Genomic DNA, 144,179 nt, shown 5'->3' with positions numbered 1-144,179 from the left:
TTTAGGGAGATCATTATTGTTCGTTTTAGGAAAGCCAATGCATTTTTTCTTGATTATACCACAAGCGCCTGTGTTGTGCTTTTCCAGTGCTTCAAACAATGCAGGGCTTGAATAAAAATTGTCCACAAAAAGAGTGTAACCCTGACCAAGGAGAGGGCACTTCATAAGGTCCATTACAGAGGTGAAGCTCAAACCTTGACCTGGAACCTGTACAGTCTTGCCCTCGTACAGAAAAAAATTCCATGTGTAGGCAGTGGAAGAGTCAGCCAGTACAAACAATTTATATCTCCATTTTGTTGGCTTTGCCTTCATGTACTGTCTCATGCTGATTCAGGCGTTTGATGCTACCATTCGTTCATCAATTGCAATGTTTTGATATGGTTGAAAGTTCGCCATGCAGGCATTCACAATGTCAGTGTATAATGGCTTGATTTTGAAGAGCCTGTCGTACCCTGCAGTGTTATTCTTCCGATTGTTGTCCTCATCCTCTGCTGGGTCACTGAGGTGCAATGACTACAGAATGGCTTCAAAGCGATCACGTGCCATGGTATCACTGGGGAACCGGAAGTTGTAAGGCCACTCCTTCCTCCAGTAATCACCGCTTTCGTGCACCTTGACAAGACCAGAGAAAAGTATGATGGCCAGAACAATATAAAACTCCCTGACAGTAAGAGTCCTCCAAACAAACTTCAACCCAGCCTGCAGTCTTTTTTGAGCGTTTGCATTTGTATTTGTAACAATGGTGCGCACAACAGAGGAGCTGAAAAAAAGCTGAAAGAGGGTCAGTGGAGACCATGAGGTGGTCGGGTCAAGGGTGGGACCAGGATCCTTTACGGGCAAGAACTTGATTGGTTCAGGTCTTTCATCTTCTTCTTCTCTGTTATGCCACCTATCTTCTGTGTCTTCCTCCTCTCTCACACTGGATGTGGAAGGCTGTTCCCGACGACCCTTCACAGGACGTTTGGATCTTGAAGATGGCCTTGGGGTATATTCTTCATCATCCTCATCTTCACTTTGGCTACAAGACAGAAGAGAAAAAAGTCAGTGTAAGACAATAGTGTAAATGGCATAGAAATAAATAGAGCTTATGTGATATAAGACAACATACCATGGTTGACTGGGGATGGACATCAACCTTGGAGGAGGAGACAGTTGCTGAACAATAGGCTTAGATGTGCGCCGAGTAGAGCTGCATCGCTTTGACCGAAAGGTTGAATGTTGTCATCATCGTTGTCTTCACTTTGAGAAAAGACAGAGGAGAGAAAAAAATTAGGATAGAATCAAAATGTATGTTTTTATTGCCCAATGTATGTGTAAACTTGGCTAAAAACATAAAAGTTACATTACATGAATCATAAAGATATAGGGTAAAACATAATGAGAAGGGGGCTATAGTGATCAAAAGAGAGCAAAAAAGAGAAAAGGATAAACAGTACAAAGCATCGCCTACCATCACAGCAGGATCTCTTGGTTAGTTTGATTGACACAGAAAGATGAAAAGGTTTGTTTTTCGCAGGAAGCTCTCACATGTCTTTCTGCTCTGTGTTTAAATAAGAAACACATTGAAAAAGACATCAACTACATTTGATGAAACGTACACTGATTGTTGTTTTCAGAACTGACCCTGAATATTTCACTTTTTTAGACAGTATAACTTGTTGGTTTGTTGTTCGACACATCCTTTGCATAAAAGCAGTTTAAACTTTGAGATGTTTACATCAGGAGGTCTAAAAGTTAACGTAATGTTTACAACATTAAAACATTTTTACAACATGCTCTTTGATAAGACACAAATATATAATATGGATACCAGCAGGTTCTCAGTGACGGATTCAATAATGTGAAATGAGCAATTGTACTTGAGTACTTTATTTCACGTTAGATTGTACATAAGTTACTATTCTTATTCATAGAGCCCTGTGTTAGTTCAGGCAGAATACGGTTCCTGACTGAACTGCACTTATTCATTGTATGGTTTAATTTAGACCTATGTAGTCATTTCTTTAAATCGTCGTTAAGTTGAATATATACATAATGGTAGGGGGCACAGTGGGTGTTGTTGGATGCAACCAATGTTTTTTATGTCATGCATGTTTTTGTAAAGTGCTACAGGATGATTTGAATTTTCCTCAGGATGAATAATCAATCTGTGTGCCTGTCTAATCTATCTATCCATCCACCCATTCACTCAACACTACATATCACATTCCCACTGATGGCCCAACATGCTTTGTAAAGTGCTAATCAGTATTAAAGAGTAACTAAACCCTAAAACCACTTTTTTCAACTATAAACCTCTGTATTTGAGTATTAAGTAGTGTTATGGATCAATCCAAGCCCCAATCTCGACGTTTGAGTACAAAGTATTGAAATTTGAAATATTGTGAGTGTCTGCCCTTCCGTTTGAAAAACTCTAACGGCTGTGTGGAGTACAGTACTACGTAGGAGTGAATTACTACGTCACCAAACCTATAAAAGCCTCGTCACCCGACTCGGCGAACTGTGGGGAGTCAAGTGTGTGTGTGTGTGTGTGTATTTGTGTGTGTGGGGCAAACATTGTATCAGGTTGTAGCTGATAACGGTGCAAAGCAGTGAGTGGCCGTGGCCGTGTCTTACCCCCCCCCCCCCACTAGCTATATCACTCACTTTGACATGTGCACTGCAGGAGAAGGTAAAAGGTAAATGAACTTGAGCTTGTGTATTTCTTTCCTAGTCTTCTGACTACTCACAAATCACAAATTTCCCCCACGGGGCATCAATAAAGTTTATCAATAAAGTTTATCTTTACTCAAAGTGCTTTTACACCGCAGGTCACACCTACACATTCACACACTGATGGTTGAGGCTGCTGTGTAGTGAGACCATCAGAAGTAATTAATCCCATTCATACACATTCACACGCTGCCAATGAAGCAGAGGGAGCAAATTGGGGTTAAGTGTCTTGCCCAAGCACACATCTGACATGTGGCTGCAGGAGCTGGGGATCAAACCCTCAACCTTCCGGTTGAGAGATGACTACTATAAAAAGGTGCAAACGTCAAAGGAAAACTACGGTTTGACCTATAATGGCAAATAACTCTGTGACATTTTATTCTTCAAAGCTTCTGCAGGGTCAAGTTTAAGAACTAGATTGTGAACAACTTAGACAGGTTTTTACAGCTCGCGCTCAGGGTACAGGTTCAAGCAAACACTTTTTTTTTGTTCCAGAGACTGGTCTTGTTGTTGTTGATAGGCCTTTCCCACTCTGTCAACAGGAGCCAGTCAGCTTCAGGGCTGTCGCAGCAAGAAAATATGCTGCATCAACTAATGTTGGAAAATACATCGGTGTTATCCAGAGACAGACAGAACATCTTGTCTTCATGAATAGTTTCTTCTCTGGGCCTAACACATGGTGTTGTTTTTCCCTCAAATAAACATATTAATTATAATGATTAAGATACTCTTTTTTTGAGTATTCACACCAACATAATCGTCTTTCTTTCTTCATTACTGGACATAATACATTATTTGTATCATCGTCCTTTCACCTGACTCGGGGTCAGTCACTTTGAGTAGCTCCTCTGGTCATCTGCATGAAGCTGGAAGGTCACTGTGAGAAATATTTGCTTCCCAGTCAGTTTCTTTTTTAATGGGACTATGTTGCCTTAGTGTCCTTCAATCTTAAGATAGGAACGCATCAGCGGTGCACATGACCACAACCTTTTTTAAGACCAACACTCCCATTGGTTCTAATAGTGGCACAAGTTTGTTTGCTAATCACACGACAACGAGGCTGAGCAAGAAAAACGACCGCTGGTAAAGAACACTGGTACCTGCACTTTACGCCAAGATGGTACCTGGTCGCACTATTCTAGTCTTCTGACTACTCAAAGAACTTTTACACTGCAGGTCACACCTACACATTCACACACTGATGGTATGGCTGTCCATCAGTATGTACTCATTCATTCACCTATTAGTCAACTTGGGGTTACATGTCTTGCCAAAGGACATATCGTACATTTGGCTGCAGGAGCAGGGGATCGAACCCCTGACTGCCCCGTTGAGAGACGACTGACTCTTCCACTGAGCCACAGCCACCCCTGGTGAACTATAGGGTCCTCTATCATCATGTGAGAGACTTGAGGTTAACCTGGAAGCAGCTTCCCTGAGTTGCTGAAAATATTATTCAACAACAAATGAGATGCAGCTATCAATTAAAAAAAAAAAAAGTTTGCTGCCAATGGATTACATCCTGTGACTATCCTTTTAATGAATTCACTGACAAATAACAAAATGCACAAAGTGAGAGCAGCATACACAACAGTGGAAGCCTCTTTCCCCTCTGAGTCAGGAAGCTGCTGGAAATGACACGCTGTCTGAGTTTAATTACCGATCAAGAATCACAAATCACCAGAAGTAAGATAAATATTGAGACTGAGAAACCGTAAAAAGTTATGAATGATGGGAGGCAAACACCAAAACTCTTACAGGCTGTGAGAGGTGAGAGGCTTCACATTCATAAATATAGTTTCAAATGATTAATAATAAGAACTTTATTTGTATAACACCTTTCCAGAACAGAGAGTGCTTTACAAAGGGATGAAAACAAACAACAGACATCAACAAAAATCAGATTAAATCAAATAAAAAACATGCAGTAAAAAGTAACGGCACAGTGTTGGTCATACAGCCGTCGTTGTTAACAGACATAGCGACAAGACAGACTTCAGCGCTTTTCTAATCAGTGCACAGAAGCTTCATGCAAGAGCTCCCAAAATGCCAAAAAAAACAAAAAAACACCAGGTGGACGCGGGGCCTTAAGTTGTTTTTTAAAAGAGTCAACAGTGCCCACAAATCTTAGACCCAGAGAAAGAGCGTTCCAAAGTGTTACTGCTTACGACCTCAAAAACACAGTCCCTCTTGGTCTTCAGTCTGGAGTGTGGGACTACCAGCCAACCCGGATCATAAAAGATCAAGAGATCTGTTGGGAGTAAAAGTAAGGCCGTAAAAGTTCTGTGACGTAGGCCTCTGCCAGTCCATGCAGAGATTTCAAAGCAATCCCAAGAATCTTGAATTGTATTCTAAAATGCATTGGAAGCATTGAGGGTCATATTGAATCACTGGCGTACTAAAATACTCAACATGATGAAGGTTTTTTACCACTTTTTTGACAGACAGTTCAGTGTTTATGTGTACCTCCCTTTCAAAATACTTAACAAATCAAGAAAGAAGGAGATCATTTGGGCCTACAATGTTCCAGGTTGTGTTGTAATCAAGACTAAACTAACCGAGACCAAAACATACCCGAGACCAGGGTGCTCCAAACCGAGTCAAGACCAAGACATTTAAGGATCAAGACCGGGACCGAGGCAGGGCGTGACCAAGACAAGACCAAGACCATAAATATCACTGTAAAATCATCATCTTGTGTTTAAGGGGCGTGTCACTCACTAAGATCGCAACACCGGGAAGGTTGCGTCTGTAACCAGGAGATACAAGTGAAATTATGAATGAATTAAAGTTATTTTTTCATTTAAAATAGGCATTTTCCTTCTAATCACAGTAATGATGTGAGAGAAAAGTCGACCAGTGGTGGTCTTCACTGATTTTGATTTAAAATCAGGAGTCCACCCAGTCTAGCGACAAGACCGAATGAAAATGCTTGCAATTCCAAGCTGAGACCGAGACCTTCAAAAAGTGGTCTCGAGCCCAAGACCAAGTGTCCAGGGTAAATGTCACTTCCAGTCTGTCAACATATTAAGGTGATTCTTTAGCCAATGCTAATCTTTTGTTCCCCTGAGTGAATTTGCAGGTGGTGCTCCTCGTTATATACTGAATTAACATTCCATAGCTTCATTCTTTTGCATGAATGAACCAAAGTTGAAATCTCGCATTTCAGAGTTGATTCGAGCCTCACTGCTCTCGTCTGATCACAAAGAGAACGCTGACTGGGAGAGTTAATTATTTTAGAAGCGATTTGACCTGCAGACTGATTAACGCTGAACTTCCCCAAACTCAGGATAATTTCCCCGACAGCGTGTTCTGTGTCCTGCATGTATGAAGATTTTGTATGTGTCTCATAATGAGGATCATATCTGTTTCCTGTCTGTGTGTGTGCAGAGTGTTGTAAATAGATGTAGTGTGAGTGCTGCAGAGCAGACACACTCAAAGTTTAGTCGGTGTGCTAATTACTACGGAACAGGGATGATTAGATAATGGAATTCCTGAATAATTACCCGAGCTCAGACAGGAGCTGCTATTGTTCATCACGGCACAAATAGTAGGAATTCACTTTTCTATCTGTGTGTGTTTAGAGTGTGCGTGCATGTGCTGGCATGGGTGAGTGTATGTTTTCCTCACTCAGGAAATGGGAATAAGAGTGCAAAAATACCCATGCCTTATTACGTGGTGTTCTAGTGTGTGTGTGTGTGTGTGTGTGTGTGTGTGTGTGTGTGTGTGTGTGTGTGTGTGTGTGTGTGTGTGTGTGCGCGTTACCTGTCTGCGAGTGTGTGAATTAGAATCCCGATATAGTTCTGGCTCATTAAAAGTTTCCGCTGCTGCTGGCAGACTCTTGTTTTTCCAATCCAGTTATCAGCCAGGCATGGAGAGCCGTGTCTGCAAGGAAAAATGTGATAATAGTCTGATTATGATGGTGATCAGTGTCCTCAGCAGCGACAGCCCCACTCGTTATCACTATATCGCCATCTAATCAGGGACTGATTCACACCTCCAATTCCTGATGATTGCAGCGAACAAGACGAGCGCCGTGTTGGAAAGCTTTCGTCCTTCACAATCGTCCTTAAATGTAAATGTTCCTTTTTGTGAGCATTTTATGTTGGTGGATTTCAAGAAGCACCTCAAACTGCTGACAGAAGGCGGAATAATGACTGATTCCTCACAGTCCATCAGGAACAGACGGATCCTGTTAAGGTTGGTCAACAACCAATACGCTGGACTGGTGGCTCCAGACTCAAAAGAGAATTAAAAGAGATCAGTATGCAGGTCTTGCCTTTGAAACTCACAAACTACACTAAACTACAGCTGACTGAGCAGGGCCACTTGGCGAGTTAACATTTCATTCATTTAAGGTTTGGTAAAGATTAAATCAGTTAAATTCTCTGGCCTAGTTGATGTTTTCTTCATCGCTGGACTCGACTGTGACACTGTCTGTCGTATAGGCTGCTTACTAATGTTTGAAAAAAGTGATGCTGACTGTGTGTTTGTTTAAAGAGGACATATTATCCCCCTTTTCCACCTTTTCAAACAGTCCCCGGTGGTCTAAATAAAACAACTGTGCTGAGCTTTGGTCAAAATATAACATGAATCAAGCATCAGAGGAGGTTTGTGACCCTGTATAAACCAGCTCTCTCAGAACGCTCTGTTTTGGTGTGTGTGTCTTTAAGAGGCCCCCCCTGAGTTTTCCCGGTAGACATCACTCCTCTGTTGCGAGAATAAAAATGGCGGACATGCTCAAAATTTTCTCTAGGCTGGGGGTGGAGTCCATGGGTGGAGATACCAGGAGAGGGGAGGGGATTTTACCAGTGGGATTTTACCAGAATCCCACTGTGACATCACAAGGAGATCAAATTTGAAACTGAGCATTTTTCTCTGTGTTGTAAGACTTATGCAGACCACAAACAAAGGACTGGATGGGTTTATTTCACATTTTGTGGGTTGGTAGACACTCAGGTTACCCAAATATATGTTCAGAAACACTGTCAAAGTGGATTTTTCATAATATGTCCCTGGACTAGGCTGTAGTCCTCCAAGCGGACGGCCCGGGTTCAAATCCGACTTGTTGCTCCTTTCCCGCATGTCATTCCCCACTCTCTCTCTGCCTGATTTCTGACTCTATCGACTCTATGCGCTAAATGCCCAAAAATAAATCTTAAAAAAAAAAAGAATGCTGTAGTTCATTTTGCTTATTGTTGAAATAGTCTGCAGCACTAGTGTAGGTCGTTTTAACTGTGTCTGTTTCCTTCAAAATAAAGGATGGAATAAAGCTCCCCTTTTTTTTGTGATACTTTAATCTGATTCATGTCAAACATAAACACAGTGAATGGCTCCAGTAAAGCTCTCAGGTACTTTAATGATGCCAACGAGGAAACAAACACAGAGGTGTTGGTTCAAAAGCAGACTGTAACAACTGAATTTATGAAGTGCAAATGATTTTATAACAGTTGTCAAAACATGGGTAAATATTATCCTCAGCCAGGATATCGATCTAATACAGGGAAAGAAATCCTCAAGGCAGGCAGCAAATCGAAAAACAGGAAAGTCAAAGGGAATACTGTACATGTCCACAAAACCTTGGGCTGAAAACTTGAAACAGCACTGGGTAGACAGGTTCAGGTGTGTCCACTTAGCACAAGCTAGAGAACTAGTACACAATCAGACGAATAAAACACATAACCAGAGAACCAGGAAGAATCACAACATGAGTTGTGACAGGACCAGAGATGTTCATTAAATGGTTAATCTAAAGTGCCTTAAAACCACCTAGCTTCTCTGGTCCAATCACAAACAGGCCAATCAGGACCAGAATTTAAACTTAGAAGGACATACTGCATGCTTTAACATTGAAAGTTTTCATAATGTCTGATGACTTAGTGAGGTCATCTTATGATTTCAGTCACTAGATTTGTTACATATTGCTTCCTTTACAAAGTATTATTTGAGAAAATACGTTCAAAAAAAGGCTAATTTAATGTTAAGAAACAGAATAGAATTGTTAAATAAACAAACTTTCCATCCCATAGTGTGAGTCTTACCAAAGTTAGCATGGTGGTCAATGGTTAGTTTTTGAGGTTAAAGTGTAAGTTTTGTTGAAAATAACATATTGAAGGCCCAAGCACAGAACACTAAATAGTTTAAGCCTTTAGCACTGTGAGATACACTCAGTGATGAGACGTTTAATAAGAATTAAAATACATTGATGGACTCTACTTTAGCCATAAGATTACTTAATGTCACATATTTTTGATATTACATATTTTCCTGTCCAGATGTCAGAGTAATTCAGCAAATAAAATTCAGCTATAAAGTGGAGGCTGGCTTGATTCTTGGCTCCCACAAGTTCACACAAGTCGGCCCAGCATCCCTCGGCATCAGCTTTCACACACGCTCCTTCTGAAAACTTCCTCAAAGTTTATTGGATGAGTTGCATGTGTGTACGCAAACAGCCGAACTTTTCTCACTCTGGCTTTTCCCCAAATGTTTCCTGCAAGCCCCCGAGAAAAAGTGAGAAGTTTGGATGAGCCTATGTGAGAACGCAGAAGGAAACTGTAAGGAAAACTCAGTATGGGTGTGTGTGTGTGTGTGTGTGTGTGTGTGTGTGTGTGTGTGTGTGTGTGTATTTGGGCAGGAAAGGGAGTATAAATTCTGCGACTGCACATGACCAGACTGTACGCCTGCGCTTGGTACCATTGTTCACCAGTTTGTTCTTCTACACTCTTTAGTTGATACTGATAATATGTCAGCGTACATGTAGCGCTGAAATACTTGGATATAAATACAAACATTCTCATGTTTGCCGTTGTACTCTGTTGCTTAGTCCGCCACCACATCATTGGTCTTTTACTGCCACACTCCCACCCCGCTTGGAAGCTTTCAGGGGCAGTCTGCATGACATTTTCCAGACATTTTCAGGAGTGTATATGTGACAACAGCTTTTGATTCTTCTTTAAATTCATCAAAATGGAAGTTCATTTATTGGTATGGTACACTCCAAGTAATGATGACCTCATTAGATGTGAAGAACAAGACTCTCCTAACTATGTCAAAGCTGAACACAAACAGGAAGTTTTGTTCAGCTTTTTTTTTTTTTTTGACGATCTGCCAGCAACAACACCTGGTTTCATTTATGAGGAAGTGCGTATGAGCAACACAATTTCATTTGTTACTTCAGTGCCTCGATTTGCAGATAAGAATGTTACTTAATAACTAAATCTAAAAATTTAAATACAGCTTTAAGTCGATCCAACGGCAAGGCACAACTTCTTTAAATGCCTTTAATTGTCTATATACACAGTGGCCCCTAAAGCCTGTCAGCCACTTGATCAGAGGATTAATGGATTATAAATACATCGTTTAGATCTCAGAAGCATCTTTAATTAGCGTTGTAAAGTCAGGGTCCCGATGAGTGGACAGCGAAAGGTTCCTGTTCTGCAAAGTAGCGAGAGGTGTGCAGAGCAAAGATGCCAAAGAAGGAAAGATGGAAGCAGCAAGTGGGAAGAAGAAAAGAGGCTGGAGGAGAGACAGAGACAACAGGGGAGGTGAGAGTGGGACACTAGATGATCAGAGCTCGTCTCCCACTGGGGCTGTTAACCAGACGACAACAAAGGCATCCAATTATAGAGAAATCACACACTTAGCATCGCAGCCATGCCTCGCTGTGAGAACGAGGTGAGGGAGGGGGTGTAGTCTAACTTTGTCTTGTGCTTTGGGCCTATCTCCTGCTCATGAATGATTCATCTCTCCTCACCAATCATTTCCATTTCGATTCATCTTCAGCCCATGCTCTCAGCCAAAAATACCCCGATATTATTTTACTTCATTTTACAGATTAATGCAGAGGCGCTGTGGTAATGTTTTCAATGATATTTGGAAGCTATTTAAATCAATCTCTTCTGCAAGCAGGCGTCATTGTGGCGCCACAGACGCAGACTCAGAGCGGCCCTCGGTTGAAATGCCCGGCTGCGGAGCATCAGGCTTTAGTGAATCTGTTTGACGTTATTAATTACCTGCTTACTAATGCAATCACTAACATGAGATTAAATTAGTCCTGCAGAGAATAATCTCATTACTTTCAGACACCATTACAATTATAATACCAAATATAGCCACAGGTCAGTTAGAAGGGTCTGAGGCTAATGCATCACCCTGACTGAGCATGGTTCAGGACGAGGAGGAAAATGAGATTTAAAAACGTATGGTATGCCTCAGTTTGAAACCTAACGGATGATTCTGATTTATAACATAGATTAAAGAACAACAGGTGTAATCAAATTCTAACCTGGTTGGAAACTTAAAGAAAAGCGGACTTGGAAACCTTCCTGTTATCCACACAGTTCTGACAGAAGAGTCTCAAAAATGCAAAAACTGGAAGAGCCCAGTAATCCAAACAGAAAAATATAAAAAGCAATGCATTGCAAAAATCACAAAAAGAGGGAAAAAAATATGGAACTCACTGGTCCTGGAATCAAGGTTTCTTAAAGACCGTCCCTCAAAGTCCTTAATTGAGCTCAATGTTCACGGTCCTTTTAATCACAAATCTTTCTCTCATGTGGAGGAGGAAACACCGTAAAAGGAGCCATGGTTTCTGTTTCTCCTCCAAGAAAAACAGATTCCCAGCAGCTCTCCTCTGCCCTCTTCACAGAGTAAAAAAAAACCCCTCTACAAACATTTCTCCCTCTTCTCCTCCCTCTGAACATGAACCCAAACAGAAACATTACTGACAGGGACCAAGACACCGCAATGGGATTTAACCTTGCCAGGAATTATTTTAATTAAACCCCCTTTAGATTAAAACATGTTGTGTCCTCCCTCATCGTTGTGGCCATGTCACAAAATCACCAAGAGCATAACGAGCATACTCCAATTATTTTTACATGATGGATACAGAGTCTGGTTATTTTGATTCAATGTGTCCCATATTGACGTAGAGTATGTGTAAAGGTAAATTCAATGTTAGGTCAGTGATCTACTCTGAAATATGAGACCACTTAGTCAAAGTTTGTAGAGTTTTTACTTTTATATGAATAAATGATACATTTAATGGAATTCAGGCTTTAAATTAACCTGAACGTCCAAAGCTTGCAGGTACAATGAAGGACGAGAGAGCTGAAAGTAATATTCATCTCTTCTCTTCCGAGTTGGACTCCAGGGTGCCCATAGTTTCTGTCAAAACAAAAGAGGAGATGGAGTCGCAGAAATTATAGTTTAAGAAACCTTAAAATGTGACTTGATATTTGGGAATGTAATGAAAGTTATCCATTCATCATAAGGTGTGCTCTGCGAAATTGAGGATAAAGTGTGTGTGCTTAATCGACTGGTGGCTGTTGGATGATAGATCTGCAAAGAAATGTTCTCATCCCATTAGGGCTCACATAACCTTGCTTCTGAACCACACGTTTGCCTAGACAACCTGCTGCGTCGTGAAAGTAAATGTTCACATACTTGCCGATGTACTGTTAACTTTTCTTCTAAACTTTCCCACGTTGTTGTAGCGTCTCTCTGGTGTCTCTAATGTCATCATTTCCTGTCTCACCTCCATACAACTCTACACTGCTCCTATCGGTTTATATGCAAACTGCATCTCGTGGACGGGTAGCATTCATTTCTGAGGGCGTGCATAACCAACGCTCCAAACCAACACGGCATATGCAAGGCGGATGTCATGCGTTAGCGTACGTCATGCAGCTCCTATATCATGTCACTGTGATGGTAAGGCATTTAACGGGTCACACCATGCCAACCAGAGGACATCCCAGAGTCTTCCATAATATTGACTGGCCTCAAGGTTCAAGGTTTCTTTATTTGTCTCCCTAGGGAGAAATTTGTGTCGGATGCTGGGAAATTGCTGCATAGACAATACATTGAAAACAATATAAGAACAGTAATTACAAATGTGCAAAAAACATTTAGCTTATCCGTGCTACAGTTCACCCAAGCGTCTGCTTACGTATCCATACACACACACACACACACACACACACACACACACACACACTCACTCCTACAATCACAGGCGCAGTCATTTGCCACCCATTTAGAAAGTGTTGTTGTAAACTTCTTCGATGTAGCCTCCTCCACATATCCGTGTGGATTCGCCCACTCTTAAAATAATGCTCTGTTGGCTTTGGTGATGCAGTGGCTCGATGACATCAGTCTGATTAGTTTCATTAGTTGTATGCTAAGCTTGCAGGTCTGACTCGGATGTGCATGTTACTTTTAACTTACTTTTAACTTTTTAAGAAAAATGAGTCATTTAAAAAGCGCAGTGATGTCGGCGACAAGGAGACGCTGCAGCGGGGAAGAAAAGTAACGTCTTTATGTTGGACAATAATTGGTTTGGCATAAACAATGGATTTACTATCGAGTGGATACTGGGCCCAACGGCATCACTTGAGGCTGCAATACCAGCTTCAGCCACCAAAAAATGTAAATTGTAAAATTGTCTTTAACAGTCGGCACACTTCCTTGGGGGGGATTAACGCACTGACAATGACAGCCCTACATGGTGTATGGTAAATGGACTTGAGCTTGTATAGTTATTTTCTAGTCTTCTGACTACTCAAAGCGCTTTAACACCGCAGGTCACACCTACACATTCACACACTGATGGTAGAGGTTGCTATGTGACCATCAGCATAAACTAATCCCATTCATACACATTTATACGCCGCCGATGAAGCAGCGGTAGCATCTTGGGGTTAAGTGTCTTGCCCAAGGACACATAGGACATGTTGCTGCAGGAGCTGGGGAATCGAACCCTCGACTTTCCAGTTGAGAGACGACCGACTCTACCAACTGAGCCACAGCTGCCCGTATATCATACTATTCTTTTACTTTTCTGTTGTATTTTGTCTTTCTCTCGTGTTGATTTTTTTACATGTCAGTATTGTTTTCCTTTCTGCGTCATTCTTTTGAGTTTCCACTGAGGAAGTGGGTCGCATATTTATGATTTATTATCTGTTTTAATCACGGGTCCAAATAATTGAATGCCTTACTGTGTCTTACTTTCTCACCTCTAACCTTCTGACTGTGTAGCTGAAATTCTGTCCGTCCATGAGCACACATAAGTGTGACCCTCGCTCGGCTGAGGTGCCACGTTGATCAAAGTATCTCAATGCTGCATACAAATAGACTCACAGTCTGCCTAAGCAACACACAACAGTGCAAGCAAGGAATATTAAGAGAGTGTCAAAAGTGGATTTGCAGCCCAGACTGTCATGAAGGTGTTTTCAGTTTGTGGAGGTAGTTTCAGATTTTTCTGGGTAAGTGAGGGGGTTGCGGATGATGAAGAGAAGTGGCTCTGAATAAAACATTACATTTACTGGGATAGTTTTTCTTGCATAAAGAAGATTTCTTCTTGCTCTCTTTCTGCAGGGAGCCATGTGAGCCGAGCAGACGAGGACAGAAACACATGCTCTAGTTTTGAGCCTTTTTAAACATTAAAACAACTTCTGCTTTTAAAATGCTGTTTAAACATTGATAACTGGAGTCCTGAGGAAATCAATAGCAGAGTGATATTAACCTAATTCTCTCCAACAGGAGCCCTCTTTAGGGTAACTCACGTCTGTTCTCCAGCTCTCTTGCACAAGTCGTACTCGCAGGCTTCTTTCAGACATAACAATTGCGAGTTTTTGAGTGTGAGTAAAAGTTTGGAGTCCGTGAAACAGAATGAAGGCGTTTGATGTAAAAGATTCGGCTGAGTGAATTCAGAGCTGCTTGTCTTTGACAGAGCTGTTGCTGTAGAGTCTTGCCCTCCTCTCTGGTTGACAGCACAGTGGTAATGAAGCCTGATACCCAGCCAGGATCTGCAATTCCCTGGTGACCCTGCTGTGCAGCATATGGTAGCCCCTCACTGTGGCTCTAGTGGCTATTGACCTGTGGCAGCATGTCTACAGCTGAACTGGGGGGGAAGAGTAATGTGGGGATGCTGGGATTGAGCTGCTGGTTCTCTCTAAAATGTAAGACGTTGCTTTTGTTTTCTGTTAAATGTGCTTGTGAGCGATGACTGTTTAAATGGGTCAGGCAACTTTATTTTCAAGTCTTGAACATAACAAAGGAAATGTGAGGTGCATGCTCAGGCACTCTCAATTTCACTCTCTCAATTTCTGGCCTTTAAAAAAATATAATATGATATCACTGTTAAGTAGCAAATCAAACCAAGAGTTGTATGAATAATCTATACCAGTTTATTCCTTCAGTGTCAGGAGAGGGCTGCACTCGATCCCAGAATGTAAAATGCAAGAGGCCTGGATGGATTCTCAATTTGAAGAGAAATCAGAGCATCAGGAGAAACTACTCTGGGATCGCAAAAGTACTATTTAGAATTTGAACATGACCCGCAATTTACACATAGTCCTTGCACGCCACAGTCCGACAGCGCCGGCTCTACAGCGCCTTTCGCTGCCACTCTAGTCAAAACTCCTGTTTACACAGCATGCATCCGGAATTCAAAATAAAACACAATATACAGACTCCCTATACAGAATATTAATACTCTCAATGTATTTGTATTGCTTTAAATCATCATGTAATTCAGTTATACTGGTATACTCTGAACCTAACTTAAGATAACTGCAGCATAATTTCACAAATGTAGATAAATATTAAAGAATTACAATATACTACATGTTCTTCCATTACTTTCATAAAGACTGAGGTAAAGGTCTACATGACCATAGTAGAGCACAATATCCCCCTTACAAACTGCATTAGCTTAATCTTCTTGGCCAGAAAACAAACAAACAGCAGCAGCAGTCCGTAAGTGTTCTTCATGGATAAGATGGTGATACAGCTCTTTAGTTTAGCCCTTGTTGTTCGGTGTGGGTTGGCCGACAATACAGGTGAGTGGTGAGTGTTTTGTTGGCCATCTCAGCCATCTGGTAACAGAGTAGTTACTGGGGCGAGCGACAGGATTGGTGGAGTTAGCGGGTGAGAACACTGATTTGTGCATGAGCATGACTGAGTGTATGTGGAGCTCTCGCTGTTTCCCTGCACGTCGTGCTTCCACAACGCCGTGCTGCGTTGTGAAGTTAAAGACTGGGACACCAATGTTGAGCTTTGGTGTAATAAATATTAATATACGGAGGCGTAATGAGGGCGGAGCTACGTCATGACGTCGTTGCGAATCGCACTCTGAAAGGGCTTCTCTGGGTCTGTCTAGTTATATTCCTAATGCTAAATGCTACAAGTCAAATAGAACAAACTGATTCTGTAAATATTGGATTAATTTGTGTCATCACAGAGCACAGGAGAAATCCACTTAACAATAAGAAACACACAAGACCGTCTTCAGGCTCTGGTTACTACAATCTGGAAGTAATATAGAGAAAGATGCATGAGATGCTGAGAGGGAACAATATTTGATTTGCACACTACGTTTCCCTTGTAGTTAATGTTGCAATGCAAAATGTCAGTATATGAAATTAAATAAAAGACCCTGGTACTGGTTCTGGTCCTGGAGCAGCTCCGTTTGATACTCGTTAGATACTGTCCCCTGCAAATATTGTGCAAACATGTTCACATGCTGGTGGGTAGGTTCACTCAGGGCCAATGATCCAGAAGTGACTACAGTATTTTCTATTTTTAAATGGTTGATATCTGCAATGTCAGTGAAATGGCTGTTCTCATGTTAGATGTTAAATTAATACGTAAATTAGCAAATATGTTTTTTTTGCTCCCCTCCAGATTTCAGACCTTGATGTCATTTTTTGCACACTGGTTTAAATGAATCACAAAGGGGAAGAACATTGAAGGCAAATTATTTCACAACACATTGACTGTATTCAGGGAAGTGATTCAGAAATAGTTTGAAGGGCAACTTTTTTCATAAATGTGTGTCTTTGCAACACAAAGCATGGTTGAAATAAACGTCCTGCGGTGTTTGAACATCAATGGACTCAGCTTGGCTGTTACCCTGTCTGTCTCAACAATGCCTTCAAAAGCTCCTTCAGATCCTCTGGTTTGTAAATATTGCATTTTATTTCTGGAGTGGTTCAGGGTACAGGCAGCAGGTTTAATTTGTTTTTTTGTTATACATCCAGAATTACTAATAGACACATCTTACATGACTGTCTTGTTGAACACTGGCCATTATGTTTACCTTCTCGTTCATTTATCCTCAGTTAAAGACCACATATTCTCCTCCTCTTCAACTAGTTTATACAAGTCTAAGAGCTCCCTAAAACATGTCTGTGAAGATTCTTGTTCTAAATCCACTCTGATCCTGTATTTGATCATGTCTATAAACCTCTATTTCAGGCTGTTTCTGTGTCTGTAGCTTTAAATGTAAATGAGCTGTGTCTGACCACGCCCCCTCTCTAGAAGGTGCTTGGGTGGCTGGGGCTTTCTCGCTCCATGTCCTATTGTTTATGGTGAGAAGGCAGACTCAGGGTAAAACAAACATCTAGCTGTGGGAGTGTCACCCACCTGGGGGAGGTGTTACTGCCCTTTGTGATGTCATGAAGGGAAAATCTCTTAACAGCCTTTTTGAGGACACATTTTGAGGCAAAAGACAGATGATGGACTTTTTTCATAATTGTGGGATTTGTAGACGGACTAGGGACACATGTTAGTGTTAGAGAAAAAACAAGGTAAAGTTTATTTTGGACAATATCTGACGTTTAAGTGTAGAAAAGCCCACAGTTGATTAAAGCTTGAGTAATACAGGGGGAAATCTCTCATGTTGGAAAGCTTTGCATGATTCGCCCATTCCCTTTAGCTCTTCATCTTCTTCTGTCATTTATTAGCATGAAATGGTTGAGCAGAGACTTTATAACTTAGTTTAATGTTATGTTAAAACAAAACAAAAAACCAATGTGCCTGCCTGATGACATCAGCTGTATGTAGGTTCCCACGTTCCTGGGGTTAGAAGCACATGTACATTAACCCTGAACTTGTTGTGATTAATTCGTAACAAGTATTTGCCTGTTCTTTATCAGAGCTGGCGTCATAACTCACCACAAAGCTTCAGGTTCAGCAGAAAGTCATGAGCCCCACTGGGAGCTCCAGGACTGGAGGGGGGACTGGAGAGCTGGCCTGTGGGGGGGGGGGGGGGGGGCGGGGACAGTTCATGCTGCAGCAAGGTTTTTTTTTTTTTCATATCCAGCCTCACTAGACTATACTGCAGATCTCCCAATCTCTGTGAATTGATCTGTTTGTATGTCTGATGCAGCAGAGAATAAGTACCGGCATGAAAATTCAGCTCCTTCTGCCTTTGTTCAAACCAGTCCTATAAATGAGACCTTACAAGCTGCTGGTGCAGTTATAAACAAAAAGCCTGAACGTGACTCAATGCTGGCTCCAGCCCTGTATCACCTCAGCCAAACCTGCTGGAACAGCTTTGCGCGGCAGCCGGTCCTGACTGATTGCGCTGCTTGTTAGTCTGTCTTTGATCATTAGGCAGAGCAATGTCATCGCCTTTAGTGTCATCAATTATAATTTAGCTACTGTCACTTTGATCTTAACAAATATTATCCCTGGGTTTTTTTTTCAGCTGTTGTTGGGCCGCGTGCTGCAGACATCCAGCTCTCGTCTATTAGATGCGAACCTTGTGATGAATAATTTACCTGAGTGGGTTTTTCCTTCTGCGTGTTCACTTTGCTAAACCTCCGACTACACAGCCCAGAGCCAGGAAGTTTAGAGCGAGTGAGTGGGTGACATATTAATAGCTCATCGTGTCCCTTGGTGGTGGCACCTACATCTGTCCAGTCCATATGGCGCTGTTAGCCAGCCTAGAGTTCAATTTACACTGAGTCAATACTCAGTATGAATATCCTAATGAGGTGTAGAGGCTGAGCTGCGGTCACAAAGTCACAGGTTCAGTGTTCCGTTCACTCAGTAAACAATAACAGTGGTCCACTCATCTCGTAAAAATACTGCTAGTGTTCTAAAACCAGCAAATGTGAGCTGAATATTTTTTAAATGGTGAGCTGTTAGCAAAACAAATCAATTGGAGTAATGCTTTATAAAGTCAGATAATCAGGGATAACTGTTACTGTTTACTAGGGGCTGACTCAGGAGTGGTTTTTTAACTCCTGTTCCATACCAAACCGGGCCAGAATTTAAAAATAAATGATCTATGTTTGAACAGCATTCCCTTCCCATCCTCCTCCTGTTTATTTCTTTTTTAAGTTATTGCTTCACATTCTCCTTTTGGCCAGTATTTCTCAACTCTCACAAACCTTTTTAGTATCTCCGAGTTGCCCCAGAGCTCTGACAGTTTTAACGGACAGGTTATTGTTTTTAACTTTGAGATGAGATGAGATGAGATGAGATTCAACTTTATTGTCATTACACATATACAAGTATAGAGTAACGAAATGAGGTTTGGCATCTCACCAGAAGTGCAAATAAGCAGAAAGTGCAAGAGTCTGTGCTATGTACAGTAATTACAAAATTTACAGATGTAGACTAAAAAAAGTGAATTATTAGGTATATCTGGATGGCTGGATTAATGGGATGCTATAAATATAAATAAATGCTATAAATATAAGTGTATTCTTAGGATTATAATATACAGATTAAGGTGCAGTGAGCATGCTATACTAATAATATACAGATTAAGATGCAGTGAGCATGCTATACTAGTTTACAGATAATATAAAGAATATGGACATAATATGAACATACTATAATACAATAATACAGATGGATGAGAGATGTGTGTGTGTGACCAGGAGGAGTGGTGGGGGGATGATGGGTGTGAGGTGATATGCAGGGGAAAGGGGGGTCAGCAGGGTGCGGAGAGAGAAAGGGAGAGAGAGAGAGAGACAGAGTTCAGAGTTCGGGGGGTAGAGTTCAGTAGAGAAACAGCTCTGGGGAAAAAGCTGTTCCTCAGTCTGCTGGTTCTGGTCCGGAGGCTTCTGAAGCGCCTGCCGGAGGGCAGGAGGGTAAACAGTCTGTGGGCAGGGTGGGAGGAGTCTTTAAGGATGCCGTGAGCTCGCCGCAGACAGCGTTTTTTTTGGACATCCTCAATGGCAGGAAGTGGACACCTTGTGATGCGCTGGGCGGTTTTTACCACCCGCTGTAGCGCCTTACGGTCTGTGACAAAGCAGTTTCCGTACCAGACTGAGACACTGCTGGTCAGGATGCTCTCGATCACACAGCGGTAGAAGTTCATCAGTACAGCTGAAGACAGGTGGTGTCTCTTCAGTGTCCTCAGGAAAAAGAGGCGTTGATGAGCCTTCTTAACCAGACTGGAGGTGTTAGTGGACCAGGAGAGGTCCTCTGTGATGTGGGTCCCCAGGAACTTGAAGCTGGAAACACGTTCAACAGCCATCCCGTTGATGTGAATGGGGTTGTGCGTGCTTCCTCTTTCTCTCCTGAAGTCCACAATGATCTCCTTCGTCTTGCTGGTGTTGAGGAGCAGGTTGTTGTCAGCACACCAGGCGGCCAGATGCTGTACCTCCTCCCTGTAGGCTGTGTCATTGTTGTTGCTGATGAGGCCAATCACCGCCGTATTGTCCGCAAACTTGATGATGGTGTTGGATCCATGTACAGGTCTGCAGTCGTGGGTGAAGAGGGAGTAGAGGAATGGGCTCAGCACACAGCCCTGTGGTACACCTGTGCTGAGTGTGATGGTGGTGGAGCAGGTGTGTCCTGACCTAACATACTGGGGTCTGTTGGTCAGAAAGTCCATTATCCAGTGACGGAGGGAGGTGTTGAAGCCCAGGTCTCCGAGTTTAGTGTTTAACTTGGAGGGGATGACAGAGTTGAATGCTGAGCTAAAATCAACAAACAGCATTCATGCGTATGTGTTGTTATTGTCCAGATGTGTGAGCACAGAGTGCAGCGCAGTGGAAACTGCATCCTCTGTACTCCTATTGCTGCGGTAGGCAAACTGGTATGGGTCCAGTGTGGGTGGGAGGCAGTTTTTCAGGTGTGCTAGGACCAGTCGCTCAAAGCACTTCATTATGATGGGTGTGAGTGCTACAGGGCGGTAGTCATTCAGGCCTGTCGGGCTGGAGTGTTTCGGCACTGGGACAATGGAGGTGGCTTTGAAGCATGCTGGCACAGCTGCTTGGGCGAGGGACAGGTTGAAGATGTCCGTAAAAACCCCAGTGAGCTGCTCCGCACATGCTCTAAGCACGCGCCCGGGGGTGCCATCTGGACCAGCAGCCTTTCGAGCGTTGATCCGGCTCAGTGCAGCGTGGACGTCTGTGGAGGTGAGTGAGAGGGGCTAGTTGTCTGCAGGAGGTCTGGTCGTGGTCTGCGTCTCCCTGTTGTCTCTATCGAAACGAGCATAAAAGTGATTTAGCTCGTTCAGGAAGGAGACATCTGTGGTTATCGGGGTGGAGTTTCTGGGTTTATAGTCACTGATGGCCTGGATGCCCTGCCACATGCGTCTGCGGTCGGAGTTGGAGAAGTGTTCCTCTACCTTCAGCTTGTAGCAGTGCTTGGCCTCGATGATGCCCCTCCTCAGGTTTGCCCTGGATACGCTGTAGGCCATTGCATCATCTGATCCGAAGGCGGTGTTGCGGGCCTTCAGCAGGAGACGCACCTCCTTGTTCATCCATGGCTTCTGATTTGGGTACGTGGTGATCTGCTTCCATGTTGTAACACTGTCGATGGTGGTATTGATATAATCCAGCACAGAAGAAGTGTAGGTGTCAATGTCTGTGTGAGAGCCCAAGGTAGCCTGAGAAGCAAACATACTCCAGTCTGTGTGATGGAACTTGTCCTGAAGTACAGAGTCTGTCCCCGCTGGCCACACTTTAATCGTTGTCACTGATGGCTTCACACGTTGGATGAGTGGGGAGTACTTGGGGATGAGGAACAAAGAAAGATGGTCTGACTGTCCCAGGTGGGGGAGGGGGGTCGTGGTGTAGGCTCCTGCGATGTTTGTGTAAACATGGTCCAGAGTTTTGTTTCCTCTTGTATTGCAGGAAACATGCTGGTGAAATTTAGGGAGCACTGTCTTTAAGTTTGAGTGATTAAAATCACCTGCAACTATAAATGCAGCCTCCGGGTGAGCAGTCTGTTGTTTACTGATAGCGGTGTAAAGTTCCTTCATAGCAGCTTTTGCATCGGCATCAGGGGGGATGTAGGCTGCAGTTACAATAGTGGAGCTGAGATCAATTGGCTGACAGAAAGGTCTACATTTAACCATGAGAAACTCAATGTTAGCTGAGCAGTGTCTCCCAACAATGAAAGAGTCTGTACACCAAGCTTTGTTAATATAGATGCACAGCCCTCCTCCTCTGGTCTTACCGGAGTCCTCTGCTGTTCTGTCTGCCCGGAGTGCAACCATTCAAATAGATACAAATAATTTGTATCAACATTCAAAATGGCGGTTTGCGGTGACAAATACACCATGAAGTGTTATAATTATTTCATGTTTATTAGAGTTTGGTGGGATTTTGTTTCTGAAAATAGTTTTTTAAGGAACACTTATACATTCTTGTTGAAAAATGAAGATTTGCATTTTCACAACTTTGATAATCAGGTGTTGAATGTTATGTTATACCCCCGATAGGGGTATAAAACAGGTAGATTCACACACATATTTGTTTTATGGGTTTAAACTCTATAAATAATTAATAATATAAAGCTGTGAAATATTGATGACTCCTAATTTTACTCCTAAATGTGTTTTTTTTAGTTATTTTTAACCATTGTGCCTGTTTCATCGATGGCCCCCAGCATTTTTCAGCTGTGGTGAGGGAGTCTTTTTATTGCCACGGGTCAAAATGTTTGCAAAATCTTACTAAAGGGCCACCACAGGGATGGTAATATAAAAACAGGAGTAGTTTTTTTTTCAAAAAAAAGGGTCATTACTATCATTTACAGCTATTGTGGATGACTTATTTTTATATTTTTTTAAAACTGCAAATTAATTGTTTATAAAATGTTTTAAAAGTTGGTACAGGAAATATTAAAAGAAGTAGGAAAATCTTGAATTCATACCCTAAACGGGCAAGTAGTATCCTGGGAGATACAGACTCTAAATCGGAGAGAAAAAAGGTCATATTTTGAAAAAAATCATGAAACTGTTATTTTAGCCCAGATACAATAGAAAACAGCAATGTCTGCCCATTTAAGGGTTAATGAATGAATGACTTTATTTCAAACCAAAATTTTACTTTGCTTAGTTTTTATTCAAGATATGCACATGACACATGTGCATGCTTGTCTAACACTGGCTGCTCTTATTTAAAACAAAACCCCAGTGAAGGAAAGTTCCCACTTGACATCCTGGTGATGTCCCGGCTCTTGCTACCCTCTTATATGGTTGAGTTGTTGGGGTCAGAAGGGGCCATGTTTTCGGGTAGCTAGTATCAGAGTTGTCACTACCTGGAGCTTGCATCAACAGAGCCTGAGTCTGTTAAAGTTGACGACACTGTTTCTGATGGCCATGTGGTAGGGGAGGTGAGATATGGGAGTTCTGTGTGTTACAAGATGTTTAGTGAGAGCTAACCTGTTCAGGTGAGGGGTGACTTTGGGACGCTGAAGTTCACTGTCTGACATTCCCGAGTTCTTGTTGGACTAATTGTATGAAACACAGGTGAAGGGAGTTCCTACTTGATGTCCTGGATCAGTCTACAGGGTAGAGTTGTGGGGGCCAGCAGGGGCCGTGTGGAAGGGTAGGTAGTATTGGCGTCATCCATACCTAGAGCTGGCATCAACACAGCCTGGGTCTTTCGAAGGTGGCATTGCTGTTTTGGTTGCCATGGCGACTGAGGGCAACAGGGGAGTTATGTAACTTATCAGCTGGGCATAGGGGCCTAATGGGGATGAGTGATGTCTTCACTGAGTGCTTACCTTTTTCATTAAGGCACAGGAACCTTGAGTTTATTTCAAATGAAACGCTAATGATTTTTTAATTTTTTTTTATTGTAACACCAGACAAAACAGAGTAAGAGGAGACTAGATCAGATTATAATGAAGGTTGACATAACTAAACATGTCTAATGATAGAGTTATCCATTCATCCACTTGACTTTGTGCTAACATGTCTGGGATAGTCCTGAACATTTTCCAAACAAAATCATCGAGGACATCTGTAGGTATGTGGCCGATCTCACTGTTCTGAGGGTAGGCCTACATGAGTTTTTCATTAAAGAAATATTTATCCCTCTTATGCGCCGAGAAGCAATTTCACAGCTAAAAGCAGCACTGTTTTTTTATGCATGTTCATTTATATTTATGTATTCATGCCCTTTGAATATGAAAATATGCTTTCATCACTTTAGGGTACAAGGTGTCGTGTTCAGGGACAAACGTGAACTTTTTCAAAGGGCTCATGTTCTCGTAGCAAAACATTAAAGCTCTCTCTTATTCACTGTGGGGACATGAATGTTCGTTTAGAGGTAAACATTCAAATAAACCAGGCCAAAGGGTAATGTATGTAACTCTGCAGGGATGTTTTCTGTTAAAGCAAAGATCTTTAACTCAGGTTTGTTTCTCATGACATTGTGAACATTTTGAGAAGCAAACTGGAACAGTGTGAACAGGTTAAATCCAAGGGCCGTATTCACAAAGCTTCCTCAATATTAAGAGTGACAAAATTCTAAGAAGATTCTTAGAATCAGGACATTTTCTGAGAATTTCCCCTAAAAGTAAAGACTACATCATGGTAAACATGAAAGTTATTCACAAAGCATCTTCGCCCTTAAGAGAGCTCCTAAGGTGTCAAACTGTTAGGAGTGAGGAGGACTTTAACAGGATGAAGAGTTTCTCAAGCTGAGGAGAAGATGAAGAAATGTTCCGCAAACTCTGAATAAAAATAATTATTTTCGACTCATAGTTGGGCCTTACAGGAAAAAATGATTAGTCCAGACGTCGCAGTCCATCTATGACTTTTTTTCAGTACAAAGTGAGACATGTTGAGTTTCTCTACATGTGGTTACCTACACAGGTGCGTCCAATCACAAATTAACTCTTTACCTGTTGATGTAACCATCAGCATGTTAAGAAGCTGCTACACCAGTGGGCATGTGATTTCAAACATGTAGTAGGCTGTATACTTATTATATAGGTCTTACAAATTTTCACACGGATGCAAATTTCATGTTGTTCATAATTACATTGTCTGACAAGATTGTATGCTTGACTTTTTTTAACCAATCACAGTCTCTGAAAAAATGTGTCAACAGGGTCGACCACAGCTCCTCACTGAGATAAAAGTTTCTGTCTCTTCCTCGCTCAGAGTCGCTCTAAGATTGTTTTTAAATCACTCTTAAGCTAAAAGTCTTTGCTTGGATTTTTTCATCTAAGTTGGCAGCTCTCTGAGAGGATTCTCAGGATGTTTGTGAATATGGGCCCTGGACTGTAAGGTAGAAACGGGAGCTAAACATTAGGACGAAAGCTATTAATTTATCAAACAATTTTACTTTTCTACCACCCTTTGGTGGTAAGTTGAGCAAGATGGTCTTGAAAAATGAAGCCAATGCAGAAGTGCAAAATCCTGCAGTTCGTCGAGTGTCCACTGGAGGCTGGCTGCAGAATCACTAGAAGTCATTTACACCCATTCAAAAAAGTTTTTCTTTTTTTTACAGCAGAAATAAACATGTTTACAGCCTGGAATGAAAAAAACAATTAGCTCATTCATGATCTGCACACACTGTAGGGGGGTGAATCTTTCAGGATAGGATAAGAGTATTTCACTATAAGGCACGTAGCTGACATCATTGAAAGGTGGGCGCGATGTACTGTAACGGTTTGTCATAAGGCTTAAAACCCTCCTCAGCTCCAGCTCTCAGCCTGTCGTTAGGCTGACTAAAAGTTGGGTTGAAACAGGATTTCCAGTATGGAGACTGCCATTGATGAGCCTCCAGACTCCCCTGCAGGAACAGATGGCTTCATGCTTTAACATTTACAGTCTAAGAAAGAGGGATTCTCTTTTTATACCCAACCATATGACATACCTGTGTCTAGTTAACTTATTTTCACTTGAGATGTTCCATCAGTTCTTTTTTTAAGCACTTCACAATGTCCCAACTTTTAAAAAATGTGTTGGCAGCATCGATTTCAAATGGGCATAACATTTTCAAAAAACAATCAAATGGCTCACATTCAACATTTGACATGTTGTCTTTGCGCTACTTTCAATCACATATTGGGTTTCAATGTTTTACAAATCATCACATCGTGTTGAAACACAGCGTCCTAACTTTCTAGAAAGTAATTATTCAATGGAATAATGTTCAATAGAATGACACAAAAAACAAAATGTGTGTATGTTTCAGTGCATTCAGACCTCATGCACTGAAAGCGTGTCCTACTTCATTTATGATTTTCTTGGTTGACATTACAGCTTTAAAGCGCAGCTATCTTAGGACCCCCTTGAAAATGAGATGATACATCTCAAGGGACTATCCTACTAAATAAATTCAAATTCGAATCTCCTGACCCACACGAACGAAAAACACAGAACAAACATCCCTGGCAGGAAATGTGTTCCACTTTACCCCGTATCAGTTACTTTAGAGTCGGATAATAAGATGCAGGGCTGTGAAATGTTCTCCGCAGCGAGCTTCAACTGACTGGCTTGGCAGAAGTGTACTTAAGAACTTCTTTTCATGGGTTGAGACTTCTTGTTTTTCCAACTCTAAAATATGGAGGAACAGTCGGTGATACTGACTTTTACGAGTGCACGTTGTTTGTGTGCTGAGACGAGATCAACCCAAAGAGAAGGGCCAAGATAACACAACCAGCACTTGTTTAAAAAAAGGGTATTATGCATTATTAATGATTTCCCTCTGCATGCAGTGATCTGAGTCTTTAGATAGTCTTTGCAACAACAGGAGTTCCTGCTTGTCACCGATAGTTAGTACTGACTATGATGCTACAATCTGGCTTTTGTTTAACTCATGAGCAGTCGTTCCTGTACTACATGTTTGATGATTATGGAAGGGCTTTATTCATCGTGGAAGCTTAAGCTCCTGTCAGCTGGTGATAGAAATAATGTGATGCACGTTGTCGAGACGGAGCCCGAGGTAAACAGGAAATTCTCAAAATGTCACATGTACAAATAGTTTATATACAGATCACAGAGAGAGAGACAGAGAGAGAGGGGCGGGCCACACTGACTCGTACAGTAAGCGCAGATGCTTTAGCTTACATGATCAACTGCTCCTCCCCCCACTGTGAATACATTAATGATTGCAACTAATTTCCTCAGGTGGCGCTAATTGGGGTGTTACAGACTCTCCAAGGTACTAGCACAGTCAAGACCCTATACCACAGGAACACAGGAAGTTTAAATAATAATCAAAGCATAATGATTTTCCATGCTGTGAAAACATTTAGTGGATATTTTATAAAGAAAAAGGAAAGGGTCAATTTGGGGAGCCGATAGCCTTGCGGTTAGTGAGTGCGCCCCATACAGACGCCAAGTTCTCAAGATAAGAGGCCCCGGGTTCAAAAACCGACCTGGGGCTCCCTTCTGCATGTCATTCCCCGCTTTCTCTCTCTCACCGGTTTATGACTCTATCCAGTGTCCTGTCTCTGGAATAAAGGCATTACTGTAAAAGCTCCCAAAATAAATCCTCTAAAAAAAGAAAAGGTCAATTTAGGTCAGTGTTTCATTAAAAACATGCAAACATGCAAATGTTTTTAACTGAGTTATGTAACCATGAGGAATGCGTGCAACACGTCACCATGATGAAAATATTTTTTAACTTCTTTTGTCATCAACAACTGTGTGATGTAATCTGCTGTGTGATTGTGTTTTAATCATATTTGACCAAACACGAAGATATCTTTGGAATAAATACTGGGTTTCAGTATCCTTAGTTCACACAGCACCAGCCTGATCCAGCTCTGACGTGACAAGGATCCCTACAGGAGGTCCTCTCTGCCAGCTGTCAACTCCATGTACGTCTGCTCCCCTCTGTGTCAGGACAGGGGACTGGAGAGAGGAACACTTCCCCCTCGCCTCGTCGGGTCGTTATTGCTCCAGCTTTTAACTGCTTGATATAAGTCGGGTAAGTGTTAGTGAATCACAACTTTCTCACTTACAGACGGGGTTTTATTTAACCTGTCTTTCTGATAAAGTTTGGAGTATATCATGACTTTGGCATGGTAAATGGACTTGAGCTTGTATAGCGCTTTCACACCGCAGGTCACACCTACACATTCACACAGTGATGGTAGAGGCTGCTGTGTAAAGAGACCATCAGAAGTAATTAACTTATTCATACACATTCACACAAAAAGCCCTTTTCAGACTGCTTTTTTCACAAAAGTGGCGTTACTAAGCTCAGCTGTCATCACATCTTTGTACATTTATATTGATTCCACAACGGTGTAATATTGGTGTCCCAGTCTCTGAATTCACGTTGCGTTTCAGCGTAGCAGAAGCATGACACAGCGGGAGCTTCACACACACAAACACAGTCAGACTTGCACACACACATACAGCACTCCCCCGCTGAAACCTTCTCTCTGTGACGCCTCTGTTTCTACCTCTGAAGACGATATAGAGAGGGGTTCACTTCGTCCACCCATGACGCCTCTACCACATTCAGATTGAAGGTGAAACGTCACAGGGGCGTACGTAAGAAACAGCTTTCTGAATAGAGCTAAGCCAGAGATTTAATATAAAGTGTCCATCAGTGTCCTTTTCATACACATTCACACGCCGTAGCAACTTGGGGTAAATTGTCTCCCCAAGGACACATCGGGAATGTGGCTGCAGGAGCTGGGGATCGAACCCCTGACCTTCAGGGTTGAGAGTTGACCGATTCTAGCACTGAGCCACAGCTGCCATCAAAACATGCATTAAACACTGTAAAATAATTGATCTATGAAGGTGACTTTGTTGACTCACATTTTGGAGGAAGGACACAAACAGCGGCCTCTTTAATGTTGTTGTTGAATGTTCCTAATCCTCGCCTTTTACAGTTTCCTGATTTCCTCATTTGATCATAGTTCCCTGCAGGCTGTCAGTTAAAATCATACCAATAGTTTTCATCTGCATCATCTGAAAAACTAGCTTTTGTAAGGACCGTCTCATCATAACGCTGCACACAGGACGTTTGGTTCTCTGGTCAGTGTCAGATGTTGTGATTGTGCATTTCCTAACAACATGGACACTTGTAAAGTCAGTGCCCGTTTGGTCTGGTGGCACCAGCATACACCATGTAACTGTTGCACGTGGTATACGTGAAGCATCTAGTAAGAGCACTCAGACTATTCTCGGCTCTTGTACAGCTGCACTGTCTCTTCACTTTCCCAAACGCCGCGCACTCTCAGCTCACATCAAAGCTGCCGTTTCTACCCGGTGGAATGGAAGGAGGGAAATTATTTATCACTCAACTACATGAAACATTGTTTACACTGTGTTATTCACGCTGATGGGTTTGCCTTCCACAGTGAAGCGAGCCTCTTTAATTTTCTCAGGCTGTCTCTTCCATTACCGGGTGGAAATGGAATCCTGCCGGCACTGATTTTTTACCCCCCCACCCCTCCATCCCACCTTTTTCACCCAATGACTGCATGGGGAAAAAAACTGCTTAGTACAAACTACTGCTGAAGACCAGAAAGGATCCAAAATCACAGTTTAGTTTGTTATGGTGCAGAAACAAGTTATAACATGATTAATGAGATTTATTCTCACCCATATCTTTTATATAGATCTGCAGACAAAAGCTGACGTGTCTATGATAGAAGCACTAACAATGTGTCATGCTGCTCAGCTGACACCCACTCACACTTGGCGTCTTCGTCTCTGCCACTCTGTGAAGGTGATTAAAATCTTTCTCTGGCTGTTTGCTGCTTCCTCACATCTCCTGGTTAACAGCTCGCTTAGTTAATCATGAAGGTTACAGAAAAATAGTGTTTTCTTGTCATGAGTAAAAGTATGGGACATTTTAGATAAAGCTTAAGAGGTAATTTTCTCTTATGTCAAATATAATCCATAGTGTTTTAATGAAGATCAAAGCAGCAGCATTGATGCAATGGCTTTTGTGGCTTTTTTCCAGCATGTCATTCCCCACTCTCTCCATGATTTCCGACTCTATCCACTGTCCTATCTCTCCATTAAAGGCACAAAAAGCCCAAAAACAAATCTTTAAAAAAAAAGAAATGTACGCCAGCATACACACCTTTTTGTGCTCCTGTGCCTTAAACATTTAGACTTCCTATGACTTTATACATGTTCAAATTTAAAGTCATCTTTATTTTAAAGGTACAGTATGTATAATATTATTATAATGTTTACATTAAAATAACCAAATTTATAAAAGATTTACAAAACCTATGTTATAAAATTTTTTGTTGAGTTCTTACATTAGCTCAGATATTTACAACAGTTATCAAAGCCAGAGAAATCTGTAATTTTATAGTTGTAACGGGATGTGTGTTGACATGACAGACACGACATGTTTATTGTTGCCGTGAAAACACTGGTTGTTACGTCAAAGACTGCTGTATAAGGAAGTATGAGCTGCTGTAGAGATCTGCCGTACTGTTGCTGTATTTGCTGCTGTGATAATAAAGTCATGTAAATTATACTTGGATACATTAGCTCATTGGTAAACATATCCTCTTCCTCAGGTCTGTTTCCCACAATCATCTTGGTTACGGTCAACTGGGAGTTCTTTTTCATCGGGCGGGAGTAGCAGAGCGAAAACCAATGATTCCCATTGCCCAAGGACACAGCAGACATGTTGCTGCAGGAGCTGGGGATTGAGCCTTCGATCTTCCCATTGGGGGATGACGACTCTACCAACTGAGCCACAGCCGCTCCATAATCATTTAGCACACTTTGTTCACAGAGAAACAATGGCCTTCAAACTGGTTTTGCCAGAAGAATCAGACGTTTTATAAATGTAGTTTGACAAGTGGGTTTGTTTTGTATTTACAGTTTAGAGAAAAAGATGGAAAGTTTCCAGTCGTATGGTGAAAGACTGTAATTATTCTTGTTAGTTTGTTTTGTAAGACATTTTTAAGGTTTGTTAAAGGTTTGAAGACATGCTTTCCTTCCTGGAGACTTTAAAGACCAGGAGGCTACTGCTGCTAAGTCTAGCATCACTCACTGTGCTGACACCGGAAATATGTCAGACATATTCAATAGTGATTGAACTTGTTTAAAAAATGTTGACACACACTCGGCCTGTGCATTGACTACATTCAAGGGTGATAATTAACCTGCAAGCCAAACATTTTCCCCACAGGTTTATTGATCCGCTCTGTTGAGTCTCATGTTGAGGTCTGCAGGACTTGTTTCTTAAAGGGCTCTGTTCAGACTTCCCTCTTTCTATTTTTCTAAATTTACACAAAGAGCACACATGAAATGCTGTGATATATGATTTGTATTTAAGATCTCTTGTAGCTTTCTAAATGCAGCACGCATTATGTCTGTCCCCATTGGCAGAGACTCGGTGTCAGCAGTCTGTGTTTATTCCAAAAAATGGTGGACCTTTTTTTCGGTGGGGCTCAATGAGGCTATTTTGAGGGTTTGGACAAGGCACTGGCACAGAAAGAGGGGAACACAGAGATGAATCACGGGGAGTGGAGACAACTAGACACAGGTGAGACACATGGGGTGATCAAATATGTGGGAGACAGGGAGGGCAGGAAGCGAGTACCTGAAACAACACGGTGAGTATCAAAGTAAAATAGGAAACACAAGACATGGAAGACGAGAAAAACGTACTACCCTGGAGACGTGACACAAACCTTTGCACCTTGTTCAGTTGTTAACAGGCATAGCCAATTTACGTTCTGATCTGCAGTCTTTTGCAGGTCACTGTTAAGACAGTCAGTCAGAGATAAAACATCAGACTGGACTGGTCGCCTAAATAATCACAGGACTGACATATAGAGTAGTCAACCAGACAACCAGCCACATTAACACCTACGGAGAAATAAGGGTCACCAATTAACCTAAAGAGCATGTCTTTGGAGTGTGGGGGGAAGCCAGAGTAACAGGAGAGAACCCACACATGCACGTGGAGAACATACAAACGGCACCCTACGGAAAGTCGAACAAGGAGCGTCCACTGCAACAGCGTGCAGCCTCTTTAGAATAGTTTATTGTAATATTCATGCTGATGATCGAAATGATGAGCGAGGTTGGATGGTAAGAAGATTGAGGGTGGATAGATGAAGGGGATGAGAAGGTGAGGATCGAGGGATGGAGGTAGAAGGATGAATGGAATGGTTTGGAGGTGAATAGAAGAAGGACAATGGACTTGTGTCAGCCGATGTACGTATGCTGTGAGGGAAAAAAATAGGGGTGGAGACTCTGGCTGGGGGAGCCGTCTCTTCGTTGCTGTCTGCATGGACCCCGCGGTTCTTCTATTTAAACAAAGAAAGAAGTGAGGCTGGGGGGATGGGAAAATTCCAGCTGTCATTGGGCGAGAGGCGGTGTACACCTTGGACTGTTAGCCAGTCAATTCTAGTTGTCTCTCCTAATTCAAATGTATTCATTAATTCATTTATTCAATGAATGATCAAATCGATTAAATATTAATTTTTAAAATGAGCTCACATTAGACACCAGGGGCATCATTAAGCAACTTTTCTAAAGAAAAAAATTGTTACACCATATACCCAAGAGCACACAATGAGGTTTTTTGTATTTATAAAAACTTAAATTGTCTAATATTATAGGGGTTACATTACACTATCTGGTTTCATCATTAAAGACAGGGTTAGTCATTTCTCAAAAAATAGCATGATTTTGAAAGTAGCATTCCCTCAGTGCTCCGTCTGCACCCACCCTCCCTCTGTGCTCCCTCAAAAGCCACATCCCTCACTTACATACACGACCGCCCTTGTACCAGAATCAGACCTCAGCTCATAGCTTGCATTGTGTAGAAACTACGTCATCAGCTTTAAGTGAACTCGCAGTATAAACTCTGTCATCGGTGGCACGCTTTGAGCAGGGAGACAGGGAGGCGTGATTGGTTCATCAGTCAAAGGTTTTACAGGCTTACAACTGCTACAGATGACAAATTTCCTCAATCCTTTTTCAGAGAACATGAGTTATTCATTTCTGTCAGGACCTAAAGACAATGTTTAAAACATATTGTATGATCATTAAACGCTACACATGACACTTCAGTTCACATACATGACTTACATTTATTGCATCTTTTTTTGTGTTCCTGTACAACCATTACTCTCACTGCTGAATCAAAAAGTTTGTTTGCTGCTGACCTCCTGCAGTAGAACCTCCACTTCATCACTGAGTCTGCTACTACATGTGTGATGTTTTTAATGAGTTTAGGTTTTTATATGGCTGCTTTATATATAACTAATAATAGACAAACCACATGTGGCACAGTGGCCTCCAGCACACTCACAGACACTTATTACATATAATACCAGGACCCGACACTGCAGCTCCTCAAGTATGTTTGAAAACTTGTCAACAATCAGGAGGAAGTTCACACAGTGTGAAGTAGTTTAAATAAGTGGTTCTCCAAAAAGCTGCCAGAGGCCCGAACAGCAGAGTTCTCTGCCCCAGTTCTCAACAAATCCTGTGAAAAGACCAAAACCAACCACATGTCCATCTGTGTCTCAGTATTTTACAAAGCCTTTTAGAAACAGGTCATGAATATAAAGATTCATTCTAAAAATAGCTCATCAGCTGGTCCCTGTATTTTTAACAAACATTAGTCAAACAGGAAGAAGAAAGTGTGTTTCGTTGGGGATTATTTTGGGCTGTGGTTTAATCCACATGTGATGCTCTTTTCAGTTTTTGGGGCAGAAGGAGGGTGAACGTGGGCTGAGACGAAAAACAAACTGTCAGTGATGAATAAACAACACAGAGAGAAACAGTATTGCTTGTTGATTTGCTTTTTATTGTTCTGCATGGAATAGAATAATAAGGCATTTGGTACAAACTTAACATTTAAATAAGATTAGTTTAAAGAACTGCAGTAAGGTAGGCGCTGGTAGCATAGTGGTTGGTGCGATGTGTGAAGGCTGTAGTCCTTCAGGCGGGCGGCCTGGGTTCGGGTCCAACCTGTGTCTCCTTTACAGGGTCATCTGTCTCTCCCTGATTTCCGACTCTACCCTATCTCTAAAATATAGGCACAAAAACCCCCAAAATATATATATTTTTTAAATAAGGAAAAAAAACGAACTGCAGTAAGTAGTCATGTAAACTGAATACCAGCGCTGTGCACAAATCTGTGATTCATTTAATTGTTAAAGGAGCAATATGTAAGATATCTACTGAATCCTAAATGACCTTACTATATTATCAGACTATGTTGAAGTACTGGCAGTTTTGTGCTTCGCCTCTCGGTTTGCCATGCAGGCAAACTGCAAACCAACAGGTGTTGCAGCGATGGAAGCGGGCAAAAGAAATGGTTCAGATAGAAGTGATTGTACCCGTCCTAAAAAGCCTCTGCATGTTTCTAATAAACTCCACGAGCAGAAACGTGCTCAAGAGATCAATATTGGAGATGGTTTTGAAAAATATAGATAGGTTAGAACACAGAAAGGTTTACAGACCGATGCAGAGCTGGCTAAACACTGAAGCTTCAGTGTCAACGACATGGCAACCGGTGTGAGCATCTACGTTTTGAGTTTGGACTGCAGTACCCATTTTAGACACTAGGTATCAGAGTTACATTTTGCTCCTTTAAATATCTGCACTTATTTTTAAATACATTTTTTAAGGACATTAATTACCAAAACCTTTAACTTCCTTTAAATTTAAATTTCCTGTTAACGTTAACGTCCAAACCATGCGCCTTTGATGGATCAAGTACAACCTGAGCAGCAGCATAGCGCCCCCTGTAATTTAGAGAGCTTATTACCTTCTCACATGATGATATTATGTTATTCAGCTTTGCTTCGCAGCTGTTAAACATATATGTTCGCCAATGGCCACCAGACATGTTGGCCACCAAACATACATGTTGGCCTCCAATCATACATGTTGGCCACCAAACATAGTACATGTTGGCCACCAAACATACATATTGACCACCAAAAATACATGTTGGCCTCCAATCATACATGTTGGCCACAAAACATAGTACATGTTGGCAACCAAACATACATATTGACCACCAAAAATACATGTTGGCCTCCAATCATACATGTTGGCCACAAAACATAGTACATGTTGGCCACCAAACATACATATTGACCACCAAAAATACATGTTGACCTCCAAACACACATGTTGGCCACGATACATACTGTACATGTTGGCCACCAAAAAATACATGTTGGCCACATAAAAATAAATGTTGGCCACCAAACATAGTACATGTTGGCCTCCAAACATACATGTTGGCCACCAAACATAAGCGTTGACCCCCAAACATACATATTGGCAACCAAAAATACATGTTGACCTACAAACATACATGTTGACCCCCAAACATACATGTTGACCACCAACAATACATGTTGACCACCTAAAATACATGTTGGCCACCAAACATGTTGACCACCAAGCATACATGTTGACCACCTAAAATACATGTTGGCCACCAAACATGTTGACCACCAAGCATACATGTTGACCACCTAAAATACATGTTGGCCACCAAACATGTTGACCACCAAACATACATGTTGACCACCTAAAATACATGTTGGCCACCAAACATGTTGACCACCAAACATACATGTTGACCACCTAAAATACATGTTGTCCACCAAAGATTACATGTTGACCACCAAAAATACATGCTGGCCACCAAACATGCGCATTGACCACCAAGTTAAAGGAAGAGCAATGATTAGCAGTGCTGTTTTTTATATTGATTTTACACATAATAAACAGTTTTGATTGTAATAAAACATAGGAAGCGGTAGGGATAAGCAGTCCTACATGATGCCTTTAATAAGTCCCCGTATCACATGCTGGCTGGCTGGCAAGACGAGGAGAGCTCTCATTATTGTACTTCAATCAACATCATTCCTGAAAGCTCGCTTTAGAACACTGCCACAATTCTGGCACTTTTCTGTTTTGACTCATCAGCTTTGGGAACAAAGTACAATAGCAGGATTTAATTTGGGAGAAGGAGAAATGTGCTGTGGATTGGATGAGTGGAGACGAGGATGGATGAAGCCTGATGTTGTGATTTGGACGGATAAGAAAGCAGTTATTTTATCCAAAAATCGTTCCAAGAACAGCTTTGAACTGGGCTGGGATGTGAGAAGGTGTGCGTGCGTGCGACTGTGGCTGTATTGAAGTAGGCATCAGTCACACTGTGTGTTTGCATGTTGTGTGAGCGTATGTGAGGTATCGGGCGTGTAGCCAGCAGGTCGGTGAAGTAGAAAGCTTTCAGCTTGGTCACTTAGTGGGGTTGCGGCCCAGTACTGATCACTGCACTCCTCCATCCTCCACTTCACTCACTCCACTCGTCTCCACTCCACCCCCCCTTTTCTTCTCTCTGCTTCTGTTGCATGTTTTCTATCTGTCCATCTACCCACTTCCTTTGTTTTCTCTTTATCTCATTCTCCCTCTCCCCCATCTCTCCTGTCCTTTACAATTCTTCAGCCTTCACTCTCTTAAAGCCTTTTTTTCCCTTTCCGATCATTCCATTTTCCCCCGCGGGCATCTCTCTCTCTTCATCTCACCACGTCTATTTTTTTCTCTTCATCGCTCTGCTTCTCAGCTTTTCCCTCTCTTGTACTCCCTCTCTAATGCCTCTCTCTTCACCCTGTATGTCTTCAGCTGCAAACACACAGCGTGCTCTGCTGCTTTCATGCATTGCAACCTCATCTTTAAATAAATCAAATGGTTGTCTGTGTAGGTTCTCAGTCTTCCAGGTCAGGGTAAAGTCAAAGGTTGATCCAAAGGCAACTGGACGTTTAAATCAAATAGTTTTGGATATAGTGGTTATAGAGTTAAATGAAGTATAATGGAATTCATGTATTTTATCCATGATAACCTACAAATATCATGTTGCAGACTAAACAAATCCTGCTCACAAACAGTGTGTGTGTGTGTGTGTGTGTGTGTGTGTGTGTGTGTGTGTGTGCGTCATTGTCTGACAAACCGTTCATATAACCGGCCAAAAAACGTCAAAGTGGACATTCTTGTGCTTGTAGTAATGTGAGGTTGAATGTGAGCTATAGAAATGTATTCAAGGAAGGGAGAAATAAAAGAACATTTCGAAGAAATCCATGCATCAACTCATGTTTGCTTTTTGTCTTTTCTCTAATCTGTATACATATACATATATATCAATGGCTATTGGCCCGTTGCACTGACCCCCATCGCCATGAAGTGCTTTGAAAGGTTAGTCATGGCCCACATCAAATCCACCCTCCCCGCCACCCTGGACCCCTACCAGTTTGCATTCCGAGGTAACAGATCCACCGAGAATGCCATCTGTTCTGCTCTTCACCCAGCACTCACCCACCTGAACACTAAAAACTCATACGTCAGAATGCTGTTCATAGACTTCAGTTCAGCATTCAACACCATCATCTCTCAGCAGCTGATCGGCAAACTGGACCAGCTGGGGCTCAGCACTTCCCTGTGCAGCTGTTTGCTGGACTTCCTCAGCGAGAGGCCTCAGACAGTGCGGGTCGGCGGCAGCACATCAAAAACCACCGTCATGAGCACGGGGGCCCACGACCCACGACTGCTGACCCACGACTGCGATCCATCCTTCAGCAGCAACCACATTGTGAAGTTTGCGGACGACACAACAGTGGTTGGTCTCATCTCCAACAACGATGAGTCGCACTACAGGATGGAGGTCAGCCAACTGGCCACGTGGTGCAGAGACAACAACCTCTTCCTGAACGTCGACAAGACTAAGGAGGTTGTTGTCGACTTCCAGAGAGTCCCCACTCCTAAACCCCCACTGACCATCGACGGTGCTGCTGTGGAGAGAGTGAACAGCACCAAGTTCCTGGGGGTTCACATCAGTGAGGATCTCTCCTGGACAACCAACATCACATCACTGGCCAAGAAGTCCCAGCAGCGCCTCTACTTCCTCCGCAAGCTGAAGAGAGCACGAGCCCCCCCATCCATCATGTGCTCCTTCTACAGAGGCACCATCAAGAGCATCCTGACCAGCTGCATCACTGTGTGGCTTGGGAGCTGCACTGCTGCCAACCGCAAGACCCTGCAGCGCACAGTGAAGGCTGCTGAACGGCTTATCAGTGTCCAACTCCCCTCTCTTCTGGACCTCTACGGTACCCGCCTCACCCGCAAAGCAACCAGCATTGTGCATGACCCCACCCACCCCTCACACAGCCTCTTCAGCCTCCTGCCATCAGGAAGACGGTACCGCAGCCTGCGGGCCGGCTCCACCAGACTGGGAAACAGCTTCTTCCACCAAGCTGTCAGGAAGCTTAACTCTCTCCCCTCTCTTCCTTCCCTCCCCTCCTTAATGGCGTGTTTTTTTTACTTTTGCCTTTTTGTTTAAATAAATCCTTTTTGTTTGTTCTGCAATTGGGTGAACCTCCTGTTTTCCTGAACCGTGACATAGCCTATATATCTATATAGATATGTATCAAAGTCAAAGTCAACTTTATTGTCAATTTCAAAATATGCCAGACATACTGTGGAATCGAAATTGCGTTTGTCTCAGTCCCGCGGTGCAATACAACCAAAATAAGGTAAAATAAGATAAGGTAAAATAGATAAAATAAAATGAGGTAAAAATAAGATAAATAATATTTACAGTAATAAATTCTAAATTGTGCAAAAGGTACAAAATGGTAAATAAAATAAAATTTAAAGAAAAAGAGAACTTGTGCAATGTGCAGTAAACTACGTGTACTTTTGAATAGTTAGTTTCAGAGTTATTAGTCCAGAGTTCTTGGTGGCAAACAGGAGGGGGTTTCAACGTCCAGTGTTCGTGGGAGCAGAGGGAATGGTTCTTTTAACAGCAAAATACAGTATATGATTTATTCCAACTCTCACACACTATGACTACATGTTGACCACCAAACATGCATGTTGGCCACCATTCATCTTGGTGCGGAGATGAATTGTTTTCCTGTCCTTTCTACTGTTTTAAAGTGCATGATCAGGTGAGATTCTTTCATATTCATATTGAGTGTTGTTGGCTGTCTAACAACTAGAGCTGCATCCGCGGCTGGTGCTGCGTCCGCGGCTGAAGTAGAAGTGGCTTGGACCAGCTCTCAGGCTACAAAGGCTAAAGAAAGTTCACAGTTCAAGTTAATTTGTTCCATTGAAGGAAAAAGCACCCCAGATCATGATGGAGCCTCCTCCACTGTGCCGCATTGAAAACATCTCCAGTGGGAGCTCCTTGTCATGCCAATAACATTGGAAGGCATCAGGACCGTCCAGATAATATTTTTTCTCATCAGAGAAAAAAACTTTCTTCCACCTTTCAATGTCCCATGTTTGGTGCTCCCTTGCAAAGTCCATACGGGCAAGTTTGTGGCATGGGAGGAGACGTTGTCTTTGAAGACGTTTTTTGTTCTTTAACACTAGAAACGCCAAGACTGTCTGACGGACGGTTTGGGTTTTTATAATACAAATAACTTTTTGAATAAAAACTACAATCCTCTCATCTTATGACTTTTCTTAAATATGTGTCTTGTATGTTTTCTGAAGAATATGTGTTACTTAGATAAAACACAAGATTTCTGAGCATTTATACTGCTAACCGCTGCCACCGTCATACAGATGGCAGTTAAAAATTATACATCTCCCTGGATTGTTTTTGCGCGTCGTTTTATTTTTTATTAGTTATTGTTTCTATTAGTAGACTTCATATACCGTATTTTCCGCACTATAAGGCGCACCGGATTATAAGGCGCACCTTCAATGAATGGCCTATTTTAGAACTGTTTTCATATATAGGGCGCACCGGATTATAAGGCGCATAGAATAGAACGTGTTTACAACTGAACAAGGCTGGGAGATATTGTGAATATATAAATATAAATACGTGTAAAACGTAACGTATAAAACTACAAAAACAAAAGTACATAAGACGATTTCCCCAAATAATAAATTATTTCTTTGACGTTTCTCTTAACTTCAAAACGTAGTTTTATACGTAGCGCATTCACAATAACTCAACGTTGTTCAAACGTTAATGTGCATATTCACAATATCTCCCAGCCTTGTTCAGTTGTAAACACGTAAAAGAAACACAGTCTGATACCGCTAATTCAAACGTTAGTGCAGGGGTGCCCAAACAGTCGATCGCGATCGACAGGTAGATCGCTGACTGATTCTCAGTCGATCGCGAGATGTTTAGTCAATATAAAATACAATTGTAAAATAGAAAAGTGATTTCAATTTCATCTCATTGCACTGTTTCCCCACACACGATACCTGTGTTGGGAGCCAAGTATACTTCCGACCTGTGTGTATTTAATTTTTCATTTATTCATGAAATTGCTGCGTGCATGAGAGAGCGAGCGGGGGAGCGAGAGAGAGAGAGAGCGCGCGCAAGAGAGAGTGCAGGCATGCGCAAGGACGTGCAGGTAAAACCGGGGGGGTAAATGTTTTACCAAAAAGTCATATATAGAAACTATGCTACGAGTATTAAGCGCATTTGATGAAGCTGCAGCTACTTTTCTCTGCTCCTCTCTGCTGTCATGACTGTGAGCATCGCGGGAGACGAGACACACCAACAAACAGCGCAAACGCACACGCACACGCACACACACACACACACACACACTTGCACTGGAGCGCCAGCCACCACGCGAACCTTTTTACTTTTTACTTTTAGTGCTATAGCACACAGTTGATCCGTGATCCGTACGGACCGAGGTGGGAACACGTGACCCGGTCAAACAGTCGGTTGGACTTTACTCCGTTCACTCTCACCGTGTCTGCAGCTAATTTAACAAAAGCAAAATCATCTCACAGCAGCCTGCTGTAGTCTGTAGTCTGCATTATTTTTTACAGAACTCTCATTTATTATTTTCTGTTTGTTGTGTGAGTATTAAATGCGTTTGTAGGCTGTCGGTAAAGGCTATGACTCACTATGTGGACTGGTAAATCTCGGCAGACTGGTAACTTTAAAAGTAGATCTTGGTTCAAAAAAGGTTGGGCACCCCTGCGTTAGTGCATAACTCAACATTGTTCAGTTACGTATAACACGTAAAGCTCACTTTTTCAGTTCATTCCCCGTCCACGAATCCCTCGAATTCTTCTTCTTCAGTGTCCGAATTGAACAGTTGGGCGAGTACGGCATCCAACATGCCCGGCTCCCTCTCGTCATTATCCGAGTCAGTGTCGCTGAGCGCCGTGTACAACCAGTATGGATCAACCAATTAACCAATTGATCCATATATAAGGCGCTCCGGATTATAAGGCGCACTGTCGTTTTTTGAGAAAATTAAAGGCTTTTAAGTGCGCCTTATAGTGCGGAAAATACGGTATATGGGAATTTAACAAAGAGCGCCAGATAAATAGGATATACAAAAAAAAATAAAAAGTCTTAAGATTTTGTTCAGGTGCGTATAATCAGATCATCATTGGTGATGATTTTAACTGTACTCTTGATTTCACTGTTGATAAAATAGGAGAAGAGCCACATCCACAATCATCCCAGACTCTTAGCACTTTCATCTCACAACTGGGTTTTTTTAGACAAGTGACGAGTGAAACAGCCATAATCCAGACAATATGGGTCAGGGTAAGCAGTAACAGGGTGTGTGCAGCTAGACTTGAAAGGATTTACTCAAAAACTCTCAGCCCCAGGTTAGTTAACTGTAATATTTGGCCTGTTGGCTTTACAGACCACCACATCAGTGCCAAATAAAAAGGCTGTGAAGCACCTTTAAAAACCATGAGGAGGGGTTAAAGGGGAGTGTAGATCCCACCACTGGTACCCTGCTGAAGGAGAAGCGCATAAAGTTAAGTTCTTTCCTGCATGAGAGGGTGAAGGGAGCTCTTGTACGGTGTAGCTTTCTCCAATTTAAAGACATTGATGCCCCAACTTCTTTATTTCTTAATCTTGAGAGATCGGTGGCACAAAAGAAGCTTCTGACCTGTCCAGGTCGAATAACAACCAATCCAAAAGACATGAGGAGCCAAGTCATGAAGTTTTATTCAGATCTGTTTGGGGCAGAGCATTGCAGCCAGGAGTGTTGAAGGGAGCTCCTAGAGGAGAAGTCTCTTCTAGAAGGTGAGCTGACTCTAGAAGAGCTCACTGCTGCTGTCACTCAGATGACATCAGGAAGAGCACCTGGAATTGATGGATTATCCACTGACTTTTTTAAGAGGTTCTGGATTACTCTTGGTTCTGACTTGCATAGCGCTTGATTGGAGTGTTGCAGGACAGGATCTCTTCCTGTATCCTGCAGGAGAGCAGTTCTTTCCCTGCTCCCCAAGAAAGGTGACCTGGAGTTATTAAAAAACTTGTACAGACTACAAAATACTCTCCAGAGTCTTATCCAATAGACTCAAGGATGTTCTGGGAAGTGTGTTGCGTAAGGACCAAGGCTGTCCCATCTCTGGCCAACTGTATATTTTGAGGGGCCGGCTCAACTGGCTTTCCCCTGCCCGGGTCCTTCAACGTTTCTGCTTATGCAGATGATGTCAACGTCTTTATCTCCAGTCAGGGGCATGTTCGGTGTCAACAGGACACCCTGTCCCTGTATGAAAGGGCAACAGCTGCACGAGTGAACTGGGAAAAAAGTGGAGCCTCATTGTTGGGAGAGTGGAGGGATCAGGCAGTGACCAGCCTGCCAGTTGGGGAGGGAGGGGTTGAAAGAGTTGTGGGTTTTTTTGGGGCACAGAGGGCTTTAAAAGTAAAAACAGGGAAGGAAGTTAAGGAGAAATGTTGCGCTCAGTTGTCTAAATGGAAATGGTTGCTACCCCAGTTGTCGTATAGGGGAAGAGTTCTGCTAGACAATAACTTTGTTGCCTCAACCTTTTTTGGCACAGGCTTGTGGTTTTGGCACCACCAAGAGTGCTGATGGAGGACATCCAAAGGGCCATCCTGCATTTGGTCAGGTAAACACTGGGTCCAGGCAGCAGTCCTCTATTTGCCGGTGGCTGAAGGGGGACATGGACTGATTGACATCCAGTCCAAAATTGCTTCATTCCGACCCCAGACTGCTCAGAGGCTTCTTTACAGTTGTGGTCCCAGCTGGATGGACTCGACTGTTGCTGAGGAGAGCTGGACGGCTGGGCTACAGTAAGCAACTCTTTTTTTTTTAAACTTGAGGATGTGGACCTCACTGGATTAACCATTTTTTACATGTCTGTACTGCAGGCTTGGAAAATGTACAACTTAAAAAAAATAACAAATGAGAGTCCGGGTATGTGGGTTTTTGAGGAACCATTTCATCATGACTCATCACCTCCAGCAGGCTGGTTAAAAGAGTGGTGGAGGAAGTCTATGCATTTATGAAAATTAAGAATCTGTTTGAACAGTGAATTGAGGATGGTGAGTGATGTTTCAACCCCATTGTCTGTGAACCCAGATGTGGGGAAGTGGCAGGAGGAGGAGGAGGTGGGCTGCTGACTTTTACTACTCCTCTGCTGAAAAAGTTCCAGGATGCGGGGGAAAAAGGAGCATTACCAATCCTGTGTCAAGGTCCTGAATCTCTGTTCTTTGTCAGGAGTGAAAGAGTCGAGGTGAACTGCCAAAAGGCAGCTGGCGGTCCCTTTACAGGCTACCTGTTGAGAAGCGAACAGCAGGACATCATTGGAGAGCTTTGCATGGGGTTATAGCCACGAACAGATACTGAGCGCACATTGATCCAGGGGTGAGAGAGGAGTGTCTGTTTAGTTCTCAAATTGAAACCCTGTCACATTTGTTTGTTGAGTGTCCGAGGCTATCACACTTGTTTGTCTTTTAAAAAAGGTTGTTTCAGGCTCTCTGGGAGGATTTCTCTTTTGTTTTGTTTCTCTTTGGGTCCAAATACTCTGCAAAGATAAAGACTGTTCATATGCTGATTAACTTTATCCGGCTCGCCCAAGTTGCCCATTTGGCTGCCACTTATGAACCGTGCTCTGGGTACTGGCTGTGTAGAACTGGTGCCGGTTCTGGAGGGACTTTTAAAGGACAGACTGAAGGTGGAATATGCCTATTTTCATATGATGGACAATGTGTACGATTTTAATTGTGTATAAGCTGTGAAGGAAGCTTTGTGCTCTGTGGGTGGGGATGGAGAGCGGATTATTAATTTTTGATTCAGGTAAATGTTGTTTCTGTTGATAATTTTAGATTTGCTGCACTTTTGGAAATGTTTTGTTTTTTTTCTTCTCTTGATCTGAAGTGATGATGTGACCGTGTTATAATTTCTCCTAGTAGTGGTTTAATAAAAGGATTTAGAAAACCTCTCCTCTCCTCTTTATTTTTATTTTCTCTCTCTCTCTAGCTCTACACGTACCTTCTCTTCTCCCTCTCAACTGTCTCCTTGATTACTCGTTGCTCTCATCTTGACTCGGATCTGCCAACTTGAATTAGACCACAATCTCAGCTGATGGCCCGGGATCTTTACACCATTGATGGAGTGTGCCTGTATCTGAGTGTGTGTGCGTGTATTTGCGAGGCAGTGACACACGGCATAGAGGATGCTTAAGGCTGAGTAGGGTTCCATCACATAATGTTTACCCTTTTTTTTTTATGAGAAAGTGATGTCAAATAACACAAACCACTTCACAGCCAAACGTATCTACACACACAAACACAGAGGGAGAGCTTTAAAGAGAAGACATCCATGCATCACAGTCATTGTTCTGTGATCACAGATTATGATAATGACATAGAACAACAGCTGCCTGTTGAAAAGCAACTATTTTAATGCAAGGGACTGTCAGGGTTTATTTCTGACTCACTGCTTTACTGTTTGCTTACTTTATGTTGGAAGGCTTAGATCGCAGGGGGGGGGGGGGGGGGGGGGGGGCATGGGAGTTTGCTCATCCAATCTACATGTTCCGTGGACTTGGAGAAGGCTTATGACCGTGTCTCTCATGGGGGGAATATGGGGTACTGGGGGCCATTACTACAAGCCATCCGGTCCCTGTATGCCCAAAGTGGGAGCTTTGTTCGCATCCTCAGCACGAAGTCAGACACAGTACTGGAGTACTGGTGCATATTTGTAAGTGAAGTAGTTTAAGTATAAGGTTCTTGTTCACGATTGAGATTAAGATGGACAACATCAGTTGTTATGCGGGCGTCTTACCGAACCGTTGTGGTGAAGATAGGGCTGAGCCTGAAGGCAAAGCTCTTGTTTTACAACCTTCGTTAAAACTCTATGCTGCTGTGGTCATGAGCTTTGGGTAGTGACCGAAAGAAAAAGATTGCGGATGCAAGCAGCTGAAATGAATTTCCTTTGGAGGGTTTCCGGGCTCATCCTCAGAGATAGGATTATGAGCTCAGACATTTAGGGAGAGCTCGGAGTAGAGCCCCTACTCATGTCATTGGAAGGAGCCAGCTGAGGTGGTTCGGTCATCTGATTAGGATTCCTCCTGGATGCCTCCCTTTGGAGGTTTTCAGGGAATGCCCAACTTAGATGAGACCCTGGGGTAGACCCAGAGTTCGTTGGAGGGATTTTTATATCCCGTCTGGCCTGGGAACGCTTCAGAATCTCTCAGGAGGAGCTTAGTTGAAGTACTTCCTGGCACGTTAGTAGAAAAACAAAGGAGGTGGACCCAATTGCAGAAACTCAAAAAATATTTATTTAAACAAAAAAGCAAACGAAGACATACTCTCCAATTTCCTTAAAGGGAACTCAACGAGGAATCACAGAGAACAACTGACATGGGGAAAATGTAACAATGATCTGACACAGATGGGAAGACACACAAAGACTAAATAGATTGACAGGGTAATCATACACAGGTGAGACTAATGACACAGGTGAGACTAATGACACAGGTGAGGGCAATCAGGACTGGAGGGAAACACACAGAGAACTCACGAAACAATAATACACACTAGAATACACACTAGAACATAGAGGAATAAGAAATTACAAAATAAAACTGTACACTAAAGACTTATCGAGGGAACACACAAGGAAACAAGCAACACTGAGAAAGAATGAGAACTAAAACAACATCAAGAAATCTAAATTGTGAAATACAAAACTAAAACAGACCAAATCATGACACTTCCCCTGCTGCCACCGCGACTATATCATGGCTAGACATCACAGATAAACGTTGAATATGATCTCTGCACACCTGTGACAGGTGCATTAAAGTCGGGTAAAACTTAAAGGCAAGTCTCGCTCTATGCTGACATATTTATTTAATCTAACAACGATTTCCCTCTGACCAACCTTCATCAGATAAAATGGCAGCAATAGCGTGAGGTGTACAGTTACATGAATATATAATATTTATTGTGCTTTATCATGATTTGTGAACTTTTCCCTGACTAATGATGCACTAAGCAGCTTCAGGTGATGATTAATCTCAGCGGCTCTCTGATTGGGTGCTGAGGCAGTATTTTGATGTATGTACATGGAAATGTTTTCTTGCAGATTTTTTACCCAATGAAGATCCATTAGACCAAAAGGTTGTATGATCGAATAAACATGTCAGCATAAAGCGAGACAGTGTGAGTGAGCCTTTCTCATTGTCTTTAGATGTAACAGATCCATCACAACTTTGGACAAAAACATAAAATGTCTATACCGATCCTGTACAGTTACTAACATGGGTTCACTGGATAACAATACAAGCAGATGACGCCTGGAAAAATGACTTGCACACTCATATTGGTCTTAAACCTGGTGCAAAGTTCAGGTACAGGGGAATGTTTAAGTTTTTTTTTTTTTTTTTTTACTACTTCTGCCGGTGTTGTCGAGTCCATCTGTGAATTTCATTTTTTTTTTGTCTTAAAATGAGGTGAGGTCAGGTGCTTTGAAACCAATGGGTGACATCACCAAGACCATGTTTTCTACATTATATGCCTTAAACTCATCCTGAGGGGTGTTGTGTTCCCAAAGTTCAGTGACATTTTATCGACTTTTTAAGTTAATATGCAGGACTTCACACAAAACCCAAGAGATGACATCATGGCATTTTACTGCTGGCAGTAAATGCCTTTTCATCCAGTAAATAAAGCAAAAGTGTTCAACTGCATTGTTACAAGTTCACGTCTTAAAGCTGTGGTGTTATTGTTCCACAATTTTCTACTACTTGCCAGTGAAGGCAACATAATGGCAGCTGTTGTGTGAAAGAAAAGAGATGAAAGTTGATGGCGTCCTATCTGAGGGTGCTCGTTACACTCCTGCCTCCCTCTTATCTCATAGTGAAATGAAAGTGTAAAACATTCCATGGAAATCGGTCTATGGACGAGGATTAATTGGTATGCTTCTTTTTTTCTATTATCAGTGCGACAAAAGCTTAATGGGCATAATTCATGAGAATAATTAATTAAAAAATAGACAATGCACTTTTTTCATAATGTATAAATGAGCTGCAGCAGCTGAACTGAAACACACTGCAGACAGTAGATTTAAAAGACATTTCTTTATTTAATTTATGCAAATCTCTGTTATTTATTCAATGTTTAAAACGGCCTAGAAAAAACGTTTGAACAAAGTTAAACGTTTTCTAGGCGTGTACAATGGTGCCCTGAAAGAACTCTTGCTTTTCTTGTGTTTTTATCTTTCTGCTCCAACAGGACAGGATGATGCCATTTGTTTATTGTTTATTTGTTAGGATCCCCATTAGCTGTACCAGAGGCTCAGCTATTCTTCCTGGGGATCGCATTCAAAAACATTAACATGAATATAAAATGTACATTTGAAAAACATAAATAAGCACTACAGGCCACACAAAGATCACACAAATTATTAGCCATTGATGAATTATGTTGAGGAAACAATTAAATTATTTTGAGAGATTCAAACCGTCCCTGGCGCCCAGCGACCACCATCATACTGTGTCGTCCAACAACCACCGCCTGACGCCCAGCCACCACCATCGGACTGTGTCGCTCAGAGGCTCACAGGCTCAGAGGTAGAGTCAATCGGCTCTTAACAGGAAGGTTGGGGTTCGTGGTGCTTTGTCAGCGGCGTGAGACTGTGTATGAATTGGGTTAGCTAAAACTGATGGACATGCCAACCTCTACCATCAGGGTGTGAGTGTGTAGGGGTGACCTGCGTGTGAAGGCGCTTTGAGTACTCGGAAGACAAGAAAAGCGCTACACAAGCTCAAGTCCATTTACCTCTCTCCTTGATTCTCAGCTCCTTAAGGCGATCCCTAATGACTGCTGGAGGGAATTCAGTTTTTGCATCATGGAAAGTAACAGTAACAAAATGAATAGCACCCTATGCACAGTTCTGAACAATCCTTTCATACTCTTCTGAGAGGTTGTGTATCAAAATGCCTCGCTCAGAATTATCTTGTGACCACTACAAATGGCCAAACCCATCAACTTGGCCCAAAGCCACATAATGTGATTAAGTAACAACTTTACAATGAAATGCTGCATAAACACTTGCATCTTAGATTGTCTTTTGCGTCTTTCTTCTTTTTAAAAAGGTTGATGTACATTTGTGTGCCAACAGTTCAGTGGAGCTGCATGATGCCTTTACACACAGTTACTGGATGACTCGTGATGCCACTGAAATGCCTTTACAAGTTGGCCTAGTTTGTCAGAAAGCCCGGGGGGATACAGCGCTAAATGGTTAACCAGCCTTAAGAGATGAGAAGGCCATGACTAATCTTGCCTCCAGGCAAGGTGCATTTATCAGTCGGAGAGAAATCATTTCAACAGTCTAGTGTGTGTGTGTGTTCACTAAACAGCTAAGCTATACATGTTGGACAAAGTGTCTAAGCTCAGCCTAAACTATGAAGGGTTATTTTTAGTGAGCCTGCTATTTACTTAATGCTTTGGAGTTTTGAAGTTAGCATCTCTTCTAGCCAAGGATTCCCAGCCATGAAAAGCTTTACTTAATGTACTGTACGGTCTGCCTGTTCTGTGAGCAGCCAGAACACTTAAACTTGTTCTGACACTGAATAGCTTCTAATGGGGTCTGGAGTATTGCTGCACTGTTAAACCCTCATCTTCAGCCCCTCTAGCCCTCATCTGCAGACGCCACATGGGAGGGATCTTCCGCCGGCTGCTCAGCCTTCAGTGTGGAGCGGAGCAATAAAGATGGTCAAGTCAGCCTGTGTTAGCCTCCCAGTCAGGCCTGCTATATCCTTAAAGTTTTAAGGGCCACTTTTTTATGACATTTTAAAAGGTACTTGAAATTCAATACCGATTTAAAAACCAAAAGTCGTCTGGCAAATCTTTCAGTGACAGCAGTCATAAAATACCACAAGGGTATTCCAGGATCCAGAGTTTAAGATATAGGCTGAACATTTGGCCACTTAAGTAGTTGGCAGTATTGCAATACAATAATAATTTTATCGTCATCAGTGTGAAACCAGAAGATTGTATGTTTTAATAACATTAGAGTTTTAGCTGACGGCAGCTGATTACCCTGTTCTGTACTGACCTGAGTTACAGCTGAAAAATCTTGGTTTTGCATTGTGACCTGACAAATGTTTAAAGGAGCAATCTGTAAGATATGTGAATTAAATGATAATATGATGAGACATTAAGGAAACATGCTATGTTGAAGTGCTGGCTTCTCTGACATCAATGCAGCAGCCAGTATGTCCTCCTTCTAACTTTAGATTCTGTTCCTGAATGGTCTGGATTGTGGTTTTTATTGCACCCCTCTGCAAAGCCTCTGCATGTTTCTAATAAGCTCCACGATTAGAAACGTGCTCAAACTAGGATCAATATTGGAGATGCTTTTGAAAAATGGAGAGAGGTTAGAACGCAGAAAGGTTTACAGACTGATGCAGAGCTGGATAAACACTGAAGCTTCAGTGTCCACAACATGGCAACCTGTGTACACATCTACTTTAAGGAGGAGAGGACAGGTGGAGACAGCTCTCTTCAATGTTTTGAATTTTTTTATAATTTATACTTCATTCGTCCTGCGAGGGGAAATTCAGTTTTACACTCTGTTTTATGAACATGAACACATAGTGCTCAAGAAGTGGACTGGCACCTCTCCAGCTACCAGGTCAATTTTCAGACTTGGTCCAGAATTGAACCAGCAACCCTTTGATTCCCAACCCAAGTCCCTACAGACTGAGCTACTGCCGCCCATTTAGACTGCAGTACCGATTTTAAACACTAGGTGTCAGAGTTACGTATTGCTCCTTTAATGACAGAATAAAGAAACTTAAAAATGCACAACTTAAAAATGATCACTTTATAAAGCTTAGATTCTCTTTCATTTTCTCTGCCTTCTTAACCTTTTTGAAAACAAAGTTGATCCTGGTCATTCCTTAAAGATGTATTTCAGAACTGTAATATGTCAGTATAAGTTACCATGATACAAACCCTCGGAGTCCTTTATCGATTAGTTTTGCTTTTCTTTTAAAACTGATTGGAACTTCAAACTTGCCATGGAGGCAGGCTGCTGTTTAATCTGAAAAAGCTCTTTAAGCTTTTCAAAGCATTGTCCTTTTTTACTTTAATCTTGAACTCTTAACCAATAATTACCATTACCCATTCATTATTCACATGCGTATGCAATATTGTGGCTTCAGTGGATTATTTCCCCCCCCCCGTCTACTTTTTTGGAAATTAGATTTCAAAAGTTTTAAATTTTAGATATTTTTAAAACAATTAACTTTCCTTCGTTTCTCGGTAAAGAAAAGTTAAAGCAGTTTTCTTCCAGTCTTACCTTGTTACCCAGACACTTAGCTGGTGTGTGATGCGTGGGCAGCAACATAAAAATCTCTGAGCTATACAATCCATTCTCCTTAGCATGCTCCCAAGGCTTCAGTCGTTTAAGTGAGACTAGACACAGAGGCAGACAAGATAAAAACAAGTCCTTCTCTTCTGAGTGGTTCAGGCCAAGGACAAGAACCCAGAAGATGTTGATGTGTTGTGAAGATTTCTAAAAGGTAATGTTCTCTGAAAAAATCCACAAAGGAGAGTAAAAGAAAGGAGCATTGTATGCCTACAGAGTGGTATGAGTGTCAAGGATGAACCAGCTGCCGTGCCCCTAACAGTTCAACCACTACACATTCCCAAGTCATAAATTGGGGAATCTGTAAAATAAAAAAATCTGCACCCCAAAATGTTTATTTATTAAGCAGTTTATCACTGTTGTCTTTGTATGGATGAGTTTCACATATTTAGGTAGGAGAGCTCTTTAAATATGGTGTCACCAGCCAGATCCTCGCTGCAAGCTATCCCAGCATGCTTTGTGGATCGCGCGGACCAGGCAGGCAGCACCATTTTGTCTCCCCCATTGTCAAAAATCATGCATTTAAAGAAAACAGAAGCATATAATTTAGGAAATAAACCTTGTTGGGTTCAGTTTATTTTAGTGAAAACACTCAATTCAAGGCAACAATTGAGCAGTGGAGCTGTGTGAAGCGTCTCTACAGGACTTGGAGAGGTGTAGTGGGACGGCTACCTGCCTCAGACCTCAAAGCAAATATTAAGTGCATTGTGCATTCTGAACAGATAAATTACTTTCTAGAGGTGTTATTTCTGTTATGACCAGTGAACAAGGGCACATTATCAGCAGTGTTGATTGTAATGCAGTTTATCACAGAGAAATGGAGATGAGATGGGTTGATGATTCCAGAGATTTGTGTAGTGAAGGGGAAGATGGCTGACCAGAGCAGGGCAGGGGTGTGAGTGTTGCTGATGGAGAGGCTATGAATCTAGCGGGCAGTTTGAGGCAGATGGCTGAGCAGGAAGGGAGGCGGGTGAGTGGTGAACCTGAAGCAAAAGAAAACAGGATGACAATCCCAGCAAAACTAAAAAAACTCTTTGCGTTATGAAATCTTTAGGAAAAGCCTGAGACATATAATGCAGACGATGTCTACCCCATAGAAAGATTGTTCTTGTCTACGTTGGTCTACAACCTCACCACTCAACTCAGAGATTAGCCAAAACAAGCTACAAATTAAACTGCATTTTAAGAGCTAATAAAAGTGAAACACCAGATAATAAAACCAAACAGCTGTGAGCATTAAGTATGAGTGTGTCCAATACTCTACCTGTTTATTTATTTTGAGAGATGAGGTTGTGAATGCAATGTTTCTAACATGTTTTTATACATGATATATATATATATATATATATATATATATACGGTTTCTTTCTAGTCTGCAGATTGACAGTTTATTTACTGGTAAATGGACAGCATTTCATAAAGAACCTGCCAGTTTTCTGACCTCTCAAAGGGCTTTGCACAACTTGTCAACATCCACCCATTCATACATGACAGGTATGTGCTCATCACCATTTGATTCCCTGCACATTCACTCACACACACACACACACACACACACACACACACACACACACACACACACACACACACACACACACACACACACACCATCGACTTCTCCTTCGGGAGCAATTTGGGGTTCATATCTTGCCAAAGGTTACTTCAACAGGCAGGCCAGAGGTGCCAGGCACTGAATTACCAATCTTCTGAATAGTGGATGACCCACATTATCTTCTGAGCCACAGCACCACTGATTGTACCGATGTGCCAAGAAGCAAATCACTGTGCCAACGAGGCAGTGCAAAGAAGACTGCCAAGAAGCTAAAAGAAAAATTCACTGATTTAACATCGCACTCCTAAGAAAAAATAAGATTCATGTTTTTCACTCACTGAAAAAATGAAATGTGGTTTTCAAGTTTAAATTAAAATGGAGCTTCCAAACCCTGCACCTCCTTTCTGTGTACACTACGACATCTCCAATTGGATCATTAGACATCGGTAAATGATGATGATGGTAAATGCACTTGAGCTTGTGAAGCGCTTTTACGCCACAGATCACACACTGATGGTAGAGGCTGCTATATAAAGTGTCCATCAGTATCTAATCACAGTCATACACTGCAGACCAAGCAACTTGTAACCACAGGACACATTGGACATGTGGCTGCAGGAGCTGGGGATCAAACCCCTGATCTTCTGGTTGAGAGACCCCAGACTCTACCACTGAGCCACAGCTGCCCCTAAACTAGTCCATATGTGCAGGCATTTTAACACAGTTAACATTTGGTGCTTCACAGGAAGGGGAGGATATTTTAGGAAAGCCCTAACTGTCAGTACAGGATTAAATCATCTTAGGTTTTTATTGTGCTGTTGAAGCACCACACTGCTGAACGTGGTGTAGAATATATGTGTGGTCATGCACGCCAAATTAGAACGTCTGTTATATAGTTTGAATAAGTTACTGTATATTAAGTGTTGAAGCAGTAGTTTTGTGACGCATTAAGCTAACTGGTAAATTCTATTGAAAAATAAAAAATCTAAGTTTGTCTTCTGGAAAATTGTAAAAAAAAAAAAAAAAAAAAAAGACTGATGACTTTATTGGGTTTGTACATTGACTTTTATTTTCCAAGCGCTGTATCTGCAGCACTCCTTGTCTTAATGGCAGATGATAACATCTTCATTCATATATTGCCTTTCTTTTTTCACACAAAGGTCAATGATGTTTTTATTCTCAGCTAATCAATCAGAAGGACAGAGCTCTGATCAGTGTTTTCTCTGGATGTGCCGCAGTCAGTGAAGTATCAAACCAGTCATTAGATCCACATGCCATCAGTCATCGTGATGAATGACTGCACCTGTGTGTTACCCTTCATGTCTCTTGTCTGTATTGCTCAGAAAGTCTGATCCTTGGACTAAAAGCAAAGAAAAAAAGCAACCTTTGTGTCGGTATAATCAATAATTTCAAGTCGCTGCTGGCTAATTTAGTGTATGTACTTAGAACTGAAAATTTGATTTCACAATGTGATCAACAAGAAAAGAAAAGTCCTTAACATTTTCAATGACGTCACAGAGCTGGCTCGACTGGGTATTTTTAAATAATGTCAGAGAACAATCTCTGCTCCTGTTAGATGATAGCTGAGAACACATTCTGGAGACGAGTGCTCCACCTCCAGAAAGGATTACTATTTCTTTCACATGTTTTAAAACATACAGTATGTGTCAAGGCCACAAGTTTCCTCGTGTTTCTACAATGTTCCCCCTTCCCTTGTGTTTCTTGTTGTCCCCCTATGTTTTGTCTCTGGGTGTGACCTTTCTCAGTTCTCCTCACCTGCTCTACCTCTTGATTGCTTCAGCTAGCTCACTTGTCTCTCATCAAATCATCAGTCTGCAGTGCACCCCAGAGTCCGTATTCACAAACATTCCTCCTCAACTTGAAAAACTCTTCATCCTGTTAAAAGTCCTCTTCACTACTCCTAACAGTTTTACACCTTAGGAGCTCTCTTAAGGGCTAAGTCACTTTGTGAATAACTTTCATATTTACAAGGATCTAGTCTCAACTTTTAGGGGAAATTCTCAGAAAATGTCCTGATTCTAAGAATTTTCTTAGATTTTGTCACAAGGAGCAACTCTTAGTACTTAGGAGGCTTTGTGAATACGGCCCCAGTTCTTCAGCCATTCATCGCCAGATCTTTTAGACTTCTTATGAGGTACTACGGCAAGGCCAGCTTGAATTTCTGTAAGGATCATCTGTCACCAACCTGCCAGCTTTTGCTCACCAGACTCATTCAGTCACTCTCCACCTGCCCACCTCCAATTCGTCAACTCAAAACTATCATCTGTAACTTTCATTAAAACACTTCAACTGATACACTGCATCTGTGTTCTGCATTTTTTGGGTCAAGGAAACAGAAAACTGCTATTGGCATAACGCTCTGACACAGATATTAAAATATCACGAAGTCTGACAGAAATGTCTCTGTGTTTGCTTGCAAAGACAAACTGCAGACTCTGGCAATGAACATATTTTAATATTCACAATTTCAAAAAGAAATCAACGTGGTAAAAATGTGCATCTTTTGGCCCCAAGACATCAGGGGAAGAGATAGTGTGTCATCTGCATAGAAATGTATATTTTGTATTGGTAACACTTTACAATAAGGGTACATTAATTAACATTAGTTAAGGCATTATTAAGCCTTAACTAATGGTTACTAACAGATAACTAATGTGTCTAGTAATCATTTATTAAGGGTGTTAATATTAACTACGGTATTAATTAATACATTATTTAATCCTTATTAAGGATGCTATTAACCTTTAGTTAATTCAGTAATAAGCCTTAATTAACAGTTAATTCATACAATAATGAACATTAAGAAACCCTTAACAGATGTCTCTTGTAAACATTTGTTAAGGGTTTACATGTTAATTAAGCCTATTAACTAATATTACTAAATGGTTTATAAAGATGTTCATTTAGATGCATGTCTTGAGGTTCACAGCTAAGTCATTTTATTAAGACTAAAGTGTTTGTTTTTATTAATGTTTCTTTAAGGTTAATGACTGTCCACTTACTTGTCCATCCTCCAACTGGTGACTTCTTTTTGGTAAAGGTTGAGATCAGTGGACCACACCATGGTCTTCATGTAGACGTTAGATTGTTCCTTTATCTTCATGTAGAGGTTCTTAACTTACTGCCTAACCTATCATTATTTTTGCTGTTATATAAGAAATACTAAACCATGATTAACCATTTATTAATGCTCTGAATAAGCCTTACTTAACCATAATTAACAATTTATTAATGCTCTGAATAAGCATTACTTAACCATAATTAACCATTTCTTAATGCTCTTTGTGACCCTTATTGTAAAGTGGCAAACATATATCCCTTAAGTAACACTTTTTAAATGAATAATAGAGCTGAATAAGCATTACTTAACCATAATTAACAATTTATTAATGCTCTGAATAAGCATTACTTAACCATAATTAACCATTTAATAATGCTTTTTGTGACCCTTATTGTAAAGTGGCAAATATATATCCATAACAATCACAGAGCTATTAAACTTTAGTGAAACATTAACAAATCGAATACAATCATCATGACAACCATCTGTTTTCCGCACTTATTCAAAATTTGAAAATGATAGCGACTTTTTACTTCATGCTCAACATCCTTTATTTGGAAAATGTAAGCATTTTAGTGTTCTTTGAAAGGAATAGCAAAAAGGAGATTTAACAATTTCACTGTGTTTCTCACAGATGTGCCCCTTGCATCTTATTTTGAAAACAACATTTTCAACTAAAAGTAAAGAGTCTGCAAGAGGAGTTAACCATATAGAACATGTTTTTGAATTATCTCTAAGATTAAGGACTAATTCACTTCAACATGAACACCAAAACAGAATACCTGCACAAGGTGGGTTTAAGAGAGGGTGAGGTGGGGTTCCTACAAGCGGTACCTATGCCTTGTGTCCTCAATTAATATTCCCAAAGGACCATCTTTGTGACAGTTTGCTAGCCAGTAGGTCCACTCAAATAGTGAGAGATGATCTTTTAGCAGGGCCTCTGTCTAAGACCCTCTTCGTCACCATGCCTTCTCCTTCTATAAGGCCACTGCTCACTCTAGGTTCTGTGTGTGGCTGCCTGTCACTTGGTCAATAAACCACCAATGGTGGTTGATAAAAAAAAGTGTCTATATCCATAATTGGTCCGTACACCTCTGTAGGCCTGCCATTGTCACTGAGGATGGTGATTCTTGGATGTAAATGGCACAAAATGAGAGAACTTTGAACTTCTGTTGAAGTGACTCTTCAGCTCGTTCTGAAATGAGGGTGAACCCTGTCTTGGTTTTTAACTGTGGATGCTTGGTCTGCTTTCTGCAGGACAGGAAGTTGCTAAACACTGGTGGTTAGCTTGTACTAGCGTGCACTAGCTTACAGTATAGATACAAGCAGTAGACGTACACACCACGTCCTGCAGGGAGGATGTAGTGTGTAGTATATGTTGTGTTTACAAGCTGCAACCAACATTTTTACTGACTCCACCTTTAAGAACTGAATTACGAATCTGTGCTGCAAAAGGTTGAGTATTATTGTGAAATAACTTCCTAAACATTTTAGTGAGATCCAGGACAAACATCTGCATTTTGGGTTGTTTTATTTGACATCAAAACAAAGTGATGACAGTTCAGTGACAGGCTTTGACATAAATTCAATCACAAAATGGCATCTCTGTTGATGATTACTGAGAACTGCGTTTGAGTTTATTAACAAACCATTTAACCATAATCAGTGTTTATAGAAAGTCTTTTTGGATGTTAAACGGCTCTACCGTAATATTCAGCTGTTAATGGAAACTCAAATAGTTGACCATTAATTTAATCTTTCTCCAACTTTTTTCTGCTGCCCCACAGTTTCCTTTCATAGTTTAATTTCCTTCGTTCTCCAGGGAGGTGTCGGATTAGAAGTTATCTTATTCAATTTAAGTAGGGTCAGTGTGTCAAGGGTTGACCTTAATTTACTGTTTAACTATCTATAATAAAATCAGAAGAGGAAGGCAGAATGTCTGCAGGAGTCACATAAGGGATCAATACAAATGTGCAGCCCCTTCAGTCCTTTCTACAACGTGCTGATGTACTGACAATGAGGAGATACTGACGGACAGACCGTTTTTTTATTAAAGGGTGTGACCAAAAACTGTTAATGGTAGAAGCCTGAGTGTCGTCACCCGCCTGTTACTGCACAGGCCTTTGGAGTCCCATCGATGGCGGTCTCCATGCTGGATATCCTGTCTCAACCTAACGACAGGCTGAGAGCTAGCTTTTGATGAACCATTACATCGCCCCCATCTGTCAATCATGTTAGCTACACGCCTTATTGTGAACGACTCTTATCGTTCATCAAATCAAAATGGGTGAGTCATCAAAAAATTCACCCCTCGTACAGGGTGTGCCGATCGAGACATGAGCTAATCAGATCTACTCTGTTTTTGGTACCAGGCTGTAAACATGTTAATTTCTGCTGTAAAAACAGACTTATTTGAATTGGTTTGTATGTGACTTCTGGTGCTTCTGCAGACTGCCTCTAGTGGACACTCGAGGAACTGCATGGATGAATTAGATTTTGGACATAATTAATTTTTCAACACCATGGTTGCAACTTGTGTGTGACCCAAATCAAGTCAATTTTCACAATTCCATATATTACAAAAATCAGTTCAAATCACCTCAACTGATCATTCTGCCTCGTTGTGGGGTGTATATTCAAGAGTTCTGAAGCACAATGAGAGCAGTGTTTGGTTAGCATATAGGCCGTAGACAGAGAAGGGTCGCTCTTCAAAGTGACTGAGTCATAGGAGTATTAATCACATGTATGTTCATCGAAACCACACGACGACCATGTGAGAATGAAGATCTTTAGTTTGGTTGTGAGGCTTCAATAAGAGTAGTTCACCCATACATGTGGAATTATATCTCATGCATTAATATTATGATCTGAAATCAGGTCATTAAAGAAATGTCTCATTTAAAGAGAGCTGACATTCAAAAGTAGCATATTCAGGGCCACTGTGAAAGTGGCCTCAGGGGCAGGATCACCAGTTTGTGGTCCATGTGAGACAGTAAAGTTTCACACTGTCTATGAGGTTGGTGTTATGTCTTGTTGTAACTTTGACAGGAATGATTGAATCAGAGCTTTTGGGTGTCACTATACTACTGTTTGCTGCAGAGAGAGCTAGCAGCTCTGAGAGGTAATGGAGAACGAGACATTGCACTCATGCATTGAGACATCGTGCTCATTCTGCCTGTCCTGGAGGACTCTCACACAAACAGAGCAGGATGGGTTGACTGGTTAAAGGCGGGCTTGAGAGATGCAAGGAGGTTTGGATTATTTTCTGCCTCGCTCCAGAGCCCATCTTAACTAATGAACAATGTCACATATTTATTTTATAGAGTGTTTAATGTAATGCAACATAAACATTGTGAGTAAATAATGTGTCTTAATGATCTTATTCTAATCAGACTAATCTGGGAATACACGGTTCTACCTGTACCACGCACACAGATATCTATAATGATTAGGGCTGTCAGCATTAACTAGTTAAATGTATTGTATTAATTTTTTTAATTGCATTAATCTCATGCTATTTTGTCCCTTTAGTCTTCCCGTATAATCCTCCTCAGTGTCTCCCTGTAGTCTCAGTGATGTAAAAGAAGGACACTGCTGCATCTTTGAATGGCTCATTTCACTTTGACAAACTCTCAGACAGCTCAGCTGACGAGTCCAAAGTAATATCCACCTTATGACATCAAACATTGACCTTTGTTACCGTTCCTTTGAGCTGTTTCACTTCAGTGTGACGGTTTATCTGTCCTGAACCCAACAGCTAAACTCAGGATGAAAGGTTCAAAAGGTTTATGCAGGTTATGAATGTTAACAGGGAAAAACAGTCCCTGAAGTAGCTGAAGGTGATTTGAAGGGTCCGAGTTGTTGCAAATGGTGACTTGTAGTGAGTGTTAGGAATGGTGGTGAGGCTGGCGACGTTCAGGAGTTAGAATCTCAACAGAAACGATAATCTCCAAATATTCTAAGACGCTGATATACCACAAAGTTGCGGCGACGATCTGGCAGCTTGCTGGAAGACGAGGTGGAGTCTAAGTGGTGCCGTGGATGAGCCAAACAGTCTGCTGCTGTGGATGATTGGCCCCAGCACTCAGGAACGCCCCACACCTCTGAAACCAGAATCACAGGAAGAACAGATCCAAAAAACACACAACCAAAAACACCTAAGAACACTAGAAATAAAGACAAACATTACACTAAAAAAAATAACAAAATAAACATAGAGTACAAACCATGACATTAAGTCCATCTACCAGGATGTCCTTACTTTATTTCAAAATAAAAGCAGGGTTGAATTAATGCTGCAAGTCTAGTACTCCCAGCTTTAGACAGAATCAAAATAAAAGACTTACAATTATTATTTTTAAATGCGAAATAACTGGATTTTAAACATGGGATTAATCAGGATAAAACATTTTAATTGCTTGACAGGACTAATATATATATATATATATATATATATATATATATATATTAATAATAGGAGGTGAAAGAAGATTGATAAACTGAAATGAAAGCATCATTCCTATAACGTAATTTCCGATGCTCGGATACTTCAGCAGTAAAGCTGATGTTCAGTTCAAAAAGGCAGCCATCAAACACCTCTCAGGCTTGCAGTGTCCCAGGCAGGACAAATTAAATTTCTGGTCACATTTCATTTTAAACTTTAAGTTATACTTCTCCAGTTTATTTATGTAACAGGTCCTACATGGTGATATTTCTATGCTCCTGTGTCGGGGATGAATAAATATCTCAAGGTACCGTGCACTCTTTCAGTTCAGGATGCTACATTATATTTTAATCACAACACAGGTGTTTTATTCATGTTCTGTAAATGCCCTGAGTGGTGGGACGACTTTGGAGGTGCTAGGTAAGTGCAATCAATACTATTCATCGTGTTTTTACTTTGAAAGGAGTCCGATGTTTACCTTCATTATCATGTCTAAACGCAGCAGAAGTGCTGACTGGCAGAATGAAGCTGAAATGACATGCATGACAGAGTCACAATATGCCACACACATATTCAATAGGAGAGGAAGCGACACTGCCTTGACACTAGCTGCAGGGTTTAATGCTTTCCATCAACCACAAGTTGTTTATTCTCTGTCTTCCACTATAAATATGTAATGTGACTTCTTACGGCAGCTGTGCTATATCTCTGCATGACTCAGTGTCCATATTTTACAGTTCAGCTTGTATGCTGTTCCTTTCTCCTGTCATTGGACAGTTAAATGCAAAGCAAAGGTTGATTCGTTGCTTCTATTTTATGTTGGGATGTGTCCCAGTGTGCCTCCCACTGTCTTTACACTGGCTCCTCATTTAGAGCCTTGCATGGTTGAGCTCCAGCTTACATCACTGAGCTGCTGAGGCCATGTAACACCAGCAGGTCCCTGAAGTCCTCTGACCAGGGTCTGCTGTTTGACTGAAAACAAAAGGAGACTGGGTCTTTGAAGTTGTGGCACCTACAGTACATTTTGGAACTGAGAGCCCTAAACTGTGTGGACACTTTTAAAAAAGCAGCTCAAGACCGTTCTGTTCAGACTTTGTTTGATCTGTCTATATTTGATTTGATGTAACTGTCTGTTTGTAATGTCTCTGCTCAATTCTTTAGTACTTTGTGACTGTGTCTGTTCTTGAAAGGTGATAAATAAACTTACTCACTCTCCACTTCTCTGGTTAGTCCATCCAATCAGGAGGACCCATGTGAGTCCCCCCTCTCTTTGACATAGACTTTACTAACCCGGAAGAAGACCCCCTCCAGTAACAACCTGCAGTAATAGAGATGCAACATGGCAGCACAAATACAAGTTATGATGGCATGATTTGAAATTGTCTTCATAGGAATTAACCGATCTCTGTGGGATAAGGAGGATGTTGCTGGCTCCACTGGGCTCAGAGGGAGTTTTCATTGTGATGGCCTGAAAGGGGCTCTGTGGATAAAACATTCAAGCCCTCTGCCTGCTCACTATGGAAGACTTCAGCTGAAAGCTTAGGTGAAAGTAAGTGTGCATGCTGACTGGCTTTGTTCTTCCCCTTTCACATTGTGCCAAACATATTCTCATCGTGGTGATGTTCTGTATGAGATCCCACAGTGTGAAGGTTTATGTCCCTGTAACTGTGTTTTATGTTAAGATGCTCTTTTCTCCTTTCATCATTTTCGCGCAGGCTGGTCTCAAACTCGTTAATTTCCGAGATTATTTTCCTACATTTACGAGTTTAATCTCGACATTTTAGATTTTCTTTGTGTTTTTAAATGGCCCTAATCCTCTGTCATAGATAGTGAGGCACCTGTTGGGAAATATAAGACCCAACAGGCTCTTCACCCTTCACTTCATTAGCCACCTGTGGAGACTTAGGCAGTGATAACTTGTTGGTTGTCAAAACCCTGCTCCTCTGCAGCACCACATTAACGTTTAACTCCAGACAAAGAATACGACTTTTATTTCCTTTTTATAATTTACTTGAATTTGAGAAATTAAGTTTCATTTAAATTATTATAGATTTTTTTGTGTGCATTATTTGCAAATCTGGCAACCTAATCAGACAAACCAGACCTGGTAGGCAAACAAGCTTTAATGGAGTCTGACTTCACAAATAAAACAGATTTAAAAAATGTGTATAGGTGTCAGAAGGCGTCAAAACCACAAAAGTGAGCGACCACCAACTTCATCAGTGAAAATCAAAGAAAGAAATAGATCTGCCTTATGCACTCACTGTGGTATGGGAGACTATCTCTATTTTAAAGAACAAAAAAATAGTAATTTATTCATGATGCTTAACAGGCCGATCATGCGCTAACCAGCCGACTGGAGAGCATTTACGGTTAACCAATGGCGTGATGTCACTTTCCTTTATAAGACGTCAATCATTTGTTGGAAACCATTCAGTCTCGACTGATCAGGAATAATCTGTGTACATCGTTGGAGCTGGACTCAGTTTCCCTGCTGTCCGTCAGAGGGCAGCACTGAGGCGCGAAGGGGCCGGGCACTGAGTCAGTTCCAGGCGGGCAGGAGTGCTGCTGAGCCGGGCAGAGCAGTCAGACACAGAGGAGGGCTGTTGGAGGGAGGAATGCTGCCTCATGCCGCCGAGGTTTACCGACTATTACAAATCTGACGCGACGGACACTACTTACTACTGGAAGAGGGAATAATTACTCTACGAAAATGCATCGTTTTGGGATTTGGATTCTGATGGCGGCTCTGCAGGTAAGAATTATTTCTTAAATGTACACCGAGCCAGCTCCGGTCGGCTGAGGCTGCAACAAACTGGAGCTCATTTTGAGAGGAGAGAGGAGCGCTTTGCATGGCAGGTGGAATCATGTAAATACGATCTGCATTTGCCTTTGGTTGGTTTATTTGTATTTAATTGTATTCTTCCCTCAGTCTTCCACTAGACACTAAACAAGGGCCGACTAAAAAACAGCCTCATATAACGTTACAGGCAGCTGATCCCAGACCTGCTGCGGGTCCACAGCACACGGAGTCATTTATCAGACAAAACAAGAGGAACGCATTCGCAGCCTTGTTTGGATCAATCACCAGCTTCAGATATGAATGTAGCTTTAATTTCTGTAAGAGCACCAGGGAGAAATAAATAACCTTCACGAGGTTTATTCTTAGACATCCATCTTTTCGGGGATGACAGGCTGCTGCTGCTGTCGCCTCTTTTCAGCATCTCATCTACTATTCATGTGGCTTTCTGTTGAAATCAGATGCTTGACTTTTGTCGGGCTGTAATCCAGTTCAGCCTGGGTGAATCAAGCCCTCGATACGTAGCCTACAGCGGGGTTCTCCACCCCACAGCTGGGGACATATAGAGGCTGATCTCCATTTAAAAAGATGGCAGTTTGATGTGTCCTCTTCTAACCGGGCCATGTACTGTGCTGGAGCAAGGTTTGAGACGTTTCAGGAGTCGTGTCTGCTCGTCTGTTTAGTATCCTGTCTGCATTTCACTCAGGAGTTACAGCTTCTTAAAGTCTTCTCCATCCCTTGTCCTGCAAAAAGTCTGAATAAATGTGTCGTTTTGTCCACATCCGTCCATCATCTTAGTGTTTTAGGCTCAAATATATATGTCAGTATTGTTTATTGGCCTCTGTGCGTTTTTGGGAGTATCGAGGCTGTAGAGAAAGTAGACATACAAAAAAACAAAACATCAAAAAAAACAAAAAAACATTTCCAGGTATAAAAATAGCTCATTAAGCAACATTTTTTTTTTTAAATCTCACTCTCCATGGTATCTGTAGGAAATGAGACACAACAGGACACACAAGGGGGAGGGGGGAGGGGGGGGGGGGGGGTCTTACAGTCCAGTCATGTTTAGGCCACCTGCCGTGCAACTGTTTCCCAGAAGTAAAGTATGAGATACTTTCTGCTACAAACCACATGCATGTACATACATACATAATACTGATGTGCTGACATTAAGGGTACAATTTGTTTTAGACACAGTGGAGGATATGCTGGCGGCTGTTGGTAGAGTCGTCGTCTCTAACCGGAAGGTTGGGGGTTCGATCCCCAGCTCCTCCGGCAACATGTCTGATGTGTCCTTGGGCAAGACACTGAACCCCAAATTGCTTCCGCTGCTTCGTTGGCGGTGTGTTAATGTGATTCGTTTAATGCTGATGGTCACTTTACATAGAAACCTCTACCATCAGTGTGTGTGTATGTGTAGGTGTGAAATGCGGGCTAAAAGCGCTTTCTGTACTCAGAAGACTAGAAAATAACTATACAAGCTAAAGTCCATTTACCAGTTAAAACTGTAATATGTCTGATTTTGTTAAGATAAACGACAGTAACACAACATAATGCACGTCTCCAAATGCTAAATATGAGACACAAACAAAACAGATTAGAGATCTTATAAAATCTCCATCACGTCGTCCTGACTAAACCTTTGTTAACGTTCCTATATCCTTTTGTTTTCTTACCTCTTGTTACATGTTGGAGGGTCACAAAGGTCACAAAAACATTACAGAGTGTATGACATGTTAGGGATAGTAATCAGTTACAATGTCTAGGAAGCATCACTTATTTAACACCAGCAAACACAACCTGCCGCTCTCATTAAGCTTTACATCGCTGTGATTTGAACTCTCGTGTGCCTGCCTCAGGGACTTGTAAATCAAAGCACCTGGAGAGGGATTTGAGACCACTGAAAAAAAAAAAAAAACAGGTGATCTACACTGTGTGGGCAGATCAATAGAGAGGACAGGGCTGTGTCAAAGTGTCAAAGGTGAAGTCCTAGAATAATCAACACCAATGCCTAACCTCCCACACAGCCCGGTTAGCACTCTCAACAGCTTACCTTAAATCCCCTGAAGCCTTAGCTTTTGTTACTTTGGAGCTCCAATTACAAGCCTTTGATAACGGCTTTGATCATGTATTGTCTATTTGTACTTGAAGGCACCATGCATTGTGTGATAGTGTATACACTTCTACAGATGTACGACTATCAGGTGTGCTTTGATATAGTTAATGAATGTTATACAAAACCATGGAGTGGTTTACAGGGTTGAAGGAAGAATGTGTGACTTTTTGATCGAGTCGATGTCGCGCTTGAGCACCAGCATGAAACCAAAACAAGCTGCTATTTTGCCATGCCTTTCTCATGACGAAGCCTGGGCTCTCTTCCAGCGGCACACCTACATTTTGAGTGGTCTGAAGACTAGGAAAGCGCTATACAGTCATTTAGCATTCAAAGACATGTAAAGAATGGGTTGAACTACAGTAAAAGACCTTAAGCTGACATGCATCAATACATTTTATTAAACTTCACGATAACGAGATGATTTCGACCATGTTCTGGGGATCTCGGGAAATGAACTCTTAATCGCAGGAAAACAGCATTGTTTTACTGAAATAACGAGTTAATACGTACGTCCAGATCTTTAGAAAACAACTGGAATGTACTCCTTATCACAGGAAAACACGGTAAAATAAAACATGTGTTTGTATATCCGCTGAGGGCTTCTTTTGGTTTTAAGGTAAAGCATGAGGAAGAAGTCGATATTGAAAGTTGGAGGCCTCAACCTTTAGTGACTCAAAATATCTATGTACCCTTCATGTTACTTTATAAGTAAGTAAAACGTTTAATAAATAGCACTCAGTTATAAAGTGCTACACCAATAAAAGTATGTAAATAAATCTTAAGCAGGGCGAAGTTAGGACCGGGCAAACACAAAAACAAACTAAGCACTAGAAAGGGTTTGGGGGTTACATGAAGGCTCGTCTGTACAGGTGAGTGTATAGATGCTTCTTTAAACAGTCCAAAGATTCTGCAGATCTGATGGTTTGTGGGAGATGATTCCAGAGAGTGGGGTGCTAAAACAGCAAAAGCCTGATCACCTTTTGTTTTACTATTAGAGTGGGGGATGGAGGGCCGAGATCAGATGATCTGAGTGGATGAGGGGTGGAATATGGAAGGAGGAGGTCAGAACTGTAGCTGTGGGCGAGGTCATGCAATGCTTCGTATGCAAGTAACAGGATTTTGTAGTTGATTGTGATTTGAAGGACCTTAACCTTTGAAAACCCTTCAACCAAACCACACAAGCCGTTATGAATTATCACCTTACAAGCTCAGATTGGGACGTTCATTTCATCATGAATAACAGTCTTCACTAATGGCATCATAAGTTATTGTAAGGAGTCATAGAGTTTCGGACTGTTAGTTGGTTTCCAACATTGGTGGGTTTCCAAAATTGGAAATAAATGTTGGATGCAGCCTTAATTCTCTTCAAAATAAAATGTGTTCATCTCATTGTGAGAGTCAAAAAGCCAATGAGTCATGCATCCACATTTCAGGCAAATGTGTAAAATCAAAAAGATGTTGGTGTTAAGTTCCTGCAGATGGTGTACCAAGGCCATAGGCAACCATTGCACATCTCCTCTGGTATCAAAGACATGTTTAGCACAGTTTTGGTGCAAGGTCCGGCTTTAGAGTGCTGCAATAGATTATAGAGGAACCTCAAGGGTAACCTTGACGTTCATATATTGAGGACAAGTGGGTGAACAAGCTCGCAGCAGCAGACACTTTATTTGCACACTAAATCACCAAGCTTGAAGAAAATAATTAGCCCATTTGCTGTAACTAGCTTCAAGGTGAAGTTTTATTTATTTCATTTCTCCCTTGATATGGACAAAATAGTTAACCAATTCCAGTCAAGAAAACAGACTCCTCTAAGTTCTTATGAAGGCAGCAATGAGTCCACTTGTAAGGCAGAACATTGTTATTCCTTCTGTGATTTATGAAATCTATGAATCCTACATTATGTTCAGACATCAAGACCTTAGATATTCATATAATACAATCAGTCTTACATTCATTCTCAGTGGGTAAACGAGGGTTGTCTTTAAAGTTTCTTTACTGGTTAAGCTCTTACCTCCGTGATAAACTGATCCATTTTTTGGTGTATTGAATGTCAGATGTTGGTGATGGATGCCTGGAACACATTTCATTCCCATGCACCTTGAAGAACGTGGAAAATGTTAAACATTTTTGAGTACGTTATTTTACGCTACAGGGGCTTATCATGTCATTCTCAATATTCAGTTATTGTGAAGTAGTTGCTGACTTGGAATTTGAGTTGGTTTTGTTAAGCTAAGAAAGTACCGTTCAAACCATAGACTGTAAATATTAACGGATACAGTCTGAGTGACGTCACCCATCTGTTACTGTAGGGGGCTTTAGAGTCCCATCGATGGCGGTCTCCGTGCTGGAAATTTGCTGTCTCAGCCTAACTTTCAATTAACCTAGGACAGGCTGAGAGCCAATTTCTACATCGTTCATGTGCAATGCATTCCGTCAGTGCCACGCACTATGGTGCCATTCGCTGTCACTCTAGTCAATGATCCTGTTTCTACATCGAGCCGATAGTCTAGACAGGAAGTCAGACAAGGAAGCACACATCCCCACCTGTCATTCTAGAAATGAGCTAATCAGATCCATTTCATTTGTTGCACCTGGCTGTAAACATGTTCATTTCTGCTGTAGAAGCAGGCTTTTTGAATGGGGTGTGTATGTGACTTCCTGTGCTTCTAATGCCAGCCTCAAGTGGACACTCGACAGACTTCAGGATTTTGCACACCGGACGTTGCTGCTTGGTTCACACTTTTTTTATGAACATATGTGACCAGATGCACTAACACTACTGTGTTGAATACGCTCTTCTCCACTGACATGAAAACAGCATTTTTTTTCCCTACTTCCCTTTCTGCCTGGCCCTCTAAATGTCATTACTAGAACCTGTTTAATGTTAGAAAAAAAAAAAAGCCTCACGCCAGAGTCTTGCTATGTGTGTCTACTTCCTCCTTCTTTATGCTAATACACAAGAGATAAAAGCCAGCCTCCCCCACTAAACATGTCAGGATGGTCAGCAAGGATGTGAGGGCTGTTAAAGATTCTGGGTTAAGTGTGAGCAAATCGCAGCACCCCTCTCGGCTTTATTACTCTAATCACTGAAGAACAACCCCGCCACACACTCACGCATACATGCTAACACACATACCAACCAACCGCAACAGATGCTTTTATGCTGCTGCGTGGAGCAGAGGAGTGGGAATATGTGTCACTGTGTGTGTGTGTGTGTGTGTGTGTCTCTATCAATGTGTGTGTGGCTATGTGGGACAGGAGGTGGAGGGTGGTTCATGCTGGGCCAGGGCTCAAACAACAAGAGAGACAAGAGTCTAGACGCTAATTATCATCAAAATTAATTGGCCCGGTTGTCTGCCCCTCCTCATGGTGATTAATAATGGTCTCCTGGTTTCCAATGGTGCTGAACTGGTTTTCATATTCCCTCTGACACACAACAGTTTCACTATGAAGTTTTGTTGAGGTTGTGGACAACAGAAACCCCCTTAAGAAAAATGTGGAATACCAAAATCATGATCTGTGCTAATTAGCTCCATGCCTGTTCTCTTTCCCAGATTTAATATTCAGCCTCAACAATAAGCAGAGACACGAATGTGTGTCAATCAGCTCTCATGGCTTGAGTCATAAAACTCCGCTTTGTAAATTAAAGACTGTGGAGAGGGAAAGAAAAAAAAAAAAGAGCTTCGATCTTCTGTTTGAGGAAAAGTGATTAGGGAGCGACAACAACGTCAGAGTCAGGGGATTGTTAAAGGAACAAGATGTCATCTTGTAGTAAGACATATATGCAAACATCTGATTTAAGAAGAAAAAAAAAAAATCCCCCGTTCATCTCTGCTTTCTGTCCCTCTGCAGGTTGTTGTTCTGGGCGGAGAGGCTGAGCGTCAATTGTCAAACAAACCGGGGTCGTCGCCATGCATGAGGGGCTTTTCTCAGAAGGAATACATCATCGAAACGGACCAAGAGCTGGCAAAGGGACAGGCTGTCTTCAACGGTCAGTACACACACACACACACACACACACACACACACACACTTGAAGCTGGGACCGCTCCACCAATAATCCCCTGCTGTTGGGTGGGGGTTGTTTAAGAGTCCTGCTGATATTTGAAACACGGTTCGAGCTTCATGAGGACTGACCTTTTCAAAGACTGATTGTGGAGTGGAATGTTTTCCTGCCTGTGTGATCCTGATTACTATGCTTCAAATATGGAGATGAAAAAAAAAAAAAAAGAGCAGGATTTGTTCATGGAGCATCTTGTGATTATTGTGTCAAAGCATTAATGATAACTGCTGTGCTCTTATCTCGGACGGATTAGATGTTGGATGAAGGTCATTATTTGCGTCATTCTTCAGATGGACGTGCATTGTTTTTAGGGAAATTCCTGCTCAAAGCAACAATAGAAGACCTTGTAATTAAATGTTGGTTTGAGTGATTTCATGGCTGCTTCGGAAGAAAAGAGCTAGTGATGTCACTAAAACGGAGATCCAGTAAAAGGCTAGTATAAGAAAGTAAATGCTAAATGAACTGGGACTAGTGTTGTTATTTTCCTAGCCTTACGACAACTCAAAGCGCTCTTACACTATGGACTCATTTAGACTTCATTGACACACTGAGGATGCTTTGTAAAGTGTGTCTACCTAACACATCAGTACTGTTCCATGAACACACTGTTGGCTCCTCAGCGGGAGCAAAGTGGGCTTCAGTGTCTTACCCAAGCAGTGAACTGCAGATGCTGCGGATCGAAACCTTGAACTATCTGGTTGAGATTCCTCCACCACCGCCTCCATCAAAACCTTTTATTCGTTCGATAATAAAGTTACGCTGTATTTAAAAGTCAAAAGTTGTTGTTCAAAGATGGCGGCGCGTACAGAATCAGCGGCTCACGGCTCTCCCTTCTAATTTCGTTGTACAATTGTAAAATGACCATGAAGGCTTTCTTTTCGAATCATAAAACCCCAAATTAATTCTTTAATTCCTAATATGACTGCAGGCCTTCAGACACACATTCAGGTCAAATGCTGGTCTGCAGAAATCTGTAAACAGGGGTTATGAGGCCTGCTGCTGTTTTCCCCCCATGATCCAGGATCGATCTGCCTGATATTCCTCCACCCTCCGTGTGTGTCAAAGGGGTTGAAGTGATCAGAATCATTGAGCGGGCCTCAGGGTATCAGCAGCAGGCTGATCAATAGGCAGTGTACATTTGTAGATAAAGTGTATAGATGGAGTGTGTGAGCTCTGCTGAGTGTGATCCAGGTCTAGAATACTGGAAAAGATTCATCTAAATAGCACCCATGTAAGTGAAAAACTTTCTGATAGCGCTTTCATATTGCAGAAAACTCCTGAAAAACTGCTGATATTTCCAGGAGCAGCTTCATGTGTGAACAGCCACATTTTTCACTCGGACTTTATCCAGAGTTTCTCCTGCCAGCCTCTTGACTATTTGTTCTGCAGCAAGTCCGAGTGAGCTGATGTGAGAAAACAGCACGATATAATCAGGAGAATTCACCTCGAGCCAGTAGCCTGTGATCAGCGCACGAACATAGACTGTCTGCATGCTTCCACTACGATCTCCATGCATGTAATTAAACGGCTGCATTATGTTTTCTGTTCTCCAGTATGTTGTTCTCCGCTCTTTTGTTGATGTTGTGATTCTGTTTAACTACACAAAGTATTGATTGATATAAAGGCAAATGTTCTCACGATAGCGTCGTATAGAGGACTCTGTTGCTTCGTCTGTTACTTCCGTGTCTGCTAAATGAGCACGTCACTGTTAAGAGCAGTCTGCCTTTTAATATGAGTGAATGGCTACTGTAGGTCCCTGTGTGTGACTGTGATGTAACCAATCAGAGGCCTTTGAGCTCCCGGTCGCTCTGATAAGGCTTGTGTCAGGGTTTCTGACCGGAAGGCTGCCAGTTTGAACCCCTGGACTGTGAAGATGCCTCTCTACATCTATTGCTTATAGGTGTTCTAAGAGAAGCGTGTGGGTGAACAGGGACATGTGAAGCAGAATATAAAGCCGAGCTATTTTGCCCCGGAGATAGAGCGGAATGAAATGTTCGTTTTTTTTGTTCTCTTTTGTGAGGGAATATATCTGAAACAGAGCTGTCCGACTAAACAGCCTTTGTCTAACCACATCGAAGCAGCAGGCAGAAAGCCTACAATAACTCAGTGCTGAGTGTGTGTGTGTGTGTGTGTGTGAGTGTGCGATCACGTGTGTGTGCTTCAGTGGACTTGTATGGGCTCTGTGAAGTGTAACAAGGCAACAGTGACTGAAGCTGACGGAGCGGCGAGAGGAACAAGAAAGGAGAGTGTTTGGGTGTGTTTGTCTGTGGCGATGCTCGTGTTGTGTTTGTGTTCGTTCGTGTGTGTGCAGGTAAGGAAACAAATTACAAGGATTTGTTGTTTATGCAGTGTCAAAGACATGATTGGTTGTATCATGTGCAGGCAGACTGCTGGGGAGATGAAGCGAGAAACATTTGTTTATCAGTGGCTACAGTCTCACTACAGATCTTCTTTCTTTTCTATGTTCAGGCATCTCATACGGTTTACCTTCAAAACCTCTTCACATTCAAACATTATCATTTAACCATTTAAAGACTTCATCAGGATTTCATTATATGATATCCAGGGAAAAATAAATGGTCAGAGACTGTTGACCTGCTGGGCCAGTGGTTTTTTTTAACATACTTTATTAATCCCACAGAGGGAAATTACTTTTACACTCCGTTATTGAGACCACACACACACACACACACACACACACACACACACACACACACACACACACACACACACACACACACACACACACACACACATAAACAAACAGTGTGCTATGGACATGCACAAATGGAGCGATGACAGAGTGAGGGGGCTGCACATGAAGGAGCTCCCAGACCAAATTCCAGACTTGTCCTGCCCCGGGACTTGAACCAGTGACCCTCTGGTTCCCAACCCAAGTCCCTACAGACTGAACTTCTTCTGGTTTACAACGCCCCCTAAGAAATTATCTTTACTTCACAATGTTCACAAAGACCTTTTCTTAAGTTTAGAGGGCTGTTAGGGTTGTCACATTAAATACCACAATTATAAACTTGTAACACTAGAAAACAATGCCCTGACGCCTGTCACTCATTTACACTGCAGAAGATAATGGAGGATGCTACACTGCTTGGGCTGTAAAAAACAAGACAACTTGTGTGGTTATGGAAGAACTGTTAGGTAGGGTTGCCACCTTAGGTTCCACCGACATTTAAAGTGATCTGTTGTGAGTTACTAGCAGAGCCCTGCTAGCCCTGAGCGCTGCTAGCTATGAGCCCTGCTAGCCATGAGCTCTGCTAGCCATGAGCCCTGCTAGCCCTGAGCACTGCTAGCTATGAGCCCTGCTAGCCATGAGCTCTGCTAGCCCTGAGCCCTGCTAGCCCTGAGCTCTGCTAGCCCTGAGCCCTGCTAGCCCTGAGCTCTGCTAGCCATGAGCTCTGCTAGCCCTGAGCCCTGCTAGCCCTGAGCCCTGCTAGCCCTGAGCTCTGCTAGCCCTGAGCCCTGCTAGCCCTGAGCCCTGCTAGCCCTGAGCCCTGCTAGCCCTGAGCTCTGCTAGCCCTGAGCCCTGCTAGCCCTGAGCCCTGCTAGCCCTGAGCCCTGCTAGCCCTGAGCCCTGCTAGCCCTGAGCTCTGCTAGCCCTGAGCCCTGCTAGCCCTGAGCTCTGCTAGCCCATTGATACTAGCTGTTACTAATTAGACTTCATGATCAACTTGATCCCATCAAAGTATTTAAATAGTTATTATTATTATTATAATATAATATATGATCAACACATAATCATATTTGACCTTTAGTAACTTATCAGGAACTCGGATTGAGATCAAAATATCATAAGGAATATAAACCACAAACAGGGAACCCCCGTCATAAGCCAACCTACGAGCTCAGGTGCCGGCCGGTTGCAGGAACATATAATGAAAAAATAAATTAAGATGTGGCACACTGACAATTACTTTACTGTCATTGGGGCTGGAGTAGCTCAAGTCTGCCGGGGGCTTGGGTTGGGAACTGGAGGGTCATGGATCAAGTCCCGGTGGAGACCAAATCTGGAACGTTCGTCTAGTAGCTGGAGAGATGCCAGCTCACGTCCTGAGCACTGCCAAGGTGTCCTTGAGCAAAGCAGTTGAAGCAGCATCAGGCCACATGTCAGACAAATCCTGCTTCTTTATGGGTCTATGAGAAATGTTTTTTTTTGTAATAAATGTGAACTCAACTTAACTTCACTTGAAATAAGAATGTGTTATTAGTTTTAAGATACGAGGGACTCATCAGACTGTTGGAGAATCATTGAGGACCAGTGCAGGGTGTCTTTGCTGGGTTACAATCTGATGGCTGTGGGTGCTGTTAATTATTTAATTAGAGCAGAGGAAGTCTGAATTATTAATGAGAGGATGGAGGAGGAGGAGGGGGGGACGGGGACATAATTATAAACAGTCAGATAGATCGAGTGTCTGGGGGATGGGACGTGAGAGAAACGAGGTGAGAGGTGGAGATCAGCAGACGGGTCGGACTGATAGAGACAGACGGAGAGAGGAAACAGGTCGCACACGTCAAGGTGACATGATACCTTCTATTTTTAAATGTTTTTATCTGCTTTGGATTGTTTTAAACATCAGAGTCCTCTGTTGGTCAGTGTTTTTGTACATCATAAAAGACAATTTGATCATGAAATTTAGAAGTGGAAAAGTAGAAACCACTCCGGTGGAAAAGTGCTTTAAGTACTCAGAAGTCTAGAAAAGAACTATACAAGCTCAAGTCCATGCTGAATAGAAATAATTTAGCATTACAGCTAAGGTTAAGGGTCCGTGTCCACACACAGCGTTTTTTATTTTAGCTTGAAACACTCACAACCTTCAACTTCGGAGCGCTTCTCATTGTTGCTAGGTTACCAAAGTTAAATTCTGCTCCCCTCTGTAATGTCTGTTAGGTGTGTTTTAGATAGCTCCTTGTGCGTCATGTGTTCTTTAATTCAAGGATCTATCACCAAGAGAACATGAAAACAATGAAAGGAGTCGTGTCCTGACATCAGCAGCAGCTCTACCTGGAAACTGTTCCCTCGAAAATATGAGTCAGACTAGGGTCCCCTGTGAACGTAGTGACAATGCCCAGGGCGTCAACTTCATGGGTTTAGTATTGACATCCAGCGCTGCCTGCTCAAAACACGCTGTCTGTGGACACAGGCCCCTAACTATTAAACAAACCTGACCAGCAAGAATTGAAATATTCAACCCTGACAGGAAACAGCAGTCAGGCTGACTCAGGTTCCTGAAAGGAAACAGAAATAAATAGGGGAATTGGAAAAGTTGATTCAGCTGGAGTCAGGTGACAGTCCCTGTGTGCTCGTGAGTGTGTGTTTGTTTATCTTCAGCTATCTGTAAACGATGAGATACATGGTTTGCTTTCATGGCAGTGATGGCTGTGTAGGCCTTCTCTTTGCTCCTCATCTGGAGCGTTTCTATCTGTGTTTATATTTACCCGTCTCCGTTTTTTAATCACTGATGTCTGTGCTCTGTTTTTGCTCCGACTACAGTATGCATAAATCATTCCTGTGCTGTGTTTGCATGTGTGTACAGTATCTGTGTGTGTGTGTGTGAGTGAGTCAGGCCGAGGTCAGTGGCTATCCTGTACTTCCTGTGAAGCTCGGCATTGCTGACCGCTCTGACCTTCCCCTTTTCCCATCCATCCTTCCTATTAAGGCAGTGTGTGTTAGTCAGTGCTGTGGCCTCACGTAGCCGGCTGCTGGTCAGCTCAGCCTCACACAGGCGTGGAAACCCCCCCCCCCGTCCCACAAAGCAGCAGACACTGACCACATTCATCTCCCCATATCCTCCCTCTTAATCCTCCACTCTTCTTCGTTTCTCTCCCTTTCTTTTCCCATTTCTTTCTCTTCCCTCGTCATGCAGGGGATTGCCCTACTTTATTCTAGCCTCATACATCACTGTCTCCCCCTCACAGGCGGATTGGAGAAGGGGCGGACGAGATAGAGAATGAGATCTCTCTCTCTCTCTTTCCTGTCTCTATCTGGATCAGCCCGGCTCCTCTTTCTTTGCCTCTCAATTGATTCCCACTCATGCCCTTTTTTGTCTCTTAGGGGCTTGTTAACACCCTTGCAATGGGATACTCATTGCTCTTATATGTTTTAGATTCAGAATGCAGCGTAGTGTTTGTTACTTGAATTTTGTAGTTTAAAGCACTCAATTTGTCCCACACGAAGGGATAAATTATTCATTTCCTTTTAAGGAGGGCTGGATGGATGTCGGCTCTTCTGTCCAACACCATGTTCACTACATCAGCAGCACTTTCAAATTCAGATATCTGGACAACCATCATGGCAGTTCAGATATGGACAGACATTTTCTCTGCAGTTCAGCCAAACCGTCCTTTGATTTATGGATTGAATAACTATATGGAATATCAGCTGTTGGCTTCGACAGTCAATTAAATATCTGATATATAGGTGCGATACTTTCACCAATATTGGCTGTAAACTCCATGTCAGGAAGCATCCAATCTCATGGATTTGTGACTATGCTTGCAGTGGTCTTTGCATAACATTACTGTGATATCATCGGCAGGAAAGAAAACGATCAATCTTTCTCATTTGACAAATAGGTTCAAAGCTGTCATATCGATCAACCTCTCTCTCCCAGCATGGTTAAGTGTGTTCATTTATTTGGATTTTCTAGGAAGAGGTGAAATACGTCCCTATAGTAAGTGTTGAAAACACCATCAGTTTCATTGTATTAGGCAAGCAGGTCTCTGTCACCAGCAGAGGGCGCTATACAGATTACACCAAGCATTATTACCCTCCAGAGTGTCGAGCAATGATCTTGTCTTCTTTATACATCTTTTCCACAAGTGTTCGATAACAGCATTTGAGGAATCAACGCAATAATTGTATCTATCTATCTACAGATCGAAGATAGATCTAAAAAAAATGTATCAGCTGATATATCGGAATCGGCCCCAAAAATCCATATCGATCGGGCCCTAGAGATAGAGAGAGAAGTAGACAGGTATGTCAGCCCTGTAAATGCACTGACTAAGGTGCGATGTCAGAAGCAAAGCCTTCTTTGCTGTTGTTTTAATGTTTTTCTGAAACCACTTGCTGCAAAAACAATACTGCCAGCAGAAAGAAACAATGCCATGCTGGTAAAAAGGAGATTCTGGGGGCCGGATAATGATTGTGCTGTTCGGTTAAGATTAAGTATAAGGACTGGGTAACAGCAGAGATCAGTCACGGCCCTGTTGCAGACTCTTGGTGTAAAAAAGGGCTGAAGATTTGATTTTTAAGTGATTATAACAGCTTTTCTTGAAAGCCACCACCAGGTTGAAGTAGATCAATCCATCATCTTCCCAGTTAGCAGGGGGTTTGAGACTGGTCTCTTTTTATTGGAGTAATAACATTGTGTGTCTGTGTCGTTTAAAGAATGTTTCTTTTCTTATTCGTTTCCTTTAGTTCTCATCTTACAAAGAAAGGCTTGATACATATGAGATATCTAGATGAGATTAAGGTTTATAAGGATTCTTCTCTTAATCACTCATTGGACATGTCGTTGGATCACAGTCAGTTACTGATGACAGGTAGGTGGGAGGCTTCTGTCCGGACCACTGAAGAACAGTTGCTGTTAATTGCATCGCCTGCGGTCAGTGAGGATGGAGGAGGAGGCGTTGTCACAGCCAATCAGGTGTTCATTCAATTTCTCATTGGCTAAAACCAATCTGTCATTCATTGTTATAATCATCAAACACAGATCAGGAATGTTCTGCAATGGTAAAATGTGGTGTTTTAACTGATATTCTAATAATAAAAATGTGTCTGTGCTGTGGCTTCAATGGTCCAGGGATGACACCAACATTATGTACACTGTATAACACATCTGATAATGTTATTCTAGATAAACCCAGTCAACACAAACAGACATCAAAGATCAGCTCCATGGAGGCATTATGCTAACCCAGTCTCCTACTCAACCGTCTTCATACTCATTTGCTTAGCCCAATATACTTTGATGATACATCACAGCTCTCTGACTCATGACCAATGCTATCAATTTTTCCAAATCAGGAATGGTGACATAATCCCAGGAAAGAGGTAACAGGGAGGTGCTGGAGTTGGATTGTTCGTTTGTACAGGCAAAATCCACCATGTTGTTCTAACACTAAGATGTGTCTCTAGTCGGTCTACAAACCCCCCAATTATGAGAAAAGTCCATCCCCTCCGTCTTTTTCCTGCTCCACTTTTCAGAAAATGTGTGCTCAAGATTTTTTGGGGAGATTTTCCCTTCATGACATCACAAAGGGCAGTAACACCTCCCCCAGGTGGGTGACACTCCTACAGCTAGGTGTTTGTTCTGCCCTCTGAGTCTGCCTTCTCACGGTAAATAATAGGACATGGAGCGAGAAAGCCGGAGCAACCCAAGCCCTTCCAGAGAGGGGGCGTGGTCAGACACAGCTCATTTACATTTAAAGCTACAGACACAGAAACAGCCTGTTCTGATCAGGGCTGAAATAGAGGGGTTTATAGGCATGATCAAATAGAGGATCAGAGTGGATTTAGAACAAGAAACTTCACACACATGTTTTGGGTAGCTTTATATTTAAAATGGTTGAAAAGGAGGAGAATATGTGACCTTTAAGGTAGAGGATACACTGTGGAACAATCTGTATTTACTGCTTTGAGTTTCCTAAATGTAACTGTTGCATGCAGATCACAGGCTCAGCCTCATCATGTCCTTTATGCTTTATCAAGCGTGTCTCAAGGCTCTTGGTGTTTGGGGCTGCCGGTGATGCTCAGTCAGTAGAGCAGGCGCCCCATATATGGAGTTTTTTAATTAAAATATAAAGCTTCATAATACATGAGAAGAATTCTTATCTTAGGGAGGAGAGTATTTTCTCCCTGCATTGTCTGAGTTGGACCACAGGAATGTAGTGGTTATAATTACAACATGGCAGCCAGCAATGACTGACATCCTTGTACAGCCACTGTTTAATACTTCATTTTATGTCATGGGAGACGAGATCGATATCATGGTAGAAATGTGAAGATTTAAGGCGACACAATGAATTCTGCCAAAGAAAGCAAGATACGAAAATGATAGTGTCGAGGTCAGAATGATTAAAATGTTTCCCTTCGGATTCCCTGGCTGAACTTTCCTGTAAAAGCTGCAGGGTGAGGAGGGAATGAGCTATCTGCCAAGGTCAACGTGGAAGGACGTGTACTTGAGTAGAGGTAGAGGAGGATTTGCATTCTTGTGTGTGTGGGAGCAGGAGGAGCATCTGAGCGGCTGTCGTGCAACCATTAAGCGGTTTTGGAAGTTGTTTTCGGGTGGTTTGTAAACATCAGTGAAGCGCAGTCACACAAACTGCAAAGAAGAGAGGAAATGTCCAAATTAAACTTTTTATTTTATTAAAGTGTGTTACTGCTGTAAGAGGGTAAACCTGTTGGAAGTAACACATGCATCGGTGTTTTTCAGTCCAACCTGTCTTTACAGAACTAGCTGCAAACCCTTTGTTTGTTGTCAAGGCTGAAATGAGAAAATGTTGATGTTGGATCTGTGTACTCGTTGAAAGACAGGAGTTGATGCCAAATGTCTTAGGCATTTAAAAAAGAGGTCAGAGTGAAAATGTTAAACATTTGAGTAAACAACCTCTGGAGCCTTTTCTTTATAGAAGCAGCGAGAGGACAAGGAACTGGAGATCAGCCAGAGGCCAGATCTAAACTGTTGACAAACACAAACATACTTCACTCACAGGATATTCATCTGCTATTAGCTAGTTTACATTAACTGGCTTCCATCGTAGATATGTCAGCACTGCAGACTGAACAAAAAAAAAGAGCCACTCAGTCAAATTGAAATGCAACTTGGGTTTAAGTGTCTTGTCCAAGGACACATTGGACATGTTGTTGCAGGAGCTGGGGATCGAACCCCCGACCTTCTGGTGAGAAATGACCGTCACTCTACCACTGAGCCACAGCGCTATGATGCAAGGTGCTTCCTTTTCAATCTAATCATGACTACTTAATCTTCAAATGTACACTGTCTTAATACTTCAAAATGGTCAAAGTCTAAATGCTCATCAGTATCAAGGACAATAACTCAACAGGGCAGTGGGGAGATAATGAGCTGCAAAATGTACCATTCAGAGTTGGCTAATGTGTTTTGCAGCTCAGCGTCTGGGATTGTCTTTTGTTAAGCTCTTATAAAAGCCAGCGTAAATAAACAGACAACATGTGTGGTGGAGGCAAACAACAACATACAAATCACTGCCGTTACTTCAACAATCACAGTGTGAAGACGTGGAGTCCTATTCACGTGAGTATCTGCAAGTCTTACAGTATACAGACATTTCAAACAGATAGAGCTCCCCCCCCCCCCACACCCATGACATTAAACCATGTCTGGGTCATAATCTGCTTGACAAATACCGTACACTAACAGATTTACTCCCATGATAAATCCAATTTAGTCCCCCTCAAGTCGTACCCGGTTTTGCTGATGCACAGAAAACCAGAGCGTTTTCCTCCTCTGCTTCTCTCATTCTATTCATCATAAGTCGCATTACAAAGCCAGCTAAAGACAGTCCTGGACCACAGGCTCACCACACAGTATGGGCAGAAAAAGGGCCCCACTTTCTCCAAAGTATGCTTGTTGTGTGTTTATGTGCTGTATTTTTGTGAGGAGGAGGAGGAGAGTGTGGGTCTGCCTCTCATTACAACGTCTGTATGTTGGACTGACGAAAGCCAGGCAGTGCCACTCTCTGCTCTACAGATATGGCTGGAATGTGTGTGTGTGTGTGTGTGTGTGTAATTGTGTACTCCCACGGGTGCTCTTCCAGTTGTGGTTGTTCGTGTTCCACTAAATCCTGTCCGCCCATTTGTCTTTCTCTGCCTCCCTCCCATCACCCTCTCCATCTCTGTCTCTCAGCCATTTTCTGCTAAATGAATGATGGCTGCATGCCTGACCTCACATCTGACTAATGTGTGTGTGTGCGTGCGTGCGTGCGTGCGTGCGTGCGTGCGTGCGTGCGTGCGTGCGTGCGTGCGTGCGTGCGTGCGTGCGTGCGTGCGTGCGTGTGTGTGTGTGAGTGCTGGAGCTCAGGGTTTTGTGGGTACCTCAGTGTAAAAGGAAAATGCTGTCCGTCTGCTCTGTGCTGTTCTATATTTGCAGTATGGATTTACTTTTCCACAGTTTGAATCACATGCTGAGACGACTTATAGGATTACAGTAAAACTTCAGAACGACGTCACTGACTGATGAGCTGACAGGAGTTTTCTAGACTAAATGAAGCAAACTGTTATACATTTTCTATAACATTGGTTGACTGCAATGAAGAGGGTTTCCATCGTTGTAGTTCCATAGTCATCCTGGCAGTGTGTCTCTTTGGGAATGCAAATACTGGTTGTGTTTTGATGAAAGAACATGATATTGTTTTCTTTATTGTAAATCCTAATCTATGGTCTGAATTATATTTTTATTAGGGAAGTCAAATGATAACAATTTTTAAAACATGATTAATTGCATAATTTCGATCGCGATTAATCCAAGCAGCATCCTCTGGTCTTGATGAATGAAGCCAATGCAGAAGTGCAAAATTCTGCAGTTCTTCAAGTGTCCACTAGAGTCTGGCTGCAGGAGCACAGGAAGTCACATACACATGACTGGGAAAAAAACAGTTTTTACAGCATTAATAAACATGTTTACAGCCTGTTACAAAAAACAAAATAGGTCTGATTAGTTATGATTGTCATCCTGGGCCCACACTGTACGGGGGATGAATTTTTTTACACAGCTCTGTTTTGATTTTGAATACGATACGTGTTATCCATTGTTATTATTCCATGTTATTGACAGGTTGGCGCGATGTAACGGTTCATCAAGAGGTTTAAAGCCCGCCTCACCTCCAGCTCTCAACCTGTCGTTAGGGTTGACTGAAAGTTAGACTGAGACAGGATTTCCAACAGACTGCTGCTGATGAGCCTCCGGAGCTCCCTGCAGGAACAGATGGGTCACTCAGGCTTCATCCATTAATATTTAATAAGGTCAATGTGTGATGTCATAAGGTGGAGATTACTTTGGACTTGTCAGCTGAGCTGTCTGAGAGTTTGTTAAAGTGAAGTGAGACATTCAAAGATGCAGCAGTGTCCTTCTTTTAAGACTTCAAGGAGACACTGAGGACATCTACGGTGAGCGTAATGATATTATACCTTTAGATCTTTTTTAAAATTAATTAAAAGGTGATTGACTGATTGATGATGGGCTCTGCCATCGACTGCGATTTCTTGATAATGAAGGCTGTCCGGTCGTGCATGAACTGTACCGTGCCGAACCACACCTCTTCAAAGCGTGCCAGGGCCAAGGAAGTACACAGATCAGAGCACTCATACTAGTCAAAACAAACTGCTCTTCAGGGTTGAAGAGTGCTTCGGCACGGTAGAGATTGCCTCGTCTGAGTGCGCCATATTACTGTTATATGTTGACTCTTTACACTGACTATATCTATGTATGTAGGCCTGCATACTGTAACATACTTTAACTTTACTAACATCACATATGTTTGGATGACTCTTGAATGCATGTGAAAGGTGCCGGTTGTTTCTTTATGACTTAAAATGATATATACCATAATATATAATATCGTGTGTTAAAGATAGAGACAAAAGCAAAGGCAGGAAGACTCCATTGCTCCCATCAGGTGTGTTTACTGGGCTGTAGATGTGCTTGGAGTCAGACAGGTGCTGTGACTGACAGCCGCTCTGTCTGTCTGAGCCCACTGGCCTCCGGGCTCATAGCTAGCATCTACCTGTGTGTGTTTGTTATGCGCTGTGATACCTTGTACACCCAAGAGAACGCTGTGCACAGTCTGCATGTGTGTGTGTATGTGTGTACTTCTGAGTCTGTCCTCCTGTGTGTACGTCAGTGTGTTTCAGTCTAATCGTAGGGTAATGTACTCAGTCGGGCTTGTCACGGTCTATTAGGGCTCTGCTGCCATCATCCTAGTCAGTCCTGCTACCTTATACTCCTAAAACACAGCAGCAACAGCACACACAGGCTGCACTCACACAGAAACCATAGCTTTACGCACAAGTTGTTTGCACTATATGCTAAAATAATGTGCACCTGTGCAGTGCAATGAACAGGAAAAGGATCCTTGCACCCTCCTTGATTCCAACAACATGTCGCCTACCCCTGTAGCTCTGCCTTATCGCCTTCCCTGAACTTTATTTTGCAGGGTCATGCTCGGCGTCAGTTGCAGCAGGGTAGAGTTTGAGATCTTCACCACAGTGTTTCTCTTTGGAGAGCTGCCAACATAAACAAGGAAGTGTCTGTGTTTTCAGGGACCGAGTTCACATTGGTAGGAAAGAGCTTTTCCCTTTGTACCTAAAGGACGGACTATAAAGACAATCCTAAAAGTCAGATATAAAGAGTCATTGGAGTGAAGAGCCTCCTCAAATGTTTGCAGTGTTCGCAGGAAGTGAATTATTGTACAAAATGCCTCTGGTTTGGTTTCCAAAATTCAAGTTTTATGACGACACTTGAGAAAGGTTCAGCCAATAAGATAAGAAGTTGAGAAACAATGTAGTGACAGATCCTTGTTTTTTTTTTTTTTGTATCTAATATTAATTTGCAGGAATCTTCAGAGACTTGCTCCTGCAGAACCACAGAAGACAAGAAACAGCTGTTTATGCAGTGTGTTGTTCTGACCATGACTCTTAAAGTTACATAAAAACACTGCTCTAAAACAAATATATCTGACTCCCTGACTGGAGACTGTTCTGCAGCTCATTGTCATATCTGCTCCAAGGATTTCTTGTTTCAGTTTCCTGTGAAGTGTCTATTGTTTTTTTTATGAGTGAAGTACAATTACAATTCATACTATAGCATACATTTTGTTTGACAGAGTCTTTAAAGCTTGAGTGTTCGGGTCTCGTTTGACATTCAAGCCTGGGCTTCCGCTGTGATAATGTTATTAAATGTTAGGACATTGAATCAACATTGCGCTCTGCTGGTGATGATAGCAGCTGTCTGCATGGCTGATGGTCCTCCTCTGGTTTAGGCCGACCCACTTCTCTCTTGATGTTGAACAGAGGTTCTCAAAGTAGGACGACGTAGAAGAAAGACTTGAGGGAAGTAGCTCTGTTCTCTTTCAACTGGACGGGTGTATGTAGGTGATCTAAAAAAAAAAATCCACCTTAAAGGTCACATATTATTCTCCTTTTCAACAACTTTAAATAAGTCTTAGAGCTCCCCAAAACTAATCTGTGAAGTAAATCCACTCTGATCCTGTATTTGATCATGCCTATAAAGCCCTCTATTTCAGCCTGCTCAGAACAGGCTGTTTCTGTGTCTGTACTTTTAAATGTAAATAAGCTGTGTCTGACCACGCCCCTCTCTGGAAGGGCTCGGGTCGGCTTGGGCTTTCTTGCTCCATGCCCTATTGTTTACGGTGAGAAGGCAGACTCAGAGGGCAGAACAAACACCTAGCTGTGGGAGTGTCACCCACCTGGGGGAGGGGTTACTGCCCTTTGTGATGTCATGAAGGGAAAATCTCTGTTGGAGCTATTTAATTGGGGTTAGAATTAGTTTTTGTATTTAGTTTAATAATATTTGAGTGGTGTTGTTTATTTAATTATTCTATTTTAATTTATTCACGTTTTCTTTATTTAGAAAAGATTTTGGGTAACGTTTTATTTTTTGCTAGTTATTTGTTTAGTAAATTTAGTTTTGTATTAGTATTTTTGTTAGGTATTTGGGTAATACTGTGGGTACCGGAGATTATTTAAGTAAGAGGCAGGTGGAGGACCGGCATGCACCTGAGTGGGCCTATTGTTTTTTAACAGGTCAAGAGAGGCAGCGGGAGCCACGATTTTCTTTGTTCTTTTGTTTGTTTTCCTCAAATAAACCAGCAAAATACCGCAACGCTTGCATGGACATTGGATTTCTTTTGCCTGCGTACATTACATCCCCATGGTGCATCAGTGGTCATTTGATCATTATTGATATTAGTTTATTTAGATTTTTTTTGTTGTTTTTTTGGACAAATAGCCACTACAATCTCCAAACGGCCTGTTTGAGCACACATTTTCTGAAAAGTGGAGCAGGGAAAAGATAGAGAGGATGGACTTTTCTCATAACCGAGGGGTTTGTAGACGGACTAGAGACATCATACTGGTGAAGTGTATTTTGCGTAACATGTAACATTTGAGATCTTGTTTACAAGAAATTGCAAGCTTCATCCTACATCAGTGATTTGCCAACTGACCGCTGCCCGAGATCCTACAACAGGACTAGTGGTTTCAATGAAAATTCTCCTGACATCAGACTTCCCCCCTCAGCATCACCATCCTCTGTTCCCTCACACACATTGTCTTTTATCCGTCAAAGCAGTCAGATTTGCCTTCTCTGTAGACTTTGGGGAAAAAAACCTCTGCTCTCAACTCCATCACACTGGTCGACACAGCGTCTGCCCTACATATTGTAAAATCAATATTTGCTCCAACCTGAGATTTGTCAGTGTCATAGTTATGCTGTTCCAGATTCACTGCTTCTGCCTCACCCAAGCGGAACAACAGAGTTATCCAACCCACCCTGCAAGCCGAAGCGAATGCAGCTTTGATTCGAGGTGAGACATTGCTTTGACGTGTGATTCTTCTCTGGTGGAGGTTTAAGTGCTGCACAAAGTATCAAATACCCAAATGTTTAGTCCTTGCGTCCAGCGCAGCGGGGTGTGGTCACGTCTCTGGGGGAGGTTTGGCTCAGCAAGGATTATGGGATAGTGCATGAGGAGGAGCAGGAGGAGGAGGGGAGGTCGATTTTAAGATGATGCAATTTTAAAGCAAACATTCATTACGTCCATACTCCAACTGTTTGTTGAAAAAGGCTGGAAACAGCACTCACCCACATTGTTTTTTGTGTGTGTGTGTGTGTGTGTGTGTGTGTGTGTGTGTGTGTGTGTGTGTGTGTGTGTGTGTGTGTGTGTGTGTGTGTGTGTCAGATCAATCAGGACAGTGCGACAGCTGTCCCGTGAGGATTAGCTGTGTGTGGCTATAGAGTGTGTTTCCTGTTGTCCTGACTTGAGTCTCCTCCACATACGCAGACAAACAGCAACAGGCTGCATCTCGGCCTCCAGACTTCACCTATAATTACTAACATGCTCTCCAATCTGTGCACTAACTCTTTAGTCCTGCAGTCTCCAGTGTGGCTATAAAATGCTGCTCATGACCATAACATGTAATTTAAGCAGAACTATAGGTCTTCATATAGTATTAGCCTCCAATGAAACACAAAGATAGTGTTTCTATAGCTGGAATTAAGGGGGCTGAATGCCTCTTTTAGGGACATTAAGATGATGTGGTTGAGTTTTTGGGCTAGATTCACGGCGTGCTTTTGTCAAGTTTTTTTTCTAGGTTTATTTTGAGGCTTTTCATGCCTTTATTTAGAGACAGGACAATGGATATAGTCAGGAATCAGAGAGAGAGAGGGAGAGGGGATGGCATGCTGGAATGGAGCTACAGGTCAGGATCGATATTGATAATTGACAATAAAGATGACTTTGACTAATCTTGTCTAATATAGGAACACATGTTACGTTCTTTTTGTCATTCATATTGCATTATGAAAACGTGCAGGGAATACCTACAGTTCAATTATGTTTGTTTACTTGTTGTCAATAGAGAAGTTAATAACCATGATTTATTATTTGGGTCATATAGTATTTTTTCTTCGAATAAAGCAAAAGCCCCCTCCCACTTTTGCTACACTTGGTAATATTTGGGACCCAAGCGCAAACTCCAAGGATATGTTAAGAGTTCAGCGACATTGATAGCAGGCTTGAGGATTGACAAAGAGTTTACCAGCTGGTGAGGACTGAACTCTTGTAGAATATGATCACTGATGTAGCTGCATAGAAGGACTGAGGCTCTGTGGAGTTGAGCTGATTCAGGTGGAGCACTGATCTGAGCACACGGAGAAAACAGGATAGAAAACACTGGCTAAAATGTTACAGGGCGGCCAACAATAGTAGACGGAAATCATGTGGCAATGAGTGGGGGGGGAGGAAGCTGGGGTTTGTATCCTGAGGAGGATAGGTTGCAGGTGTGTGATTCAGCAAGGTGCTGGATTTCAGGGACACAGCGGGAGAACATAAGGATCGCAGACAGAGCCCTGACATCTCCATAACTGACTCTGACAGCGGCATGGCAAAGTACTGAGACACAGCGGGAGAGAAAACAGCTGAAGCAGCACTTAAAAAAAAAAAAAAAAAATGCACAGCACAGGTAGACTTGTGACACGCAGCTGTTCTTTGCTCATTATCAACACTTTCTAACAGAGTTCAAATGTATGTTGAATCTGTGAGTCAGGTCACAGTAACTTTTTAAAGCAAAAGTTTGTCATCTTCAACTACCAGGCAACTCTTACAACCCTACTACAACCCCCTGAAAACAACGCTTTGTGTAACTAATCACGAGCCAAAAACAACCGTCCCACATAATGTTTGACATCAGCAGAGTCCTGTGCTTGTTTACAGACAGGTGACACACGGGCTCTGCATGCTCAGCGGTCAGTTCACTCTGTACTCTGGTGAACAGCTGCACTGATGTGATATCAGATCCTTGATTAGTCATGAAAAAGAGAAACTGTTGAGTTTTTGGTTAGTATCGTGCTACAAAGAACTAGCAGGGTTAATTAGATCACTTTGCACGTGCATGCACACATCACAACTACCCGACTTGTCATCTCACAAACCGTGAGCTTCATCTTGTGGCTCCTCCCTTGAAGAAGACTCTAGGGGCCAGTTCCATTAACAATGGGTTGTGCCTGCTAATAACACCTTGAATTCTGCAGAAATAGAAATCTGCCCTGTTTTAGCACCCTATCCACAAAATCATTTACACTTATCATGCTGGTGCTAAAGCACAGTTTGCTCTTGTTTTGTGTCTGACTGTGGTGAAAAGCCGTTTGTGGATCAGATGGTATTTGCATTGTTGCTTATTTGCATAGGGAGGGGAGAATTTTGCACAGAATGTGTTATTATTCTCTCATTTACAAAGACGCTAATCAGACAGGTGCACCACGGGCGCTATCTGCTTCCTGGTGCAGTTTGCACAGACTGCTTTTTCGGATTCCACGCTCTCTTTTTCTCTCTTTTGCACAGGTAGCGCCTGCAAAAGCAGTGCAATCCTCTTGTTGATCTGCCCCTAAAGGTTTGAATCTCAAACTCTAAGAGGGCATATTAGCTGTACATGTACGTTGCTTTCTGTTGTTTGTGTAGTGTAACAGCTTGAGCCAGCGCTGAGAGTGAGTGTCTCTCTTTAAAAAGCATGACAGAGGGTAACCCAGCAGCGATACTGGCTGATTGCTAAATAGGATTGTTGACCCATTAGCTCATTAATAGTTTGTTTAGGAGGTCCGGGCTTAGTCGTTGTGACACTGCAGCTCACAGTCCAAGAGAAAACAAGAACTGAGGACATACCAGGCATAACAGAGTGTCACATTAAAGTTCCTGAGTTTAAATGTAACGCCTTACACCTGATCAGATGAAAACGTTCTACCAAGAAGTCAAGAAGGGGTCAAGTGGTCAGAAGCAGGTTATAGTTTCCTTCAAAACATGTTTTTTTAATACTTAAAAGTAAATAAGAACAAAATCCAAAACAATAGCAGATTTGTTTTGGTGACGGTCCAACCTGAAACTCGGATTATGACAGATTATGGATTATGACTCTGAACAATATATACAGTATATATGTAAGGGATTTAAAAAAATAGTGTTCAGTCCACTTTAAAACATGTTTCCAGATCATGTCCTTTACTCAGACTGGCCTCTTTCTAGAGGTGTGAAATATCAATGCTTTGACCTGCATCTTTTGTAGACACACAAGGTTAAGACGGAAATGTCAAGATGCACTAATCTGTCAAACTAACAATAATGTTACCTCTGCTGCATAATGGAAGAACAAAGAACTAGAGTTGACATTATGTCAAGCCCCGCCCGGACCAGGAAGTAACCCTTTGTGAAACCCCGACCTGCTTTGTTACTGTTCCCATTTGAAACAATTGAAAATACCTTGAGATTTGACAGACTTTTATTTGTAATAATTCATTTGATACTTTTCTAAAATTGGCCTCAGTAAAAGTATCAGGACAGGGATACAGGAGGGTGTGAGAGGTGAACTCTAAATCTCTAAAAAGTTTTTAAAATCACTTCAACTTTGATCGATGTCTGCTGCTAGTGATGTCGGCTAACGTTAGCTTTCCTCCTGTGGCCGTGTAGGCGTCTCACCTCCACTGACTTACCTCTGGACTTCGTAACTGACCATTTCTGGAGCCAGGGGTCTGAAATATCAAAGTGTTGCCAAGAGGGCCTTCCATACACAGCTGAGAGTAATGTGCACAATTTGACCATCACAGAAACATCAATTAGAGCTAAATGCGACAGATCCACGAGGAAATAAATACTCCTGCCATGTGGATTTCTTGAGTCACTCTCGCAGACTTCCAAAGCACCTAAAGGTCACATCTTCACTATGACGCACTGAAAAGACTTGGCCCAGGAGAAGGTTTGTCTAACCTAAAGTAGCCCAGCAACAGTTGCTATGAGAGTGGGCTCTCTGATTGGTCTGCTGACTCACCGACAAAGGGGTCAATTAATAAAGCTGTAGAAAGAGTGAGAATGTCTATTTGATTTGGCCAAACAACAAACAGACGTTGACTAAGAGGACTGGATCAGTCCTGACTTAGCGCTGTATCATTCTTTAAACCTGAAACACGAGGAATCCCCGACTTAACCGTGTTGTTTGGTGTCAAGACTACTAATCAGAAAGTTATACTTTACCCTTTGCTCTGAAGAAAGACAACAGACGCCACAACATGTGTGTCTGTGAGAGCAGAAAGGATGACTCACTAAATACATCTGACCTGAAGTGACAACACACTGCCAGTCAGCATCGTGTATTCATTCATAACCAGTGCGACCATCATGAGTGGTTAATATCATCTGGATAGGAGACAATGGTGACGCAAACAGTGAAGACATGTCAAGGTGGGGACAGAATTATTAGAAATATTCAGCACCAATACACCAAGTCAAATTCCTTGTATGTGTAAATGTACCCAATTCTGATTCTGAAAAAAAGGTGTCATGTTGGTTGTTTGGGTAAAGTGTGGCATCCATCTGAACGCTTCAAAAGTAAATGCAGTGAAACCTCTAATCATGAGGTATTGAATCCTTCACATGCACGACCCTGGTACCGGCATTCAAATAATCCCTCACTCGTCAGGATACTGTTTAAGGGCAGCAGTATTTATGTCCAGTTTTAGAAATAGAGAGTGGATAGAGTCAGAAATCAGAGAGAGAGAGAGCGAGAGAGAGGGGAATGACATGCAGAAAAAGGAGCCACAGGTTGTATTGGAACCTGGGCCGCCCGCCCGGAGGACCACTGCGTCCGCACGAGGTGCATGAGCACCAACCACAAAGCTACCAGCGCTCCGGCGAGCAGCTTTTCTTCATGTAACACCATATCGTACATCCTGCCATCAGACAGGGGAAATGGATCCAATAAATACGTTATTAAATTAGTGTATTATATAATATATTCATGTTAAACCCCTTTTAGTATCTCTTCATATTAACCTTATATCAAATGAAATGTGATGGCGCCCCTTGAAGTAGCAGAGAATGATCATCGACTCGACAGCTCGTCTTCACTCAGATCTTTCACCTCTTCCTTTTTTCAGCCTGCAAACTTTGCAGTCGTCAACTTTGTTTCCCACACCTACAGGCAGATGTTTCCAGTGGATAACCAGGGATGAACCCGCTGCATTCTTTTAAACTAATAACTGAAGAGCCACGATGTGTCAGTGGTGTATTAACATGCACTGTGTCAGAGTCTTGTGCTGTAGAAAAGAGGTTTTTAAAACCTGTGTTCCTGACCGTTGATTTATTCTCACAAAGTGTTTTATTTTCCGTCTTCACTAATGTTTATTTGTCACAATCTTCCTCTTACCACGACTCTGAACAAGTTCATACGATCAGATATTTTGAAAATGGAGAAGAAATACAATTTTGGTATTCACAGTTTAAAAGAAAAAGATGGTGTACTGCGGCCCTCTTGGCCAGGTCCCCCTCATGAGGGACATCTTGAGCTCAATGGGTTCATTACCTGGTTGAATAAAAGTTAGATTTTGGGCGTCGATGGAACAGTTGGTGCACCCCGTGTACGGAGGCTATAGTCCTCCTAGGGGGTGGCCCGGGTTAGAATCTGAACTGTGGCTCCTTGTGCATGTCATTCCCTGCGCTTTCCCGCCCGATTTCTGACTCTAGCCGCTGTCCTGTCTCTGAGTAAAAACATAAAAAGCACCAAAATAAATCTTAAAAAAACTTCACATTATTATTCTAGCCTGATGATATAAGCTGGATGTGATGAAAAAAAAGCAATAACATTAAAAAGTAATGATAATATTATCATGGGGCAGCTTTGGCTCAGTGGTACAGTCAGTTGTCTCTACACCAGAAGATCGATGGTTCGATCCCCAGCTCCAGCAGCAACATGTCTGATGTGTCCTTAAGACACTTAACCTTAAGTTGCTGCCAACTGCTTCTGTAGTGGCGTGTGAATGTGTGTGACTGAAAAAGGAAACAGACTTTAAGCATTCACTCCTCCAAGGTCGGAGTCAGTGTGTGAGTTTAACCATCTTAATGTTTGTATCAAACAGCCTGATACCATGCTACCTGAACAGCTCGGGTTTCTTCCTCAAAGGTTTCCCTGAAGGGTTTTTTCGGGGATACTTTGTGTGCATGCTGCGGCGTGGTTATCGCCCAGAGGAAAATGGAATGGAGGTCAAGATGTGAGTGCTTGTGACGACTCTAAATGCCTTTTTCTTCCTGAGCTGTATTAAAAGGTTTATTTCACATCAAACTGCTTTTAGTCCACAGATTTTGTGCTCGTTATCCAGGGCCTTGTCGAAAATTCAAGAGGTGGTTATGGAGGATTTAGAGGGAGCAGGAGGAGCAGGAGGAGGGAGAAAACCTGTGAATGGCTTCATTAACACCCGGCAGCCCTGCCTAAAAGGAGAGGCCCCAGTGGAAGAGTGGGGAGAAATGTGTGTGTGTGTGTGTTACAGCCTGTGTGTTCACAGGTGTGAGAGGTGATAATTGGTGTCTCATGTTTGCTCAGGCACAGATCTAAAACTGGAGATTCTCACTGTCTCCTTTGGTTCCCCCTGGCTCTCTGTGCTGGGACAACAATAACAGATGTTAATTGGTACTGAGATTGTGGCATGCTCATGCACATATAGAGAATAACTGCTGGTCTATAGTATGTACACTAACTTGACCTTTTGGATGATTAGATGACATATAACTCTGTAAGGTCATCTTGAACATATTATGGATTTAGGGCGCACTCACACTAAACTAATAACTGAAGAGCCACGATGGCGCACTCACACTAGGCCCATTAAGCACGATTGTCCCCCCCCTCCCCTCATTCCCCCGCTGGCCTGCACTCACACTGCTCCAGGACTAACCGGGCCTGAGCACGGTAACCTCTTGTACATAACTTTGTCCATAATGAAGGTTGTCCATGTAATACGGCAATATTGTTCATATTGATATAGTTTATGCGTTAAATATTAAAATACAGATCTATGTTTCTTCCATGAGCAGCTAGTTTGCCTGTTTCTCCTCTCACTGTTTGTCCCTCTCTCTCTCCCTCTCTCCTGCTCTCTCTCTCTGAGCAAAACTCAAATAACCACCTGATTAACAAACACACAGCTGTGTGTCCATCCATCCGTTATCTATACCGCTTTTCCCGTCCGGGGTCGTGGAGGGCTGGAGATGATCTCGACTGAAGCCAGAGGCGGGGTTACACCCTGGACTGGTCACCAGTCAATCACAGGGCTGACATATAGAGACAGACAACTAGCCACACTCACATTTACACCTACGGGCAATTTAGAGTCACCATCTAACCGAACGGAACAGCCGGAGTGCCCGAGAAACCAAATGCACGAGAACATGCAAAGTCCACACAGAGCGGCTCCTGAACGATGGGGATTCAAACCAGGAACCTTCTCGCTGCGCTAACCACTGTACCACCCTGCAGACAGCTGTGCGTACACAATTAATACGTGATACACACTCTGAGTAGATGATATTTATGGAGTATTGTTAACACAAACATGTCACCTTCACAATTCCAATTCAGTTTTTTGTGCAAGGTAAGAAAAATACCTGAAAACACTTTTACACACTTTTCTTTGGAAAATATAAATACGTAGCAATTATCTTTTTTGTGAGATGTTTTTTATCAATGTCCAACTTATCCGAAACACAAGTCAACGTGATGAACGCCTCTGCTGTGTTTGTTCCTCTCCTCGTCTGCTCCAGTGACTGTTTCTCAGTGACGAGACTCTCGGTGGGTTGATCAGCCTGCGACATGTCTGCTGTGTGCTCCTTTAAGCCACTCAGCTAATCTAACAGTCTGTTTACATGTCTCGTGTGTGTGTGTGTGTGTGTGAAGTGTGATTAGAGGCAGATCAATGCAGGGATTGATCAGAGCATTAACAAACCAAACGTTAAGAATCGGTGAACGTCAACATGTTGGATGTGAAATGTTCAGGAGGCTTAGTCTGAAGACTGTTTGCTGTTAACCGAGGGGCCTTCAGTCCTCCAGGGGTCTCCACTCACAACACTGCTAAGATGTTAAAGGCTCTTTCACTAAAGGAACTCCTGTTTTTATGTGGATTTAAAACTAATAAGTCCAAAAACAATCTCAAGGTTTGTCAAAATATCTATTGCAGCCGGTTAAATTATTTGCAGAATAGAAAGCCGGTGTATTGCAGATATTTTTCACCTGCTGAGTAATTGGAAGCGTCTGCTGGCCCGTTATAAATGGACAGTTCCTGGAATGGCTTTATTAAAATTGAATTGGAAACGTACTTTGTGACCACAGGTCCGGTGCCCAGTTGGATATCTCCTGGGGCTGTTTTGTGGTTCCGTGCTGGCGCTGTTACAATTAGATGAAGCAGAATAATGAAGTTAGTCTCATTTATCCGCGAGAGTCCAGCAGGACAATCGGCAGTTGTCACAGATCTGCGCTACAGATATTGATTGTCTGTCCAACAATGTAGGAATAACAGATGGGAGCTCTGGTTAAGACGAGGCTCTCCTTAAAACACTTCACGGGGGAACCTACGAGCTCCGAAGCACTCCCTATCTCACTGTGTGTGTGTGTGTGTGTGTGTGTGTGTGTGTGTGTAAATGGAAACTCCACTGTAAACTAGATTTATATCACATACATAAAGCAGATTTATATCGCTGAGCAAGTCAGCGTTTGGATGCTGTGTTAATTTATGCTGATGCACAAAAACAAGATGCAGCGAGATTCAATAAAGTACGATACCCAACACTCCACGAACAAAGACAATATGATGCCATAAATAACAATGGTATCATCGCACTTCACATAATAAAAGTGTACATTACAGCATGACATAATGCAGATGTGTACTGGTGGTACTCACTTAAGGAGACCCTTGGGTGGGCCCCGAGAAACCCCGTTACATCCTTACTGTGTTGTTTAGATTTACACCTCCAAGTTTGAATCTACGACACTAAGCAGACTGCAAAATAACCGCTTTATTATTATTATCCAACTATCAAGAAAATACCCAAATTTAAATGAAAAATTAGCTTTGGTGTGTTTCCCCTCAGCTTCAGTAACTTCCTCTTACTCAGTTATATTTAGAAATGTGTTGTGTAGGACCTGACCGATATGGGATTTTGTGGCCGATATTGACCAATATCTTTCCTAGACCTACGTTCAACCTGCAGAGATACATAGATAGGTAAGACCAACAACTGTGTATCTTGTGTTTTATAAAACACCCTGCTGAGGTTTAGTATCGACATCCGACATCGTAACATAATATGTATGTGTTTAGATAAGGATCAGCATCGCAGATCTCCTTTAAGAAGTCTTGTACTCAAAATCGGTCTTGGTCTCGGTCTATCTAAAGCCTTTTTTCTGGGTCTTGTCTCTGTCTCAGACTGGGCAGTCTCTGGATTTTAAATCAAAGACCAGTCAAGATCACCACAGACAGGCTACTTTTCCACGTCATTACTTTGATTAGAAGGAAGACGCCTTTTTCTAAAAGATCAAATACCTTCAATTCATCTGTAGTTGGATTTTCATCGCCCGGTTACGGCCCAAACATTTACGGTGTTACGGTCTAAGTGAGTGACACGCCTGCTGCACACAAGGTGATGATTTGTCAGTGATATTTATGGTTCTTGGTCTTGACTCTGTCTTGATCCCTTAATGTCTTGGTCTTGACTCCGAGCACTCAGGATGTCTTTGTCTCGGTTAGTGTGGTTTGACTACAACACTACCTTTAAGCTATACTGGGAAAATATTTCTTCTTACACTATTTACAGTATTTAACACAAATTTCCCAATTATCCTGCACCAATCATTTTTTCAATTCATGACTATAGAGCGGAGAGGCTGCTGGTTCTGCCAAGTCTGTGACGCAAGGACTGAGTACTCCAAAACCTCTCCCTGACATTTCATGAATGAAGCCCAAAGCAATAAAGACTAAACACCAAGGACAAGGTGTTTAGTTTTGATCCATTAACCTCACAGTGAAGCGTTCAAAGTAACACATGACATTTTATCAAAACTAACCCCTAGTTAACCCTTTTCCTGCTGTCATATCGTCCAATCCCCACATGTTAGAGCCATTCAGAAAACAGAACTGAATATTTCATTTAAAAGGGTGAAAAACACATATATCCAGTCTGTTTCTTTAAATGAAACCGTTTGCATATTGCAGTGGTTACCCGGCCTCTACGATGATTAATAATGTATGACGAGCAGCAGTGGAAAACAACCCAGTTTTGTTGCAGTCCACCACTCTCGTGTGTGAGGTGTATTTAAGAGAAGATTTTCCCCCCTTCAACACATATCCAAGTGCATTACGGCCCGCCAGCTTCCCAGCCCCAAGACATAGCAGGTCAGTAAATGGATAGACCTGTGAACAGCAGGTGATGATAGTGGTCCAACCGCCGCCTCTCGGAGGCTGTAAGCTCTTATTGCCTGTGATTCATCTATCAGCCCTGTGCTGTCTTCACATGATAATACCCTTTCAGAGTGTAGCAGAGGACTGACTCTTTTTGTCCCACTACCAGCTCAGCATTCACTCTGCCTGCATGTGTGTATATTAGCAACATATTGCTCTTTCAGGGCCATGGCTGATTGATTTTGCATGCTTTGGCAGTGTAAGGAGGGGAGGGGGAGGGGGAGGGGGGAAGGGGGAGGGGGGAAGGCTGAGGTGAGTGATGCAGCCCTGCCCCACAGAGGCCAGAGAAAAACACTGGCTTTCAAAACAAGGGCAGATGCTAGAAGAAAGCGGAGCAGTTGCCAGGAGAAACAAGGGTGGTGCTGGGAAATCAAGGCATTCCACTAGCGAGAGAGTCTCAGAAAGAAACGTTTTAAACTCAGGGTGGGGGGTGTGACCTTCATTTGGGCTCAGAATAGAGAAATCAGAGAAAAGCGAAAGAAGCCATGCTGTTTAGGTCAGTTTAACTGCATTTTTCCACTGTCCACGTCCACCGCAGAGACAGCACATTGTGTACACATCGACTGTTTATAATGCCGCGCAGTGGATACGTTGTTGTTGTTCAAGAGGGAAAGCGGACTTGATTTAATTTGAATTCTGAAATGACGTTCTCTGCGTATCTCCTGTCTGCATGGGTTGGCTTGACAGAGAGAAGAAGGAAATTGGCCTCTGGCTTTGCTCCTAGACAGAGTTTATCTAGCAAAACCCAGCCGTCACTACGAGACCCACACATACACACACGCACACATGCACACATGCATACATTAAGAATGCAGGGAGCCTCAATGTTCAGGCATGTTTGTGAGTATTTAGCAAAGAGGAAATTGTTTTGGAAGATTTATTCGAGAGGCTTTAATCATTTTTAGTTCTCTTTGTTGTCTTTTAATCTTTGCTTGTGTGTGTGGGTATACACCCACACACACACACACACACACACACACACACACATACACACACACTTAGTGTTTGTTCATTTATGTTCATGTTTGGTTCTCTTCATCTTTAAGTGTTAAACCTTCAAAGCACTGCTTCAGCTCGGCCTCCACATCCCGTCACAGTATCATGCATTGGACAGTTTTAGCTTCCTTCCCAGTAAACATTTTTTACCCTTGATGCCTTTATTAAAAGTTTGATATGTGCTTGTACTATATATGCTAATCAACCTTCAAAGTTCACACGTGAACAGGTCTAATGGTTCCAGTGTTTTCCTGATCAGCAGTCATAGTACATTTCCTATGTCTGTCAGATTAGTCAGGTTAAATCCTCTGAGGTCAAAGTCCAGACTACTTTAATCATCAGGTTGACCCTCAGTGCCCCGCAGAGACGACATCACACAATGTTTGCTTTCCTGTTATGGCCCCATTTTGTTACCTTTAGTATTGACAGTCCAACAACATCATCGATACTTATTAATCATTACCATGATTTGATGTGTAAAACACTCAGATCTGCTCTTTACAAATCATGAAGAACTTAAGATTTGGCGCTTATAAATAAAAACGGACTGATTGAGTTGATCCAAGCCGTCAGCGCAGTTATTTATAAATGGTGGTGTCACGGATCACAAAGCCCACCTTAGTCTGTATTAAACATGGAGATAGTCTCAGTGACGTCACTCATTAATTTCTGACGTGCGGTTTTGAAGCATAGTTTCATCAATGGTGGTCGCCATGTTGACAATTCTGTCTCAACCATACTTTACTTACTTACATGCAGAGAGGTGGAGCTGAGGCGGGCCGTAAGCCTCCCGACAAACAGCTACAACATGACCGCTTGCTGTCAGATAAGCCACACCCCTAATTATGCATAACTCCTCCTAAAACGTATGAGGTCTTAAAAAAAATCACGCATACAAAGTGGGCTGGTAAAGCCGTGAGCTATATTTAGTGCCAGGCTGTAAACGTGTTGATTTGTGCCGTCAAAATGTCCTTTTTAATACGGGTGTGCTCCGGGTCAGCCTCTAGTGGACACTCTATGAACTGCTGTTGTCTGCACTTCTGTATTAGCTTCATGTTTCTTCTCCAAAAGGTTGCCCCTTGATGAAAACTTTGCCTCTGTACTTTTTTTTTTTTTTACAGACGTTGAAGTGTAAATGTATTTTTGCGCCATTTGCCCGTAGGTTGTTTTTTTTTTCATAACTTGACTGACTGAGCGTTTGTCCGGAGTTGTTCATCAGATGTATTTTTCACATCAAATATGTGAGCAGTGAAGTCTTTACAGAGCGCTGTGGGAGGATTTTCAAAGACTCGTAATGAATCGCTCTCTCTCGTCCTGAGGCGCTTCAAACCCTTTGAACCGTTTCATCCGTCTCGGTGTCACTGGAGATTTTTTGGTGGCTCGTTGTGGCCTAAATGTGTTTTTGTTGGAGGCTTTATTCTGACATGAATAAATCTGATCACTTTAAGAGGCACGAAGACGTGAAGTCGCTTTTTTTAACCTCCTGCTCTTTTCTGTTCTCTGTGTCTGTATGTACATACATTCTTCTAGATCGTCCTTATCATGAAAGCTTGTAACACAAGGATGTGTGTGTGTGAGGAACTTCTGTGATGAGCTTTTCTTCCAACAAAGATATTGATCAGATCCCGTTAGCACATTGATCGAGCTTCACTTGTGTGGCACATCCAAGATTGGGAAGGCTTTTTGGGTAACACGCCTCTGCTGTTGCTAAGTTGCGCTTTCAGGCGATGAACCCCATTTACTGGATTATAGTTATTATCTCACTGCCCTTTTTGAGTGTCAAAATAAAAAAGACCGTGGCCACGGTTCGATTCCTGGTCATGGAACTAGCTTTGGAGCGGCTGTAGCTCAGCCTGTAGGGACTTGGATTTGAACCGATCCAGTCCAGTCTGGTAACTGGAGAGGTGCCAGTTCCCTTCTTTAGCACTGCTGAGATCCCCTCGAGCAAGGCACCGAATTGCCCCCACCAGCTCAAGAGCGCTCGCTATCAGGGAGTGCCCTTAATCGGACATTTCTCCATTAGTGCCTGTCTATAGGATGTGCATGTGTGTGTATTTCAGCCTATGTGTGTGTAGCATGTTCAACAACTGAGTGTAAATTACATTTCCCCTCACAGGATTAATAAAGTATATCTTCTTCTTCTTCTTCTAATTAGATGTTGCATATTGTTATGGCTGTATTTCTTGGCAGATACTGTCATTTCTTGTATTTTGAGTCACAGGACAGGACACATTACAATCCTCTCAACAGAAGCGACCTCCTGATATGAAATGATTGTCCAAAGTTGATCAGAGAAGTCAGCTTTTCACTCCGCTGCTGCTGACGTCGAAAATATAATTGAAAAGAAGGAAACTGACACTATGTGTGTCCATGATTCATACTTACATTTATATTCCATGCAGCGGTTTGGGTTAACAGTGTGTTCACACCAGAAAAGTGGCTTAATGAAGTGGACTCAAAGCAGCCAGTGTGCATGCTAATTGCAGTTTACTTTCGAGTGTGCTGTTGATGCAGACTATTGCGATGTCGTCCTGAAGAGCATTAAAGAAGCTGACGGATCTGAGCAGATGGATGATCTCCTCAACACCTCCCATACAAGAGAGTCTGTGAGATCTCATGAGAATACACTCAGACTCTTTTGGCGACTCAAAACATTTGAAGGAGCAGCAGAGGCTCTGCGGACGATTATATTGAGGAAGGAAGTGGATCAAAGAAAATGAAGGGAAACCAAGTCTTGCTAAACTAACGATGATCAATATACCCAATCTTCACCTGACTAATTACTGATTAAAGAACTGATTAAACCTGATTAAAGAAATGCTAAAAAAAACATTGGCATAAAAACATCAACAAAAAATGGTTTGTATGTCCCAAATAAGCTTAAAAATAAATCTTTACAGTCATCACACTAGTTCCTGATTTACTGATATACCATTTACCTGGGATTTCAGGTAAATGGACTTGAGCTTCTTTTGCCCTTTTCTGGTCTTCTGACGACTCAAAGAACTTCCATTCATACGCAGCCATCCCCGCAACTTGGTGTTAAGTGTCTTGCCAAAAGACACAGCCGACATGTGTCTGCAGGAGCTCGGGATCCAACCCGACCTTCTAGTTGAGAGCTGACCCAGCCGACCCAACAGTAGTAGTCTAAATATGTCAGTTATGTTGAAGTCATGCACACACAGACTGACAGAAGATCAGACGAGCACATGCACACACACATGGCTGAAGATTACCAATACGTACCTTCTCCTCTTGCACATTTATTATGATGCAGAGGTTCTCTGGCTGCTTCCTTACCTATTGACTTTATTCATGAAAACAGATCAAAATTATAGATCGTACTTTGTCAACCATAACGTCTCATTAGCTGTGATGTGACACTACGTGTAACTGCAGACAGTGTTGAGACTATTGGAAAGAATGGAGTCACAGCGCAGCCTGTTGGACAAACTTTGAAATGACATTGTTTCTGAAGAACTGTCGTTTGGTTTATATCATAAAGCATGTACACTGACAAAGTTGTATCACGTTACATCTCCCTGATTGTTACGTTCCCTCATCCTGCTTGGGCATATCTCTGGGTTTGCTGTTGTGTTGTCTGATATGAAAGAATGAACTAGGAGCCAGCAGCACTTTAAAAGCTGTGAGAGTAGTTCTGCCCCAGTTCCCTCTGCAGATCACAGGTGTGGGAGGAGACCAGACAGCTCTAACATCACGTAGCAGCAGCATCAGTGTTTTTGAACATGACCATGGATAATGAATGAGCATTTACTCTAAGCTAGTAGAGACCATCAGAGAGGGAGGAGGGCGTTAGAGCTGGAGGGAGAAGGCGGAGGAAGGTCTTTATATTAGCAGCATCATTTGTGTAGAGTTCAGTGGTTCAGATGTTCAATCAGTTATTGTACGTCTCCACATCATTTAAATATAAGGTTGAAGCTTGTTGTGAACTTAAACCAGTTTGAAAAACCACATTCCAGATCTTAACCACACATTTTATCGTCTGTTATTTATAACTTTGGACACTTTTAAAGGTTTTCCAAAAGATTCAGACCAATCAAATCATCTATATAGATTTGGAAACACGGTTGAACCTCAGTACTGCTGTGAATAGCAGTTGACTAAAAGTCTATTGAATGTAAATGTAACTGTTGCAGTGGTTAGCGGGTGTAACCCCGCCTCTCACTCAATGAGAGCTAGGATCGACTGCAGCCGCCCCCCCCCCCCCCCCCCCGTGACCCCGAACAGAAAAAAACGGTATAGATAATGGATCAATGGATGAACATAAATATTCCAGCAACTGTAAAATGTCTGAGCTTTAGATGGATAAAGTAAGAAATTAATAGATGCGCCTTGGGCTTGAGGAACCCTTGGAAAAGCTTTAAGCTTTACTCATTATCATTTCATTTTCATGGATTTCTTAGCTGAAAAAGCAATCAATAATATAAATACTTAGCTGCAAACCCTAGTACAATGTAATGCAGACTTACAGGTTGAGCTCATAATTAGAACATTCTGAAGCTGTGTTGGACAGAAGACATACACTAAGCAACCCTTTGTAGTTTCTGCATAAACACCGGCATCTAAACTTTCTGCATTACTGTCATCAAAGTTTCTCCTCCGTTCTTCTTTGTGTTCAATTTTCTGTCACTTGGACAGAAACCAAAGCTTTAGCCTCCATCCCCCTCTCTCTCGCTCTCCCTCTCTCTCCCTTTCTCTCACTCTCTCCTCCAGCTGAGATGGAAGAGGTCTATCTGAATGCACTGACTTGTTGTTAATGTGGCTGTGACTGTGATGAGCTGACATTTCCCGTGGACAGCTTTGTTCTGCATGAGCGTGCTGTGTCTCCAATCACACCGCAGACCAACTTGAGACGATGATTTCCGGTGAAATGCAGTCACAGTTCTGCGTACCTCTCCCCCGCTTTACAAAAAGCCATTTCCTCGTGGAAGGTATAGGCTTTACTTGGCAAACAAATGAAAAGGACAAAATTGGAGGGGGACAAAACCCCGCTGTGCCCGCTTAAAGCCGGTCTGATTTCTGCCCGTTTATGGTTTTACTTCGGCAAATCCTGCCTCAGCTTTAGGATTTACAGGCCGGCTAAACTCCCTCTGGCCAGGTCCATCGATCTTTCCTCTAATGCTCATCTAAAAGCAAGTCAGGTTTTTAATGTCCCTTTTTTCTTCACTCTTACTCAAGCATCCAGTTTTTATTTTCTCCTCGACCTTACACTGTTTTTTTCTAGCTCTTAAATAAACAGCTCCTCCAAGTAATCACTGTCTGTACCTGCCTTTTTATAGGACGCCTGTTTTACAGCACAAATCAGAATTTCCTGGACCATAATTTGGTGCACATTTTCATTCTGACATCTTTAGTATTTTTTGGATATTTTAGTTGGATTGAAGAAATGTTAAAGGCCACATATTATCCTCCTTATCAACCAGTCTAAACAAGTCTCAGAGGTCCCCAAAACATGTGTGTGAAGCTTCTTGTTCTAAATCCACTCTGATCCTGTATTTGATCATGCCTATAAACCCCTCTATGTCACCCTGCTCAGAACAGACTGTTTCTGTGTCTGTAGCTTTAAATGTAAATGAGCTGTGTCTGACCACGCCCCCTCTCTGGAAGGGCTTGGGTGGCTCTGGCTTCCTCGTTCCATGTCCTGTTGTTTACGGTGAGAAGGCAGACTCAGAGGGCAGAACAAACACCTAGCTGTGGGAGTGTCACCCACCTGGGGGAGGGGTTACTGCCCTTTGTGATGTCATGAAGGGGAAATCTCCAAACAGTCTGTTTGAACACAAATTTTCTGAAAAGTGGAGCAGGCAAAAGACGGAGAGGATGGACTTTTCTCATCATTGGGGGGTTTGTAGACAGACTAGGGACTCATATTAAAGAGAAACATGATGATGTGAACTTTGCATGATATGTGACCTTTAACATTGGATCTCCATGTTAAGGGAGGGTAAAGCATTCACATCATATGAAGGAATCACCGCCAGTAAACAGCAGGACTCAGCCATCTGTCATTGGCAGCTCTTTCAGAAAGCATATAGATTTGGCATTTTCCTCTTATTCAAGTTGCCAATAAAGCTTCATACTAACACCACTATGTTTTTCTCTTTCAACACATAGCTGTAGCGTTTGAAGCGGGACATTTCTTTCTGATTTTGAAAGCTTGGTGTTATCCAGAAAAAGTAATCGACAAACAAAAGGAGAGAAAAATCTAACTGAATGTAAACCTAACTTTTTTTTTGAAAACAACATAACATTAGTTGTGAGTTCACCTTCTCTCATGTCATCCATTAATATTGATTTTCCTTTAATGAGGCCTGATGTGTGTGTGGTATCTTCAAGCTGACAGACATCATCTGAAAAAAAGGAAATATCTGTAAATAAGAACTTCCTGCCGCATAAAAGTTGCATTTGAAAGTTAAACACATTATGGATGGCTGCTGGGTATATATGGACATCTAACCTTATTAAAATACAGCACACATCACTTCCACTTACATCCCGCAGGTGATTGGCAGTTTTTTTCACTGAGTCTGACGTCCGTCTCCATCTCTCTCCCCCTCACTCTCTCTCTCTCTCTCTCTCTCTCTCTCTCTCTCAGTGAGCTTTGTGGACTGCGGTGGAGGGAAGGTGTGGTTCGAGGTTGGAGATTCTTCTGACTTCAGGGTGAGTGAGGATGGCGTCGTGTACAGCCTGCGGCGCCTCAGCCTGGCAGGAAAGGGAAAAGCCGGCTTGGTTGTCTACGCTCGAGACCTGCATTCCAAACAGATCTGGAAGACCAGAGTTCACCTCCATCATGATAGAGATGCAGGACCCCAACAGGTAACACAGTAGCACCATTTAACAGTTGTTTACATTGACCCACTTGTCATTTTGTAACACGGCACAGAATATGTACAGAAGTGTTTTACTGTGAATAACCAGAGAAGGTTTTTTTTTTCCCTTTGCTCTTTATCTGACACATTTATGTTCCTGGAAGCTTTTTAGCTCTCTTCCATAACCATTATGTGTTCAAAGGTATAAATACCTCTGTGTATTAAAGGGAGAATGTGCAACATTTGACACATAAATATATCAGAAATTCAGTATATGCTCTATAAATGTCTCTCATGACTGTATACAATGAGTGAGACGCACGAGTACTGCAGTCTGTGTTGTTGTGAGGCTGTGTTTACATCATGTTTACATGGACGGCCGGCTCATTCCCTTGCGTATAAAAGCTGTTTGAATGAGGTACTAGAGAAAGTAAGAAGAATGACACGGAAGCGTTTTTAGATTATGGTCATTCCTTCTAAATGTACATGCAATGTGAAAGAGCTAACTAAAGAGCGCTAACATTAGCCTGCTAACACAACAATGCAACTTGAGACAAGGGCAATTTTGTCCGCTGCTTGCGCTCTTAGTGTTTACATATGGTGTGTTCCAACTCCTTAGTGCGACTGCGAGGGGAGAGGGGTTGGAGGTGTGTCGCTGGAGGAGAGCGGAGGATTCAGTATGGTGGAGGTGTGGCCAAACAGCAGTTTGTTTTGGTTTCATGCTGGTGCTCAAGGGCGACAAACTCGCCCTTGAGCACACTACTAATTCAAACGTAGAAGTACAAATTAAAAAAAGGAAACGTCTAACTTAAGATGGATCAAAAAGTTGCACATTCTTCCTTTAAGTGAAGTCAAGTTTATTTCTATCTCATAATTCATCAACAAGGCAATTCAGAGTGCTTCATACACGACATGTAAGAAACAGAAACGTGAAAATAGAAATGTAAGAAGAGTAAATATGAAAGTATGTTTAAAAAAATATCCAACAGGAATACAGAAATAAGAAATTAAAATACAAAATATATAAATAACTTAAGGTTTATAACAGTGATGTTATCTGCTCTGAGCACCTTTCAGTGTTATATTACTCTAAGGTCCCTGACTACAGAGTCTTATCTTCTCGACGGACACAGATTCACCTGCTGGTCTTTCCTCATTGACATTGATTCAGACTCACAGTTTGCTCCGTCTGCGTTCGGGCACAGCCCTAAGGTGCCCTGGAAACCCACCTAGGGGTGCTGTGGTGGTGAAATCCCCCCACAGTCTTAACAATCCAACACTACAACAATTTGTTATGGAGAATTGTGTTCTGTCAATAATAATGAACTATAACTAATGAAGAAAGCTTCTTCCTTTTTGTTTTTATTTTTTTATTTTATTATGATACTTATTCAAACACTTTTATTGTTTTACACATTGAACACATACCAGAAATATTAGTAATAATAATGATAAATTGAGCTTTAAGTGTTTCAGAGTTGCATCAACTCTCTAATGTGAGAAATTGTTGTTTGTTGGTTTTTTAAATTGAATTCCTTCAATTGTTGATCATTATAAAACATTCTTCAGGAAACCTGTGATGGACGACTTTTAATTTTACATGTGATATGAAACATTGATTTATAAAAACATGAATGATAAATGGACTTGACCTTGTATAGTTATTTTCTTCTGACTACTCTTAAGTACTTTTACACCGCAGGTCACACCTACACATTCACACACTGATGGTAGAAGCTGCTGTAGTGAGACCATCAAAAATAACTAATCCCATTCATACACATTGACACACTGCCGACGAAGCAGCGGGAGCAACTTGGGGTTTAGTGTCTTTCCCAAGGACACATCAGACATGTAGCTGCAGGAGCTGGGGATCTAACCCCTGACCCTCCGGTTGAGAGACGACCGACTCTACCACTGATCCACAGCCGCCCATACCAGAATATAACTATACAAGCTCAAGTCCATTTACCATTTAAACATGCTAAGTACACAGCAATGACTGGGTGAGAGTGAATAAACAGTGCACACAGATAGTCTGTCAATGACCCATGAGGCTTAAGAAGAATTCATGACCAGATACAGAACATGACAGCTTTAACACATAGCTTGATCTGAGGCTGAAGATGCCCGTTGTGTGAAGCAGAATCATGAAACAGTATGAAAACGATGTGCTGTCATGTCTCCCCCGCGGCTTCAGTAATGTTGGAAGAGCTACGACGTACAGATAGAAAATCAGCTTTTCTAGCCCAGCAGGCTGCAGAGGTTGGCCAAGCCGCTCATTGCAGAGACAAAACTAGTCCAACAGCCATCTGTTGGTTTGTTTCATGTACAACAGTGATAATAAGGCTCTCTGCATGTATTGATACAGGACACTGGCCTTGATTGGCCATTCTTCTGAGCCCATCTCACAAATAGGCAGCTGCCATATGCTTTAGCTGCTATCATCATCACTCACTGTGTTCATTGAGGAGGAGAATCCCAAAGAGTGAAAGGAGCTGTCAACAATTATTCATATGAAATATTCACTCATGAGGAGAAGCCATCAGCACTGTGACCTTTACCTAAGAGGTAGGACAAAGGATGGTATCAAATCAAAGTGAACAGTAAGACAAACAGGCATCACATCATTTACAACCCACCATGCTTGAAATGTCAGTTAAATCAGTCTTTGTTGAACCATTGTGACAGGGTCTCACTGACACAACACCTGAGTTCTTTTAATTGTTGACTCTCGCATGTTCATCATATAGTATAATAGTTGTTTATGATCTTTATCTTTGTTTTAACTCCAAGCTATCCATCAATCCATCCAATGTTCATAACACTTTTTGCTGTTCATCGTGGTAGGGAAATTGGAACCCATCCCAGCTGTCATTGGGCGAGAGGCGGGGTTACACCCTGGACTGGTCACCAGTCAATCACAGGGCTGACATACAGAGACAGACAACCAGCCACATTCACACCTACGGGCAATTTAGAGTCACCAATCAACCTAACAAGCTTGTCTTTGTACTGTGGGAGGAAGCCGGAGTACCCGGAGAGAACTCACTCTACAAGGGGTGAACATGCAAACTCCACACAGAGAGGCCCCTGTCAGACTGGGATTCAAACCAGGAACTTTCTCACTGTGAGGCAACAGAGCTAACCACTGCATCACTGTGCAGCCAAACTCAATGTGTACTCATGGTTTAGTCATTTTCAATAGTTTTTATGATGATGGGGGGTAGGGTTAGGGTTATACATTTGTTACACTTGATATTATGTGATATTAAATTAGCAGAAAACTAAAGCTAATGAAGCCTTCAGAAAGAACCGACCTTTACTTCAAGGTGAGAAGGTGAAGGGGGGTAAAGATAATGAGAAGCTCTTTCCTTTCCTTAACATCCTGTGTTTACTCTGCAGTGTAGCTGCTCAATGACCAGTCAAGCAGATTTGTGGTTGCAAAGGCGCGCACACACACACACACACACACACAAAAGGTGACAGGTGGTGGTCATTTATCAGACTGACTATAATGAGAGCATTAATCCAAGCCACTGGAATGCATTCAGAAATACCCTGAGTCACCAAGGTTTCCCAGCAGGCTGGCTCTGCCACTCAGCCGTGCTGTGCTGTGCTGTGTGCATCTGTGTGTGTGTTTGTGTTGCCAAGTACACACTACTTCTTTACTGTCTCTACAGGTGAAGCCCAGTGATGCAACACTGACTCAGCATGTAAGGGAGATCTTGTTTCCATGGCACAGCGTGGTTGTCAGGGGTGATGGCACTCTGAGGCGAGTGAAGAGAGACTGGGTCATTCCACCTATCAACGTCCCCGAGAACTCACGAGGACAGTTCCCTGAGGACCTAGTCAGAGTAAGTACACACACACACACACACACACACTCACAAGTAGGCCTGTCTTACAGCAGGCGTGAGGACCCATCATTTATAAGCCCTAAAGATTACATCACAGTATTATTTTTTTCATTTTCAATGAACAAATAATACAGAAGCTAAAACACTGAAACTCAGCGTTTAAATGTAAGTTCAAACAGCAACAGTGCCGAGGTTGTTCTAATATATCAACAGTAAAAGGTAGATATTCTTCGTTAAATAAATTCAGGACAAGTCATGGACAAAGTAAACGGTCAAAACGTCTGGCAGAACGTTAGGTATATGGTGTCCATGCCATAGAACAGGTTTTTTATTTACAGTCTGAACGTATGATAGCTCTATTATGTGAAGTATGGACGATGTTAATAAGCACTAATAATTGAAAATAGGTTTGAGGTAACTAATACAACCTTGGTAACCTAATCATTTCTGTCATTGTGTATGAATTATATTGTACTCCTAATGTTCTATGAAAGCACACTCTGGTTGTCCTTGTAAAGCTATGAGCAGGTTTTGTGGTAGTGAATCAGTTAAGTGATGGTATTATATAAGGTAAATGTGTTTTTCTACCAGATATTATAAATGTCTGTTTAAATTAAGGTTTTAACAAAAAACATTCAACAGATGTCTCAACGGGGACAGTGAGACTTGATTCTTCTCATCCTCTGATTGATGCATGAAGAGTTTTGTTTTAAAGTACTGACAGGAGTCTGTTGTACTCTTAAACTCTGTAAGTAAGTCGTCACCCTTGCTGAGCACATCATTCAAACGGGACCCCTGATGATATTCTCTTTTCATCCACGCCTGTCATATTCCCTGGTTTAAATCCCATTCAATTGCTGAATTGTATCACCTCCTAAACTCATCTGAGCTCTGACATTGGCTGAAGGAAACACACCAGCTCCCCATCCAGAAATGTCCCAAGTCAATGAAAACAAACAAAAACATGAAAATGGAGTCAGAGGACAGGCTCTCTGCAGACACAGTAAAGTCTATATTTAAGTCTTTCGGAAAATGCTTCTGACTCTTAACTTTAAGCTGCATCTGTTGCTAACAATCTGACACATAACAGCTTTTTAAAGCTCAGCGACGAGGTGGTGGACCAGACAAACTCACAGACGGCTCCAAATGAGTGCTGAAGCACAAGGCCACAGAAGTCCCATTTCATCTTTTACATTGCTCACTGCAGAGATCCAGACTGACTCTGGAAGCTACATCACCTCACAAACAGTTTGTGTGGAGCTTCATGAAGTGGAGCAGCTGCACACAAGCCCCTCAGCACCATGTGCAATACTGAGCATCAGCTGGAGCGGTTTGAAACAAGCTGCGACTGAACTTTTGAACTCCTGGATACATGTTCTTTAACGTGTGAAATGAACCGTCACTAACAGTCCAATGATGTGGCTTTGGCAGAGGCTTTAACAATGGCATACATTAAATGGCATAGTACCAACTCTTTAAGTTTGTTTGAGGAGGGATGATGGTATGGTGCTGAGTTTGGGCTATGCTCAGGGACGGCTAGTATAAATGAGCTTGCAGGGCTTTCTTATTAAGATGAGAGAATTATTCTTCCAATAACTTACAAAAGACTATTTTAGTTTTTCAGACCCTAGAGTAGTTAATGAATCTTATCGTTAAAAGAAAAACACTCAATCTATCTCAGGGACTGTGTCCACAGACAGCGATTGAAGCACTTGAAGTATCTCAACTTCCTTTTCACAGCGCTTCTCACCAGCACTCATTGTTGCTAGGTTACGGAAGTTAACTTCTGCTTTCCTCGGAAGAGGAAGAGAAAATGTTTACCGACAAGCTAATGTATCCAAGTATAATTTACAAGACGTTTTTATCACAGCAGCACATACTGCAACACTACGGCAGCTTTAGGAGCAGTTCCTGCTTCCTTATGCAGCGGTCTTTGACGTAACATCCAATGTTTCCACGGTAACGATAAACCTGTCTGTCATGGCGTTTTTGTCATAGCAGCCACCACACAAAGACACGTCCCGTTATAAGAATAAAAATGAAGGATTCCTCTGGCTTTGATAAGTGTTGGAAATGTTTGAGGTAATATAAGAACTCGAAAACATCGGTTAAGTCCATTTTTAATAAATGGTGATATTTTAGTGTAAAAATTCTACATAATGCACCTTTAAACGTCAAACTTGTTGACTGAAATCATTCCTGTAGAATGACATGACAGTGTTTCGTCATGAAGCAGGACTATGAGTGCTATTATTTTTGACCTTGATTTGAAGTTGCAGCTTACATCTAAATATCCTCTGTCATTTATTGTGCTTTGTAAACATGGTTATGTGAGAGCCGTCTTTGGGGTGATGCCTTTCTCTGCTTTGTTTGTGATCAAATGGACAGTACGCAGGCTATTTATGGTGCACCAGGCACTGCATTTTATTTAGACTTCAGCTCCAATCAGACTTTCTTTAGTTATGTGGCTGGAGCCTCAAGTAGTGCTGTGTGTTGCCTGTGCAAGACCAAGTCATCCTGACAGACAAGACACATCCAGGTCACATTCAGAAGGTTAAGCTCCACTTAAATATCTTTTATTTTCACCTTTAAAAAACACCTCTGCTTACTGGGTTTTTCGTGTTCTAAAATACACTAACAGCTAACAGCCCAGACACACCAAGGAGAATGTTGGCGGTCAGTCCTAGTTAGACAGGTCGTGGCCCTAGTTTTTGCGGTGTGTCCCGCTCTGTTGCTACCCGTCAGCCCCCCGAGGCCTTTTTTTGCCCAATTCGACATGTTGAATCAACGTCGGTGGTTGGTGAGAGGAATCTCTCTGATTGGCTGTTTCATTTATCTCCAGCTCTCGACACAGGTTCATGAAAGCCCCTTGAGCATGCCGCTGTAGTATCTATGCTTTCACCCATTAGTGCGTTTTCTCCTTATTTGAAGCGTCCGCCTCTTCTTTTCTTTTTCTACCAAAAGAACAAGGGCTGACAACGCCAGCGACATTTTCAACTTTTTATCAGATATTATTCTGGATTAGTAGGCTACCTATAACACGAGTGGTGACCGACAGCGGTGTGAAAATGGTCTTCTCGTAACATAACAACGGACTACCGCCACCTGCTGGCATGGAGAGTTATCTCCTCTCACACATGTGCAGAACGTACGTGGTGGTCGGCCGTCAGCTGTAGTCTTTGCGGTGTGTTCTATTGCAACTTTTTGGCCAAGACGTGAGGCGACTTGAGGCGACTTGAGGCGGCCTTGGTCGCCACTAGTTATTTGCCATCTGCTTGGTGTGTCAGGGCCTTAACATTAGAGAAGCTTATTTCACACAGGATGTATACTTGTATATTTAGTCCAATCTCTGTCAGGTTTTACTCCCACTTTAACGGTTTCTCTACATCCGTCTTTTGCTTTTCCTGTTTATATTAAATTATGAATCTCTGGCTGACATTCCTATTCTGTCTGTGCTCTAGATCCGCTCGGACCGAGATAAGAACCGAATGCTGCGTTACAGTGTGACGGGCCCTGGAGCCGACCAGCCTCCTACTGGCATTTTCATCATCAACCCGATCTCAGGCCAGCTGTCTGTCACCAAGCCTCTAGACAGAGAGCACATCTCCAACTTCCATGTAAGTCTCCCTTCTCCTGAAATGCTGAACAGCAGAGCAAACTGATCGAGTCACTTCAGTTTTGGTTTGATTTTTTCCATGTCAATGTTCTTGATCCTCTCTTCATTCCTCAATGACTTACAAGTCTTGTACGCAAGTCAAACACACTTAGGGCCATAATTTGACCCCGTAAATCTAAAGTTCATGGCACAAAGTGGTGCGAGGTGTGTCCGACTTCACATTGGTGATTATGCAAAGAGGTTGGATTAAGTAGTGATTGATTATAAATAGATGTGTGAGTGGCGTAACATGAGAGTAAGATCTCAGGCAGGTTCTCCAACAGGCTAGAGCATTGGTATTTTATTTACTCAGTGGATTTCTTTCTTTATTCTTAAACATACCGAACTCCAGACGGTTCAGTTAACTTGTGCCCCTGAGAACACAGTCATTAGTTAACTTGCTATTTAAACAGTTAATTTGCTATTTAAACAACATGAGCTCTAGACGTTTAAATGACAACTTCCTCAGCAGGATGAAAGGAAAGACCTACGCTGCACGCCAAGAGGCTTTGCACTGGGCGTACGTTAGGTCTCAATGTTAGCTGAACCACAGAGGCCCTAAGGTCAGGAAGACTGGAAAATCATTTGTCACAAATGTATGCTAAAAGCTAAAATACACATTTGTTCACAGTAGAAAAAGAAAATCATGAAGTTAAAGAGTTTAGCACAGTCCAACGCCATTCTGTGGATTTGATTTAAAGAAAAGGTTGAACATGTTAAGAAATACTTCGAACTGTTTTCTAATAAGATCATGTGAGCTTGAGTCAGGAGATAACATGCTAGTTCGGATCTGTCCAAAGTTTAAAAATACACTGACCAACCCCTCTGGAGTTACTAATGGAGCGGTTATTTCCTGATTAGGTAATCCATATCTCTTTGTGCTTTAAACAGGGAGTAACGTGCCTCCCCTGACCTTAAAAAAAGAGGATAACATCTATCTATTACCGGTTACACCTTACCAACAGTTCAAGATGTCAACAAAAAATGTTGATATTCTTGGCTCCAAAGGCCCGTTTTGTCATGATTCCAGTAAAACCTGTGCTTCTCAGAAGTGAAACTCAGAATTCACTAGAACAGGGCGAGTATGTCACACTGTTGCCAAAACACCAGAATGAAACTTGGCTTTTGTTTTATCTCTGCAGGCAGGTTTCTGTACACAGATTTTTGGAGAGGAAACATTCTTCTTTGACTTTCACTTATGATGTTTAACACCAACAGAGTGGTCTCTATTGAATGATGTTTCACTGTTCCAAGGCGAAATAAACCCAATAGCACAACTCAGTTAAAAAAAAATCTAGCAGTCTTTACTTACAAAGGAAATACAAGTATACAAATCCAGGCAGGCAAACCGTGGAAGAGGTAAGACTGACTCAGAACTTCCACCAGATATGTGTGCATTTGGTGTCCGCTCCGGTCCGTTGCGGCTCTGTGCACCCTCGTCTGTCTACACCCATAGGCTGCGTTCTAGTGCGCAGCACGGAGAGCACAGCCGTCAGCTGGAGTGCCGGGACAAAGGAATTCTCACGGTAACTTTATAGATTCTCTCGCGACAGTGCAAGATAATAAGACTGTATAAAACAGTCATTGTTCCCAACCAATCAAAATAAAGTTTTTTATTCTGAAATTAAACCAGATGTTTTAATGTTGTTTCTGTGTCTGACTTCCCGTCTCGCTTGATCTTTTCTGTGCTAAATTGAAGCACCGTGGAAGCCTCAAACGCAGCGCGGCGGAGCCAGTGGAAGCACACACACTAAATAAAGTAAAAACCTATCAGCTCCGCTGCTGTAATGGAGCTGATACACATCTGGCTGAATTTAGGCTTGAGGCAAAATCTGATATCCAGACTTAAGTTAAAAAAAAAATCAACAAACTCACAAGACATAGAAACAGTAGAAAGCTACGAGTAAATACACTGAGACGTTCTCAGAAGTGAAAGTGAAACTGGTTAAATTGGGAGCTAATCAAACAATAGGGAACAGTGTACTGGGAATGAATAGGTGAGGAGGATCAATGCGCAGAGAGGCAGGCAGGTGGGAGCGGCCGGGACGTGACATGATGTGACTGATTGTATCAGAAGTTGGTCCACAACACATCTGTATCTTAAATAATGGTGTGAACAGTAATGTGACTGCACCTTTTTGCCTGATCATCTCATTGTAAGGATGTAGGTTATAAATAAAATGTGTTTTTTTTCAACTTTACCTGCTTATAATGTGTTTGAAGATGAATCATAACCTGGATTTAAACTAAATAAAATGCTTCTTAACTCCAGACCTAACCTTTATGCCGTCTATTTGCTGGAGATAAAGATAGAAGAACACGTCTTGAACTTTCTTCCTGCTTCACTTGATGGCTGAATCTGCTCAGCGCTGCCTCACCACCCTGGTTTTATGTCATCCTCTTGATTTTATTTTCATCTGTGCTGTCACTGTGCTGAGTATACTCTCTCTCTCTCTCTCTCTCTCACACGGAGATGAAGATGTTTTTTTTCTTCTTAAAGAAGACTTGGTGTTTGCTTACTATATCTAATACAGTCACATCCACCTCTGAGAGCAGAGTCTAACCTTTTGATCTGTAGGAATGCACACACGCATCACACGGGGGAGTGGAAATCTGGAGTCGCAGCAGGGTAATTTGCATTTAAGCTGTCTGATGAATATTCATGATATTGGACGTAGTTGTCAGAGCTGGGAGCGGGGATTGGCCATCATGTTTATTCATGAGGGAGTCTTTGGCTCTTTGAGAGCCCGATACAGATGCGTCATACTTTATAAAGGGATGGTTTATCGGGGCTTCAAGGCCAATCAATAGCTACTGTCAGCATTTCTGACCAATGTATGCTAAATAAATACATGCCTTAGGCTGGCTCTTTCAAGTCAACATCAAAGACGTAGTAAAAATGATGTCGCCAGTTTCATAGTTTAAGTTTTAGAATTGTAAAAACTGTACATGTTTTGCTTCTAAACATGTTTATTACCTTATTTGAAGCTTTCATGTCCTGATCCTGTATGCAACAAGTCATTAAAGATTTTTCAGTGCAGAGTTGACACGACTGCAGGTGTATCTTTTTTCACGTGCCTGAGTTGTTGAATGAGGAGCACTGGAAAATGAATCACATGCTCTGAAAAAGCATGAAAGTTCAGCCTATAATATTAAATCTATGCTGCAAATCCATCATCAAATCGAATGTGTTTGTCATACCTGAAGTAGTACAGCTTTCACTCATAGTGGGTTAGGGTTACTCATAGTAACAAAGATCGGGATACAGTACTAGTGTCATCAACTATGGCGGCTGTGGCTCAGTGGTAGAGTCGGTCGTCCCTCGATCCCCAGCTCCTGTAGACACATGGTCAATCTGTCCTTGGGCAAGACTCTTAACCCCAAGTTGCTCCCCCTGCTTCATCAGTTGCGTATGAATGGATGAAGTCATACTGATGGGACTCTTTACACAGCAGCCTCTACCATCAGTGTGAATGTGTAGGTGTGACCTGCGGTGTAAAAGTGCTGAGTTGGCAGAAGATTACAAAAGATTCAAGCTCAGGTCCATTTAGTGTGTGACAGAATGCCTGCAAAGTGACTTCCAATTCCCCCAGTGCTACGTTGTGTTTAATGCGAACGTAAACAGGGATAGTTAACATAGCTCATATTAGCTTTAATCCACATGTGAGCATTCACTCCTCTAACATGCAATCCCTTGAGCAGTGAAAAGAAACTGTCCCCCGAGCTGATTATAGCACCACAGATGATCAAGCATGAGATCACACGAAATGGCCTGACATCAACCCATACCACTGAAACTGATAGGAAGTGTGTGTGTGTGTGTGTGTTTGTGTACAGTTACGAGCCCACGCTGTGGACCTAAACGGGAATCAGGTAGAGAACCCCATCGACATCGTCATCAACGTCATCGACCAGAACGACAACAGACCAGAGTTCACACACACGATCTTCAACGGCTCTGTACCCGAGGGTTCCAAGCCTGGTAACAACACACACACATACACACTCAGACACACACGCTTGTAACTTGTGAATTTCCCCGCTCCTCATTGATATATATCTGTGTTGACTGGTTATGTGTTTCCCTGCAGGATCCTTTGTGATGACAGTGACATCAGTGGACAAGGATGATCCAAAAACTGCCAATGGGATGCTGCGATATAAGATCCTGTCCCAGAATCCCCAGAGCCCCTCCTCCAACATGTTCACAATTAACAACAGGACTGGTGACATCATCACAGTGGCAGCAGGCCTCGATCGTGAGGTCTGTGTTCGTGTGTGTGTGTGTGTGTGTGTGTGTGTGTGTGCGTGAAGGGAAGGGAAGGGCATTTTGTAAGGCTCATCAATAAACCCATATGGAGCAGCTGCTTCCTCGCCTGTGGATGTCTCTGCCTCCTGCAGTGATTCTTGCAGAACAAAAACGGCTTCCAGATTTTTTTTCTATATATATTTTTAAATCAGTAGATGCTACAGATATTCCTCATTTCTCAAGACATGATATCTATAAGTCTAAGTTGAACGCTTCTTCCTTTTTCCGAACAGCTCTACGTGATTCATATCTACACTTGTTTTATTAAAATTAGTTGTTAATATTATGGAACATTTCACGTGCCTAATCTTGATACACAATTTGAAAACATGCATGAATATTCATTAAGCATAGTTCATATATTTAAATTCTGGTTTAAGACAACAGCTGTGGATCAGTGTGGTAGAGTCGTCGTCTTTCATTCCCAGTTCGATCCCCAGCTCCTGCATCAACATGTACGATGTGTCCTTGTGCAAGACACTTAACCCTGAGTTGCTCCCGCTGATTGGCGGCAGCGTGTGAATGTGTATGAATGGGATTAGTTAATACTGATGGTCACTTTACATAGCAGCCACTGCCTTCAGTGTGTGAATGTGTGACCTGAGGTGTAAAAGCGCTTTGTGTAGTCGGAAGACTAGTAAAGTCCATACAAGCTCAAGTCCATTTACCATTTGCTAACATTATTTCCAAAATCAAGAAGAAACTTTTCACTAAAATTGTAGTTACTACAGTTTTGTTTAAAAATAGGACGACATTGTCGATGTAGTTAAGGATATCCATGTATTCAATAGAAAGGCTTCAGGTACAGTGTAACTTTGTTTGTAATTTTTTTCATGTGCTGGGATTTATACTGTTTTGCTGTTAAAGGTATAAAGGTTATTAAAATGTGTTAATGTAGTAGTCATGTGCTCTCTGAACACACCTGTAGATCAGCACTGATCGACTCGTACACTTTATTGGTAGAGCTTCATTCAGGTCTGCTCTACATACTGAGATACTGTGTGTTTAGATTTAATATGTCATACAATGATCCATCAAGCTGAAACAATTGTATTCTAGTGACAGTGTACTTGAACTACATCTTATAATATTTACTGTATTACATATTCCCTGTACTTGAACCTCTTTATTTCTGTCCGTTTCTAGAAAGTCACCCAGTACACCCTGATCATCCAGGCCACGGACATGGAGGGAAACCCCACATATGGCCTGTCCAACACCGCCACCACTGTCATCAGAATCACCGATGTCAACGACAATCCCCCAGAGTTCACGACAGACACGGTAGGTCCGCTCAGAGCTTTTTTTTACAAATCGAACGGTTCCCAAACTGCATGCGACTCTCGCTGTTCCTCTACACAGGACTGAAGCTCTTCACATTTGATTGGTAACGGCAGATGGTAAAGGAGTGATAAACCAATGAAATGGAAGATGTGTTTGCCTTCCTCAGTAAAGTGGAAATGCTTTGACAGACGGGAGCGGACTTGTGGGAAATGTGGTCTTTATTTCGGGAAACAAAAGCACTTTGTGTGAGACGGAGCCCATTGTCTCCTCCTTCGTCTCGTTTTTCACATTCCCTATATGAAGGTATCGATGTTACATCTGCAGTGGAATATTAGTTTTGAAAACACTGTTTCTTTGTCGTCCTCTTTCAGTTCTTCGGAGAGGTTTATGAAAACAGGGTGAATGTGATCGTCACTAACCTCACAGTGACGGATAAAGACCAGCCTCACACTCCAGCCTGGAGCGCTGTGTACCGCATCATCGCTGGAGACCCCACTGGACGCTTCTCCATCCCCACTGACCCCACCACTAACGAAGGCCTGCTCACTGTGGTCAAGGTGGGAACTGGTCTCCATTACACACACACATACACACACACTCAGAAATGGACATATGAAGGTGTATCTGCCTGAAGCAAAGATTATTTAGTATTGCACTTGTTTGATGCTGATTCCTCTCTGATGTACAAATCTTTCTATTTAAATACCATTTGGTTTCTAGTCTTCTCCTTAAATATCTCGTCCTTCAGGGGCGTTCAGAGAAGCAGGCTCTACTGCACCTGTCTGTTAAAAGGTGTTTAATTCTGGGAACTGAGAGCGCTGAAATAATTGAGATTGTTCCCTTTCCTGGGGTTGCTGTGGTTGCCATGGCAAGCTGCCGTCATCAACAATCCCTCACTGTCTGAAAGCATCTCTGAGGTTTCAGTGCTGGTCCGTTGGGATAGCTGTTCTCTTTGTTGAGAACATCAGGCACATTTTAAAGATAAAAAACTGTTCTACAAAATCTGCATGTCAAGCAGCTTAAATGGCTCTCTTTCTATTTCATCTAATGAATGTCCAAACCGGCCTCTTCTACAAAGCTTTTTTTCTAGTCAATATCCATTCAGCGAATAATCAGCTGGGGGAGAAAAGGTAGCTGGATGACTTTTCAACATGAACGTAATAAATAACGGGAAGGTTTGTCTGCAGAGCATTGTTCCTCACAGGGCTGCCGATTCACAGCCCAGACTTTACAATGAGTCAGAAAATTATGAAGAAAAGAGAATGTGCTAAAAAACGTTTTAAAGGAGGTGTTCGCACGTCCAACTACAACATTAAGTAGGTGTGTAGGACAGACTAGACCTTCACAGCCCGGCCCCACTATACGCAACAGTTTTTAACCCCCCATTCACTTTGTATTAAATATGTCACGCTAGTAGGGCAAAGGATTATGAGATGCTTGGCGAGCAGGAGAAGGCACGAGACTCGAGAAAGGGGATGTGACGAAAGCTGAACTTCGAAGTTGTGTGCGATGCAAGCAGCAAGATCCGCCATTTGATTGGATATCTTGGATTCTCCCGGGGTTTCACAGGAAAGACTATTTTCCCCTGAATTCAAACACTGAAGCTTCAGTGTCAGCGACAGGGCAACCTGCGTGAGCATCAACTCTAGAGAGGAGGGGGCGGGGGTGACGGCTCTCTCCAATGTTTTCAGTCTGGACTGCAGTACCCATTTTAAACACTAGGTGTTAAGAGTTACATATGTCTCCTTGTACTGCTACAGCAGCGTTGACTTTCCAACAATGTGGGACGTTGATGTAAAAAGATGGTTTTCAGTTTGCTTTATGAAGAGTACAAATGAGGAAAAATGCATAAAACTATAATTCTTTTGAGAGCAAAAGTTTAATCTGGATCTTTAAAATAGGCTGAAAAAATTCAGGTCAGCTCTCTTACATTAATGCCCATTTTGGATTTATAAACCAGCTCGTTTTAATGTATCACTTTATTTTATATAGCTAAGCTCCTAAGAACAGTCAGAATAAACTTTAATGCAACTCAGGACCTTGACTAATCTGATGAACATATAAATCCAACGTGCTCCAGAAGCATCCAGTGTTTTCTGTCATTTTCATCCTTTCCCTCCCCTCCTCTTTCCAGCCTATAGATTTTGAGCTGACACGTTCCTTCATGCTGACGGTGGAGGCAGAGAATGAAGTCCCGCTGGTCCGCGGCATCCACCTGCCTCGTCAGTCCACAGCGACCGTCTCCGTACGAATCCTAGACCTCAACGAGAGTCCAGAGTTCAGCCCGAACCCCAAATCCATTAAGCTTGAGGAGGGTCTGCCTGCCGGGTCTCTGCTCACCACGTTCACTGCCCAAGACCCAGACCGCTTCATGAGACAAACTATTCGGTAAGAACGCCCCCCTGCTTGGTACCCAGAACCTCATTTTGTGACGGTAAAGACCTTCAGTATCCTCATAATGTAAAGGTACACTTTAAAATGATGAGCAGGTAGAAGCAAAGGGCTAATTGTGTCTCTAAATGTATTTTATAAGAAGGACCTTTGAATATCTGATGGCCTTCTCATCGTTTAAATCAGCTTTGCATTTATTTGAATACATTGTGAAGACACTGTCAGAGACTGTCATTGAAAAGGCTGAGACTGAGGACAAATGAGCTCATTAGTATGTATTTAATGCAACCTTGGACTCAGTTACAATACTGGTTTTATCTTTTTCTTTAATTCACATCCTCATGTAGCTGAAATACTGTGATTCCATTAGAGGCAGTGATTGCAGAAAGCTCTTCTCTGACGACGGGAGTTGTTAAATGGACTTGAGCTTGTAGAGTTCTTTTCTAGTCTTCTGACTACTCAAAGCGCTTTTACACCGCAGGTCACACCTAAACATTCACTGACTAATCCCATGCATACACATTCATACGCCGCCGACAAAGCAGCGGGAGCAATTCGGGATTAAGTGTCTTGCCCAGGGTCTTATCCTTTTAATTTCTAAAATGTACTAGTTTCCTTGTCATAAAGGCAACAAAAGTTAGCCATAAACTCAGCCTCATTATGATAACAAGATATGATCCATTTCAATGTGGGCTATGAAGCATTGATGTCAGAGACATGAAATAATTAAAAAAATGTGTACAAAGTGCACATTTATCAGATTTCATCCCTCCTGATGAAACATAGATGGTAGCGCTGGATTCTTCACATGCAAAGGGACACATTGTAGTGGAGCAAATAAAAAGAAAAGGGAGCTCACAGAGAACTTCAAACGCTAATTACTTCAACTGTGCTCTGCTCACCAACCACCAAGTGAAGAGAGGGTTGGTTCTTGGACTTTATAATCATTGTTTGAAAGTTTTGCCTGCAGGTTTTTAAAACAATTCATACCGCCGACAATTAGTTCTGTTAGAAAATGTTGGCACGATGTGTCACACACTCTTTATTAAGTATATGAACATGATAGGAGTGGCCAATAGGAGGTGGAGTGACTTTTCTATACTGTGACTGCTGCATGGTGCATAGAGTGCATATTTTCAGGATTTCATATGTGAAAACAGCTATACATAAAGAGAGAGACGTCCGCTGGTACATCACTCCTGTAAACAAATGCAGTGATTTATGTGCAACGTCTTGAGCTTAACATGAACTAGACTTTTGCCACTATTTTAAGTTTAGTGCATCCGGTTGATGTTGGTTTCTCTCAGAACCACCTTGGTTTTTGAGCCATTTTGATTTGATGTCATTCTGCAACGTATTCAAAATCCGATGCAAAAATCCAACAGGCTTTTTTCGAAAGACCCCATGGCGAAGGTAACTTCCAGGTTAGTCTACAAAAATAAGTCATTTGGGTTCCTTTCTATGATGGATAAACAACTTTCGACTATTGATTGATTAAAAAAAAATCTTTTTAAGTATCAAAGAAAACACTCAAGGACCCTTCAAGTTGAATATCTACCCAGTAAAGAACATGTAGGACTCGTGCATTTTTTATCTAATGACCATGTTCAAGAGCCCAATGTAATTTGTTCAGTAGGGTGAAAATGTTCTTTCACATTACAGTAAGTAAGAGCGTCATGCTGTTCTCAGTTGCTGCCCTATTTTGAGACAAAAGCTGATAAGACTGGCATCTTGTCTGGAGGAAATGTACATCTTTTCAGATATCCTGCAGCGCCGACGTAACAACCCGAGTGCAGAAAGCCTGCAGGACTGCAGCTTCTTGTCCCCATCCTTCTTTTCTTTTACATCCCACTATTTGTTTCTAAATGTGGTGCTGAAGTCTTTGTAGCCTAGCAACAGCCAATGGTGGACGCAGACAGTGCTCACAAAAACACACGAGCACACACAAACACATACACAGAGAAAAAGGAAGAGTATTGTTCACTATAGAGTGGGCCATAGAGAGCATTTGGTTTTATGATTGTTATTTCTTTGTTGCTTTTTTTATTTTGCAGTCGGTGCTGCTCCTACATTTATTCATAACTGTGCCTTTCTACTTCTTATCCAACCAATTAGAAATATACAAAATGTTCAATCTTCTCTATTAATAGGTAGAAGTTCTGCTCTCCTTTATGTAAAGCTGTGCTGTCTCTGTCAGTTTATTGACATCATTTCTCAAATGTTTGTCCCTTTTTTTCCAACATGAATGTTGCTGTTGTGTCGTTTTGCAGCAATGCAGATGAATGAGCCGATTCTTTCAGATAAATACGTTTCATCAGCAGGAGACAGGACATCCTCATCCTCCATTTAGATTATGGTTTGTTTCCAAGTCTAGAAAACAAACATATTAAATTCCACTGAATACATCGTTGGAGATAGTTTTCAGTTCCAGTTAGAGTAAATGAATGAGTTAGGGTTGCTTCATCCGAGTGCTGCAGCCTGCATGTATCAGCTCAGCAGTCGCTGCTTGGCCTGTTGCCAGATAAGCAGATAAAGGAGCCTTTCTGTGTTGGATTCTTACACTGTTTTTTTCTCTCTCACTGAATCCAGGTACTCCAAGATGTATGACCCTGCCAACTGGCTGGAAATCGACCCGGTTAATGGTCGGATTTCCACCATCGCCATCCTTGACCGAGAGTCTCCCTACGTCAAGAACAACCTTTACAACGTTACCTTCATGGCTTCTGATAACGGTGAGACACACGCGAGGGCAGTGCTGGTGTCCTGCAGTAACCCCCGTCCTCATACCACATAGAGAGGGGGCTTGTGTTCACAGTGCCTCGATGCTCTTTCAGTAATTGCTGTTTCACAGTGGACTCAATAATCTGACTGCTGTAGTACTCTTAGTACTCTCTTCACTTCAAGTAGTGAAATCAACAGCAGCAAAGATTCAGGAGGATTTACAGAACGCGTAATAAATAATTATCCGAGCTGGTACGCTTACACAGTCATGTTACACTGCCGTGTTTCTGTACTCTGTAGATCAGGGGTGGGCAACATGCGGCCCCCCTCCTCACTCATTGAGGCCCTCAAGTCAACTTCAAATATCAAAGAAACATGACAGAATCTGCCTTGAAGGATTTTAACCTGAGGTGCCGGTACAACACCACAGAGGCTAAATTGATTGGAATATAAAATATATTCATTTTTTATGTTAACCTTATTTACCCGTAAATGTTTTTTTCTTTGCAAGAAATCAAATGACAAAGTGTCCTAAATTGGGAAAAAAATAAATTTGTCACACCCTGATACCTGGATTTCAGATCATCAATGTAAGTAATCCTTATGGTCATTGAAATTAAGTTCCCAACATTAAGTTGTCCCTGAAATGCTGTGTCAGTGACATACATAATGTCTCAGATAGGAACATGTCAGGTTCATGTCTCTGGAAAAATAAAGTTCTAACTTCACTGATTGGTAAGAGGCAGACTGTTTGCTGCAGACAACAGAGAGTACTGTCCACATTTTATTACATTTTAATACTTTATCCAATAATCAAATGTCCGTGATGAGGGAGACGGTGAGATAACAGAGACAGACTTTGGGCACAGTGCCCTCATTGATTTCTAATGGGGATGTTTTCCTTCCTATTTAGTGCAAGTTTCCAAAACGTCTTTCCCACATTGCGCTCACCACTGTGATTTATAGCCAACAAAAAGAGGATTCTCTATTTAAAATGTGAAACTGTTCGAGAGGAATGTAATTGAGCAGCAGCTCCAGCTATCCGCTGGACCCTGCACGCTCTTCATACAGAGACCTCACTGTGTCCTGAGCTTCCTGTTAGCTGTCTGTCTTTGCACATTCTCAGCCCTTATCGTACATTCCTCAAGCATCTCATAGATAGATGTGTAAAAAACCTGTTAGACGCAAGGACAAAAACACACAAACAAGAGCAATAGGTTTCATATCTGCATTTTTGAAGTGGTCACAACATGTGCAACGGTCCCCGAGGATTAAGCTTCACACCTCAGATTTTACTGAAAGCTCGCTCAGACTAAAGGAGTTTTAAAATCCTAACTGCCGCCAAACCCTTTCATGACGTTTTCCGTCAAGATTTTAATTCCTGAACATCACACATTTTTGATACAAATCGGGGCGTCCTGGATTCTCTCCGAGCAGATCATATAATTAATTAAGGGGCAATGTCACTGCTAGCTTTAGTATGCATAGCCAGAAAGATAAACAAACTCTGCAGTAGCATTTTCTCAGCTTGAGTTTTTGAAAAGCTGCATTGTCAGCTATCCTCCATATGATGCATAAAACACTAGGATTATACTGTATGAAATAAATACATAAACCTTATATGAAAGTTGACATTCTGTTTTTTGCTTGATGATATTCTGTATTTTTCAGGATAAATCATTCTTTGAGGACTATGTTTTAGTCTCTGGGGCGCTCAGCTGTGAGCCTCTTGGTTCCAACTGAAGACGTCAGTCTTAAAAATAAAAACGGTCACAGATGTATAATTTAATTTTTTAAAGGCTCAGTCATTTCCTAAAAAAAGCTGCCCACTGACCAAACAGAAAGAGATTGTTCATTTTGTTTGTGAGTCATTTTTAGTGCGGGATTATTCCACATGTGAAGCTGTAGTCAGTATTATGGGCAGCAGGATAATGAATACTAGATTAGATTGTGGAAAAACCCCAGTGTGTGTGTTTATGGTGCATGTAATCTAGTGTGGGGCTCATCGTTGTTTTTGTTATAGTTCAAGGACAACAGTTAAGTTCTAAAAAAAGGAGGAATAAAATCTCTCAGTACATCGTCCTTCACAAAGAGTGGACCCTTTTTATGTACGAGACTACATGAGCTGCTCTGCTTCTCTCAGTGTCTCTGCGTCTTCATGATACATCTGCCAGTAACATGACATTAATAAACCAGAGGAAATAAAATGGTTTTTTTTGGGGGTTTTTTTGTCAAAATTATGCTGAGACTTCATCTCTACACACAATCCTCTTAAGGCTTTCGTGGCTTGTGGAGGAAAACTATTTCCTTTTGATTGTCTTCAGCAAAGCCAGAGATGTAAGAGAGAGAGGTGAAATGGAGAGGAGATTTGTATCTAATATGGCGTCTTGTGATCGTAGTTTTAAATCACATCAACTGACCCTTCATTAATATTGGCTGACCTCTACCAAAGGAGTTCTAATTATCATTAAGATAAAGCTTTAAGAAGTGCAGTATACTGTATGTTGTAAGCACTGATTGCTGATAAACGTTCAAACGACGTGAAATGGAATGATAAATGTGTCTTTCCATGTGTCCAGGTATCCCACCTGCCAGCGGGACAGGCACCCTTCAGATGTACCTGTTGGACATTAATGACAACGCACCGCACGTTTTCCCCCCTGAGGTGGAGATGTGTGAGAGGCCGGATCCTAACACCATCAACATCACAGCCAGTGACCCCGACCTGACCCCTAATGCTGGACCATTCGCCTTTGAGCTGACCAATCACCCGACAGATGTACGCCGCAACTGGACTCTGAGCCGCATCAATGGTCAGTATTTAGGATCACTTGTTAGTTTTGATATTTATCTATATTCAGTCATTCACTCTCTTACTTCCTGTACCTGGTCATCCCCAAAATTAATAAAAACCAATAGATTACTAAGGGTGGTTTCACACTAGGGACCCAGGCCCGATCCAAGTACACTTGAGCCCAAAGTGCAGTTCATTTGATCAGTGTGAACACAAAGGTACCGTACTCGGGTTCCATGCACAAGGCCACTTGAAGAGGTGGTCTTGGGCTAGTCCACTATGGACTACTAATGTCACACACCGCTCCAGTGTTTGGCTTAGGGAGGGTCCTGACTCAGGGGGGACATGTGCCTAACCAGATTATAAATGTAGAGGAGTCCCTCATGGCCATCTTAATCGATTAGGCAGCCTGGTTTTAAGTCAGGATGGGTACACTGATATATCCCACACCCCCAACCCTACTATTCAAAGTCCCACCCTGAGGTTCTGTGATGAGAGAGTTGGCTTTGGCTGACCAAGGCTTTAAGATAGTATCCTAAGACCTAGAATGAGCAGATTCTGTGAACAGATGGACATGTGACATGCAGGTGAGTTCAAAAGGTTCAACTGGCCATCAGGGACGGGAAACAATAAAACCATTTTATGTTGCCTTTGTGATCACATTCCCAGAGTAACACTCTATAAACAGTTTTCTCTATTACTGTCTGTCGCTTTGAGCCTTTTTCTTTGTTTCTTTTCAGAACATTATACAACTCCTTTTAGATTAAAGTTCCATAACACGCTTAGTCTTGGCTGGTGTTATTAAATCTAATACTCCTTTTTACAGACATTTGAAAGTCACATCAAAGAAACTAAAGATGTGTAGCTGCAGACCTATAGTGAGGTTTAAGTAACATTCATATCAATATATTTATTACTATTTGATGTGTTATTGATTAAAATATGCAGTACTGGTCTCTCCATTGGAACATATTGTGGAAATGAGTATTTGAAAACAAACAAAAGAAAACCCAGCTGCACCAGTTAAGCCCCACCATTAGCAGTCTTTAGCAGTACTGGGAATCTCGCAGTGTAATGAAGTGGAAGGGCATGAATATAAAGCAGATTGGAGTGTATCAGTGACAGTTTGCCAGACTTGGCTGTCTCTCCGCTTCTCCATCTTTGTACCCTTCTATCTTTGTGTCGCACTCCAGGCGAGTATGCCCTGCTGCGACTGCGGATCGGCTCCTTGGCCAGTGGGATCTACGAGGTACCCATCAAGATCACAGACTCTGGCAACCTGCCCATGTCCAACACGTCATACCTGAAGGTCAAGGTCTGCCAGTGTGATCACCATGGAGACTGTGTGGACATGGAGCGAATCATTGCCGCTGGACTTGGCACCGGAGCCATCATCGCCATCCTCATCTGCATTATCATACTATTAGGTGAGCCTCCAAACACACACACACACACACACACACACACACACACACACACACACACACACACACACACACACACACACACACACACACACACACACACACCCTGAATCATGTTGGAGAGTGGTTTAAAATTACAGAGATTTCTAAAAAACAAATAACTTTATTCTGAAGAATGAGAACAGTTAATCAAACACCTCTCTGACACAGAGCACAGAAAACATTGTTTTGTTTAGGGACCCTTATCCAATACAAGGAGGGCTTAGGGTTCAGCCAACCAGGAAGCTGCCCCAAGGCCTCAGACAACCAGGGGTCACAACAGCCCCAGGTATATCCACCATGTTGGCCAAGAATGAAATCCCTTAACTAATATTGAATGGATAATCATTTAAATCAAAGAAGAGTTTTTTAAATACTGGGGTCCCACAGGGCTATGTCTTATCACCCATCCTCTTTTCCATATATGAAAATGTATAAACCTGTGATGACAATGGACTGACACTGTTTAAATATGCTATTGGGGCAGCTGTTGCTCAGTCGGTCGTCTCTCAATAGAAAGGTCTGGGGTTTGATACCCAGCTCCTGCAGCAACATGTCAGATGTGTCCTCGGGCAAGACACTTTACTCCAATTTGCTCCTTCAGCTTCGCCGGCAGCTTGTTGATGTGTGTGGATTAGTTTATGCTGATGGTCACTTTACATAGCAGCCTCTGCCATCAGTGTGTGAATGTGTAGGTGTGACCTGCGGTGTAAAAGCCCCTTGAGTTGTCAGAAGACTAGAAAAGCGCAATACAAGCTCAAGTCCATTTAGCATTTACCATTACTACCAGAGGAAGTAGAGGTATCATTTCATTTAACTATGATTTGTATTTCAAGGCATCCCGCCCCCCCCCCCCCCCACACACACACACACACACACACACACACACCCTTTCATTACATTCGTACTCTGCAGTCAACAGCTACATCAGTCACTGTAAATGCATCTCGTTTTGTCAAGCATAGCTTTGCCATGGCAGAGATTTCAGGATCAAATCCCAAGTGTGATTGTCAAGCTAGTTTGAGTGTTTTTTTTTCAGCTTATGTGTTTGTGAACAAGTGGCACTCCATGTGCTTGGACACTGTGAATGGCCTTTTTGAGCTGCTCGCTTGGTACTGCTACAAGTAAACAAAGAAGCGGACGGAGGAAGGAACTCAGTTTTCAAGTGGAGCAATAAAATATGATTATGAGGAAGTGATAATGTACTTGGATTCCCTGTTTTAGACATCACATTTCAAAAGCAACAACAATGAGCGAGACTCTGTTTAACACAGGATCAGTATTCAAGTGCTTTTTAGACAAGGGAGAGCTTTTTAAAGGTGACATATTTTATAAAATACACTTCACCATGTTTCTCTAACACTAATATATGTCCCAGTCCGTCTACAAACCCCCAAATTATGAGAAAAGTCCATCCTCTCTGTCTTTTGCCTGCTTCACTTTATAGAAAATGTGTGCTCAAACAGGCTGTTTGGAGATTTTTCCTTCATGACATCACAAAGTGCAGTAGCCCCTCCCCCAGGTTGTTGACACTCCCAGGGCTCGGTGTTTGTTCTGCGCTCTGAGTCTGCCTTCTCACCGTAAACAATAGGGTATGGAGCGAGAAAGCCTGAGTAACCCAAGCCCTTCCAGAGAGGGGCGTGGTCAGACACAGCTCATTTACATTTAAAGCTACAGACACAGAAACAGCCTGTTCTGAGCAGGACTGAAATAGAGGGCTTTATAAGCATGATCAAATACAGGATCGGAGTGGATTTAGAACAAGAAACTTCACAGACATGTTTTGGGGAGCTCTGAGACTTATTTAAACTTGTTAAAAAACTAAGATAATATGTGATCTTCAAAATGAGAATAAACCATCTTTGGCCCATATTTTGTTTCTTCACTCCCTGCATGTGTTTTCATACGCTGCAGTGTGACACACTCTCTGGACCAGCATTAAGATTCAAGCACTGAACTATGATTTTGAAGGAATGTGCTCAAAGGATTAGAAGTTTCAGTTAAAAAGTCATGTCTGAATGAAGGGTTTAATTGTAAGCACGTTAGTTGAAGTGTCAGAAGTTGTGAAAGTGCTGAGTGGGTCAAGCTGCACTTTAGGTCTAATGGCCTAATTACACTGAAGAGTTATTTTGAGTGTAAACACTGAAGGAAGCTGGAGTATTAGATGACATGAAAGTAATGGATGGAGATTTAGGATAAGTGATCAGTGTTAAACCAAATGGATCAATATTTCTTGTGAAAGTCTGAGGATGTTTTCACAGTTTTAAAAAGTTACAGGGTGTAAAAGAGATGAGACTCTTAATAAGCCTGAGATGTTTTTTTCCCCTCCATATTTTAATACTTATAAGATTCTAAGTTGGGTTCTACACTTTTTTTTAATAAAAGTTTTAGGGATGCATGTTTCTTTAATGAGTCATCCTTTGTGAATTTTCAACTCAAATCTTGACAGTCGCTCTGGCACCATTAGGAGCTGAGCAAAATCTGGGGCAAGTAAGTTCATAGAAAAGGACTGTGTGAATAGTAGAGAAGGAAGAGCAAAAAATGAAGAGGCAGCAGAAGCAACTGACTACTGTCATGTTGGGCCTGGTCACCTAAACAGAGACAAGTTCATTAAAGGTTTAGTTTGTAATCCATCAACCACGTTGTAGAATAAGACCAAATCTGGAGCAAGGCCCAAACCCAGTATTGTGTTTTTTAGAGAGATTAGGTGTATTGTTTTTTGTTTCCTTGCAGAGCCATAAACCTTCCCACGTTGGTTTCACTGTGTTACTAATGGCGATAAGTCATTTTTCAATTCATCCCTCCTGGGTTTAAATGGTCCTCACCTAGAATTTCACTCAGCATCCTAATGGGTTTGGGCTCATGGAGGAACAGCAGTGCAGGTTTACAAACGCACACACCAAATCTCCCCTGTCTTGTAAATACAGACCGACTATTACGGTCAAATGTTGTGAAAGATCCACATTCAGTTTTAAACTCTCTGGTTTTCTAAAAATACGAGCCGTGTACCAGATGAGTCCCATATGAGAGGATTGAACTGAAGTTTTTGTTTGGTATTAAACTAAATTGTTCCACTAGGTGGACTGCAGGGGCTTTGCAGTTGTGATAAATATACAGCATTTCTGATAATGGACTTGAGCTTGTATCGTTCTTTTTTCGTCTTCTTATTACTCAAAGTGCTTTTACACCGCAGGTTACACCTACACATTCACACACTGATGGCAGGTTTCTATATAAGGAGTCAATCGGTATTAACTAATCCATTCATCCGCGTTCACACGCTGTGAAGCAGCGAGAGCAACTTTGGGTTAAGTGTCTTGCCCAAAGACACGTCAGACATGTGGCTGCAGGAGCTGGGGATCTTCCAGTTGAGAGATGGCCGACTTAACCAGTGAGCCACTGCCACCCCTAATGTGCTGAGTCTGTCTGAGAAATGTCTGATAATAAATTGTTTTCTTGAATTAGAACCAGAATAGACACAGGGACAGCACCGTAGGTGAGGACTGATTGTTCTAATGTTGTGAAGCATCAGATGTTTAAGAACACATTGGCCATAAAACAAAATGGGGTGGTTAGTGGGCGCCCAATGTACCGAGGCTATAGTCCACCGGGTTTAAATCCGAGTTGTGGCTCCTTTCCCGCATGTCATTCCCCTCCCTCTCTCTCCCCCCAGTTTCTGACTCTATCCACTGTCCTATCTCTATCCAAAGGCATGAAAAGCCCAAATATAAACCTAAGGCTGTCCAGTAGTCTTTCTAATGAGCACGTGTCTTTGGCTGATCAGTACAGGAATGAGAGTATGTTTACGTGCAGTAGATTGGACTTTTGAGTGGTTCTATCAGTGTGTGATGTTCTGTTCACACGTTTTCTGGAGGCCTGAAAGGGAGGAAGGATCAAGGTTGGCCGTAGAAAAGACACAAAGTATGAGCAAGTCAAAAAAAATGAATGTAAACAAATTTAAAAGAAGCGTTGTTTTTTTCTACTTTAATCATTTTTTGATCCCTCTGATTAATCTTAGAAACCATGAGGGCTCAGTGCCAGTTGATCTCTCTGTCCATGGGGCAGTTGGCAGAACGCTTTATCCCTTCTTTTTTTTTCTCTCTCGTTGTGGACAAATCAACAGCGAACAGACCGGACTGTTTGTTTTGCAGAGAAGGCCATCCATCCTTATACTGACAGCCAGGCGTAGGACATGGTCTACCACAGCCCTGCAGAAGCATATCATTTTATGTGTTTTACATGTGATCTTTTTATTTTTGAGACAGGACAGTGGACCGAGTCAGAAATCAGGGAGAGAGAGAGAGAAAGAGAGAGATATATATAGAGAAAGATATGACATGCAGGAAAGAAGCCACAGGTCAGATTTGAACCCGGGCCACCCCGTCTGGAGGACCAGAACCTCATGGGGCGTGTCCACCGGCGCCCCAGTGATCTTCAGTTGAAATTAGAATAACATCCACAGTTTAAAGAGTCCCTTAACTCTGCGGCTGTGGCTCAGTTGGTAGAGTCGTCATCTCTCAACCAGAAGGCTGATGGTTCGATCCCCAGCTCCTGCAGCTACATGTCTGATGTGTCCAGTGGCGTATGAATGCGTATGAATAAGATTAGTTACTTCTGAAGGTCTCACTACAAAGCAGCCTTTACCATCAGTGTGTGAATGTGTAGGTGTGACCTGGAGTGTAAATGCGCTTTGAGTAGTCAGAAGACTAGAAAAGTATTATACAGGCTCAAGTCAATTTACCATTCACCATAACTCTGTACATACTTAAACCGAAAGTTTTCTTTGTATTTTATTTTAGGGGCCTTCAGAGTTGCTAGAATGATAATTTAGTCCCTACACAGATCCCTCTGAAAGCATCCAATGAGTGTGCATATTCTCTCATATGTCCTTATCTTCTTTTGTCATACCTTTCCCTGCAGTGCTGGTTCTGCTGTTTGTGATGTGGATGAAGAGGAGAGATAAGGAGCGACAGGCCAAGCAACTCCTCATTGATCCAGAGGACGACGTCCGGGACAACATCCTCAAATATGACGAGGAGGGAGGCGGAGAGGAAGATCAGGTACACATGCACATACACACTAGAACAATAACTGAGAAATTTGATATATAAAACTTGCACGCTTCACCCCTAAAGTCCATATCGTTTGACTAGTGTGAATGCTCACTTGGAGCTTGGTAGAGGTGTGCTTTGTCTCGGTACAGTTCATGCGTGAGAATAAGCACGGGTACACAACGGACAGCCTTCATTATGGAGAAATCCCAGAGTGTGCTGTCTGTATCTGACTAACATGACTCAAGATAAGACACAAAGTCAGTGAAGTAGCTGTTATGTTCTGTCTTGTTCTCTGATGTGACAGGGCGTCCCTTTTATTTTGTATTTTCTCGAATTCGCCTGTCTTCTAAACTTTGCACGTTTCAAGATCACGTAAAGCCATTCATGTGTTTTACTACGACACTATGTATAAGAGGTAACCGTGCTCAGGCCCGGTTAGTCTTTGAGCAGTGTGAGTGCAGAGCAGCAGGGGAACGGGGAGGGGGGGACAATTGTGCTTAATCACAGTACGGGACAACTTTCCCTAGTGTGAGTGCGCCCTTATAGAACGCTAGAGCTGCTAATGCTTGTGACTGAATGTGCATTTACATTTATCAGTACTAAACAAAGCAAATGCACATCTTTTAAAACATCAACAATGACATGATGTTCTTATTACACAAATACATTCACATCCATTTTCTTCAAATCAACACAAGCTACATGAAATGTTGCCACATAGAAACACCCTTTGCTTCCCTCTACTTTTCGCTCATGTGTCCTCCAGCTAAGATTAAGTGGACCACAAAAGAGGACCTCCAAACAGGATTAATTGCTTTCTGTTGGAGAACAATTTCCTGCGTCTCCACACTACTCCTCTGCTGGTGCCAAGCACATAAGCTGCTCGACATTTATACTGGGGGAAAAAAAAAAAAGTTTAACCCTTTAACAATTCAACAAGCTACACTGAGGACATGTTTGACTTTTGAAAACGGCAGGTCATTGCAGTCGCTTTAAAGTGCAAATGTTTGTTTACTTACAAACATTTGCGCAGTTATCATTCTTTAAATTTGGGGGATTCTTCTATTTGCTCTTGTTTGTCTGAGCTGATGTCCTGGGTCTGCACAGGATCTTCTGTTTAGAGTTTAATGGCACAATTTTGCCCTGAACTATTGACTAAGCCTTAACCCTTCATTTTCATTTTCAAATAAACCTCAAGCTGTCAAAATAAAAGCCCCACAGCCTTAAACTCTACAGCCTGTAAATGTTAAAAGTTGAATTTTTTTATATTGAATACATTTGAAATTAATCTCAATTAACCAGGCAGGTTTCCACTGGGTTGCTTATTAGCGAAGGTTATCATGATTACACTCTAAATGAAGATAATGAACATGGACAGTATTGTACCTGCTTAGCATGCTAACACGCTGATGTTAGCATGTAGGTAGTTAAGCTGCGAGCATGGCTGGAGATATTTTGGTGAACTTCACATGTTACCCGTGACATATACATATTAATCATCTGTTCCCAATCTGGGGTTTGGACCCTCAGGGGTGGGCGTCAAAGATCTCAGAGGGGAGGGGAGGATGGGGGACGGTGTGTTAGGCTTTACGACCACATAACCCCAATTATTAGTATTACTGACTTTTAAAGCTCTACATGACCAGGCCGGTAGTTATATAATTGACTTATTAACTCCTTATGAGCCTAGGCGGCCCCTTAGATCTACTGATCGGTTTACTGGTTGTACCCATAACCAGTTTGAAGACAAAGGCTTTTATTTTGGAGACTGGCCCTCTCTGAAATGCTGTTTGCTAACTCTGTCTCAGCTTTTAAATCTATACTTAAAACATTATTTTAACATCCCCTCCCCCAGGTGGGTGACACTCCCACAGCTAGGTGTTTGTTCTGCCCTCCGAGTCTGCCTTTTCACTGTAAATAATAGGACATGGAGCGAGAAAGCCTGAGCCACTCAAACCCTTCCAGAGAGGGGGCGTGGTCAGACACAGCTCATTTACATTTAAAGCTACAGACACAGAAACAGCCTGTTCTGAGCAGGGCTGAAATAGAGGGGTTTATAGGCATGATCAAATACAGGATCAGAGTGGATTTAGAACAAGAAACTTCACAGACATGTTTAGGGGACCTCTGAGACTTATTAAACTGGTTAAAAATGAGAATAATATGTGACCTTTAATTTTTTTGAGGGGTAATGAAGATTTCCCCTAATATGACAATTTTTTAACAAAATGACATCTAAGGGAATGTGTCAAACTTTTGAAAAACAAGCTTTTGCAGAAAACTTTCCTAAGATTAATGGTGCTACGTATGGTCTTGTTACTGTAATAATATCTCTCCATGACTTATTATATGGAAGTAAGTAATATCCACAGTATCTTTGTACAGTACAAACAGTACAGCAAGAGATCGTGAAAATATACTGAGGTTTGCGTCTGTCTTTATCACAGCTACTGTGACACATTGCACAGGCCTTGGATAGTGTTGGGACTCTCTTCTGTTTGATCAGATTTTCATGTTAGCTTCTTTCCACAGACAGCCCAAGTCTTTATTTATCTGGATTTAAGCTTTGGATAAGAAGAAGACTTGGTTCACAGGAATACACTCTTAAGAAGCATGACAAATACACACACACACACACACACACACACACACACACACACACACACACACACACACACACACACACACACACACATATGGTACACACAAAATCCAAACATTAAGTCAGAACAGCTGTTCCTTCATTTCCTTCATCCTTACCTATAACTAGTACTTACTAAACCCTAAGGGCCCATTTAAGGATGCGCATGCAGTGATGGAGTGAACATTCAGGTTTTCCTGAAGCAAATAATGGCTAAGTGATCAAATTCAAGGATATCTGATTGGTAGAGGGTGCTTTTGGGAACTACCACACTGAAATGAGTCATCATCCTCTGCACTGCAAACTTTTGCACTTTCTTTTTCAAACTATATCCAGGTGTGAGAAAGAAAGATTGATGGATGGATAGATGGAAAGATGGATAGAAAGACTGATGGACGGGTGGAAAGATGGATAGAAAGATTGATGGACGGGTGGAAAGATGGATAGAAAGATTGATGGACGGGTGGAAAGATGGATAGAAAGATGGATGGATGGATTGATGGACGGATAAATTAAAAGGTCTAAAATAAATAGAGAAGTTTACTCTGTTCTGGCAAAATCAGTGTTTTGAAGCTAAGAAACTCTAAGTGTGCTTAAAACCTAAATATTAGAGCCAACTCTTATCTCGAGTTGACAGGGTCTAGTGCAGTGTTTTTTTTCCTTTGGAACACACATGAAAAAAAGTAATGTATTTTCCCTAATCCCAAATATTGTTATCCCAATATTGTTGTCATGATGTTATCTTATACTAAGGCTTTGCATACAGAGTTTCCATGTGTGCATGTACAACTGTGTGGTCATGGATAGTGAATAAAACACTACAACATGCTCCTAGAGATGGTTAGAAATCATTTAAAATATAAAGTATTTGTTGTAAAGAGGCCTGAGAGAGTGAAGTGCTGGTACATCTTATTCCACAAAGTACTTCAAGAAGTGGAAATGTCCTTCCTCTGAGGACATCGCTCCATGTGAAATTACAAGAAGAAAAAGCAGAAATAATTTCCGTTCTCACAGCCAGGTTATTGCAGGGTTTGCTGCAGCTCTTCAGTGAAAAGTATTCTGTTGGTCTGCCATTATCTCGAACAAAGCCCAAGGTCACTCCGCAGCATGCTGTTATTGTCCTGAAAAGGCCGCTTTAGTCGATTTCCCTGGAGACCTGAGAGCACCAAATGGTTTCTGGATGGTTGCTGCAGTGACTCAGACAATACCATTCAACATGAACAGATCAGAGGCCGTGACACACACTTCCCCCCTGCACGCTGACTGCGCTGATGTGGTAGTGAAGGTGAAAGAGAGACTGTGTTTCTCTAACTGGCTGCTAATTAGGTAGCATTCGAGTCGAGTTTACTCTCCCCTTAGGCCATGATGTTGGAGAAACTGTAGATGTTGATTCAGAGAAGCTCATGGTGCCCACTTGAGGTAGAGAAATACTCAAAGCTTCAACTGTTCAACACAGCTGGAACAAAACAGAGGTGTCCAGTCACTGTATTGTAAGTGTATGATCTAGCCCTGGAAAGAATCTTTGTATTATTAGCCTGTCATTGTCCTAATGAGTACTACAGTTAGTACATTTTTAAATTTTGCAAAAAGAAGACATTATTATACTTTATGGAGTTCTTATTTCTAATTTAAGATTAAATCACACTTAAAGGAGCAATATGTAACTGACACCTAGTGTTTAAAATACTGCAGTCCAAATTCAAAACCCTGGAGAGCGCTGTCTCCCCCCTCCTCCAATGAGTCAATGCTCGTGCAGGTTGCCATGTCTTAAACACTGAAGCTTCAGTGTTTATCCAGCTCTGCATCAGTCTGTAAACCTTTCTGCGTTCTAACCTCTCTCCATTTTTCAAAAGCATCTCCAATATTGATCCTAGTTTGACCACATTTCTGCTCGTGGAGCTTAATAGGATGCTGAGGCTTTTTATATTAGGAGAATCAGTTATATCTGAAACAGTTCGCTTTGGCAATTAAAAGCACAGTTCAGGCTGGTTTGGAGCTGTTTCTGGTCACAGCAGCTCACATAACAGGCTGCACTGTTTGCACATTGATGAACATCTTCACAAGTTTTTGTTCATTGTTCATTAGGTTAAAATCTTTTTTGTGTGTTTGTAATGAGTGGGAAATGAGTGTCTCTGAGTGCAGTGGGTGCAGACTCTGTCCTCTTTGGGAAGCATGGTCTGTCTTTGGCGTCCACTCTCGGATGGTCCAAACCATGCTCACTGTATATTATCTATCTACCTGAATCTGTTATACAGTCAAACCCAAAGCATTGTGTACCTTTCTTAGACAGAAGCTGTTTCATTTCCGTGGTTTCCACTAGATGATGAATATCTTGACTCTGATGGACCTCCCTCTTTTTTATCTCGGGTCATCATCAGTTCACTACCAAAGCGTCTCCAAGTCTTTTGTTTGGTCCCCAACCTGCAATCCTAAAGACAAACCCATCAACCTCAGACATTGTTTTTAGGCCTTTTCCAGGTCATTAGATCATCCAAGGTGCAGTCTCGTTTGTTGGACTCAAGATGACATTCAAAATTACACCTTTCATTTTCCTGTGTTCAATATAAGCTTACAGATGTGTATGTTATTCGTTAAACGTCCTGATGAGGGTGAAGTGTTGTTGACCTCCCAGGCTATAAAAGTGACCCGAGTTTATTTGCTTTTAAACCAACATTAGTGATGTTTTATGTGTTTAGGACTACGACCTGAGTCAGCTGCAGCAGCCTGATGCACTAGAGCCTGAGTGCGTCAAAGTGGGGATCAGACGTTTGGATGAGAGGCCTCTCCATCATGACCACCAGTACCCCCTCCGCTCTGCTGCCCCCCACCCAGGAGACATCGGAGACTTCATCCATGAGGTACTGCTGCACACATCTTCTTGATAAATACATCTGGGATCAACAACTCGTATGTTGTCTATTACCAACTAAACCTTTATGGTGATTTCTTTGTGTAATAATGTGGCAGTGCTCCTGTCAGTCTAAACCAGTAATCATGACCACAGCAGAGGAGGATGTCTCGTCCTCACAAACCGACATCCAATCTGTTTGCCAAGATTATATTCTGGTGTCGGAAACATGCACTTCTCAGCACACAGGAAGTGATGAATCACAAGTTGAGTGAAATACAAACTGTCTGTTTGTCAGCAGTAAGCAAACACTGTGTCCAGAAAAAGCTGGATTTGCCAACGTTAGATCTCATGCTTCTCTCATCCCTTCTCTATCCTTCGCTATAAACCATCAAAGGCTGGCCGGGATGTGAGCCGTTTACCTCATCACCTTACAGGATTTAGGGATATTGAAGATGAAACAAATTCTTTTCAAACTGATGTGCTTAGTTGCTATTCTGAGCTGCGTGTACAGACACTTCTCCACTCTTTGCAGACTTTGATTTTTGCTAATTAAAACAGAATGCAATGTCTGTGGCACGGAGAGCACCATGAGAATTATGCAGATTTAAAATGTTTCTTATTCCTGGCTCAGTTGTGTCGTAGATCTCTACGTTAAAGACCAAATAAATACACAGGTTTCAGTTATGAACTAGTGATGCTGCATGATGTGGGAGTGAGACACTGATGGAACTGGTTTGTGTAGGAGAAAGAGACACTTTGCAGAGAAACACAGGGAGCACGGTGTCTGTGTTTTTCTTCATTCGATTTGCTAATGGTTTGGATTAGCTTGCCTCAGACGTGGCCACAGCCTGACTACCTAATTGGAGGTAAATCCATTGAGTTTAGTTAATCCCACAGAGTGTCTGCAGCCATCTTAAGGTCCTCAAGAGGACAGTTCAGGCAGACTCTGACACTGTGTTCACTTTTCTATTGCTACCCATGTTCACTTTCTTATTGTTGATGCTGTACAGAGCTCAGCACACGGGTGCAGCAGTGCCCCATTTTTAACCGACAGGAGGTTAAATCAATGTGAATGAAAGTTAAGCTGCTTTAAATGGAAGTTCAGTTCCTTTTCTTTGACAAATTAGACATACTCACAAAAAACAAACAGCTCAGCGACATCAGCATTTCCACAGTGTATCCCTAACTGTGTCTGCTGTTTCCTGCTGCACAGATTCAGGTACAGTAGCTTTAAATAACTGCAGCTGGAAACCAGGAGGATAGGAAATAAACAACTGTCACAAAGATGCTTAAGTGCTTCTCAAGGCCGAGGGAAACAGCAAAATTGGTGAACCTATGGCGTTTTAATTACACCCCACAGATTCCACATCAATTAAACGTCATGCTGAAATAAATCTAAACTTTGATTCTTTCAGAATAAGTACAAAAAATGGTAATCAGGCAAAAAGGCCATGTCTAAATCCAAGATACATTTCTCTTTGGGGAAAATAAAGTATATCTTATCTTATCTCATCTTATCTTATGTGCTCCTCGGATGGCCCCAGTGTCAAATTGGGAAGCCGTTCCCACTTCTGTGTGTTCATGAGCTTCCAATTTGAAAAGTCTGAATGTTGTAACAACAAAAAACAAGACTAAGAAAAAGTGTTGCATGTCTCTGTTACAAGTTATATTTGAGCAACACGTTGACATGCAATACGTGTATTATTAAAAAAAATCATCTTGTGATGACGAATATGATGTCAGGTCAGCACATGGGGGGACCGAATTCTTTCTCGGGTTTCCAACTTGTTTTTCAAACTTGAGCAGGCGTTCATGTGCATTTTTCAACTCTGTAACAAATTTTTCCGATGTGTGCGACCCCGCATGAATGCAGGGTCAAATAGTCAGTAAGACGTGAGGTCACACCTCATCTCCAAGTCAGGCAGAATAAAGGCGGTCATTGTAGCTTCTGCAGGCTTCTTTCTATTCTGCCCCCTGATTTCTTCTCCAGTTTTCTGTACGTCTTTATGTAGATTTAATGCAGACGTTTTCCTACCCGAGGACAGTCTGTCTTCAAAGGAATTCATGATGTTAGACCGAGTTTTGGACGTAAAAAACGGCAGAAGTAAATTAAAAAAGAGAGTTTCAAAGCCTGTCTGCCCGCTCCTGAAAGATGTGGACATTGTCTGTTTGGGAAGGCTCATGTACAGAGTTGACATTTGAATACTGCGTTATGGTACACATGCGTTGATCCAGTCCCCTTGAGAAGTTGAGCATACTGTATTTAAATCTGTCACTGCTTCTTATCAGCGCTATCGGTGTCTCTCTGCTCGACTTGTGAAAGCGTCATAAAAGCACTCTCTCAGATGGATTAACGCGAGTGTCAGAGTTAATCAGATGCTGGAAGAGACGGAGCTCTTCCTTCAACAGGTCCGATATCTATCAGCGCTACCTTAGTGCGTAGCATTTAAGCAGTGCAGCATCTCAGCCACGAAGACTCATCATTGTCAGTGCAGCTGATACATGTCAATCTCTCTGTGTGTTAACTGCTTCCATATTGTTTGACTGTGCAAGAATGTGTGTGTGTGTGTGTGTGTGTTTTTTTTGGTCGGGCTGCATAAAGACATCTGCCAAGCGGAGCTATGAATAATGAGAGGGAGCTGTCAGACATGGCAAGCTGATCTAGACAGCTTAATCCGGCAGACATGACAAGCTGATGCCTCTCGTCCTGCCTCTCTCCCTCTCTGCGTTAATTCACTCCTCCCATCGAGTTTCAAAGAGACAGGAGTTTCTTGAGTCAGACGACAGACACCGTCCCAAAATTATTTCCACAGCTTATCAGATTTAAAGCTCTCATTTCCAACATTCTCAACGGCAGTACGAGGCAAAGACCTCCTCTTCTTCTAGCCTCTTAAACTCGGTCAACATGTTTTAGATGTTAATTTCAGAGGGTGTTTATTTATATTTTTTTGCCCTGACGTCCTTTGAGGGAGTTCACGAAAACACTAGTCTGTGTTTTGAGTGTGTGTACGAGGGGGAGGGGGTTGCGTTTAAGTTCAGGCTACACCGGGTAATCTGCTGAATCTCTTCCTGGAGATGGAGGCAGCATCTGTCCAGTCTGACCTAAATCCTTCTCTGGTCTACTCTCCGCGATAATCCCTCCTTCCCTCGTATACTCCCCCACCACTCCCTACTGTCCATCTCAGCCCACACACACACACCCACACACAGTCCAGCACACACTAACAAAATAAACACTCCCTCCCCCCTGCTCCCTTACTTTGATCTGCCCCACACTCTCACACGTACTGTTGGGGGGGTTAACATGGGTCTTACATTGCTCTTCTTTGCTCTGAAAGCATGAGCACAGGTTTCTATAATACCCTTAGGTTTACTATACAGTGACTATAGAAATATTATAGGATTACTATAATCCTTCACTAGACATCGTCAGAGTCTTGTAGCTCTCTCAAACATAAATTCAGCTTTTCTCAGACTCCGAGGTTCTCTACAATGTCGGCTGTTGTGCACAGTCATGTTGAAAAATGTCTGATACCGACATGACAGCTCTGCTAAAACAACATGGCATACAGTGACAGTCAATGGCCCCGTCAGACTTTAAATTTTTTACAAAAGTGGCCTAACGAAGCTCAGACGTCATCACGTCTTTTTACATTTATATGAATTCTGCAACAGTGTAATTTTGGTGCCCTACACTGAAACTGTCCTCTCCTCTTTAACGCCTCTGTTACTAGCTCTGAAGGCGTACAGAGGGGGGGATCCCTTCGTCCCCCCATTACGTCTCTGAAACTTTCAGATTGAAGGCGGAAACGTCACAGGGGAAAAAATATTCAGTCTGAATAAGGCTACTGTTTCCCATACATAGACGATACCAGGGTAGGCTGCCCAGCTTTATTTACTGTCCTTTTTTTAATGAATATTTGTATAGCATCTCCATCAGAAAGAGAGAGACTGTGTGGGTGGAAGAGGTCCGCTGGCACATCCTTCCCATAATGACAATGATTGAGGTGTGCGTCTCATCTAGTAACTGAAGCTTCTTATTCCTTTGTTTTCTGAAGCTGCTTGCTGCAGGTGTTATTCTGCTCTCTTAGTTTAGGACAATCGTCATGATACATTTCGTCATTAATTCTCCTCACATGCACACACACACACACACACACACAGTATATATACATCCACACACACATACAAAAAGTAACTCCTTGTATGCTGTGGAGAATAGATAGTCTTTAAGTTTCACTTCAGAAGTAGAGACAGTCGTGATGGACCTCAGGTCAGCATCAGGTCTGGTATCACAGCACGGGTTGGCAGACTGTCAGTGCAGTTAAAAACCAAACTGATCAGATTGATTCAGACTGCATGTACAAATACAGGAGGTAAACATCACACATCCCTGCAGTTCACCATGTAGACTGGACAGGTTTAAACATCATTTAACCCTGTTTAAAATTTGTCTTTGTGTGTTAGACCTGGTATTTTAAGATCCTGATGTTATTTATATTCTTCACTTTTCTCTGGACATTACTAAATAATGTTTATAGTTTTATGTTTTATTTTTTATGTCTGCAGCACGGCCGAAGAGCCCATTAAAAGTTGATTTTGAATCTTGAGCAGGAAGTTTGTTGCATAAAGAGGGACATCAGTAACTAAATGCCCCCTCTCCTCTGGTGGCAGTGACTAACAGTAACAGCAGACAGTGGTACTGGGCATCTCTTGGATAATATATCACTCAATAAGTATGAAAGTGATGTTAGAGCTTGCTACCCTACATTTTCAGTCCTCACTTTGCTTCATATCTGCTCCATTTTTATTTCCAGTCAAATAAGAATCTTAAACCAGCTTCAGTCTTTATTCGATACTTTAGGTGCACGTTAGAATTATGAGCTCTCCTCCAAACGTTGACTGTATATTTGTGAAACCAGACAACGAAGACAAGGGTACTTCCTCTGCTACTGTTATTTGTCATTTGAATCTTTTTTTGCTGACTCATCTGTTTGTCTCCATTTTTCCCTCCAGGGCCTGAAGGCGGCAGACAATGACCCCACCGCCCCCCCATACGACTCTCTGCTGGTCTTTGACTATGAGGGCAGTGGCTCTGATGCCGGCTCCCTCAGCTCCCTGCACTCCTCCTCAAGCTGTGGAGACCAGGACTACGACTACCTCGGCGACTGGGGGCCACGCTTCCGCAAGTTGGCCGACCTGTACGGCGGAGGGGACGATTAGAACCCTAAACCACCAACAACAACCACCACCCCACCACACCTCACCCTTGCTCCAAGGCTCAGGTGGTGGATTTTGGTTAATGAAGAGGATACGGGATGAACATTGGGTATTGATCGGCACTTCTGTATTACCACGGGACAGCTTGTAAAGAGACTCGCTGCCCCTTGATGACGGTTACTGACACTGGGGACCATTCTGACTCCTGGCCTAGCAAGGCCTGGCAACGGCTAGCATTCAGGCTAATGGACATAATCATCTGAGCATTAGCCCCTGTGCTAACAAATGTGAGCAGCTAGAACAGTGCGATCAGACGGGATGTTGTCTCTATGATGGTGAAGAGCTACAACAGCCATGCTACAGACGCTCATTTACACTTGAATCTCACAGTACAGGAGCACTGGGGTCAAATGTGCCTTTTTGTACATTCTTTTGATTGTGTTCAGTCTTGATTCTGTATTGCTTTAAAGCTCCTGGTGTTTTGCAATGCGACTGGAGGAGCACTTCGCCATTGTGTGTATGTGTGTGACTGTGTGTGTATGGGTGTGAGTGTATTGTGTGTGGCTTCCACCTCATTACCAAGATGTGTGTGCAAAAGTATGTATGAGTCATTTCCACAGAGACACACTGGATGGACACTAAAGGGCAAAGCCTACTATGAGAAGCCTTGGATGATCCAAACAGCAGGAAAAAAAAAATGGCTTTACTGCGTAGCTCTGGGAGGTGAACTATTTCTCTCCGGCCAATTTAATCATAAAATAATCACTGTGCTCATTTGTATGACACCGTCTGGATCAACCACAGAAGATAACAGGATCACACATACATAGATCCGTTATGCTGACTAAGGGTTTTCTTTTAACGAGGAACATACTAAAATCTCTAGCTGACCACAAATTTTTGCCGTTAAATTTACGAGGCACTCCTCGCTGTGATCCAGCAGATGTGGGTTTTTTTTGTTGCCTCTTTCTCAAACTCTGTGTGCATAAACCGCAGTCTCATTTCTCTGCATTGCTCAAGTATTAATGAGATTGACTGCCTATGTTTAGAAAGGCAGCCAACATCAGAAGTTTTAATTTCCTCCCGGCTCTCCCACACTGATCTTCCTTTTGAAAAGCCTGATCATGTAACATCCAATCATCGCCCCAGCTTTGATCGACTCGCCGTAAAGAATGGCTGCTATAAACATCCTTCGATAGGTGAACACATTCAGTGCCGTTTTATTTGAATCTGAAATGTGTATTTTTTACTAGCATTTGAAGTGCAGTTTAATTATTGTGATTATTATGAGAGCTAGTAAAGGATGACAAAATACAAAATGCAAAGTGGTGAAAATCACAGTGATACATATAAAAGGTCCATTCATGTGTTTGTGTGCACATGAAAAAGAAGAGCGAGAACAGCAACAAAGAATCAAGGTCGCTAGCAAAGAAAATACAAATCTGAAACCATCTAATGCGCTATGATTGCAAAGCAGCAGCCAGAGCTGTTGAAATTCCCCTCATGAAGAAATTGAAGAGTGATGAAATATCTGATTAAAATGACAGAGAAAGAAGAGGACGTTTGAGTCCAGATGTTGGTTCAGTAGCTGCTGTCCAGATACCCTTATCTTTTTTAGATTTACATATATTTCTATCTGCAGCTCAAAATCTGACACATTTCATCTGTAATGAAAACACGTTAACCAAACTTTAAGTTAGGTTTGACAAATGAAAACAATTAAAATCATTTAACTTTTCTAATTCTGCTTATTGCAGCTGCATATGTTTCAGCTCCTCTCTATTGCTTGATTTAATTTGAGCCATCTGTGGATATTTTGTCCCTGGTAGCAGAAATAATCCATCCGACGGTTCGGTGTAGAGCAAGTTGTTTTTCTGACTTCTTGCCTGATGTTCATGACATTTAACACAGATAGCCATGTTCTCTGGAGCGTTTCTATTGAGATGTGAAGCTACAGTTTGACAAACAAATTAGAAATATGTTAATTAGAGGAAAATTTTTTAACATGTCTTCTGCTGAACAAAGTTTCTGAAGATACACTAAATGTCAGATAACAGCTGCATTTGAATTTGATTCCTGTTTATGTTTCCTGATTTTCATCCCAGTCCAGACTCGAACTGTATGGCTGCTTTTACTGATAATAAAACGACCACCCTTTTCAAAATGCATTTTAGCTCTGACTCTTTAAAGGAGATCTATTAAACTCACTTTGACCATAAATGATGTCAGTCTGGGACCCCTTTTGAACAGTGCTGCGAAATGTGTAGCTCAAAAACCTCCTCATTTATCTGATACTGGTGTCAGTTAAATCCCTCACTTCAGCCTCTGTCTGAAACGCTTCATTTCAGCTACTGTCTCTTTAAGACCCCGACCCCAATGCCCCCTTCCTTCCGATGGGCCAGCTCTGTTTGCAGTCGCAGGGGAATTTGAGTGAGCTTAATTGTGGGCGTTTCCTTGAAAGAGCTGCCGATGTGGGCGTGTCCTACAACTTTGCTCCACGCTTTGCTCTGATACGTCTCGTTCAGACATGCAGCAAAGGGCCAAGGTCGGAAACAAACCCACGTCCGCTGCGCTGAGGACCATCGCCGTCTTACATGGGTCGGGAGAACCTGTATTTTGATCTGGCTATCAGTTTACATTTCAAACATTTCTTTCATCGTGTTCAGGACCAGTATTAGACGACGGGCATCCTTCACTCTGACACTGAACCTGTGGATTTATTGGGAGGTATATTCTGGACACACTCGGAGCTGTACAGTAGAGCTGCGTACTTCCTGCCTGTTTGGTTCTCTAAAGCTTGTGAGAAGACATGTACAGTACAGTAATGCTAGACTTTAGATAGATCCCTTCTGTTTTGTTTTGCTTTTCTTATGATGTAACTTATGCAGCTGATTGCTAATAAAGGGAGACATCAGTCCTTGTTTTGTAGCAAAGAAAACTTGTCCATCCTCTGCTGTGGTGGATTCAATTCAAAAAGACAATGTTTCTTCTGTGCGCTGACGGTCTGCCTTAGTGTTCTCTGGTACTGTCCAACTGGCTACTCACTGTAAACAGAAACATGTACAGATTGTATTTTTCTCTTGTTGTTCTTTTGGCCGTGGTCTCTGACAATGACATGCTAATGTCCTGAATCCTTGTATATGTGTCATTTGGATTACAAATTAAAACATTTTTGCATGTTTTTATCTTTTCATTATGGTTAACAGTATTTTTCAGATCTTTGCACAGAAGTCAAACACCAGTCACATGAAACCAAAACAGACAATCACTCAGAGGGCTGAGCAGTATGTGGACAGTAAAAGCTGTCAAAGGATTACAAATTTTTATCATCTCAATAGTTAATCGTGATTTTATCACATTTTAAATTCCACTATTTTGCTTTTAGAAATAAAAATGTGTACGGTTTTATTTTGAATTTCTGTACCGGGTTAAGCTAAGAGTACTTTACTTTGTGTTTGAATTCAACCCAGCTTTTATATTGAAATATAGCAAGGAGCTTCTGGTATATGGAAGGCTGGTGATAGAGAAAACACGCTCAACTCCCTTTCCACGTAAAAACAACTGGGTGCTGAGTCTCGAAAAATGTTCAAACAAGAAAAACAATTAGGACAGCACTCCATAATTGTATTTAATTGCCACACAGACGTTTTGAGCAGACACTCTCTTTCAGCTTG

The 144,179-nt window shown here is 42.1% G+C and overlaps 1 protein-coding gene across 1 annotated transcript; it reads left to right on the top strand.

The window, feature by feature from the left end:
- Positions 1-61,956: 61,956 nt before the first annotated feature.
- LOC109993403 (cadherin-2) lies at positions 61,957-143,698 on the top strand. Its single transcript, XM_020646359.3, has 16 exons — positions 61,957-62,155; positions 68,169-68,307; positions 102,049-102,269; positions 105,946-106,119; positions 109,584-109,739; positions 113,615-113,759; positions 113,869-114,041; positions 115,233-115,370; positions 115,742-115,927; positions 117,505-117,758; positions 120,351-120,493; positions 123,062-123,295; positions 124,470-124,703; positions 129,660-129,799; positions 135,131-135,292; positions 140,302-143,698. The coding sequence occupies exons 1-16, from the start codon at positions 62,114-62,116 to the stop codon at positions 140,506-140,508; spliced, it is 2,748 nt and encodes a 915-aa protein (XP_020502015.1). The 5' UTR covers positions 61,957-62,113; the 3' UTR covers positions 140,509-143,698.
- The last annotated feature ends 481 nt before the right edge of the window (positions 143,699-144,179 follow it).

This window comes from Labrus bergylta, chromosome 6 (assembly GCF_963930695.1).
Source record: "Labrus bergylta chromosome 6, fLabBer1.1, whole genome shotgun sequence".
Taxonomy (NCBI): domain Eukaryota; kingdom Metazoa; phylum Chordata; class Actinopteri; order Labriformes; family Labridae; genus Labrus; species Labrus bergylta.
This window is presented reverse-complemented; position numbering and strand designations above follow the sequence as displayed.

What these genes read in the sequence shown, in the direction of transcription:
- LOC109993403 (XM_020646359.3), top strand. Translation starts at nt 62,114, where the DNA reads ATGCATCGTTTTGGGATTTGGATTCTGATGGCGGCTCTGCAG. An exon ending in CAGCAGGCCTCGATCGTGAG is followed by an intron (nt 114,042 to 115,232) that starts GTCTGTGTTCGT and finishes GTCCGTTTCTAG; the next exon opens with AAAGTCACCCAGTACACCCT. An exon ending in CTGCATTATCATACTATTAG is followed by an intron (nt 124,704 to 129,659) that starts GTGAGCCTCCAA and finishes CTTTCCCTGCAG; the next exon opens with TGCTGGTTCTGCTGTTTGTG.